General features: G+C 39.0%; 1 protein-coding gene across 1 annotated transcript; it reads right to left on the reverse strand.

The window, feature by feature from the left end:
• Positions 1 to 16,762: 16,762 nt before the first annotated feature.
• On the reverse strand, positions 16,763 to 107,745 carry elfn1a (extracellular leucine-rich repeat and fibronectin type III domain containing 1a). Its single transcript, XM_084745115.1, has 3 exons — positions 107,243 to 107,745; positions 47,157 to 47,247; positions 16,763 to 21,034 (listed from the first exon to the last, which is right to left on the reverse strand). Exon 3 carries the CDS (start codon positions 20,669 to 20,671, stop codon positions 18,299 to 18,301), a length of 2,373 nt encoding a protein of 790 aa, XP_084601241.1. The 5' UTR covers positions 20,672 to 21,034; positions 47,157 to 47,247; positions 107,243 to 107,745; the 3' UTR covers positions 16,763 to 18,298.
• Between the last annotated feature and the right edge of the window lie 36,434 nt (positions 107,746 to 144,179).

A 144,179-nucleotide genomic window follows, 5' to 3' on the forward strand; every position in this document is an offset into this window, starting at 1 on the left:
AATAAAGGAAACCCCAGCTTTTTAGGAAAGGTTTTTCTAAATGAACAGTCCAGAATAAAGATCGTCTTTCAGTTTGAGTGGCCTTTTGGTCACAAAACATTGGTATTCATGTTGTTCTCCCTCTTCAGTGTTATTACCATACAGACCTAACAATTGTGTTGCTGCCACTTTTTACAGTTATTTCAAATTTTGGACCGACTTTAAGACAGAGTCAGGCCACTCTGATTCCTAACTTTTCCCTAATTGCACTTGGTTTACATGTTTCTGTAATACCAGTCATTCTAAATGTCATCCTAAAGGATAATAGGACGATTCTGTAATGAGGCCCCAGATCATTTTCTTCTCACAGTTGTTAATCTTACAGACTGATGATTCAGCCTGGACAGTCAGCCGGCATGCACACTGTCAGAAAAACCGGAGCAGCTAAATGGAATTCAGCTCTCATTAAATTTATTATTTACACCTGTCCTTTTCCTACTGTGACATGTCAAAATATTTTAGCAGCGAGGCAGTGATTCAGTAATGTGCTGCATATGTTTACAGAGATTTTGACAAGTTGCTGACTCGGTAGGATTAGGCAGTCCCAAGAAATGTTTAGCCTGCAGCTGCAACAAGTAGCAGTATTATATGATAGTTATAACTTTATAACTATAATATCAATAAATGTGACACTCTTCCCCAAGCAAAACAACTAAACATGCCCCAAACACTTAGAAATACTTCCACAAATAGCGTCATCACATCAACATTGAAACTATTTCAAGAACTTCACAACTTTTAGTAACTTAGTAAGTGTTCCTGTCAAAGTTGACCTTGTACTCATGGTTTATTTACACAAAGTGTATCTTCCTGGCTAGAGGAGCTTTTTGGTAAATGGGGGAGATGATGTTCCTAAACAAAAACAAACACTGGGTTAAAGACACAAAGCTGCAAAGTTTAACAGTTTTGGAGGCAAGTGGATCATCCTGGTTTATTGTCATCAGCACACTTTGACATCACAGAGGATCAAAAACTAGACAAATGAATGAATTACTTAATTTCTGGATCCTTTAGGTCCTTCATATGAACAATGTTTTCTTTTTAAAAAAAAAACACTTTTAAATGAGCTACACAAAAATTGAGTAGTTACCATTAATTAATGAGTAACCCCTAATCAAATTTGATAGAGTCGCCAATGATTAGTTAATGAAGAAACAAGCGAGGAATGGTTCAGGAATTACTTAATAATGGATGAAATGTTAATAAGTACTTCCTTAATAATTCCTAGTGGAGGACTATATAGTAGATAATAATGAGCTACTGGAGAACCAACTGGGAGATCCTATATCAATGATTCATTAGGTAACCCTGAAGCGGTTGGTGAAGGGTACAAAACTAGCTACAATCATTACTAATTACTTAAACATTACTTACCCTTTTTGTGTGGTATATGATACTGAGAAGTTAATAAATAGTCCCTAATTACCTAACAGCTCATGTCCAAGCGATCCACAACTACTTAAGTCTGAAATATCGTTTTAGCGAGAGATGTAGTGTGTGTTGGGGTGATGGTAACTTTGCAATCCTCTGCTGGCTGCATCTGCCAGTTGTGGTGGCATTGTGCTTCACTAACAGTTGCCTGGTGGAGATCTGCACTGCATTTTACACATATTTGAGATGGCTCTCACCCTCCATCAGTCCAGATTTTACTCATGGTCATGGGGGGTAGGAGCCTATCCCAGCATGCATTTGGTTAGAAGCGGGGTACACCGCTGGAGAGGTTGCCAATCTGTCATAGGGGCCAATACATACAGACAGACCAAACACATTCACTCCCACAGGCAATTTAGTTTCTTTCACCTGACCTGCGTGTCTTTGGACTGTGGAGGAGCTGCAGGCAACACATTCAGACACGCAGAGAACATACAAATACCCGGGCTCGCACCAAGAGGGACAAAATAAAGCAAATTCTCATACTGTGAAACCTGACTTTTGCCTCATTGTCAACCAAAAGAAGGGTGAAGTGCTGGAAGTCTTTTTCTGCTTTGATTTTTGTTGGATACAGGCCCTTTCCCTGTTCACAAAACATGCTGTGATGGGATCTCAGTTAACGCTTTTACTAGAAGTAATGAATTTATGCACGACCACCTACAGGAGCTATTTCCGTAGAATTTGGGTTTCTCTGCATGCCAAGAGTGTAAAATGAAGAACAAAGCTTAATTTCAGTCACAATGCATACTAACATGCCATTCCCTGCTCTGATGCATCTCATTCTCTATTCAGCAGGAGTGTTGTTGTTAAGTAGAATGCAGAGGAGGTTCTGTCCAAATTATCGCTTTTTTTTCTCCACACTTTATCCTTCAAAACTAGTTTCTGTTGCAATGACATGCAGCACATTCCTTACTAAAATCCAAACGATATACAAAGTGCAGTGTTTTAAAAGAATAGTAGATAAGATATGATAGGGTAGATAAATGTATTTTTGGTGCTTTGGGCACCACAAGCCAAGTGCCATCTAGAGATTATATTGCAGAGAGGGCAAACAAACTCACACTGAAAAAGTCTAGATGGATTAATGGCATTAGAGGTCAGGGGAAAAATAATAATAACAGGGAAAAAAGTTGCTCATTGCAATATATGAAATATAAAATGATGTGAATGCCATCCATTTTTGTGTGGAGTTGGCATGCTCTGCTCATGCCCTGATAGGAATGTATGCAAGCAGAGGTGGGGCTGGAACTACCACAAAAAAAGATGGAAAACGACTTAAACGTGATGCAATATGCAAAATGACCACAAAGAGACACAGAACAGCCATAAAGTGGCACAAAATGACAATATGGAGACACAAAATGACTCATAAGAAATGCAAACTAACCAAAAAGTGACCCAGAACAAAGACAAAATGATGCAAATCGACCCCAAACAGCAAAAAAAAATGACCACATAGAGATTCAAGACAGATGCAAACTGCCACAAAATGACCACAACGGAATGCAAAATAATTGTTATTCATGCCTTTAGGCAACTTTGAATAATTGATATCATTACATATTAGAACATTCAAAGTTGTTTATTTGGCCTTCATTTTATATTGAGTAGAAATAGTAAATATTAATGATGTACAATTTAATATCAACAAGAAAAGGGCTTTGAATTTGAATTAAATTCCCAAATGTGGTGCCCTTCTTTGAATCCTTTCTAAATGTCACTTCACTTGTCTGTAACTATCTGGTCTGTGATGGATTGGAAAGCTGTCCAGGGTGTTTCTTCGCCTTCATCTCAGTGAATGCTGAGTTAGACTCTAACCTCTATTTGACCTGTGTACATGGAAAATGAATGAATGAATGAATGAATGAATGAAGATGTACTAATATGAATTCAAGTCCCAAACAGTTGAGCATCATATCTGATACAAGCAGTCAGTCTCCTCCATTTTGATTCTGTGCAGATGTTCCATTCATGATCATCAGTTTCTTCACATACTAATGTCTCCATACTTGTTGCCATCACACAGCAATTAATAGTGGGATTCATATGTTGAAAAAGACAGAGGGATAAACAGGAATAGTTAGTGTTTGTGCAGAATATGTAGCACTTCCTTCCTTTTCTGTCAATAGAATTTCAATAATAGAGAATTGTTTTTCAGTAAAGAGAGAAAATAATATAAAAGTGTGGAGTATTCAGAGAATTCCTAAAATACTTTTAGTGTATGATGGGAAATGCGGGTTTATTAATGGCTTGCAATCTAAGCTTTTTAAAAGCATGAAGTCTCTGATTAATTGCATTCTCTTTTGCACCACAAAGTCATTTCACATGTGAAAGGCTACATATTTCAGAGCTGATAATTCTAAAAAAAAACATTCAGAACAGCTTATAACTTATACAGATAAGGGTTGACTTGCTAAAACATGGAAATACCACCAACAATAATGCTCTTAAATTGATGGCTAGAGTGTTTTTGTCATTGTCAGTGTCCTCAAGAGCACTTTAAATCAGTTAGAATTGTAAATATTTGGGTGTTTATGAATATATATCAGATGCTGTTGGACATAACTTGATCGTGGTAATAAGTGCCTTTCATTGACGGGAAGTAATTGGATTTTTTTACGCATCTTCTGAAATGATGTCACTATCAGGGCAATCAGAGATAGCTTCCAGAGACTTTATGATTGCTGGACAGATTAGAGGACTGTAGTATGCATCAGAGCCTCTTCCAGGAAATAACAAGTGCCTCAGCAATCAGAAACACGTCCTGCAGGAAAGACAAAAAAAAAAAAAAGAACAGCCCCTGTGATTGCTGCGTTTTGAGATTAAGAGACATCACACTGAGGACAACGGTGAATTCCCAGCTGGGACAAAAGCACCAACAAAGTGTGACAGAAAGAAATCTCATTGTGTGACATCATTGCACAGGATCTTGAAGTGACACAGAAAAACACAGCACAGCAGCAGGACGTCATTTCATTCAACTCGGTGAATTCCTTCTCGGAATGAAAATGCTTCTGAACTACAGCTCAGCATTCACAAAATGACTTAATCTCTCAGTGAAATACACTATTTGCACTGATTGATTTACATGGAAATCACTTTTCATGAATATATTCTGCTGTACAGTACTACTTTTATCACTCTAGATTTATGTAAAGCCCAATATAAATGACTTTATATTATTGGTGCTTTTTGTTACAAAGGCAAGTATGCAAACCATTGCAGGGCTTCTGCAGGGTTGAGTTGACATGACATTTCATAAAACTCTGAAGTTGGCGTGGACAAGAGAACCAACAGCCAATGAGAGTCCAGGGCACAGTGAGGTGAGTTAGTCCAACTGTCATCTCCATCCATCTCCTTGCATCCATTTATTTAAATAGTAGCTGGTTCTCAGAGATCATTAATTTATTGGTCTGTTCTATTTACCAGTAAAACATGACAGTGTGACAGTGATCCATAACAACATGGACCCGAAATTAAAGCAGCCACATGGAATTCAGTCATGTTATTATTCTGTAAAGTATTATCTTCTCCTTGTTGTGGCATGTTAAAATGTCTGTCACGAAAAAAGCCTATTGTTTCATTCACTCAATATGTACATATCCATACAAAAATGATGCAGAAAGAAAACTCTGGGTTATGAAGAAGTAGACTCCAGGTGAATTGGTCAACCAGCCTGAGCTTGTCAAATACCAGCATTTTGTCTGGGCTTTCAACATTGTGTGAAGAGTCAGAAAGTCAGGAGGAGGTGGGGTAGATGGATGACTCAAACAAACACAAGTTTTTCACCCAGGAGACCCATGTGAAATCAAAACTTTGCTAAAAGTTTGAAGGTGCATAATTGTATGTGCATCATGTGACTTTTTGTCTTGTAGAGTGCTGGAAAAGCTTCAAAACGCACCTTGAAAGTGATTTAAAAGTGCTTGAATCTGACTTTGGAAAAAGTGTAGGAGCCCCGAAGTACTAAAGGGTACCTTGTGCATCAGTATGAGACACGGAGGGGTGTGACAAAGCAGCGGCAGTATTCAACAAGCTGGTATTGGAGTGGGTTGCAACTATAGAGAAAAGAAAGCCTCTAGGCTTACTTCAGGCACACTCACACCGAGCCACGGATGCAGTTGAAAAGCCTTAATTAATTAGGCCATATCAAAATCACAAAAGGAGGATGCTGACCGGTTTGGACCCATGCTGGTCTTTCCTCAGGGTGTGGCTGGAAAGAGGAGTCAGTATTTACACTTGCTTTTAATTTCTTTTCTACAGTCTTTTCATTGAACGGATTACTAATCAATCCCATGTTGTTTATGAGGAAAACAAAAACAAAGGAAAAACTGAATTCTTTTGAGCTATGTTGGTTTCCAAAAGCTTTCAATATCTGCTGAAATATAAGTTTATGTCCAGGTAGATTCACAGTCATAAATACAGGCAAATAATTAACATGCTCCTTTAACTGGTGGTGAAAGGAAATGAACTGATCCAGCCCATTTCAAGTGTATTCAAGGGAGTCCTCACCTCTGAATTGAGTGGTAAGCAAATTCATAACGCTACAATGGGGAAATAATTAAAGCCTAAAAGCTTTTTATCTTCCTCAAGAATGGAACCATTGATTTTTTTTTTTTTTTTTTTTTCCACTCAGCCTCTTCTCGTTTGTACTCCGCCATGATCAGAGAAGTCTTTGTTTGGCAGGAAAAAAAGAAGAGGACCAAAGATGTGGGGAAGAGACAGGCAAGGCTCATTATCGCCAGAAGCAAAAGTTCCGGGAACAAAAGTCACGTGACCTGTGTGGGCTCACGTCTTATATTTTCTAGTGTGTGAAGACTCTTTGATTTGCTCTCACTTTCATATCGTAATGAGCCGTTCGGTCTCTCCTGCTCCAACATGGAGTGTGCTCAGCAGTTCTTCTTCTCTTCCCTGCCAGTAGTGTTGACTGGTGGTCTCTGTGACCTGCCTCCGCACAGCGCTCATTTGAAGGATCATTCACTTGTTCTGCCTGGCGATCACTGCTGCTGCTGCGCCGCGTATTAATGAGCGAGTCCTGGGTCTGTTCGGCTCGTTGGCATCATCCATCAGCATAAATCTATTTTAACAAGAGTGAAGAGTTTCAGCCCATCAACATGAAGGTGCTCGTAGATCACAGGCTTCACCGCCCTGTGGTGAAAACATGAAAGATTCATTCATAATGCTCTTTCTTGGGGAGTAAGTCACAGAAGTAAGCACATAACACATTTAGCTACATGTGGAAAATGATACTGCTTAATGTAAATCATTTTAATATTGAAATTAATAGTGATATTTCATATTCAAATACATTTAAAAATTTGCAGGGTGTGTTCTCCTCTGAGGCCCTGCTGGTCACTGTCCATGCTGGAAATCCAATTGGCTCATTTGATCGCCCTCCAAAGCAGCTTTAAATGAGCTCGATCTGTTAATTATACCAGCTATTTGATCTTTGATCTCTGTGCAGATCTCATTTTAGAGCCCACCGTAGATGCTCTGTTCTTCATAGCTGATCACCCATATCCAATTAGACAATGAATTTGACAAGTGCTGAGGAACTTCTGGTGTTTCCTCTCAAATACTTTAAACTCAGAGCCTTAGTCTTGCTCTGCTGACAGCTGATTAATGCACTCTGTCCAGGGATAGAGGGTCTCATGGCTAAACTTCACGGAAAGGATGGCAGGCAGAATGTGTATGTCCGAAAAGCAATCTCTCTCAGAGTGAAAGGGGATTTTTGAAACGAAAGAGATATTTGTGGCTTGTTTTCCACTTCGACGATGGACATGATCTTTTGTCTTTTCACAATGTCGCTCTTCCAGGGAAGAAAACCTGGAGCAACAAAAACAAATGTGTTCAGGGATTAGGTTGACCTTTTTCTCATTATTATCTAGCTGTTATGTTTTGTCCCCTGCAACATTTGTTTGTTCAGGATCAACATAAACCCTCGGGTAAAGCCCCGGTTGTGTGATCAGAGTGCTGCGCCCTGTTTTCTCAACTGTGACATGATGGCGCCCACAGCTTGGAGTTCACTCTGTGCTGTGTCTAAAATCACTCACTGACTCTCACATTCATTATTCCCTTCATTATATACACTCAGTAGGTCATTTGATGGAGAGCAGGGATTTTATTTGATGTGGGATTATATGAGCTCCTTATTGATAGTTAGTGTATTGGCTATAGTAGATGGACAAGCAGAGAGGGGCAACAGCGCAGAAGCTAAGCAATATACTGCTGTGGAAAGGGTCAGCAACAAAAGGTAGTTTAGCCACTTAAGAAAGTCTGCCTAAAATAATTCAGTATCAGTTTAAAGGAACACTATATTTAGAATATTTTCACCACTGCCATCAGACAGCCTTTTCTGATTTCTTTCTCTTTACCAACCAAACTCTATAAGCAAAATCATTAATTCTACATTGCAGAAGAAGCAGCCATTGCTAATCTGCTGCCTTGATCTTTTAGTTAGTTTGTGTTAATCTGTGATCATCTACTGTAGCTAATACACTAACCATCGATAAGTACCCCATACAATGCCACATAAAATAATCTGAACTATGCTTTTCAGCTGTCATTTGGCAGTTGTAAATTTTGGGATTCATAACTAAAACCCAAAATGTCCCCAAATTATGCTCAAGTACAAGCCCACATCAGTGTTGGGTGTGGTTAGAGGTGCTAAAAGTTCATAACAGAGCCCTTTCTTTAAAATAGATTTTGATGATGATGATTCATTGTTCATGCTGTGTGCTGACTCAGCTGTTGTTTTCAAACAGAGAGAACAGAGAGCAGTGCCATGCACCCAGGCCCAGGCTGTGAGCACTGCATGCTTTACAATTACAAGTCTAGTCGTCTCTTCAAAGTTTATTCAGTTTCTCTAAAAAGTCTCACATTTGGATGGATTTCAAGCTCACAACATCTCTGACCCTTTAGGTAGTTGTGTCATTCAGATGACAACATCTGTTGGTTGGTCAGTGCTTTACTTTAGTGCTGACTGAAATATCTCAACAGCTTTTGGATGAATTGCTATGAAATTTTATACAGATATTTGTGGTTATCAGATGCTGAATTGTACTCTCTATGAACATCCTGTGACTTTTCCTCTAGTGCTGGTTGACTTTTTTGGATTTTAGTGAAATGTCTCCACAACTACTTTGTTGATTGTCCACAATTTTGTAAAAACAAAAATATCCATCCAGCTGACAGTTTTCATTTATCCTGTGAAATATCTCAACACGCACACGCAAAAGGATTGACAGTTCCCAGATCCCCATCTTTCAAATATAGTTCATTATTCAGGTCCGATTTTTAAGTTGTTCAACGCTTTGGTTTATGTCTAAACACTTGCAAAAGTAAATACATTCCCACCAGCCTCAGCTGCTCATCTGCTTTTGCAAACATTTAGCAAATATTAGCATGCTCAGATGCTAAAATGAGATGCCTGTGAAGATTCTCATAGGCTTTCACACCAGGGACCCGGGCCAGGATCCAAGTACACTTGACTTCAAAGTCCTGTTTGTTTGATTCGTGTGAATACTGCTGTACTTGAGAAGAGATCATCATCAGATCAGCATCAGGTGTGAAAGTTAACCATACCTGAACAGGGAAGTGGCCCGCTATTGGGATCTTGTGATTGGCAGGCCTCTCTACACCATAGCAACAACTTGAATCAATCACGTGTAATATATATACACCTCCAGGTGCCTGTGAAGATTCTCAGTTATGGAAGTCATGGTTAAGCAAGGTTGAATCAAGGACAGCTGGACTTGATTGTAGGCACAATGTTTCGCCTCTCATCTAAGGGGCTTAGTCAGTTCTGACCTCAGATCTAACTGAAGATGGATCTACAACCATGTCCAGTTGCCCTAGATTCAGCTTTTCTTGGATTAGCTAAGATGGATTTTGGCACACTGATGTTAGTGTTTAGCTCAAAGCACCACTGCGCCTCACAGAGCTTCTTCTCTTGTCTTGTTAAATTGAAGAATGCGGCTTTGTCCCAAACTCCTCCCTCATTCACTCATTCTCTGCTCCCTGTAGAATAACTATTCAATAGTTGACTCAGGAGTGAGCTGTAAATTGAGATTTCAGACACTTGGTAATCATCACTGACAGCGTTGCATTGCAGAATTGTTAACATAATGTAGTATTCATGCCGTCGACTCTGCTTTTTTCACTCCATTGGGGATTTTTTTTTTTTTTTGTGGAATAACAATATTATATTGCACTTTCTGTACAAAAACTGACAGAGACTTGAAACTTGGTTGAAACGGGAAAATCTATCCCAGCAACAGCATTTCCAGTTTTTGTCTATGCTACCTCATCATTATTAATAAGAGACCTATATTAATTTGAATACAGTATGAATATATATCATCTTCAAACTGATAAACTTTATGGTGTCTTTATAGAAATACACTCATTCTTAATTTGATGCCTGCAAAATGTTTCAAAAAAGTTGGGACAGGGACATGTTTACCACTGTGTTACATCACCTTTTACCAACACTCAGTAAGCATTTAGAAACTAAGGACTCTAATTGTTGAAGTATTGAAAGTGAAACTCTTCCCCATTCAGTGGAGTTCAGTGGTTCAGCAGTCCAGGGTCTCCAGTGTCCTGTTTTGCGTTTCATAATGCGCCACACATTTTCAATGAGAGACAGGTCTGAACTGCGGGCAGGCCAGCCTAGTACCTGCACTCTTTTACTACGAAGCCACGCTGTTGTAACATATGCAGAATTTGTCTTGGCATTAAGTTGATGAAATAAGCAGGGACGTGCCTTTCAGCATTAATGACAGATGTGCAAGTTACCCATGCTATGAGCACTAACACATAGTACAGTCTTAATTTGCATTTGTAGATGCAGCGAAAAACTGTGTTGACAACTGTGTCGTTTTCCCAAAATGCTCCTGAGCCCATGTAGTAAGATCCTGTGTAAATTCATGTGGATGTACATGATCAAAGCTCATGGGAAATTGATGTTGGTTTTTGGCCTTGCCCCTTACATGCAGAGATTTCTCCAGATTCTCTTATTTTTTTAATGATATTATGGATTCTACATGTAAAATCCCTAAATTCTTTGAAATTGTCTGTTGAGAAACACTGTTCTGAAACTGCTGAACTATTTGCCCACGCAGTTTTTCACAAAGCGGTGAACCTCACCCCATCCTTGCTTGTGGACGAGTGACCCTGTTGAGGAGCCCCTTTAATACCCATTTCATTTTTATTTGCATTTTACACAACATCCCAACTTTTTTTTGAATTGGATTTTCTAAGTTGGCTGAAGCTAGAAGTTTCCACCACCTCGAGGTCAAACCAGCACTGCTTCTGCCATTCAAAGATTAAGTGAGGACTTATGAGTCTGTGTAATTTCTGCCGTAATGCTAACCTCTGTTGTTCAGTGATGTGAACAACAACAAATCAAAGTCGATGCCTTCCCCTTCATTTCCCTCCAGGCAAAGCAAATTGTAATAGAAACGCAGGAAAAGCAGCACTGTAAACAAGCTATTGATGGCTGTGGTGAGTCAAGCACAGTAAAGCAATGTGGTTATTGCTTTGTTGTTGGAGTTCATTGCATTTTTAGGAGAAGCGGTAATGAGCAGTTCCTAGGTAATGTACAGTACATGAGGCAGGTATTGTTGGGCAGTTGTTGTTTATCAGAAGAATTAGTGGCTGTCATATCCAATAATCGGCAGTAGTTTGTTGAGGACAGAAAATGTGAGTTAATGAGACAGTTGGACCTTCAAACAACATAAAAACACAACCTTAGCTTGCGCCTGTGATTCTGAATGCAGTCTGGACGTGTACCTTGGCTTGTTTACCCATTTCTATTAATCAGTAACCCCTGCAGCTATTTACTGCTCATATTATGTATCCAGAAAGCAAAAAAATGGGATGAGGAAACACATAGAATCTTTAATATTATCATTTTGACTCTGAATAGGCCTCAACTTTTGCTTTTAGTCAAAGCTGCGAGTAAGGACATAAAAAGACCTTTCAAATGAAGCCTTTTACCTTCTTTCATTGTTGCAACCGTGTAATCATGACAATGGCAGAGCTCTGCAACACGCGGCTACATTGTGTCATGGTCTATTGAGGCTACTTTGAGTGGAGAGAACAGTATTCCTGCTCCTTTTCTCCCTTTATGAGGAGCGTTAAATGGTGAGGAGAGACAGCACTGCTCTTTGATTTTGAAAGGATGACATCCAGACCCTACATTTACTGTTAACGTTCTTAATACCTGAAGAAAATATACTGTCAAAAATGTATAAAAAGCCCTGGAGATATCACTATCAAACTGCACCACATTGTCTGTTTGGGCAGTTATCTACTGAAACAAGAAAAATACGCACCTAAACAACAACATGGGTTCAGAAAAATACAAGGCGGTTTTGTAAAATAAGCTCTTAATCCAATTGTTCAGTACTTACTGTCATTATTACCATAATCACATTAAAATGTGTGACGAGGTGTGCATGGAAACATGTCTGCTGGTTTAGAGTTTATCAAAATGAGACTGGCAGGCGTAACGTACATGAAAGCAGATGTTGTGATTTTCGGGGAGGTCTATATTGGTGAACCATCACCAGCTGTGCAAGCTTACCTGATTTGTACTGAATCTCGTCTCGAGAGCACTTCAGCCTCATTATAGTAGATGTGATGTCACGATGAGCCATAGAATCACAGATGGGTGGAGTGCCAAAAATCCACTCACACACTTACACAGTCGCACCAGATAATGGGATTTGAATACTCCAGAACAACAAGGTTCACATTAAAGACGATCTATAAATTTGTGGATTAATGAGAATTAATTCATGAGGCCGGTCTTTGCACTTTTTGCTGAACTGTGTCAAAAAGAAGATGTTTCACAGGAGGCCTGTATATTTTGATTATAAGAATATAGTATTTTTTTTTACCATGTCTAATATAACCTCCTGTTACCATAGACTGCTCAACTGGCATTTAAGGGGTTGACTAATCATTTATGAGGCTTTACTTTGCCTTTGGAGTTTGTGTATGACACCACTGTCACTTGACAGATTTTAAACAATGATGAGGCTTCATATCAGGAGGAAATCAACAGTTGTACAGAACGGTGCACAGAAGAACAACCTAATTTTCGAAAAAGGGGCTAAGACACACCCCTGTCTGCATCAGTGGAGTTAAGGTGGAGCGGGTAAACATTTTTAGGTTCCTGGGAATCAGCGTCACAGAAACCCTGTAGCAATTGAGACCATCCTGGTCGGAAACATCGCAAGCTGACATGGGATGTGCACGGCCCGGGACAGAAAAACTCTACAGTCGATCATTAACACTGCCCAGAACATCTACTGACCATCAGTGATATCAGGGAGAAAATGTGTGTGTGCGGAGCCCGGAAGATACTAAAAGACAACACCCACCCCAGCCACAGTCTGTTCACCCTGCTGCCATTGGGCAGATGATAATATCTGCTGCCATAACACCAGACTGAAGAGCAGCTTCTCCCTCAGGCTGTGAGACTGCTTAATTCATCCTCAGCACTCCACCATGTAAAAATTGGTTAGTTCTTTATTTTTATTTTATTATTAAATTATCAATTAAGAGGGAAAATCTCCTTGTATATTGTCATACCACCTTACACTTTATGTCCACTGTGTCATGTTCCAGTTGTACTTTTCCAGCCTGGCAGCTGTACTACGAAGCAAACTCAAGCTTTCTTTGCATTACTTGACGCGACAAAACCTCAAACCCCAGTCAGGTCTCGACAGTGGTTATAAACTTATTTTGTTTACTGGGTTATCATTAAAAGGGGTTGTTTGGTGCATCAACTCTTCCTCTGCACAAAGTCAGCTACTTCAGTCAAGAGTCACAGATCGTTATAAGCTATGAAGAATACAGAAAAAAATGCACGTTAGGTTACAAAAAAATATTACAAGTTAAGAGAGGAAGAAAAGTACTAATCAACTCAGTGCACTCTCAGCATGTCCTGCTTATTTCTAACTCACAGCTGCACACTGTAGGGCTCTTTAAACTTTAAACATGATACAGCATATTTAAACATCATACTCAAGAAGTGCATTTGGTCTGACACTCCCATAATGAAGGGGACAAGGAAACCACTTTAGGTTTTAGCTAAATCCAAATGAAAATAATCTCACTGACTGAACATTACCCCCAATAAATACCAATAGACTAAACAATTTTCTTACAGGGGCAGGGCTAGTCCTGTTGGGCCCTAAGGCAGACACAGATATGGGGCCCTCTACATGCCTTATTCTCCCCCCTTTTTCAATTCCCTGAGTAAATAATAACTAAAAAGGACAAACAATTATTTGGTGGAGTGCTGAAGATGAATTAAGGAGTCTTACGGCAGCAGAGTAAACAAGCAAATGTCATAGAGACAAAAAGGTCACCAGAATGTTGTTACCACGTTCAAAAGTCATGAATGTGACAGATTAAACAGCGTGAAATGAAACACAAAAAGCTTAAAATGTGTAGATATGACCTGCGAAATGTCCTACAAGTGCTGTGCTATTTCTATGCCATTCCATGAGAACACACGGCAAAGTCATGTTTTCAGTTCCCACTGGAAATGTTTCAAAAAGCAGTCCGGCTAAAGTAGACCCAGCCCAAACAGCAGAGTGGGAAAAAGAGTGTTGAACAAGACATTTATGTCACGCAGAGGTAGCTGTCGCCACAGCAGCGGCACGTCATCTCCGGTAGCCGCGACAAAGCTTGAACAGCTGGATTGAACGCTCAACGGCTGTCAAAGTGATTCTGGCTAGAGGTGAAAATAAAGATGCTGAGTGTATACTGTATGTGCACCCTTAACTTTATTTCACAGTACTTTGTCTGAAAGCAGATAACATAGTATTAAGAAATAAAATAAAAAACACATTTTTGTGCTCTTGTTTGTTTTGATGCACTTGAACAACAACTGTTGATCTTTCTAAAGGTTTTATCAACACTTTAAACTCTTATTAGACACAGAAGTGCTACAATATGCAGTATAAAAACATGTTGCTAAATAGCTAAATGAACTAGAAACCTGACAGCTCTCAGGAGATACTGAAATGCTTTTATAAAAATAACAACAAATGGAGACTTGTCAACAGTATCAACAATGAAATCAAACAAAAGGAAATTTACACTTGTACACATATCCCAAAATCTTAAGGCGGTTGAAATATTAAGTCAGACAACCAAGTTAACACTTTATAAAGTGCTTACATAACACATTCACATCAGGCTCATGAATGCTTCATTTCACATTAATGAATAATAAGCGTCATGACACACTTACATGAAATGGACGCAGCATCATGACACAGAAAATATACAAATGGGCTAACTAATGCCTGCAGTTATACTTACAAAATCAACGTCTAATGGAAGGAAAAGAGTGATGAAAAAATATGTCACCAGATAAATTCATTCCCTCGGGTCAGCTCTGCTATCAGATCACAGACTCTGGTCTTCACCTCAACACACAGTACAGGGAAGTACGTCTATCCTGCTTTCATGTTTTTCCCACTGAGACGGCCGATGTTCTATGTGTGCAAAACGTACCGTATAACCAAAACTGAAGGTAGATAAGATTTTTCACGAAGCAAAATAGAAAAGAACAGTTTTTTTTGAGTGCCAAAAAGTGGCTCATCGTCTGTCATCTGGAGATACTAGATGTGCTTTTTTTTTTTTTTTTTTTTTAAAGCACCACAGATTCTGGCCAAATTTGTTTCAGAATTGGAGCTTCATCCAACATTATTAAGCGCTGATTAGTTTTATTTGAATCTTTAATTTAGAACCACATTAAGTGTTTTTTTTTTCTATCCACCTTCACTTTGGACACTCAAAAGCTAATTTGGACAAAGATTGAAAAGGATTTTTTACACTTGGCCGAGGTGGAAGAGTTGGTGTTAAATTAAAGATAGGTGCAATGGAAACAGACTCAGTGAATTAATCATGACACGTGTGATGTAAGCAAAAAACATTAGATTTGTGGGAACTAATGAGGGGTCTGTAACTATTCTCAAATTAATACTTAAAACAAACATAAATGTCATATTTCCATCAATTTTTCAGCATAATTTCCATTCCTTTGAGGATTCACTGGTGCTCTTTTAATAATGGCATCTCTTTGCAGGCTCTTCCTCTGCAATGGTTCAACAGCACTTGACTGGAAAATTAGTGCCGTTAGAACAGTTTATCTCAACGCAGCCAACATCTAATGTTCACATAACAGTAGTGGGTGAATACATGCACTAATTTGCATTTTTTCTTTTTATGATTTTCTGGAAATGCTGTTAAAACTTGCACTGAATTTAAAAACTTGACTAATGAAAACAGAACAGGAAAAATGGGTCCAGCAAAATTTAAATAATAGCAACTGAGAATTATTTTGAATATCTCTGCAGCCCTAGAAATGACAGATGTGAAGTGTAATTGTTCAACCTCAAAGATCTGTTCTCTGCTTTTTCTTTTTTTTGACACTGACAGTACATTTACAGTGTTTACACTAAAATTTGTCTGTATGTGCAGGCTTTTAAAACTCAGATAAACCTGTTAAAAATCGGTAGATGAGTTTTGATTTTGTTTTTTTGATATGTCATTTTTAGCGTCACAAATGCACCAGAAAACAAGGCTAGTAAACAGTACAAAGCCAGCATGGCCTATTCCGGGGGTTACCTTTTAAAAAAATAAGTGGCTTTGTTAAATACTCGATTCTGATTGGTCAATTATAGCAATTCTAAGGTCCGTTATTTCTGTATAGCAGAATGTTGTTATGGACGCAGACCTGATCTTTGATTCTGGAGGAGCAATAAAATAATTTTTAAATTGATATTTTGCATCAAATTGCTGATTTTATTTTCAGTAAGTCACCATGTAATAAGTCACATAATGTACAGTGAGCAGGTCATTATTGCAAAATAAACTCCTTCAGAATGATTCAAGCCCTGCACCAACCTGTCAGGGTTTATTTCGCAATAATGACCTGCTCACTGTACATTATCACTGTCTTTTACCTTCGTCTGTCTTTCAGACTTTCTCAAACATGATTAATTGGAACAGAGATGGATGGAATTTGTGAGTTGCAGAAGCTACAGACAGAGGTGACAAAAATTAGCCTGTCCGCGTGGGTGTCGTGTTTCCATTTCTGCCGATCGAAGCTGGAGCCAATAAATACCTCTGACTACTGCAGAGTCGTTTGACCCAGGAATGAATAACGGTATCCTTTCCCACTGAAGACTAAAGCCAGATGTCAGTAAGTTTTTTTTGTACAGTATAAAAGGGTCATTATTACAATTAAATTAAATAAATAGGAGTGTTGAAATCAATTTTTTATTACCCATTCATAAACATGAGATGAATCATCACGAGCCTGTTTGGAAAAAGTTATATAAACATCTTACAAAGAAAAAAGCGTTAAGTCTTATATTTACTCAAAAAATTTCATGATATACAAATTCACAGCCAGTAAGTCAGAGGATTCAGTTTCACATTCTCAAATTTTACTCTAGCATGTTGATATTCGTCTGGTACGTAGCTTTCATAATATACAAAAAGTCTGAACAGCCTAGCAGGTGAAAATAAAATGAAACCTCTCAGCAAGCAACAAGGCCCATCCGAATAACAAACTACTTTCCTGCATTAATTGGATCAGACGTTATGCAATATAATACACTGGAAGAAATACTGAAGCAAAGGAAAAAGAAAACACAGTCGTTAATAGCATTAAATAAATATTTCCTTACATAAAAGCTGCCATAGACAGATCAGAATATGTATCTGTTACATTCATCCATCGGGCTCTCCTGCAGGGAAGAGCAGCTGTCTCTACCTCAACAACAGGTGACAGAGTGCAGCTGCCTTCCCCTTGAAATGTTAGTGATTAATAGTAGGCTTTCAATACCGTATATCCTGTATGTGGATACTGTTATTTCCCAATGCTTCTACTTTTGAAGGAGTAACCGATACATTAAAAAAGACAAAAGAAAGTCAACATGGCCCTACTGCTCTATGTTCATACGATTCCCAGACCGTGCAGAAATATTGTAAACATTTCAGCTTTTTCTGCTTTGGTACTAAAGATAGAAATGATGGTTCATGAAACTGATGGCTGAGACCTTCAGTATAGCATGTAATATACTGCATCATCCACTGAAAACTGCGTTGTGTGATAAAGGGGACATTAAAACTGAATCCGTCTGTGTCTAAATGCATGTAAAAGCTTTAAAAAAAGAAAAGAATTTAAAAAAAACAGGCGGTGACGGTTAAAATGACAAATGATCTGACAGGTTTAAAGTGGGATATGCTGTTATTCCAAATGAACAGCGCTCCATTTGATAAAACCTGATTCGTCCACTAATACTTTTCCATTTACACAGCAAACATTGCAAATATAGAAACCCATATCTGTACATAGTTTTTGTTGAATTAAATATATGCAAGGAGGGAAGAAAAGAAAGTTCTTTTTGAATGAAGGGTCCAGGTAGTTCCTCAAGAAAATACTGAGGTTTCAGTAGACATATCTTCATATAGTAGTTTCATATTACACAACAGCAAATCCACTGTCACAGGACTTGGCCATGCGATACCCAAAAACCTATAATCCATTGTAACATATATATTATTAATTTGCAATATATTTTCTCTTTAATAGATAAAAGTTTTCCCGATGAATGCTTTACATAATATGACAAATTTAAAGAATCTTTGCCCCATTTTCCTCACAGTCAAAAGAGAATGTGATACACGTGAGTGAGTAGATTATAATATGGAAGTATCCATTAATTCAATTGTCAGATGAGGTTCTTGTGTCATTTCTGCAATGAGTGGTCCATTTTAAAAACACCTAAAGAGGTTATGATTTATGTTGGGCTGATACACCTTTCCAGTAGTCTAAAATATCATGCAGGTCCTCATCCTTTGCAAACTGCACTTTCTTACGCAGTGCATGGCCCGCAGCCATGTACTCGTCATCTTTGTGCCGTTTCCGGTGGAGCTTGAACCGCTCCCAGATGCTGTGTGAAGGTTTGCAGTAGTATTCGGGACTGGAGGAATAGCTTAGATTGTGATACTGAGATGGCAGCTGGGAATATGCTAAGTCTCTAGAGCGGGAGTGAGTCAGAGGCTCCAACATGGAGGACTTGTGGCCGTCAGGTCCCTCAAGTTCCTCTATTTGAGCGTCGGGGTACGAGTGCCGGTGGTCACTGTACTGACGGATCTTGTCTGCCTCGGCCCTCAGGATGGCGGCGGCAGGTGTTACAGTGAGGATGGTTTCTCCTGTTGGGGAGGTTTTCTCTATGTACTTGGACTCAGAGCGATAAGGCCTGGGGCTTCGCATGGGCCCTCCTGTGGCAGTGCTGGGCCTCTTTGGCGAGACATCAGAGGACCGATGCCTCTGCAGAGAGTGGTGGTAGCTGTCCTTATACACTGGGGACAGAAGGCCAGATTTACTCTGTGGGTGTTCTGATATTAGTACGAGCTGTGGCTCTGCAGTGGACACCGCACCAGATTTCACCCCTTGAAAAGAAGTGGATTCTGACTTTAGAGCGTCTATACAGTTGTTAATAATCTGATTGACTTTATCCACCTCTTTTGCAATGGTGGAAATCTCTGCCACCGACCCCTGGCTATTCCCAGCCATTCCCATATCACACTCCCTGCGTTCATGGTGGTCCATGCTTCGTACCTCCATGTAATTTCCCTTCATCATTTTAGGAGTATCACTTATCTCTTGAAATTTATACTGCTCCATTTCAGCAGCAGATGGTAAGTATGGCATACGTGCCATGCTGTCCCCGGCCAACAACTGCTTCTGTGACATTCGAGAAATAGTCCCTCCCTCCAGTTCTTGTCCATATTTGAGCTCCATTATATTTTTCTTCAGGCTGCCTGATTTTTTGTGCTTTTCATCTTGCTGACGCTTCCTTCGCAAGCAATAATAGACCACACCCAGAAAGATGACCATGCTAAAGAGGCAGCCTAAAATTGTCATAATGTAGTGAGTAGCAGTTGCATTGTTCACAGGTCTGTCATTTCCATTCCATGGGCCAGTGGTGATTGTCAGACAAGTGTGGTTGTGTCTAAGAGAGTTGCGTATGGAAGCGACACAGTATGTGTAGTTAGTGTGGGGCTTAAGGTTTTTTAGTTCAATGTCCTCCTTTATGTCTTTCAGGTTTTGGATATCTGTGAAAAAGCTGTTGTTGTATAGAACCAGGATGTACATTTTCTTGTAAGGATGAGGAATCTGAACCGTGATGGTGGCACCTGTATTTGATACTTGCTTCAGTTTCATCACAGGGTTTACCTCCACATCATTGTAGGTCGTACTGATCGTAATGTCCTCTGGTTCTGTGCCTGAGGGACAATCTTCCAGCCCGCAAAGTGTTGAATCTGGTGGGGGTGTCGTGGGCTCAGTGGGCACTGGAATAAATGGTGTCACGTAGTCATCAGTGCACACAGTGGTGAGCATGTGAAGCGCGTTTCGATACGTTGGATTGTTGGGATTCTGGCTCAGTAAACTATACCCAGAGACGCCGGGTGGGGAGTCGCAGACCATCCGCTCATTCGTCCTGTTGGGGAAAACTGAGAGCCACTTCACAAACCCAAGTAATTCACACGAGCAGTTGAAAGGGTTAGTATACAACTCGCAGGTGGTCAGTTTAGTCAAACTAGTAAACGTGGACCCATCTAACTGCTGGATTCGGTTCATGGAGAGGTCAATGTTCTCGATGTTGGGGCATTCCCAAAAGGCATTGGGTGTCACAGTCTCAATCAGGTTTGCCTGGAGGTAGAGGTACTGCAGCTTTCCTAAACCCCTGAGGATCCCTTCTGTCAGGTTCCGCAACTTGTTGAAGCCCATTTGAAGGACTTGTAAGTTAAACTGAGCAGAAAAGGCCCCATCCTCTATGTAGGAGATTTCATTCTTTGTCAGGTTCAGGTAGGTCAAGTTGGCAAAGCGACTAAGGGCAGAATAATGGATACTTTTGATTTTGTTTTCATTCAGACGAAGGTCCACAATGGTGCTGTTGATATGCTGTGGGATGGCCTCATAAGGTGGTTGGTTTTGGCTACAAATTGCAAGCCATACAAAGCCCTTTTCACCCTCAATTAACCAGCAGTCTCCACTGACTCTGCCGATGTGAGTCAAATATACAATGGCTACAGACCAAAACAAGGCACTCGTCACCATGCCTAAGCTGCAGGCCATTGGTGCTTCTCTGAGAGTCATGTGCAGGGCTGAAGAAATGAGAGGAAGGTGATGCTGCTGTGTTTTCAGTACAGCTTAGACGATCCGGTTGGAAAATCAGCTGGATGTTCAAGAACCAATCCTTTTATTTGTCTCCTCTTCATTGATGGATGGTATTGTCCCCATGTACCAATCAGAAAAATATTGAGTCTCTGCCTTTACACTGAGGTTCTTTCATTGAGGTTTGCCTGCAGTGAACTTGTGGTGATGCGTAAAAGAGATTTCACCACCTCAGGCTGGCTTGTGCTTTTCTCCTTAAAGGTTGCCATCATTAAATGGTCTCATCTTGTTGTTTCTGCCACTGTCTTCCTCTCTGTCTCTCTCTCATGTGCACGGAGGAATAACCTGCAATATAAAGACAAGAACACAGCTGACATTAATTCCATTGTATCAAGGTAGAAAATGTACTTATGCTGGTATAGAAATGGTGCATTCAAAGCCCAAGATTCATATTTGCTGTGTGCTTTTCTTGTTCATGCCCCACTAATTATTTTGTACACAATTTAAGAGGTGTTTGCAGTCCCTGTGGCAGACTGCAATTTCAGGAAACTGTTGGCCAATTACCACTTGACAGGTTGGGAAAAGCAGGGTCCTTGTTTTCACACCATTAACCTGAGGACTGTCAGATGCATCTGAGAGAGGCCAATGTTAAGAAGCTGCATTAAATCAATTATCCAAGACCACATGAAATGACACTTTGAATGAATGTATGTAGGATTTTCTTCTGAAAACCATGCATCTTTTGAGCAATTATTCTGCAAGAGAAAAGAGGGAATTTGTGCACAAGGTGTGATAACTGGATCATCCTAAATTAAATTAAGATCTTTTGCAGAGGGAGACAAGTCATTGTAGTAAAAATGGGAGCAACAGCTCTTGCGCTTTAATCTGCAGTTGAGGCCACTGCAGGAAAAAAAAATCCAAGATGATTATTTTCCTTTTTTGACACTTCTTTTTTATTTCTTGTTTCTCATACACAAAATACAACATACGGCATCATTACAGGCACTTCATGCTTTTGAACGCTCCATCTGTTTTTCCATACAATAAGATAATACCAGTTATTCCAGTCGGTGATATAATATGCAGTCACAGATAGATTCCAGATGGTTGGTCCAGGCTGAAAACTATTTTCTTTTCTTATTTTGAAATCTCACAGATATTCTAAAAGTGATTCTGCATCATTTCTGCTGAACAGTAGCTGCTGTCACCCCAAGTGGCAATCACAAGATGATGCTAAATGCTACTAAAACATACTGAAATGTGTATCTCGTGAGCACAGAAGAGTCATAGAGTTGGCAAAATGACTGTTCAAAGGTAAATTAATATGATTAGTCCAAGCTGTTCATAACTGCACTGGAAAGACAGTTTTGGGTGAGTCAAATGTCTGGAGTGCAGCAAGATTCTAGTGGGTCATAAGTGATTGAAAAGGATTATGATTATATGAGTCTATCTTGTTGCATATTATGCCTATAAAGTCAGTTGCAAAGCAGTCTCTATGAAAAGTTTGTGGACATTAGCAAACATTTGTCAGCAGTAACACAGCTGAGTGTATTGACCTTATCAAGGATGTATTTTATTGCTTCTATGTTACTTTTAATTATAATTTTTGTCTTCCAAAAGTCACATAGTCACACAGCTTTAAAGTTTAGAGACTGTAGTCGTTTCGGTAGATGGATTCAGAGCACAACCTCACTCTATTACAACACCAAATCATTCATTATTACAGCCTTCATTACAGCAATTAATTGTTCAAGGGTCAACATACTGCTGCTGACAAGGAAATTAAAATAAAGTCACACTGCCTGCTGCACAGGTATGCAGTAGCGATTGAAAGACAGCAATCCGCGGTAATGATGTGTCTTTTGAAGCAATGTGTCGGACTGATTTTAACATGCAGCACGGGGATGTTTATGCTCAATTGCAGATTGACTGATGTCTCTGTTATGGAGGAAGACTTTGATCTAGAAATCTGCTACAAGATACTGCATTCTAATCAGTGGAGCCTTCATTATTTCTGAAGACATTTTAGATTTTTTTTTTATAACTCATATCAAATTAGGTACAATACAATTATAGATGTAAACAATATCCTTTATATTTTAATTTCCACCATGTTTACATATGTAGTGTAGCTAACAGGAATGATGACAGCATTAAATCTTTTTTTAATCCATGAAGTAGATAAAAAAAGCAAGACTAATTGTTTAAGTAAAAACAGAGAGGCAACCGCAGAAATGTTTATGATTAGTACTAAAGATCTCGTAAAAGCAATGATGTGTGAAGACTACTCATCAAAATGTATTGAAAATTAACACAGTCGAAACTAAATTATTGACGGTTAATGACTGACTGTTCTTGATATGTGTAGTATTCTACTCTTGTCTTTTTGTTCACCTGTTCAGTTTCTGACACAGGCCAAAGCATGTTGCCTTGTAGGGGGGTGGCACGGAGGGTGAGAAGGTGCCTTTGTGTGTTAGAGGACACACTACACAACCGGGATAATCACTGTTTGAATAGAACAAATGTGACAGTTTATTTCAGAGAGAATATACTTCAAGTTGAAACCCCACCTGCTATTGTGGCCTTAAAGACCATCCCTGCTGTCATTTGACCTTTTTCTGAGTTTAGTTTATCATGGTGCACTCACATGAGTACTGTGGCTTTCCTCATCAAACTACATGTTATGGACACAAGTGTATGCACTTTAAACATTATCACTAATTGTCCTCTTTGTTCGATCCTAAGTACGATGAGTATCAACAGCCCGTTCTCATTCCCAACTCGTCAGATACCGATGTTTTGTCATCGCCCCTTGGTGACACATACAGATGCTGGCAGCACCCATTAGTGGCTGAAAGAGATGCACTGGGCTTTCAAGTGACTTCAATGTAAATCCATCCATGGCTCTCTGAGATGCATTGGGCAATCGACGCAGTATAAAAAGGGAGAAAGTCACGCTTGAAGGATGGCTCAAAGAAACACAGGACCTTCACGCAGGAGATCGGTGTTTGTGTCCCATGTGAAAACAACACGTTGTTTAAAGTTTTAAAGTACATCATGTGACTTGCATCTCATAAGTTGCTTGGATGACATAATGTGACCCTAAACATGGTTTTATCCTAAATAGGAAAGCTACTAACAATTATTTTTTATTATCGATTAATCTGATATTATTTTTTCGATTGATAAGTTTTTGGTCCATAATATGTCAGAAAATAATGAAAAATGTTGATCATTGTATTCTAAAACTCATAGTGACGTCCTAACGTGTCTTGTTTTGTCCAAAATCCAAAGATATTCACGTTAGTGTCATAGAGGAGTAAAGAGACAAGAAAATCTTCATATTTGTAAAGGTGAAATCAGAGAATTTGGACAATTGTCTTAAAAACATCACTCAAAATGATATATAAATAATATATAAAAAAAATAAATATCAAATTATTTTGCGTTTGGTCATTGCAGCTCTTATCCTAAACCTACCCAAGTAGTTTTGTTGCCTAAACCTACCCAGCCTACCCTTATTCAGTCGCCTCAGTTCCATTCACGCTCCACCACTTTGCTCATTTTTGAATTATGCAGGAGTTAGTTTCTTCAAATGTTCTATTCACTAAATATTATAATGTCTATCTAAAATCTTTTAGTTCAGGGTGATCTGCAACACAACACATGACTTTGACATCAGAGAACAGTATGTGGTTAGGTTTAAACTCTCTCATGCTTTGAATTACTGTAAACTCTTTAAATATTTAACTAAGATCACAATCTCAAGTGCTGCAAGTGCCCAAAAACACCTGAAAAACTATTAGGAGATATTGTCTGGGAAAACAGATGACTTCCATTGTCTGTGAACAGATACAATCATTAAACGTGTTTCCTCATTACATGGATAAAAATGCAATTTAGGCAGCAATTTTTTTTTCTCTCATAACATATTTGCAGTTGCTAATTAGTTGTATATAAATGTAACCTTTGTAGGAGAATCAGCTGCAGTTAATAACTGTTAACTTTGGATGATTCTGCAAAACCTCAAATTATGTTTTTAAAGGACCAGTGTGAAGGATTTCATGATATCTAGCGGTATGGTTGCAAATTGCAACCAAATGAATACCTCTCACCCTCCCCTTCCAAACTTGAAGGTGAACCTGCAGTGGCTGCAAAACTCTGAGAAACAAGCAAAAAACATGAACGGTTGTATCTAGAGCCGGAGTTCGGATTGTCTATTCTGGGCTACTGTAGAAATACGGTGGTGTACTATGGCAAACTTCATGTTGATGATACGCTAATGAAAACATACTTGTGAATATTATATTTCCTCTCTGCCATTCAGCCATTAAATCCCTCTAAATCTTACTTATTGAACCTTTAACAATCAGTTGCAACATTTAAAAAAAACTTTTTTCAATGATATTTGTGGACGGCAACTCGATATGGTTAGGATAATGTTATGGTAAATGAACTATAAGTAACAACACATGGTTTAGGTACTATAGGTAATAGGAAATTATAATATATACAGGGGACACAATTTCCTGGATTTCTACTGAATATAAATTGTAAGGTGCTGAATCCAATATGAATTTATATGACTCCCAGAGATACTGAGCTGGGGTTGGTGTGTGTTATTGGTGTGTTCCCTGTCCACCTAACTGGGGTTCAATCCCAGGTTGTTCTTGCCGTGAGACGTCATTTTGAACCACTGTACCACCCAATAACAATCTGTTTTCCACGTTATGTTTCCAAACAAAGACACATACGGTGCATAAGAAATGCATTCTTCATGTTACATTAAAATGACCTAAAACCATTACCAGAATAATAACACAATGATTTGATGTCATGCTATTGGGGAAAAGAGCATTCCCATTCTGAATAATCTCTGACAGTAAACACTGTACTGTATGTTGATGAACTGATACACTGGAACATTGTTGGTGTAATCTTTGTATGTTTCACATAGATTCGAGTTGGCCTGGAGGGTGAGATTATATGTAAATCTATAGCTCACAGTTTAGCCCGTTTCTGCTCTATATTTGATAAATTTACTGTAAACAGGGAAGCTGCTATGTCTTCATTTCCAATTCACTATTTCTGCTTTCCCATTCCCACTCTTTACCAAATGCGGTAAATGAATGCATAGTACAGCAAGCTGTTTTGCAATATGGTCTATGTAAAGGCCACTTTCAATAAACTGATATTTTGCTCAGTTGCAGTCAGCATGAAGATTTTATTGGCAATTTGTGCTACAGAGTTCCACAACTGAGGGCCGACACTGTCTCTGAATTTCAGTCCAGTGCAGCTACATTTTTGTGCAAGGCGTGTGTCCATACACACTTAAAAGTGCATGACCCTGGATTCATTCAAAGGCACATAAAACACAAATGACGTGCACTTTTGGAGCGTTGAAACTGAATTTAATTGCGATTCTCTCTGGTTCACACAGTACTGAGAAATTATCTGCAATCGGGCTGAGATAATCAAGTAAAAGCACTGGTCAGCTATTCAAGTGCAGATAAAGAGGAGAAATAAATGCTGCGGTGGAGGACACTGCAACAGAATGCCAAAGGCTGCCATTACAAAACCACCTTCATGACGACAAAAGAGCAGCAGCAGAAGAGCAGTGAAGAAAAGAACACTCTCAAAACCCCTGAGAGGAAAGAGGTTCCGAATCAAATGTTCCATGAAATGAATATGAAAAATACAGCTCCGCGGAATATCTGGCAAGAGAAGGATCTCTTGAAGAAAAACGTTGTCGTTATTATTTCTCCGTCCCTGACCTTTAACGCAAATACCGCACGGCAGAGACTGAGCTCATCTGACCCGACCTCCACTTGCTCACAGCGTGGCACTGGTGTGAGATCCTTTGGCGGCTAAATGGAAGCTTAAGTTAAAGCTGAGGAGTCTCCTCTCATTTAGAATGCATTGCTTGTGTTTTGTTTGTCCACAGTGACTCACTCTAGTGAGCCTCCGTCTGATTCACTGCCTCGCCACTGGATACCATGCATAAATCACAGCCAAGCTAGTTCAACGTGCTGGGGAAATCACAAACACACGAGCATGCTCACACTGAGAGGTGATACTTTAGCTTTTGCATGACAAAATGCTGATTTTGCATTCAAATACCGTCTTAAAATGGGAATATGTAACTATCGCCCATCCAAAAATGAGTACAGACAGAAAATGAAGCTATAGACTGTATATTAAATAGATTGAAATCCTATTAATAGATGATCTATGGTTGAAGTGAGTTGTTTCTCCCCGCCTTCTCCTACCCAGACTTGAGGAAGCTCTGGCAGGCTGCAGGAACACTGCAAGAGTGCAAGACGAGTGCAACATTGTAATATTAGCTCTTTAATCCCCGATGACATATCACAGTAATTTTACGTTTTATTACACTAAATATACTACAGATTTCTCCTTTAACTCTCGCACTTGTGTCCCAATTAATCCACACCAAACATATGCCAAAAGACAACACAGGTTAAAAAAATGCCTGGCGCATTGAATTGTTAGGGGATAAACAAGGCAACCAACTACATTAAAATTAATTTTTATTGCTTTGTTTCATGCAAATCACATCACACTGTATATTCAGATCTTCAAACAAGCCTAAGGCATCCAACAGTGTATGTTTCCTTATGAGAGCTTAGGTCTATTTGCCACCACAGACCCACTTTCCATAATGGCAGCAATCTGTATGGTCCAGTGCTAGCCCTGAGTGCAGCAGGCCAGAACACCCAAGGCATCAGAGCTGAGTATATTCCCCTATCAGACACAGGCAGCCATTCCACAGTCTCTTTTCCATTTAGGCTTTATGCACTGGGTAATGAAGGCTTTTCTTTTTCTTTTCCTCTTCTGTGGATAACCTATTGAAACCCCGCTGTTGAAGAATGATTCAAACACAGCCTCGTAAATTTCCGTTCCAGTTTCTCAGGGCCTCTTCATACTTCACTTCTGCTCAGTAAATCATCGGTTCTTTCTTACGAAAAAAGACAACAACAACACACATGCAGCTGTAAATGTGGAGAAATAAAGCAAAATAAAGCAACTAAATTTATGCAAAGAATATGGCTTTATGGCCGTAAAGGAGATGTTTGGAGTAGGTCTTGTGGTAGTGACAGGTCATAGTACTTTAAGGGGAATTTTTCAGCTGCAGTGGCTCTCTGTGTCTGGCTTGAGCCTTTGGAGTGCTGCTCCGCCTGCCACAAGAGCCAGCGCTTCAAGGCAAACTTTGACAGAAGCTCCAGAACGCCACAATGAGGGGGAAAAAAAGATCTTGAAACTATGGCGTCTCCTTCCGCACAAACAATTGTATATTGTATGCAAACCAAGGAGGCTGCACCTCACCCCCCCTCACAGGCTATCTCTGCCTCTCAGTCCCCTTCTGCTTGTCAGTGTGTCCATCCAAACAATTCCTCTGTGCATACTAAATGAATATTTTCTCTGCCCTCTCTCCAAGTGTCTACAAAAGCTGGATATCAAATGATCTGTTTTTACAGTTTGAGACCGTGCTTTTTCTTGTTTCTCCCCGAGCTTCCTATCTTGTGCTTTGTGATGGTGAAGGTGCCTCAATCTCCGAGGACCGTCTTCATCCATACCAATGACTGCCCTTTATTTGATGTCATTGAAAATGCATGCACTTCTTGCTGGGAAGAATGGAAAAAAAAGAAGTAAAGATGGGAAACCAGAAGTGGAGAATCAATTGAGTTGAAATGGAACTACTTCTCTTGGGGAAGGAAAACATTGTGCTCATTGAGGTACTGAATTGCTTTGGAGAGAGGGAGAACGAGGGCACATATGCTTGGGTTATATCAGAGGATATTAAACTCATACATTAATTACTCAGGGAATATTGCCTGGAAAAGAATTGATGGTCCTGTCTTCATTGAATACTGTTTGCTAAAAGTTCAGCACTCTTTATGGCTTCAGTGATATACTTGTTGGACTCGGCGTGTTTTTTCCAGACAGCAAATGGAGTTTTTAGTTAGTATAACCTAACTTCTCTTATAAGTGAGGGGTATTGTATGCCACCTCGATGCACTGAATTCATTTGTTTTCCAGACAATGCCTTTTATTCCCAAATGACAATTGGAGTTGCTTCCTCATATAAAACGGAGCCAGAAGGAGCTTTGTGCACAGTATTTATCTCAATATGACCTCCTGAGGCTGAAATAAAGTGATAAATGTAGTGATAAGATACTGTATTTGGCCTTACATAACATAGGCCTGGAGGATTTGAGAAGACATGAAAACACTGATATTCTTAGTATTTTTTTGTTATTTAACAGTGTTCTTAAATTACAAAGTTGTTTTTTTTTTTACAATGCATGTATTGTTGTTTTTAATAGTTGATAAATTATGTTGGCAGTAAAACAATAACTTGTTCGACATGCTGGCTTATGAACAACATTAAAGCTTCTGATTAAAGCAGCATTGGCTGAGTTATAGTACACATTAGGGCTTAACTGAACAACAGATTTGTGCATTCAGAAGCTGTAATTTATCATTAATGTCACTGGTTTAATATGTGAGCATCTCATGTGATGTCATGCTTGTGAAATTCATTAAGTGAAAGATTATTTTGAACACAGCAAAAAAAGACCGTTTAAAATAGGGATGCACGATAATACTGGAACATCGTTGGTATCAGCCTATAATGGTACCTGATATGACAGGCGGAAAAGATGATCTGAGTATGTTTGCATGGTTGCAGTGTGGAGTGTTTTAACTTTTTCCTTCTCAAAACTGATTCTGATACCTGAGCTTTATACATCAGATCATATCGACTACAAGTCTAATGATAGTGCAATAAAAAGTGCATATTATCATTGTACACTGTATGCTGCTAACACTGTATGGATGTAATGTGATTGCTGTCGTTGTTTGGCTCAAATTAAACCTTGCTTTGACTTGCATGCTTGCCAATACCAATACAGCAATCATGTGATGTCCAACCATTGGGTTGAGTTCATTACTGTCATTAATTTTGAAGAGTCAGTCTTATGTTGAGCATATGGATCAATTAAGACATCCATGGATCATTGCTGTCATACACAAGTCAGGAGCAGAGCCTCTCATTGGTCAACAGAGTCAGCCAAAGGCATCTTGGGATTGCCAGTGGGCAGTTAACAATGTGCTATCAACAACAACAACAACTGTTTTCAACATCAACTGTTTTCAACATGGATAAATGGATAAATAACTTCAGAAGACATTCGGTGGTGGAATTATTTTGCTCTGAAAAGACACATCAAGCCTGAATTACAAAGCTTCTAAAGGGGATACGATCACACTGAGGCCGATGTTTTAAAGGTACAACATTAGCGTTAACAGTCTGAACCTCTAAGAACTGATCATGTAAGGAAGAGCCAAATCACATTCCTTCAACACTATGAATTTCTTGCCCAGCTTAAGCGCCATCATTTTTTATCATTACCACAAACTTGTCAAGAACAAAGAGAAATTGAAAAACAAAAAACTGCCAGCAGTTGTTTTATTATTTTGCCCATTCATTTCAAAAAGCATTGTATTTTATCCCTGCATCTGCTAGTGGGCCATCATAATAATATGTTAATTCCACTACAGGCAAGACTTGTTATTCTCTGCAATTTGGTGGAAAATATATGTGCATATATCGACATCGGCAATTTGCCAAAATGAGTTTGAAAGTATGGGCATATCAGATGTCAGCAAAAATCCATTATTGTGCGTTTCTAGTTCAAAAGAAAGAGAAAAAGCCACAAATTAGGTTTAATAAAGAGAGAACTGCCTGCTAAATGAACACAACTGACTCCTCCTGTTTCAGCTTTTCCCTCACACCTGTTTAGAAAGAACTTGTGCTTGAGGCCTTTAATATTACTCTAATTGGTGAGGAAACAGATCTGAAAGAATAAATACAAACCGTTATTTTTGCTAATTTGCCAAGTCATGTAACATCCTAGATTTATTTCAATTTTGCAGAGATCAATAAAGGACAAATAACATCTTGCTGCCAATAGGAGTGGTACCTGCCTAATTAGCTGCAAATTAGCACTGGGATAATAAGTATTGCTGAAGTGTGGGTTGATCTCAATTAATGCTGATGATACATTAGTGCTGAATGTCAAATAACAGATCCTTTTTGGGTAATTAAGGCCTTGAGTGCAAAGGTTGTGCAGATGCAGATATGCATGCAGGCATCCTGAATTTGAAACTGCCTCTTGGTCTTTTGAAAAGTTACATTCAGCCCACTTGCTACTTGGTATTCTACACAGGTGTCATACTTTGTAAAACTTTAAATGACTTACTGCCCTGCCATCTCTTGTAAATTCCCAATATCTCACTCTATTGTTCTTCAGTGTATCAAGAGTCCTTCAGCAGGCTCATGACCTAGTGTGATTCAAGCTTAGGCGAGAGCAAAAAATCTCATTACAAACTAAAAGCTCTACTTTGGGTGACACCTCTTATAAAGATGATAAGCCACGGAGAATGGCGTGGAATCACACTGTGCTGATAGAAACAGATGCATCAGTGAAACCCTGCAGGAGAATTAAAGGCACAATAGTTATCAGAGAACAAGAAAGCAGAAAAGAGCATCCTCCTCCCCAACCTTCCACAGTTCTTTCCTCAACATTAATGCTGTGATCTTTGTACAGGACTGTATTCTATAACAAAACCATAAGAGTTCAGCTGCACAGGATGCATACTGAACAGGAAAAAAGTGAACAGGACTATAGAGAGCATTTATCAAAAGGACAGGAGCAAAGTAGAGTTTAATTTAATTCTGTACGTTTGAGAGTAAGATACAACTTGGAATAACACCTGAAGGTTTAAATGCAATTTTCCAGGCCATCAACTGACCATCAACTCGGCACGTTATTTTGGCCTCCGAGCCAAAGCATCTGCCAGCAACGTCTCTAGCTGCTGACTCATGACATGTCGAACTAAAGTGAGAGCCACTGTGCAGCACTGAGCGTGACAGAAAGTTATGGATAACTCACTATTCAGGCGGATTTAACAGAATTGCTGGGTGTCAGAATCTTTATATTTGGAATTGTATTAATATATTGCATTTAGAGGATTGATGCAAGCTCATATGTGCTGACAAAATCTGTGATAAGACAGCCCTCCTTATCTTGGTCAATTACCTCGCCATGCTCAGCCAAGGTTTCTCCACCAATTAACCTTCAGAAAGTGACTGGAGCTAATTCAATTATGCTCTACTGCAGGACTGTGCTTCTGACTGACAGGTCAACCTGCCTCAGTGTTCTGACTGACAAGCTGCGAACAGCCGAACAGCTGTGCTGAATGTTTATATCCATCCAACCCCGCGGACTATCTGACACATTTAGGAAGAGGACATTATCCCTTTGAGATCTCCACAAAGAGGGCTGTGAGACAAGATTACCTCAATTCATCTACATCTTAAAGACAGTTAGCTTGGTATCAAGGGAATTTTAGAATTTCATCTTCTTACTCAGATTTACCCAAATTTGGTCAGGACATGCACATCAAGGTTTTAACTATTTATTGCAGCCATATGCATATTTTAGACCTTGTTAAAACTACCCAAGCAAAACTTTTTGCCATATCCAAATTGCATCCAGATAAGGATTTGGCATTTGGACAAATACATCAGCTATCACTGGTTATTGTTTCATTCAGTGGCACAGTACACACCCACTGAGCTGATTTATTAAATATCTGACGTTTCGGTCTGGACGGCAGAAAGCGAGACAGTGTGCGGGAGTCTTTCTAGTTTTCTTTCAGTTGAATCTTCCTCCAACGCACCTGTCATGCATTCAGGTGTGCAGAGACCTTTTTTGATGTTTTTGAGGGAATTTGTTGGTAGAATCTGGCAGAAACGGAAAATGACATTCATACATATGTTTTCATTACTGTATAATCAGCTGAAAATAAGGATCGTTGTGTGAATGAGCTGTTTACTTCTACAGATCACACTCGCCCTCTTCTACAGAGGCCGCCAGGTCGTACCGCAATATTTCTGCAGACACCCACAACAGACAAACCAAACACTGACTCTAGACACGGCCTTTCACGTTCACAGTAGGTTCTCCTTTACACTTTGAAGGGGAAGGTGAGATAAGGTCACTGCTACTAAATTCAACACACTGGTCCTTTAAACATCTGATTTGAGATACATATCTGATTTGTTTGCAGTCTGAACAAAGCCTCAGTTTGGTGATGTGGCTCTGATGTTTTGAAACAACTCTGAACAGGTTTGACCCAAACTGCCCCCCCCCCATGACAGAGCCTGGGATCACATCATTTAATGAATATGAGCACGTGCTAAGAATATTAAACATTCACATACAATGCAATACTAATACAGGAAGCAGCTGCAGAGTTAAATTTTTGATCACAGGCAGCAGTGGAGCAGCAGAGTTCAGCGTTGTTGTATGCAGACTGAGCACTGAATGGACAGCCCATTGTGAGATACTGCAGGTTATGGACATGGAGGCCATCATGAAGCTCCATCACACTGATGACTTTTTCTTTCAGTGTGTCTCTGCGTGTTGTTTAAATCTACGCTGCACTGTGTCTTAGATTTCTTCAAAGACATCTTTATAGTTTTTGAGTCAGAGCAACACACCCACACACAAAAACACAACTGAGCCCATTTCAGGAAGAAGCTGGAAACAATGGGAGTTGCCATTGAGAAAAATCTCATTGTGTTGTACAAACTACATCGGCAATGTTTATTCTCAGGTTTTAATAATGTTTTCACATTACGCAACAGCTCCCCTGATTAAAATATAAACGAAAAGTTTTCCTGAGAAATTCATCATGTTTAAGAAAATCATGTTGGAGCTTCTGTAAAAAGTTTTGACTTCATAGATTTCATCATTAAAGTTCCCATTAATCTCTGCAGCAGTGTATTTCTGTATAGAGCTGCAAGCTACAAATCCCACTGACATAACCTGGAGGAAGCTCAATATTTGACAAGATTTACCTTTAAACTACAGAGTTAAAATATGTACACAAATTTGGGCTCTGGGTAAACAGATCTGACTATAAATTCACCAAGAAACCAAGTTAACAGAAAATATGTCTGTTTAAACACTTTCGGCTAATTGAAATTCTCTGAGTGATACTTCAAGTGTGTAAAAACAAAATATGATGCTTGTTTTGATATTTATTTAAGTTCACTCTCACATCAGAAACACTCTCATCATATCTGACTATGAATGCATCATCCCCGTCCAGCATGTTCAAATGCCTGCTGTATCACAGAAATAAGGTTAACCATTAGTTCATGAATCAGCCTTCACTGAGGAGGGAACAGCAGTTACCAGCAGCTATAGCAGTTGTCAGCAGAAAGCAGCTGCAACTGAATACAGGCTAATACGGAGGTGGTGGGTGGTGTTTAGTGCCTGACAGCCACTTGCCACTAATGTTAGTTAGCAACAATAGAAGTTAAAAGCATCAGCAGCCTAAACTGAAAATATGGCTGAAGGCTGAAGGTGATTGGTGGTGCCAAGGATGGATTATGAGATGATGGGCCCCTGGGCACAGACATGTAAAAGCCCCCGCCATCCCTCCTAAATAGGAGAAAGACACCCAAACCGAAAGCAGCCACTTCATTTGCAGTTGTTTTGTGCCTCTTTGTGGTTGCTTTGCACGTATTTGTAGTCATTTTGTGTCTGACTGTGGCTGTTTCACATCTCTTGTGGTACTTTTGCATCTCTTTCTGTTCATTTGTATTTTTTGTGTTGTTGTTTTGCAGCTCTTTTTAGTAATTTTTAATCTTTCTGTGGTCATTTTTGATCTCTTTGTTGTTGTTATGTATCTCTGTCATTTTGTGTCTCTTTGTTGTCATTTAGGAGATTATTGTTTAGTTGTTTTGCATCTCTTTTAATAGTTTTGCATCTCCTTATAGCCGTGTTGCATATCTTTGTGGTTGTTTTGCATCTCTTTCTTTTGCTGTTTTGCAGTTTTTTGAAGTCATATGGATCTTTTTGTAGTTGTTTGCATCTCTTTTAAGTCATTTGTACATCTTCGTTGTCATTTTGCATCGCTTTTTGGTTATATTGCATGTCATTGTGGTCATTTTGCATCTCTTTGTAGTAATTTTGGGTCTCTTTTTAGTTGTTTTGCATCTCTCTGTAGTCTATTCGTATCTCTTTGTAGTATTTTTGAGTCTTTTTGTATCCTGGTTGTGCCTCTTTGCAATTGTTTTGAGTATATTTTAGGTCATTTGATTGACTTTTCAACAATATTATCAGTCACTTCAAACAGAGGCTCTGCATCAGGGGCCTTCTGACCTCTAGGGTCCGTGATAGTTCTGCTCACTAATGCATCCATGGTGCAGCATAAAGGCTTGTGGTGGTCAGTGACAGCAGAATGGAGAGGCAGGAGAAAGAGACCCATGAATCAGGAATTTTGTTTTATTTATTTAAAGTTAGTCATCTGTGGATGTTTAGTTGGTGCTCAGGGAGATCAGCCTGATTATCACCTAATTTATGTTCCTCCCTGAACCAACAGTATGAGCTCCTCTTTTTACAGAACCTAAAAAGAGTATTACAGTTGGACAAGGTGACAGGAAAGAAAATCAATTGGTGCCAGCGAGAATGTTAGAAAAATCTGACTTTCCTCATACTGAAGTTTGATCCATCTATGATGAGTGCAGGAATGAAAGGAAACATGGGGGAGGCAAATGGAAACAACCACCTTGTGCAACAGCTTTGTTGAGAAATAAAACTGTGTCTGGCTTGAAAGGAAAGTTATTGTTTCTGACAGGACAAATTCTCTCAGGCTCAATAAGGGGCAGAAGATGCAACACAGAGCTTGTGCTCGACTATCAAAGGAGTGAAAGGTTTTTTGGTGCACCGCAGACAGCGAACTATAGACTTGAAGGAGATCTCAACACGACATGACAGGTAGACCAATGGGAGGACTTTTATCCCAGTTAGGTTGGAGGAAGCAACAAATAAATGCTTTAAATGCTAATGGACATTAGTGGAGATAAACGGACATAAAATGCTCTGATAACATTGTGTCAGAATTTGCATTTTTATTGCTGTTGTCCATTTGAATTTACTTCCACAAACGCACATGGAGGAGACACAGTAATTGCTTTGCTGACTTTGAAAAAAGCAACTGTTTCTTCACAAAGGAAAAAATGTTGCAGTGCAAAGAAAACAGTGGTAGAAAAATCACCTTGTGCTCGAGTGGCTCTCACATGTGATGCCAAAGTTGTGACAACCGTAACAATGCCATTCATGTTTTTCTTCACACCAGCCTACTGTCTGGATGAGGTTTTATTAGAATACATCATTCCCTATTTAAAGAAGCAAAAGCTTTAATCAGGTTTTGGCTCCATTTTCAACACGGATAATTCAAGTCCTCCATATTAAATCAGCTGCCTGTCTTTCACAGATGCTCCTCATCTACATTGCCTTTTGCACTTCTTGTAAAATACTTGTACGAGGGTGTCTAGTCAATAAATGTCATCCATGTCACAACCTACTAAGGAGATGAGGCAGAGGCAATTATCATTCTACAACAATGTGGAAAGGTCATATGACAAGATATATTATATAGTGGACAGATGCCTTATGTGATGTGATTAATCATTTCGCAGATGAAATGCGTTGTACATTTATGAGCCCTGTTGATATGACTGCACTTAGTCAGGCCACAAAAATGTTATTTTCACTGTGCTGATAAATAAATGCATTATTTTGTAAAAGGCGCAGGTTTGAAAGAGACTGTAAATAAAATATCTAACAGTATCATAGTAACTTGTGGACAAAATATGAAAAATACATGGTACTCAAATGAAGAAAAATATCTTACATATATCGACAATATACAAACAAGTGAAATGAAAGTCTTTGAAATGAATATTTTGTCTGATATACCACCACAGATCCCCTTCAATGACACCACTTATTATGTTTCAAATATGTTACTTTGAATTGATTTTACTGGATATTATTTAACATGATCAAAGGCTCTGATTGATACTGAATTTTGGGTATGATACCAAAACAATAAAAATTCTGATGTCAACATCTCGTCCAATATTCTTTATGTGGAATCTAGAATATTTACATAAACACACATTTTTGTCTTTTCCAGTTCTAAGCCTGGAGGGGATCATGCGATCACTTGTGTGCGTGTCTGTGTGATCAACAGACCTGCACCTTGTCCGCATCTAATCTTGTATACTACTGGACTGATCAGCCAAAATTTTTTTTGTGGTCAACCTTGAAAAACCTTTTTCTTTTATGGCTCCATGCTGGAGACAGACGTGGCCGCAGGCATTATGTTTTTGGGTCATCCCATTCTTTTCAATGTCACATTTCAAGAATGCCTTGAGGGAATTTCTTCAAACTTGGCACAAATGTCCGCTTGGAATCAGAGATGAACTGATTAGACTTTGGTGGTAAAAAGTCACCAAAACTGTCCATCCTACTGTCATGAACGCAGGCACATATTGAACAACATAAACCAATATAGCTGCGATTGGCCAATATCCCACCAATAATATCGGTCGACTCATATATGGGTCATATTTTTAAAAATATAATTAAACTGCCATTGCTTTGGTCACTTTGATCAAGTTTGCATTCAGACTTTGACCAGGGCAACTCCATCTGTGTTCTTTCCGTGTTTTTTCAAACGGGAACTCCCACTCTGCTGTCAGCAGAAAGTGATGACACAGGTTACAGAGCTGATGGGGATTTATATGTACCAACGTCATCATGCAGAAACTGTGAAAATGTAAGCAAGAAATATAAAATGTTACATCAAAATAAAAAAAATAATGAAGCCGCCCTTTAAAACCTACACTCCTAATAACCACTGCATTTATGCCTCCAAGGAATATTAACTAATAATTAAAGCATGTTTGTTTTTAGTGGCTAAAGCAGCAGTGTTGTTTGGGTTAATTTGTTTATTGTAAGACAGAAGCCTCACTTTTATAGAAATGTTACTGTACATGAAAGTCAGTGGTCTTTGTTCATGGAACACCCACAGCTGTGAGGATACAGGTATCAGGCTCTCACAGCTGTTGATTTAATCACTTCATTCCCCCTCACTTGCTGAAGGTGAATTATAAAGTAAATGCACCTGCTGTACAGTAAAGCTGAAAACACATGGATCTTGATCACACGCAGTTGGAGACAACTGATGTCAGTGATGTGGATAAATGAAAAGTAGACAGCATTATTGACTAATTTACTCATATCAGCTGGATTCAGGATTTATTACACCTTCAAGCAGGTTTTCAAAACACGGCACATGAGTGATTCTTTGTCAGGACCTTGCCACAATCTTGACACATTATGCCGCCCAAGTTGGACAGACACTGATACTAATCTATAATCCATTTGAGATGCAATTTCTAGTTTTAGTGCTATCTTTCTGAGGGGATAAGGGAATAAAGAAGCACAGTGGCAACGAAAAACATACATCATCAAACACAAATCAATCCAAAATGGTGAGGTCACTTAAATAGAAATTATACTACTGTTGTTAAAAAGTGATTGTGAAATAACAAAGTAACAGGACATGAGTCAGACAGATTAAAAGCTAATAAAACAAGTGCCTGCAAACGGTCTATCAAATAATGCTGTGGCAAAATGATGCTGGTGACAGCTGTCTCGTCTCCTGCAGTCTTATATATTTCAGAGCAAAGAAAACTTTGTTCGAAAGTGCCATAGAAAGCTGCCTTCAATGGTTTTCACATAGAGCTCCTTATTATAAACAGTGAGTCACATAACATTTACTTAATGGAAGGAGGTGAACGATTGAGTGCACAGATAATTGTACGTGCTCATCAAATGTCAACAAAACCCATTTACCACCACATTTTGTTCTGCTATATGAATAATCTCTGTGAAATCTGATACTCATTTAGGCTTAAAAAGCGAGCATATTGGATTAGGTCTTACAAAAGAAATGAAAAGGTAAATCTTAGAGACAGGAGAAAAATGAAGGACAGGTTTTGACAAGAGGAAACATAAAAGCAGATGGCCAGAGATCCTTCTTTAAAGGTGAGTGGCCTCAGGTTTTAATCTCTCTCTGTAGACGATAAACCAAAGCCTCAATTATCTCCTCTTTTCTCACTTGAGAACACGCCAGTGTTTCTAAACAACACGCATGTTAAACATGGAGTCTCCCTGTTTTATTGCCTTAATTTAAAATTCTACAGCTTCTACACAGTTAGAGGCTTTGTCTTCTGCGGTCTGACTGACTGAATGGCATGTAATAAGAGGGAAGAATTGAGGTGTCATGATTTGAGAAAAGTCCCCTGTCGTGCTGAGAAAGGTGCCACAGCACTTTATCAGTGATGTGGAAAAAATCATTAGGGAGTCTGTAATGAATGGCTGACAGCTGTCTGTCAAAAGCTGTGTAGCCCTGTTTTAGTTTTTATTCATTTTCTCCATGATTGCCTTTCTTATTGCTAAGTCACAGCCTGTGTAAGTCTTTATTAACAAAGTATAGGATTTGATTAAAGTAATGGAGATGACATTATAAGAACTAGCCCTGTGTGGAGTTGCTTTATGTCACACAATCACTGGAGTCTAAATGTGGCTTACTTTACATGAATTCATTGTATAGATCCATTGTGCTTTTTCTTTCAAGGGAGAATTAACCCCAAAACCAAAATACATATTGTTTCTTTTAACCGTAGTCTTATTTATGGTGTGAGTTGCCAACTTTTGGAGATATCGGCCATGTCTCTGCTATAATAGGATTAAATGGCACTTGAAAAAATCAACACCAGCGTCTCTTTCCAGAAATCATCACCCGGTTACTCAAAATAATCCACAGACCTTTCCTAGAATGTGGGAACTACTTAGTTTCTGCTGCAGAACCTACCAGAACTTTCTACTGGAAAGAAAGTAGTTCCTACAAGAAACTGCTCACAAGGTGCGTGGGTTATCTTAAGTAACTGGATCATAATTTCTGGAAAGAGATATTGCTGTTGAGTTTTTCAAATGTATATTTTGGCACTTAGGCAGGAGGGCAGACATCTCTATGGCCAGTATCTTCAAAACGTTTGGGGTGAATGTCCCTTTAAATAGGAGTGGAAGAATATGAGCCAACACAGAGCCTGTGTGAACAGACAGTCACAAAACAAATGACAAAAATCGTTGTGCAACATCGCCTGTTTCCTGAATACAAACCTCTGCCATCAGGAGGAAGACTCCTTGTGCCAAAGGGCAAATTAAACTGCTTGAAGCCGTCGTTTGTTCCAGCCTCCGTCAAGCTGCTGAAGTCTAATGTTAAATCTCAGTGCAACAGAGCAATGTGCAATAAATACACAAGCACTTTAGCACTTAGCACTTTTGCATTTCAATTCTTACAGTTTCTTTTTTAAGCTGTCCTGTTGTCAGTGTAATGCAATGGACTGAAGCACTGTGCCCAAGACAAAGTTCCCTTCTGGGACAATAAAGTTTACTCCACTCTACTCTACTAACTTAACCCTAATGTTCTGTTTGCGGTTCTGGAGAATACAGATGCTCTTTAACAGCTCATAAAATCTCCTTGGTATTAGTCTTTTTCTACCGTCTCTTCTTTTACTAAATTTTATTATAATTTAAATTTTTCTGTCACAGATTGGTTAGGTTTAGGAAAACAAACCCTACTTGGTTGGATTTAGGGAAAGATCGTGGTTTGTCTTGTCCACAAGTATGTAAGCGGCTGAAAGTCATTGAGTCAAGAAGACTGGACTAACATATTAATAACATGTACAGTGAATTTCCCAGGTGTGGGTTCATTAATGTTTATCTTATCTTATATTCAACCCCTCTGTACTTGCACTCTATCTGCTAATAGGGAATGGAGAGGGGTGGGGATGGCAGGTTAACAAGGATGCATTACGGTCATTTTGCTAACAAGGGGGATTGAATCCCCTCTCATCCACCCTCAAATGACTTTTCTAAAGAGTAGGGATGTGATGTGTAATATGTTTTTCTTTTCTTGTTATGTGTCTTGACTGCTGTTTGTTGTTTGCTGTTCTGTCATGAGCACACAAAGGCAAACTCGAAGCGTCTAGGTTCAATCTTGGATCTTGCTTCTGTTTGCCATCTCAGAGACCCCAGTTGTGAAACATGGCTGAATACGGTGGGCTTTCATATCTGTGAGTAGTGTTCATAGTACTTTTCACACTGCACGCACTGACCCTCTTAAATACCAAATTTGTGTATTTTTACACTGTGTATCTGTATGTTACAGTCTGTCAATGCCTTTTTGATTAACAAAAGCAATATATATCTATTCTTGCATGGGTCATATAACATATAAATCATGAAATAGTTAATTATGTGGTGTAATAGGAAAGATTTACAGCCCAATTTATGGAAAGGTTACCACTGTAGAATGAAATTTCTAAAAAAAAAAAAAAAAAAAAAAAAAAAAAAGGTTGGATTTTGTCATTATTCTCATTCTTACTTATATCTTTAAAAACAGTCTACATAATGACTAGTCTGTGAGACCCCATGTGATAGGAAAAGTAGAGCCAATTTAAACAAAACACGTTTTTGAAGCATTTCACCACATTAGAAAAAGTCATACAGACTCCTAAACTAGTTTTTTCAGGTTTTCTACAGTTTATTTTCTTTGTTTCACAAGGGCTGACTGTCACAAGTGGACTTGAGCGTGCACAGGATGTTTACTGAAGGCATACTTGGTCTGACTGGGGTCCACTTGTCTTTCACAGGGGCAAAGCCTTTAATCTTTTGGTGGCCATATCTCTGATAGATGTAGCTCCCATCAGGAAATTAATGGACTGAGGGAGCATCAAGAGTAAAGTGATCACTAAAAATTACAGTACATTAGGACTGATGACAGCCCGGGCAAGGCAATTGGATGAATTCAATTCTGGGAAAGGAACCACAACAGATCCACTGAGGAGACACGGTGTCGGATTTTCTTTTACTCTGATTGAGCACCGTAGTTCCCAGTAATAATGTAATCACATGAATCGTTAATCAAGAAGTGTAAACCAGCCATTAAGGCCTTTAAATATGGATTGTGCTGCCATGGTGAGTGTGGTATGTTGCATTGATTTTGTTTAAAAGAATTTAGTGATTAAAAAGCAGACAGGTTGGTTTTATGTCGTCACCATGCGTTACCGGCTTGACATCGTAATAACTAAGTCATCAATGCAGCCACATAAAGCAATGCTATATTTACAACCAGTTCCACCCATCCTGAAGGCATTGATCATCTGGGCACCAACAAACACCACTGCAGCCAACATCCACATTTCAGCCAATGTGCGGCAAACAGGCCAAAGTGATATTGATGCATTGTGCAAACGATGACGGAGGGTTAAATTCCTTTGATGAGAAGGGAGCCCAATAATTGCCAACCATACGGATGTTTTATAATCACTTTATATGACCAATTTAAGGCTCCCTCAGGATCCATGTCTCTCACAGGCTAATCCATGATGCTCTTTACGGTAATCCATTCAAATAACTCTTCTCTAGCGCCATCAATTAGGAATCCAAGTTGACAGAGGAGCTGCCACTATACAGCTTGATAGGACTAAAGCTTAAAGCTGCTGTGACCTGGACGGCAGAATGACCATCAGAGCAATCAGTGTCAGCTTTTATACTGATCTTATAGGCAAAACCTAAAAAAACATCTCCGAGAATTATGAGTTTGAATACCATCATGAAGTCAAAGAATTTTTCTCACCAGATTATATTCCTCTCTTGCCAATTTAATGAGATTCATTTTTTTTTTTAGATTTTATCAGTCAGATTTCAGCACTGGAACTTTTTCAGTTCAGTAGTCGTCACTCCAACAGCTGCCTCAGGGTCCTAATGCAGGTTGCAATCCAGTATCATCCAGCAGTGTAACATCACCTGCTGTAGGCTTTAATATCATCTGGTCTAATATCTCTGTGACTGTCTCAGCCCCTTGGCTGCCTCTCACACTGATTTTCTTTAGAAAAACGTTTTTTAACATCTAACTTCAGTTCAAACTGTTCCCTCTTTATTTCTGTCACAGCTCAGCACTGTTCTGATGACATGCCATGGGCAGCTGAACTATTAATGTTTGTTTAAATTGTTTCAGGTCATCTTACACCACTACTGGCACTACCAGGCCTACATTTTTTATGTTTTTGTCTGCTGATTTTTGACAGCCAGACCTAACACTTTGTTGTATAAAATTCTTCTTTTGTAAGTATTGTGAGTGAAACTGTGGAAAAATCTAAACAGTTACAAAGTGCTTCACAAAACATAAACTACAATAAATCCATTTGTAAAAAACATAAATAAAATAAAATAAAATAAAATAAAATTCAGTTAAAGCTCTTAAAGCTCTTAAACCACAGAACTGTACAGTAATGTAAAGATCCATGATCAAGGAAAGTTTTTCTCCCTCTTTCTACACATAATTTCGTTTTATTTATTTATTTATCTTACCTTATTTTAGGTGGTGCTGCAGCCTTGACAGTACCCACTTCTGGCACCATGACTTTTTTTTATTCTTTATAGCAGAAACAGATACATGATGCAAAATTGATGCAAAATTGAAAAAAGGTCAAAGTAGGCAGGCCAAGGTGGTTTGATGTGCCTCCCAGCACTTTTGGTACTCATTTGGCCATTTGAAATAACAGCTGTATATCAAATTAGACACTTTCAGCGGGTTTTTAGGCTTTGGCAATAACCACACAGCTATTATCGACTGATCTAAGAGGTAGGTCACGTAGCCAGGTACTCCAAATTTTAGTGACATTGATTATGGTAATGATCTCTGACCTCCCCATGAACACATTGCACTCATTAGGCTGAAATGAGAGACTGGTGAATCTGAACAGGAACAAGCATCCAGAAAAAAAAAGAAGTAAAAGGGATGGTCCAGATTTGGTTTGGTGTTTCCTAAGTGGCCAGAACTTTTCCTCTCTTGGTGCACGTTGCACATCCTGTATAACTCAGTGAAGTAAAAGCACATACAGTATCTCTGCAGGGGAACTAGGAAATATAGGTCCCCTCAAAGAATATTGCTCAGGACACTCTTTTTTTTTTTTAAATAAAATAATTAAACTGGGAGTTTTGTGGTCCCTCTTCAGCTCTGGACCTGCAGACTTGTCACCAGCAGCAGCACTTCATCTTCAGTTTTAATGACAGTGGTTAAAACCTAGCTGCACTGCTCTTTCATGGATTGCCAAAACTTGTTTTAGGATGGCAATAAATAGTATGTATATATTGGCTCGTTGTGTCCTCATGCATAATGTGGTTTTATATTTATACCCTCAGAATTGATGTAGAAGTATTTCTGGACAGCTCGACATAAGAAAAATCCCTTTGGCCGTATTTGAAAGGCAGCGAGGATTAAATCAAAATCATTCAATTGATCCAGCACTGAAACATGTATCTGATGTGTCCAATGGGGATTTGATGTGTGGAGTCTGTCCAAACATGCATTTCCTCATATGATTGACAAGAATATATAAGGATCATACATACAAAGGCTCATTGTCTTTCAACTTGTAGTTTAAATAAAGTTACCAGAAATAGCTGTTCCCATTTGAAACGAACACTGAAAATTATGTAAACATGAGAGCCAAAGACCTAGAACACAAACACTTGAAAAGAAACATAAAAAATACAACAAAGAGGAGGTTTTGGTTAGTGATGACACTAAAACAGCAGATTCAATATCCATTTAAGTGCTTTCTGGCAGATCTCGTTTTTTTTGCGAGCTGATTCAGATGATGATACATGAACCACCGATGCATTTTCTGCAGCCTGAGAAACTGTTTTCAAACAAGTCTTTATTATTTCTACGTAGCTTTCCACAGCATCATTATTATTAACATTCCTCTCTCGGGCGCTCTCATTGTGAGATTGCATCTTTCTGTTTGGAGTAGTTTCATTTTTGTTTAATGGGCCCTGGGACTTTAAACAGAACATTTTCCGAGTCAAGTAATAACAAGTTTTCTTTAAAAAAAAATCATAAAGAACCAAAAAGACAAAAGTTTAGAGCTCTATAACAGCATACTCACAAGATTAAATTGCTCATTTCACACCAGTAAATAAAGTTGTTGGATGCATACAAAATAAAGAAAGGCTTTAAGAGAAAATGGCATGTTTCTAAAAGTACTTAAATCCTCTGTCTCGGCTGTTCAGGCTCAGCTGTTATTTATACTTAACACCTCAGTTGTCTAGTCAATTAAATGTTGCTACACAGCAACAAAAATATTAGTCCATTAAACTGATCATCAGTATTTTATTAATGTACAATGTCAGTTAATTATTGCAGCTAGATTTTTTCGCCATCTGCCACTGGGCACTAATGGAAGTAGGACAAAGATGACATCTTGTAAAACCAGTGTAGTTTGGCAGTATTTTGATCTATAAAATGAAAATTAAGTAGTATGCAGGCTGTGTCCAAATGAACTGGCATTGGGTGGTACAATGTGCAGTCAGCACAGGTATGTGGACATCAACCTGCAAGGAGAAGAGGCTGCTGGTGCTAGCACGATGCTAATGTTATCCACACTCTGCCAACCAATATGACATCGTTTACTAACCCTGAGTGATTTCTTGCTTTTAGTTTAATTGACAGGGAAATTAGTCATTAGAAACACCCCAAATGTACATGCTATCATGCTAAGTGAAGAGAGCAATCTTGATGAACTAAAGTACTGGACAAGTGGAATATTAAAACGTACAACAACAACACACATAAAACAGTGACAAAAGATAGTTTGATGACCTTCATTGTTAAAAAAAACACCTTTGCTGATGAAAATCTATCTGACGTGACTCAGAAATCATATTCATGGACAAAGTAATGTATTAAGTTGTATTCATGTATTGTAATGTATTTACTCAAGTCAAAAATGCAATGTATGTCTAGCACTTTTAAACATTTAAATGCAGAAATGTTATATACTATAGCTTTAAATACATCTAGGATGTGAAGTTTTTATGTATTTCAAAAACATGTAAACATATGGTATCAAGGCAGTGCTGCCTTAAACTTTACAGTAGTTGTTACAGTAGTGTTAATACCGCTTGTCACCCATCTTTAATCCCGGTGTTTTAGAGTGTCCACCGTCAGCTACAGTCAAGTAAATGTCAAGAGGAAAGTGTTACATTCAGAACAAACTCTGCTGCTGCTGATATGTGCTTTAATGAAGCCATAGGGCACTCGCCATCTGCTCCGCTTTACATGACGGATGAGCTGAGTAACTAGTGAGTCAGTTAAACAGGAAGGTTGTGCAGGTTCTCAAAGTGTATTTTGAGAAAGTGAGTCAATGATGATTGAAATTTTAAGGCCATGTCCCTTATGTGAATGGCCTCCTGATTACATGTAGCACCGACTGTTCAGTGTGCCCACATCAGCCAATGAAAGCATTCACTTTTTTTACTCGATCAGCAGTGGAAAGAAAACAGGACAGAGCAAAGAAAAGGACATTTAAACGTTACAGTATCATATAAAAACCTAGGTTTATTCATATTTAGCTAAGGATAAACAAGTTTTTTCATATTATGAAACAGCATTAGGACTTTATAGCCCAAAGAACTTCAGTGAACCTGTACAGAGATTTTCAAAGGAAACTTGATCAAATATATCAAATACAGCCACAGCAGCGGGCTACCGATTTGACCTCATTTGGTCAAACAGCTGTTAATTGTCTGGTAAAATCACAAATTATATACCTCTTTATCTCCATGTGCAGCCCTAATAACAGCTGAAATAATATGGCTGAAATAATTGATGTACTCTGATTTATTGCTCACTTCTCACCAATATTATTGTTGCATTAAAATATAATGTTTTGTTTTAATTTTAATAATTAATATCAAGAAAAAAATAGTCATTAATTAGAGAAAGAAAAATGATTTTAATAACTTTAATTTGAACACATTAATTGTTAAGAATTAAGTGATTTGTTCTTATTGTAATTCTCTCTAAATACAAGCCTAATGTAAACTTCACTTCACTTCAGTTGTGCTCACATGCACATTTAAAGTTTATTTTATTACATATATATTTTTCTAATGTATTCAAATCCAAACATTTAGATTTTGGTCCAAGCACGTTTTAGCATCAAAATGCTATTTTCCCAAGCCCTTCTAAAACGTTTTCAACGTGACCTGACATAGCTACATATAGCCTAAACCCCCCCCAGGTTGAGGGAGGGGACAGAAGGTCATCAGCGCTTTAACCTATAGGTCACTGTTGTTTGCCAACAGCTGAGTGGGAGTTTCTATTTGAAAAACCTGGAAAAGAACGCAGGTCAAGTCGCCCTTTGGATGAAAAAGCAGAGGTTGAAACTGGGGAAACCTGAATGCAACATTAATCCACAGAGTGATACACAGACTGTCCACTCTCAGGATGACATGTCCTTTGAGTGACTTGTCTTTGGCACTGTACTTGTCATGTGTATTGACCAGAAGATTAGCGATGGATTCTCTGTGATCCTCTTAGGGGGCGTTTGCTCATGCAGAGCTGCACTGGACTGGCTACAAGCAACTGCACCACTTACCTCTGTAATCTAGGTTGAAGTCCTCGGTGTGAGAGAGCATCCCTGGTGTCCTCCAGCAGTGCAGATGTTCACTGGTTTCTCTTCTTGAACTCTGAGGAAAAACATAAACGACAGAAATAGATGTTAATATGTCATGTCCTATCAAGAGGTTTGTTTGTAACAGGGGCAGATCAGGAGAAATATTCATGGGCTGGCATGAGGACTTTAAGGGGTGGCAAAAACATCTGCAGATTTAATTGCAAACAATCACATATGTCAATATTTGCTTGGAAAAGCCCCCAAATGAAGATATTTTAACTCAGAAACATTTTGTTTTTGTGGCACATGCATAAGGCACTGAATATAAATATCTAAAGGTGGCAATAAAAAGCAATAAACTTTTATTTTAAAATCTTAATTTTTTCAAATACGTCTTTTTTTTATTGAACATAAGCCCATCACTTTGCTGAAAATGTAGCCAGAACAGATAATTAATTATATGTATTAGAGTGTCATATCTTGTTGCATTCAATTTTGCCCTTGGTTTTTCAGCAACCAAGTACAAATGAATGGATTTTGCATGTTTACCGTTGTGTGTGTGTTGTGTGTCAAGTACTCATTTTCAGACAACATGCACGTATTTAAGTAAACATGTTTAATTCAATCCAAGGAGGCCAGTCTTAATGGGGCATGTAATAAAACGCTTCTTTTTCTTCTTCAGAGGATAACCTTCCTTTGGCATTGCAGTCTCGAAATGAATTCAGCGGCATGAATGTTCTTTTTTTTTTTCTCTCCTTTTTTTTCAAGAATTGGAACCACCTCATTAACCTTATCTAACAAGCACAAGCTAATGAAATCCTCTGTTTCAGTTTCCGGTCTTGCCAAAGTTAGTTTTACTAATTAATCAAACATCAGTTCCCCCCCTATCATCTTAATGACTCCCCGTAAAAGTGAATGAGAATGTGCTGCACACACCGCCCAGGGGGAGGCTGCATACGCTCATCTTCATGCATTTTTATTGGAAGTTAAAATAAAGAGAAAGAGGCCTTTGTACTAAAGGAAGATGGATGTTTTTGTATTCACTACAATAAGTGAAATCCAAATGAAACATGATTTCTCCATATTTTTTTCTATGTTTCATCCTGGCTTTTATGTTTCTGTTTACCAAGTCTCTTTAGCAATGCAGTGATGCAAGGCTGCGGTTTTCCCACCTACATACATATTAATATCTGCATAAGACAAGCTCCAGATTACTGCACAATCAGTATTCACATTACTCCTCTTGCTCTAATGAAACAATTCTGTGTTCTCATCCCCTGTGATTCAGAGTGTATGACATGCTGTATCAGATGAAAAGCACAGGCAAAATTCAATCTCCAACAATCAGCAATGGAAATCTGCAGAATGGAGAGATTTTCAGTAAATGAGAGGACAATAGATAATGCAATTCAATTAGCTGCTAAGGCTGCTATTTGCATTCCCGTGAAAGGGGTGATAGTTTAAGTGGCCCAAGGCAGCTGCCTTTCACCAAAGGCCCGTGACAACACAAAAAGCAGCGGAACCAAGAGAAAAGGCGAGTTTGGGAGTCTTCAGCGGTATTCTTTTAATTACTCGTCATAATGACTCCATTTAGCTGTTCAATGACCCATTTTACGGCATTGAACAGGCATGGGAAGCTCTCTGTCCTTGGCAGGGTCAGTCCTGCAGCTGCCCCTGCCTGCCATGCTTCATCCAAGAGGGAACTTTTTTTTTCTCCACCCCCCCCACCCCCCACCAGGCTTTAACAGACAGGTTTCTCAAGAATCTCCCACCAAACACATTCACAAACGTTCACACAATAAATGAAGGTTGGACTCAACATCACTCAGAGCTGAGCTCATTATAGGGAGGAAAACGATCTGCTTCATAAATGTTGTTATGCACCAGATAAAAATGGATTTGTCACACTGGCAAACATGAAAGAGGTTGCACATTGAAGCTTCTAAGTATGCTTATAACATCTGTCCAACATCACATAAGATGTGTTATGATGTGACAGTGTGTCCTTTATGCGTGAGGCGATGTGAGGTGTTGGTAATCATTACATAGATGCTGCTTGACTACAACAGCAATCATGTTTTTCCTATATTTAAAACTCTCAGCACAGGTTATCAGGTGCATTTGCTTCAGCACATAAACTAACTCTATCTCATCATATAATCCTGTCTGTTGGATTTAGTGAGCAAAAACACTTTGGGTAAGGTTAGGGAAGGGTCGTAGTTTTGGTTAAACATGCCTCATGCTTTAAGACTTTTGCTGTATTAAACTGACACCGCAGTCTTTTTCTAAACTAAAGTGCTGCTGGTGTCTATCCATAATCATAACCGTGTAGATGCTCTGCTGAAAAGGTTGAGCACCCACAGGGAATTTGTCCAACATAAATACTGCCTGATGAATACCAAGTTATGGTATTCATATGTGTAGGTCAGTGGTTCTCAACCTTTTTTGGGCCACTGCCCCCCAATCCATTATCCAGGTCCCTCACCACCACCCCCATCACATAAAATGTAGGGTAAATGTCTTCCCTGAATATTAATGATGATTATTATTCTGTGTTATGCATTAAAAAGCATGTCAGTGAATGTCAAATAATACATTTGGACGTTTGGAGTATCATTGGTTTCCGAGGGAGCGAAAAAGCCATGTGAATAGAAACTGTATTTATTTTTGGAATATCCTTCCTGTAAACTTGTAACCACGGTGATAACACGGCATTCACTGTGTATCCTCCTTGGGAGAAATTAATGCTTTCAAGAGGAAAATACTCTTAATTTTCCTCCATGGGGAATACCAAAGAAGAAAAGGGGCATTTTCCTCAGCTGACACAGTAAATGCCATGGTGTTGAAACTTTACAGATGATACTGCGACGATCCGTTCCCGTGGAACCAGCATTGAGCCGCACCGGGGATGAAATGATAGTCAGTTCCCACGAAAGATTTCAATTAGTATTTCTGAGCTTTGAAAAACCCATGGTGAATTCTGTTCAGCGTCAAGCAAAGTTAGCAACAGTCTCCCAGACGCAGACACGGCAGCAAAGTGGGTTTGGTTTGTGTTGATGAAAACATCAGCTTAGTAAAGGATATGATGCCATTTCAAATCGTTGAGAGATTTTCAATATAAGACTTGGCGAAATGATTTCAGCATGTGTACCAATACTTTTTGAATGTTTATTCCCATCAACAATAATGATAAACCCTTTAATCATGATATGAAATTGTCATACCAGTTCTGTTTCATACCTCCAAGCTGCACTACAAACTACACAGGTACAGAAAGCTCACAGGAACACTGAAGTAAAGAGTCACTGCTTTGGAAAAGATACACTGTCTTGTTTAGTCTCGAGTCAACACCCCCTTTTAAACGCCCTCTTCTGAGAAAGACTAGCGTTACTATTTTTTTGCTCAGTGCTTTCAAATGTACTGTGATGCATGCGAGCGATGTAGCATTATGTTGTGGCAGATGTGTATGAAAACACTGTCCCCTCAAGTCTGTGTGCTGGTATGATGCAGCCCATTAGAGTGTGGAGCAGAGCTGTGCTGCATTTTGTTGTTGTTTGCGCCTACAGCCGACACACGACGGAAGCCTACATCACGGTTATTACAAGTGATTTTGTCATCACCTTGGTGATATTCACTGAATTTGGGAACCCATGTGCCAAAACATAATATGATAATTTGAAAATCAGTATCAAGATTTTTGCAACTTACTATATACGTTAATTAACGTTTCCTCCTTATGCTACATTATAAAATATAATCAGCTCTGCATTGAATTCCCTTCAAATTGCTATTTAAATCAGTTGTATGTCAGTGAAATTTGTAGGAGACAACGTTGTATAAACAGGTGGATCAAATCAGCTTCAACTCATTTAATTAATGTTGGACTGAAGTCTGATCTGTATCTGTTGGATTGCGGTGAAGAAGCTGCTCTGTGTGAGACCTTGCGTCATGCTAAGGGCTTTAATTTTTAGAAATGTGCTGCTGCACATGAAAAGAAAGAAAAAATAATTTAGGGCCAACACATGCCAAATTCAAGATGTGGCCAAGTTAATACGAAAAGGGATTTTTGGAGAGATCTGCAGCTGCAATGAGGATTTTCTTTTTCAATATTGGATTTATTTTAATGCACTTTTTGTGGGCTTTTAAGGCTGCATATGTGCGCTGGTATCCAAACATGTCAGATAAGCTGAAAATCACCAGCTGGACTGTACAGAGGTCACAGTCTGATGAAGGTAAACAGTGTAAACTGATGATGATAACAGTGATAATTGCCTGTTCTACCACATGTGCATTTTAAATATTATGATTATTACCATTTAATCACAGTGATAATAATGCACTCTCAAGCAAATATTTTGCCAGTTTTAAGAATAATATTCAGTTTCATATTTTTCATTCCATAGTTGGGTGAATTTATCTTTATCTTAACACTTTACTTTATAACGCTGTTTGAAACCACAGCTTCATCTCACACACTAAACAGTTTTTTGCAAAGATCTGGACCTTTTACTGACAATAACTAATAATATACAGTGACTCTTTCCTATCCCTTTTCTGTGAGGTATTGACTGTTTTATACGGAGAAGTGTAGCAGTATCCATCCATCATGCTCTCTCTCTCACGGTCCAAAGACTCTCATCTTTTGTGTTGCTTTTCACATGATGTATGTGAGGATGGGTCAGGTTGCAGCCCTGGAGGAAGGGGTGGTGCAAGAGGGGAAGAGCGGAGTTGGTGAGGAGAAACAGACCCCATATGGTCTTGAGGAGCTGGAATTTCTGGCGCATCTCCAGGATGCTGACCCAGAGCATTGAAAGGTTGAGCACTGGCACCGATCTGACTGATTCTGCTCAGCTGCTGACGTGCAGAGGAGCGCACATGGATATGAGGACAAAAATAGCTTGCTGTGGTCCACAGCTTGACGCAACTGTTCAGAATTTAAATCACTGCCAAATTATTCTGTCCCACGTCAACTTTCTATGAGAGGACTGCTGTCACAACGTTGCAGTATTTAGTTACTATGCATAAAGGAAGCTAATTTCATTACTGTCTTAAGTGGATGCTTTAGAAAGCGGTTGGATTGTGGGTTTGCTATTCGAGACTGGTCGTGAGCAATCTATTTGAATAAAGAAAGCAGTTCAAATATTCAAAGAGGGAGTGACCCCAAGTCAAATTATGTGTGCCCTCCTCATCTTCCTGTCTTAGAAAGGCAAACTATCTTGTTGTGCTCATCCATTAATTGGAAAGATTAGTGTGCTTAAGTGGTTTGCAGAGTAAAGGCCTCTACAAGACAGGAGAAAGTGAGATTTGCTAAATGAATATTACATTAAGTGTTAAGAAATTAACCAGGACACCAGAACAGTTTCCCATTCCCCTGTTTTACAGTGTGACATACTGTATACAGCAGTCGGCACTTTATTTTCTGTATGATACATCTGATAATATAAAGCTCATTAACAGCAGTGTTCATAACGTATGCCACTTATTACAGCCATGACTATTAGGAAGACATGTCATTGACTCAGGGGTGTCATTTTGCCCATCATCAGCATTAACCAATCAACGATTTTACATCCTTTGTTGGGTTGCAACTAACAATTATTTTCATTACTTCCACCAGGCGCAAGTGTTGCCTCAGTGGATGTTTTTGGGTCATCACGTTCTTGTGAGTGCAATATCTTGAGAATGCTTCGATGGAATTTCTTAAAACTTGGCACAAATGACCACTTGGACTAAAGGATGAACTGATTAGATCTTAGTGGTCAAAGGTCACTGTAACCTGACGTCCATCCCACTGTCTTGAACATGATACCTCAGAAGTATCTGGAGTGAGTTTACTCAAATTTGGTAGGAATGTCCACTTGGACTCAGTGATGAAATTATCAAGGGGAGGTCAAAGGTCATGGTCACTGTGACCTTATGTCTGTCCCATTCTTGTGAATGTACTACCTCAGAGGTAACTATCTATTCTACTCTCCTGAATGCAGCATCTTAAGAAAGTCTTGAGGAAATTTCTTCAGACTTGTCACAAATTACCTCAAGGACTCAGAAATGAAATATTTTGGTGCTCAAAGGTCACTGTGATCTAACAAAATGCATTTTTGGCAGAATGAAGAAGAATTCATTCACTAAATATGACAAAATTTTACACAAAGGTCTGCTGGAAAGTAACAAAGGTCCATGTAACTACTTACATGTCATTATATTACAAAATAAATGTAACTGTGTTTCCTAACTATTACAGTATGTAATTAAATTACAGTTACTAATCAAAGTGTTTACATCCAGATATTCTTTATGGGTTTCTTGCCTGTACTTATTGAGGGACCTCTTCTAGTTAAAAATTAAACTTTTAATTATTTTCACATATGGATATAAAAACAACAGAAAACAATGAAAAGCTCAAGTCAAATTAAAGCTCAAGTTGGCATCTTCATAATCTTCTTTTGTCTGAACAGCAGTTTAAACCACAGAAAAGCATCAAATCATATTTGAGAAGCCAGAACTATCAAATATGTCAAATTTTGGCTTGAAAACTGACTCAAATGAGTAATTGATTAGCAAAATGTTTGCTGATGAATTTTCTGTTGGTCCAACATACCTATTAGATTAGATATGGATGTACTCTTGAGCTCTGATAAGGTTAATCAATGCACCTCATGCACACAGGCACATTTGAATTATCTCCTGGACGGGGAAGCAGGCACATATTCTGACATTTCTTAGCAGGCATACACAACATTTTGAGCTCAGATTTGAAGAGACAATTTTGAAAATGAGAGGGGTTTAAATTTACTGGACACGGCTCTGAAGGTGATGCAAACATGACTCTCCCTCTACCTCTAGGGGGACTCATTTCAAGTGTTGCACTCCTGACTGAGCCCAGCGGGCACCAGGTGTTACCAAAAATCAACAGCAATTTAGAGAAAGTGTCCTTAAAAATGCCTCGACCTTGGTACCGTGGCCCATGTTATGCTGTAGACGGCCTCCTGGTGCCCAGCTTCAAAATCTATCTAAATTCAAATCACTCTATTTTGTGTGTAAGAAAAAAGAAAGCATTAATCACACTGATAGTGGTAACCTGCAGAAAATGGAGAATGTTCCCTACATTGATGCCATACCACACCATTCAATTTGATTTCTTATCTCTGTCTTCAATGATTATAAATGAGGCGACAATATGCGGACAGGCTTATTTTATCTCAGAATTTTACAGTATGTATTTACTGTCACTGGCCAGTGGCCAAGCGGCAGAAATAAATGTGAGTGTAAAAAGTGTTACGAAGTGACAGAAGACAAAACTGTACACATGGTTTCGTCCTTGCCTGATGTATCTGAATCACAATAACTTGTATTAAATTAGACAATTTTTGATTTTGACAGGATGACAAGGTTTAGGTGGTGAATACGTCTCCTGTTATTTTCTTCACTGATCCTGAGCTGCCAATCAAGGAGTACCTCACTTTGCAGCACTTAAAAGTGTGGCAGCTGGGGTGGAGGAGGGTGTACGAAAGCATAACAAATCTTTGTAGCATGCTGCACACAGTCACAAGCAACAGACTGCACGGAGTGAGCAGCAGACCGGCTAAAAGTGGTTCTACTCTTTAAAAGGTCCACTATGATGTAGAGAGAGTGTGTGACAGGAACTGTGTCATGAACGCTGTTGTGTGGGTCAGTTTTGTTAAGTTTGTTTCTGAATATGTGTTGCTGCCATTATATGGAAGCCCATTTATACCAATGTTATGAAGAAAAAGATCCTGAAAGTCATTATAATGAGTCCACTACTCAAAATAATGACTTAGTATTATAAAATACTGATTTAGTATTGCAAAATAGTGAGAAATTTCTCAATTACTTCTCAAATACAGAGAAATTTTGCAGAATAATAAATTAGTATCATACACAACACATACAACATAACACAACAATGATGTAGTATCTAAAAATAGAGAAATATCTCACGTAATATCTCAAAATTATGAGAACTTTTTCAAAATAGTTCTCATTATCTTGTGATAATATGTCATTTTGAGAAAGTTTCTTCTTAACTTTTTTTGATCACATTTGAGGAAATGGGCTTCCATACCTTCATAATTAGCAACAATTCTTTTTTATTTAAAAAAAAAAAGAAGTACTTTCTTTATAATAACTATGGGTTGCGTTGTGATAGGATCTATATGCAGCAGGGGCTTTCTAACTGACCATGAAATAACCGAGGTGCAAGTAAAGTTATTAGATTTACATATCATTTTCTACAACTCAACAAGTAAAGCACTCGATTTTACATCTGAATGACTCAGTCTCAGTTAAGCCTGAAGACGTGGAAGTGGAGAGCAACACAGCTAGTTTCCCCTGTGGAGAAGAAGAGAGTATGTGCTGCCTGTTGAACCCGCAAACAACAAGCCTTAAGCAAAGCAACACTCACATGCACAACACACACACATACACACACAAGAATATTTTGATATAAACACTTGGCCATGTGCAAGGGTATGCACACAGTAAACTTTGAAATTGCCTTTCTAAAAATAGACATGCAGTAATACATACTGTACCCTCAACCATAGCAAATGCTATCTACAGTTAAAAAAAAAAAGGAAAAAAAGAAAAAATCACATTTAGAGACAGAATGGGTTTCCTGATAGCTTCATGAAAGCAAGATGCTGGCGTGCTATTCCTTCACTCATTCAATATTAAAGTTGCAGAGCATGCTTTCTAGAGCACACATAATGATGTTGTAATGGCGCTTCAGAAAAAAAGAACATGACTGGTCATAGACTTTGCTGCTAAACTTCAAAACATGCGTGTGTATGTGTGTGTGGAAGCTTTTACAGAAAACAGCAACTGATGAATCTGCTTTTAGATTAGAAAACAGCTTATACAAGAAACTGCCACCTTCTCAAGTAAAGGTTAAAGTCTCGTCATCTCAAGTTAAATTGAACATGCCACCTTATCTAAAATTAAATAAAATAGATTAAATATTCAGTTCAATGACCTTACAAGTCTTACAAGAGTTAGCATGCAATAAGGCACTTAATAATCATATACTGCATGAATAATGTTGCATGTTGCTTAGGTTTTTCTTTTATTCTAATTTAGAAATTATTAAGGGACTGAATGTCAATTATTGTGGTGGTGAGGGATGCTGCATATAGTTTTATCTTATTAAAATCAATTAAAATAATAAAGATCTCCGCCCAATATTATTTATGGGAAACATAAGAAAGTTATGATGAACTAGCTCCCCACCCTCCTCCGCATATGGCAAAACGCACATGAGAACCATCTTTTTGAAGTTACTATTTGGTTGTTTTTGTACAATCAATCTTAAAAATTTTAAGACATCAAAAAAGTTAGACTGCCCTGCCTGCAGAAAAAATAAAAGTGATAGTAACTACATGAGTGTGGGTGCATGTGAGTCCCTCTCTGTCTTCCCTGCATCTGTTTTAATCATGGCAGCCTGGTGAGTAACTTTCTCATATTACAGCTGAAAAGTGCACGAAAATGTGTTTCTGAAAATATTTAGGGGAGAAATAGAGAATTCAGTAACAGAATATTTATCCAGTTTGATCAACATTGCTTAGTTTGACAGTTTGATCTAAGTTTTAGGGGCAGTGTGGGTTCAGACGACACTTTTTTTCCCCACCTTTATTGCAAAAACACAAAATGTGCTTTTGTTTTGGTCTGAGATAGTGGTGATCTATAGCGCCTTTAATATCTAAATACCAGAGTAACTCTTTTCTCAACTGCTCACCCTGTAGTTCTGAATTCAGAAGCTACACATTGAAATAGTTTAACTAATATTATTCTATCTCCTAATTGTTTTTCATTGAATCCTGGAATACTTGAATTTTGTCTTTATGACCTTTAACTCCAGTGTGATAAAATCTACAGCCTTTCAGATTGTCAAAGGTGAGGAGAAAACAAGCTTTATAGACCCTGAACTACGGCTCAATTCACTGAGGAAATATGAATAGCAAACACTATATTCTTTCAACTTAAAGTAATTCGACCTCTCAGCACTGCTTTGTTCAGAATTTAGTATTTTATGACGGTGTGCTTATCATCATATTCATTGCGCAGTACAGAATTTGATTATATGATATTCTATCTAACCTGATGCTCTAAGTGCGGTACCTCTTGTGTTGTTTTAACATGCAAAAGCTGTGCACTTAACCTTTGCCATATTGAAGGAAACCCTGCTGTTGACACTTCATTTCAGAGGTGCATTCATAATCTTTTGTTCGAGCCATTTCTGTGCTCTGTGAACAGGCTGGACCGTGGGGCACAGAAGCAGGAAAAGCTATTAAGTGGCACAAACTCTGGGGCTGTTTTGTTTTGCCTGGGGAATCATTCATTTAATGCCTGATCTTTGCCTCGTAGATTCTTCTTGGCTTCCAGGCCAGCTCTGAATAGTGATGAATAGCAACAGAATGGCAATCTGTGCCTGAGAGTGGCCCTGCACACATGCATGTGACAAAGACATTAATGTACTCCCATGTCTGTTTTTGCTCTCCAGGATTATTCATCAGGAACATCTTGTGAAGCACCATAATGACTTTTATTCTCAGTCACTCTTGAGTGACACAGGCAGTAATTTGTTATTATCTGGAATAAGTGGGGTAGAATGATAAGGACGACAAGTATAACAGGGGCTCTGCGTGGTTTTACTCCACTGCCTTTATTGCTTTTAGCAGATTTTCTTCGGGGCAGGACCAGCTAAAGAGGGCATTGTGTGCCGGTATTCTATTAGGGGAACAGTTAGGAACATGTGAACAGGCTAATGCACATGGGCTTTTTTCAGGAAAAGAAAGGATTCATGCTACATTGTGCACTTTCAGTATGGCGATGCATCAAGTCACGTAAAGCACGTACAGTACTGAACTTATTTTTAGCACAACAGTGCAGGGTGTCTGATAATAACACACAACACACTCTCAACAGGAGATGGGTCTGGATTGCAGGCAGGCGAGTCTAGTACCTGAAATTTTACTACGAAGCAGCACTGTTGTAACACGTGCAGGATGTGTCATTGTCTTGTTGAAATAAGCTGGAGTGTCCCTGAAAAAGATGTTGCCTGGATGACAGCATATGTTGCTCTAAAATCTGTATGTACCTTTAAGCAACCTTTTATCTTTAAGCAACCTTTAAGTTTGTGCTGGTAACAAGCTGGATGGTCTCCTGTTTAGGCTGGAGGGCATGACATCCATGATTTCATGAAAAAAATCAATCCGAAATGTGGATTTGTGGATTTACAAAAACAATAAAAAAAGTTTTATAGCATCTCTTTGTGCTTGTTCAAATAAGAAATGATCATTGCATTCTATTTTTATTTACCCTTTTCCCAAATCCATTTTGTATTTGAGGTTGCAAATGTGGACTCTTTGTTACCAAATAATTATTTTCTGAGTGTGTATTGTAACGACAAAGACACTTACAAAGAGGTTGCATCACGTCAAATGTTTTCTCTGATATTCCCATGAGCGAAAGTTAAGAAGACATATGGCGCAATAAAGCACAGATGTTGCAGTGACACATCTGTCCAGCAGTTTTCTCTGCCATCCAAATAAAGATTCTGTGAAGAGGCAGCTGCAGAACACCTCCAGTACCGCTGTAAGGATTCAAGCAAGACCTGCAGCAGAGCAAAATCTCACCAACAGCTCCAGCATTAATTTAAAATGAGCCCTGTCATCAGTGCGATCAGTAGACTTGAATTCAAACTGTGATTCCGAGGCTTGCAAAGGAGGTTCATGAAGCATCCCGCGGTTCACTCTGAGTATTTTACTGCCTATCTAATTGACATCATCATTGGAGATCAACATTGAGCAAACACTGACTAAAAAAAGAGTTTTCCTCCTCTTCAAACTGAGTTATTTCAGCATTTTAATAGTAAGCATTAGCTTCAACCATAGATTGTTTATTAAAGATTTCAACCTATTTAATATACAGTCTATGGCTCTGACTCACTAGTTGGACTGCAGTACTCATTTTTGGACTCACAATTGCTTCATATTGCTTCTTTAAATAGATACACTCATGTCAGTTTGCTGAGATTGACTACAATCATTCATGTTATGTGGATGACTTTAAAGGCAGACTTTCCTGGAAAAGGACAAAAGGTATAAGCCCTCCATAAAGAGAAGCTTGCAGTTTAATTGATGGATCAGAGGAGACTTAGAGGACTGTGAGATGTAAAAGCCTGGAATTGCTGCATCCCTGGTGAGCACCCCTAAGGCCTTAGGGTTGTTTGCAGAGGTTGTCGGGAAGACAGAGTGCCGTAAAATCCTGGTGTTTAAGTTTATTATTATGCCTAAACCAGTCCAGACTCAAATTTTGATGGTGTAGAACTGAGAGCCTGCAATATGTCAAAGAAAAATCCAAGCATGAGATGAGGAACACATCCTACATTTACTGGTAGGTGATGCATATCTGGGACACAATCTGACATGAAAAATGGCACAAGTTATCCCGCCCTGTTCAACGCACGAAGCTCAGAGTGCGCAGGGGAGAGGGAGTGTCGGACTCATGGGGCTTCACAGTACATATGTTAACACGGAAACCTGCAAGGCCAAGGAACAAACAGTGTGCGGCGTGCCCTCACACTGAGAGTGTGTTCAAGCAGTTTACAGGATCAGGTCCCAGCCAGGAGAGAGATACTGCAGACTGTCCTCTGTACACAGTATCCCCTCTGGTTTCATTATTTAAAGCAAGTGGTCAGCACATCAACCTCCTGCACACTTGCTCTTGTCCATTCATATATTCAACACTGATAAATGTTAAGAATCAATATGGCTCTGCAGGCACGATTCCTGTGACAGTTCATTAAGCCACTCATGAATATGGAATTGCTCAGACCTCATTGGCTCATTTTACAGTGATGTGAGTAGTGAAATCTCTTCTGACCACAGTGAGCCTCACTTTCCAGGTGAGAGCACTTTATTCCCCCCGCTTCCCTCTGCAGCAGACCCACTCAATAAATCACAGTACGACGCTCCGCCTTTACTCTGCAGCCGCTAAGACACCGATGTCAGTGGCTGTGAGGATGAATTGTCATGACTCAGCAAACCCATGGCTGAAAGAAAGAGGTCTGCTTTTGCTTTCTATTTCAAGAAACCCAAACAAAAACATGTGCAAAATGTATCTCTCGACATAAGTTCTGCAGAAGTGTGATGAATGTGAATGAATGTGATGAAAACAAGAAGAACCTGTAAATCATTATAATGGTAAACTTCCTTGAAATAATGACTTTGTATTTCAAAATAATCACAAAGTACAAAAAATATTGACATCATAAGTCATTATTTTGAAAAGGTTTCAAATTTTTATGAGATTCAAAGGCATCATTTTGAGATAATTAGGTTATTATTTTGAGAAAGGTTCTCAATATTTCAAGATGCTCATTATTTTAAGACACAAAGTCATAACTTTGAGAAATTTTTGATTATTTTGAAACACTGAGTCATTATTTTGAGAAGGTTTCTCATTATTTTGATGCACTAAGTCAATAGTGCTACATACAAAGTCATTACTTTTCAGAAGTTTTGTCATTATATTGACTGAAGGATCTTTTTTCTCCATCGCATTGGTAAAATGAGCTTCCAATATCGAAAATGACCACACGTGACCATTCGGACCACCACATTCCTGCAATATGAGTGATGATTAATGTAATTGCCTTTTAATGAACTGAATAATTAAAAAGGGAAAATGACCAGACATCATCTATAATACAAAGAGTAGAAAGTAACTTGAGATACAAGCATGTACAGGTATTGTTGCCAGTGAGAGACCTGATCAAAAAACTGGTGTAAGATTTCATGGTTCAATTTACAGTGTACTTTACAGGAGAAAATCTTAACTTCAGTGTTGCAAAAGCATTTTATGTTACAGTTTTCCATGCTTGTATATAAACAGCCACACATCATATGGATCAGACTAATTCTGTTAATCACAAATACTCTTTAGGTTGACACCATGAATAAGAATGACCTATGCACTGCAGCTATTTTCCTGTTTGCTCAATCAGCATTTATAGAAGGCAGAGGGTAACAAGCTAAGTGTCCGCACTAAAGGCATTATTCAGTGTCTTCATATTGATGGGCCTTGCCAGAGTTGATTCATTAAAGGGTTTGAGTGGAGCTGGTGATGCACTTTGGGGTCTGATGAAGCTACAGTGTCAACACTGAAGCCAAGCAGTCGGGTCATGTCTTTGTGTCATGCAGTGAAATGGAAAACGTTTACAGAATTAATTGGCTGAAATGTTGCTGGTATTTTCTAAAGGGCTGCTGCAGGACATAACCTTATATCTAAATAGAAATGTCTGCAGAACATAATGATATAATATAATTTCCTGGACACATTGGACAAAGTTCAAAGGGTACAGTTAGAGTAATAAACCACAAATAGTTCTTGCTTAAATTACCTACAGTATCTGAGTCATCCAAGGATTGACACTGTTATTAAATTCTCTGCAGCAGCCAACTCATCGGCCAGAGTTATCCATGCAGAATTTATTTGCCTACTAAAACTTTTTGTAAGTGCTTATAATATCACATTAACTTGATCCACTTTGTACTTTCTTTGTATCGTTGCACCATTAAAAGTGGCCTACATTCTGCTTTTTTGCCATTAAGTGCTTGTTATTAATTTAGATGCAGTTTCTCTTTCAGTCTAACCAGGTTACCGTGAGCTAAGCTACAAAAAATACCTCTTATGAAGCCTGAATTTAAAGCTTCTGCTTCAACAACATGCATTTTAATTGATCTGCAGTAATTTACCAGACTGACGATTGGCTTAAGACAAAAGCTTAACATACTGCAGTGGTGAAGCGCTGCTTTGAGAAGTGGGTACACTCTTAATTTATGCCCCAGTTTTCCATCAACAGATAAACACCCTGTGTTACAAACAGTGACATACTGTTATTATTATACTATATATATATATACTGTTATATATTTAGTTCACCCAAAAATGGGCCAGTAGTATTTGCACATTGTCATTTAAATTCTGCTGCTTGAATTCAAGGAGTAATGATCGTTATGAAATTAACATAAGGCCCAGAACAGATGCAGATTTCACAGTTAAAACTGGTTCACAGACTGCATGGTTTAACTGCTACACATCTGCGTTTTGAGGGAACTATTCCTTATTTATTAGACCATCCATTCCTGGAAATTGGACAATATTGTTTCACCTTGCTAGTAGTCTGTGGGTGGGTGGTGAAACATAACCAGCCCTCTCTGCCTCTGATAGGCTTACCTTAATATTTTGACCATAACCCTCACCAAACTGCATGCCTAAACATAATCAAACCAACCAATGAAGGCACAGAGTCCTTTTAGAAGCCAGTCAGACAAGACACAAATGAAGACACAAATATGCTGAACTCAGCTTTGTTGTTACGCTGATGACTTTCTAATTTAATTTTGTATCTAAAGTTCTAATGCACTATTAAAATTTTGGGTTTAATGTAGCTCAGCAAACTTTATGTCAGTTGAAACGTGCTGAATTCTAATTAAACTAAACTTTTGGTGTTTTTGGAAATAGGTCACTAAATCTTCCATCTGTTCCCTTTTTGGGGGGGGGGATAATGTAATTAAGTTTGTTCCATTGAATTGTGGCAAAATAATAATTTGGATGAAGCTCTAGAATATTTTCTGTGATAGATAAGCACAAAAAATGTTCTGCTTTAAAATCTGAAAAATCTCCATAATCTTAATTTATTAGTGAAATGTGTGTCAGCTGCATCAGCATGCAACAAGAACATTACTAGGACATAAATAAAGATGACATGTTGTTCACTGTGATGGATTACCTACCCTCAAGTAACATGAACACAAACAAAGACTAATTCACATGGGGACTCTTGGAAAGATGATTAAAATTGCTCAATTTAAAGGGGCAGGCCCACAACCCCCCTACCTCAGTGCACAGTTGAATGTAGCTGTGAGTCAGATTGAGTTCACTGCTTACCAAATGTCTGTTATTTCTTATTTCTTCATCTCATAAGGGAGCTTTTGTTACATGCTCTGTTTTCAGTTTCATTAATTTGCTCATGCATCACAGGTGTCATGAAACACAGTGGGATGACGTTCAACAAATCATGCTCAATAAATCAAGCAAAATATTTAAAATGTATCAGTAAAATATCAATATCAGGAAATTAATGCTCCTGATTCACCTGCACAATATGTCGGCATACAGGTAAAACATTCTCTAATCTTTGATTTTGTGCCACTGACAATATTTGACATTGGACCTATAAAGGAGCTATTGGAGCTATGAATACACCATCTATAACATTTATAATTTACCATAAACTCCTTAGTTACTTGGGTCATCTGAGGCTCCGCGTACATTGAGGCTAATGTCTCATCAGGAATGCCGCGGCACACAGGCAGACCCAGTTTCCCCCCCGTTTGCCTCCTTCTCTCATCTCTTCTTCATCTAGTTTTCCCTCAAGAGGTTTACTATCTAATAGGACTTGAGTGGTAGTGAGAAAGGGGGAACAGAAGAGTGATATTTTGTGGCATACTTTGACCTTGGACAACCTACCAAATTACGTTACAACTGATTGCTCATAATCTTGCTTGGTTTTCAGAGACTGTTTTCCACAAGCGTGGGCCAGCTTTTTGTTTACCGGCTTTGTGATTTACTCCTCTTGATATCAACCCGCTTCTATGATCTAATCGTGCAAGTTAACATGACAGCGGTAATAAAAATACCACATGTCAGGCTGCATCATTGAGTAGCTTGCACTCTAGACTGCTTTAATGCAGTGGGATTTGCCAAAATCCAGCAGCTGCATCAAGGGATGACATGACTGCTGCAGATAGCTGGTCTCATGTCTTCGTGGGAAACGTCATGCGCTTCTTTTCCTGTTAGTTATCATTCAGCTTCTTAAGTTAAACATAAGTTGTGGCATCTTCTTTCGTCTCATGAAACATCTGTGCAAGGGTATCACTTTCTGTTGAAAAGTGTTGGGGATGTAATAGCTCAGATAAAAACAAAATCTTAAATGGTTTTCAAAATATGCGATTTTAGGCAAGAAATGAAATGGGGCGTCAGTATGAAGGCAAGGTAGATAATTACATTGGGTTGGGAAATAAGTTCATATGGCGCATTAGAAGGGCATAGCCCAAGCAGCAATATGAAAATACTCAATATAAAAGCTACAACAACACCAACATGTCAATCAATTGAACATGCCAATATCACTATACAAAGCACTAGTGCATTTCAGACAGCTAAGCAACAATATCTAGGATTAATGATAAAAAGAACTGATAAGTTCTGAAGCATAGAAATCCAATGGTTTGGACAATTTGGAGCCAGCTATGTGTTACTGACTTTGTCACTTGCTTCATTCTTGTATAATCCTGCTTTTATCTTTGGGAGTCGTGCATGTTGCATTGTTTTACTGCACAGATGCACTGTATTTGAGCTGGTTGTCCCTTTAGTGTGGAGCACTCATCGAAATCTGCTCTACAGTCTCTCCTCGTGCATTTGTGGTACTTTCTACTCCACAGTCTACTTTCCAGATTGCTCGCTGTGATGAGAGCATACATTTTAATGTCCGCATGGAAAACCTACTTGAGAAAAATTGACCAAGACAATCAAGCAACTACTCAGAATTGTCTGAGGGTTTGATCAAACTCTAGGGTTTTGTCTGCAAGATGATAGTTGCATTAAGTTTCTATTTTGAATTTCTTTGATGTGCACTCTATGTTTTGTCATAATGCCTCTATTCCTCTTCAGCCAGGATGTGGTTTCCTTGACCTGCAGTGGAAGAATTCTTTCTCCGTGATCTTTTTCCATATTTGTGCCATTTTTATTTTGCCATGCAGCACCTGGTTTTGTGCTGGATTTTTTGGTACATTTTCCAACATCTGTTTGTGCTGGCTGTGTTCCTGGGCTTTGCCTTCTTCTCTCTGCCTCCAGAGCTCCTTTGGGCTGGTCACCTATGACACATCTCCTACCCAGAGCATGCATGTTCCCCCTCCTATTGATTATCTGCTGTGTGTTATCCTTTATTTGCTGTGCCGTTTGTGCCACTGGCTTTAAGTACTTTAAATGCCAAAGTAAAGATAAGTTTCTTTTAGATCTGATCAGCTATTAGATGCGCCATTATACACAGAATATCTAACACTATTTTCAAAGTACATCCAGTGAAAGTGCAGTAAGAGAAAATGAGCACTAACTTGTACTTTTGTGTTGAATGTTCTCTTTTTTGTTCCTTCTATTTATAAGGGTAATTTCCTGTCTCATTCATAGTTTAAAGGCTTTCAGTGATAAAACTTGCTGCTGGTGCTTCATGCCTCCAACAAAAACTCTGGCACAAGCAACACCAGAGATGGTGGCTTGACAAAATAATTAAGACATTCGCAATGAATCAGTAAGTGTCTGAATACAGGAGAGAGTCAATAGAAATGCTCAGTGATGGGGTCATATATCACAATGCTAAATACCGCAGTACCAATACAGCTCTCATTTGCTTTTCAGATTAGGATCTAAACTACCAAGGCTGTTGGTCTGCTTGTTGCAGTAATGTAGAAATAAAAACTAGTGTTCAATTCCTTAAGTAAAAATGTTTCTTCCCTAAATGTTACTTTGATGGTTGTGCATGCATCTTTTTATTACAAAGAAATACATATTGTTTAAAACAATGTTTTCAGGGCTTTTAGTGATGGATAATTTTCTACTTATTTGTTTTTTATTCTTTTGTAAACATGCAGCCCCTCCAGTGAACATGGAGTATGAAAATGTCACAATTTAAACTAAACCACAACTTAAAGCAACACTGTTTTTTGTGCTACACTGACTTGTAATAGGAAGAACAGTATCTCTGGGTAATGCTTTAAGGCATTGAATCACACACCACCAAATATGTCACTGATTTTGGTGAAATTGGATAAAATGTTTTTTGATTTTGCCCTTGATAACTTCTGGCTGCTCTGCCTCAAATCTCTGTGATTTACAGTTTCCTGTCAGTAAACTGTTGCTAAATGTAGCTGCTGTTAGCCACTTTGTAGTTAGTTTTGTTGCCCCAATTTGGAGCACAGATCACCAGGGGAGCAGAGGTGCTCACACTGGTGGCACAGGAGCTTTGGACTGCCAGAGGGAAGACATTTTCAGGCCTGGGGAGGTGAGAAATGCTGGCAGAGAGCAGTGCCAGTGTCATGCCAGAACCAGACCTGGGTGGGCAGGCAATGAGACCTGGCTCGGCAGCCTCTAAGGACATCAAGGCAGAGGCGAAAAGACCAAAGAGGCTGCTGACAGAGGAAGCCAAGAAAAAAGACAGAATGACTGAGCAAGAAAAAATTTCTGACTTCAGTCATTGGTGAGGGCTTTGTGAAATAAAAGGCTGCAAGACAGACACGAAGCTGGCCCTCTTGTTTTTGGACCAGTGGTATATTAGCTGCCATGCTGTCTTGTGTTGCTGCACTAGCCTGATGTTTGCTGGACTGTGCATATGAGTCAACAACTTTGCAAACACAACCATTGTCCATATTTACGACAGCTGTGTATAAGTGAATTGCACTGTGAAAACTGTGGACGCCAAATCACAAAAAATACAAATTTTTACATAATATTGTTTCAAAATTGCTGTTACAGTTTAGAAAAAACAAACCCTCAAACATTTGCAGGTTATGAAAAGATTAATGGGAAAACCACTGACTTTACACATCAAAGCCTGTTTACGGGTCTAGGCGAGTACTACTGTGTAAAAATAGTTGTGTAAAGCCTTTAGTAGCTCCAGGGGGAGCTGCATAAAGTCTGATAAATTGCCTCAAGTGGAACTAAGGACTACAAGTCTGAAAATGAAGGAAAAATCTGGGCATGTGGAGTTAGAAAGTAGAGAACTTCCCAGACCTCAGCAGCTCGCTCCTAATCTCTGCTGCAGGCTAGAGGCTCCAGGTTACATTAGCCGCTACTATAACAGACCCGAATCTCGATCAGGACTGTCTGTGGTTGAGTTGCATTGTGGGTAATATGGATGGCAGGTTTTAAAAGGTGGGATTCATGTAATAGAAATGACAGTATCACTGGTTCTGTTGCGTTGATTATTGATTATTTGATACTTTTCCTGAGTCTGACAATTTTGAGTACTCTTGAGAAGGACTATAATCAGATTTATTTGCATTTTGCGTTGTACAGGATTTGGTTTGTGTATGTTTGGTTTTTACTAAGGAAGATGAACCCAGGCAGAGAACTGTAGCGTGTAGAAAGGCAGCTTAAAATGTCATAGACTAACATGCTTTATGTCTCTGGGCTGTCCAGGTCAAAATGGAGCTCAGAACAAAAAAAGCTACCATGGAGAAATAGATAGTATTGGAAATGTGTTCATGGGAAAGATTAAGGTTTCTGTATCAGGTCGGTAGAACCTGACGTTGCCCATGGCCGATCTAAAGCCACACTTCATAACAGCCTCTCAGGGCCGAGCTGCCTTTTCTCCACCAGGATTAACGGGTTTGGAAGCACCACTAACAGTCCCTACAATGTAAACCTCTCAGAGCTCGCCTGAATAGCCCTGACGCTCGATATTACTCCATGGTCGCATTAGTAAAGTATGACAATAAATGAAACGTTCTCCTGAACACCCCATTAGTAAACCTTATCTTTTCACAGCCTCCTAAAGCCACCAGCTATCGCACAAAAGCCCACAAGCAGTCCCAGGCAGAAAAGCCTCCCTTCTTATTTCTCTGTCTCTTTTCCTCATTTGTCTCTCTTCCCCCTCATTTAGTCATTGACTTTTCTCCAATACTAAGTGTATGCAGTACCTTTCTCTAAAACCCCAATACATCTAATCCACATCAATGTTATTATAGCTGACCAAAAGTAAACCAAAATTAGACGTGAGAAACATTTCATTTAACTAAAATATAAGACTAGACTTTAGAAACTAACCTGAAGGACGTCTATGATTCTGAATTTCTGAAAAACCTTGAAACACCTTCTTTTATTGCTTGGGTTGATGACATGGCCATGGCCACAGGCAGTATGTTTTTAGTCATCCCATTCTTGTGAACCTTGGACGCCGTGAGGAATTTTCTTCAAACTTGGTTCAAGCGTCCAACTTGGACTCTAAGATGAACTCATAAGATTTTAGTGGTCAGAGATGAAAGTTCAAGGTGACCTCACTAAACACATTTTTGGCCCTAACTCAAGAATTCATACAGAAATTATGGCAATATTGCACACAAATATCTAATAGGATAAAATGATGGGGTGATGGCATTTTATATCCAAAAGGTCAGAGGTCAACGTCACTGCGACACCACAATGTTCAGCTCTCTATCAGCCCTCTGTGCTCCTTTGTAAAAAATAGCCTCTAAGTGAAGACAGCAAGTTTCTCTCTGGAAGTTATTCACTGGAATAACACATACCAATATAGTGATAACTTCTATTTTAACACTTTTGTTAAATTCCTTCAAGGTTACAGGAGAGGATAGTGATAAATTGGCAACTTGACTGGTTGGCGGAGGCATACAGCTGCCAGTTCACTGGCAACTGCTTGGAGGGCCTGACTGTATGTGTGTATATGTATGTGTGCAGCCTCCTCGCTCTGGTATTCTGGCTTCTTCTTAATTGGCCAGGTATTTTGTCGGTGCTTGTTTTCACACTATGACAGCAAAGTGACATAATGCAGTTCAGGGACACGTAGGCAGGGCCATGAAAACGACCTTAAAAAGTGTTTTATGTGTGTGTGTGTATGTATTTCAGAAGTGGGGTTGACTTCTATTATATATAGATATATATTTTATGTATTTTTCAAGTGAATAATTTAAGTAGAAATAATTTACTGCAGGGCTTTCAGAAGGTGGGGTGGGGGGGCTCTCGCCAGACATAAAAAGAATTTGAAAATAATATTAAAATAGCTACCGTACTAAACAAATGAGGAGGCACCAACACGGTTTTCATAAAAGGCTATAAACTTATAAGTTACTATTTAAAAATCCAAACCTCCCTTTCATAAACATTCCCCCACTCAGTTTCTAACAATAACTAAAATCCAGACACTGAATATTTTTGCACACTTTTCACACTGTTTTTCACACTGTTGTATCACCTGAAACTCAGTATACTTCTCATGATAGAGTAGTGCGATTATCAGTATAGACTGTTCAAAGAAGGTGTGAGGAAAAACAAATGTTGAATGGAGAGTTTGTTTAAAAGGGAGATGAACACACCGTGAATGAATCTGGCTACGTCGACTGTCTGTTTGAACTCTGGACCACCTGGACAGACCTGACTACTGAGCCGGTCACAGCTCCGTCTGGACGCCGCTCAAGTCCCAGGCCCGCCTGGCTCGGATTTACCCGCATGTCGCGTTTTAAAATAGATGAGTGTTTCTCAGGTTAAAGTTGAACAGTCAAGTGGCATTTCCACTCTCTCTCGCTATAAATGTTTTTTTCTTTTTCAAACAAGTGCGCTTGAAAGTGGAATTTAAAAGGTATTTGTCTTTGCTCCTGGGAAATCCAAATGTTTTCCTTTGCCTGTGTTGCATTATTTATGAAACCTGAAAGTCAAGGCAGAGATTGTGTTCACCTAAGTGTGATTTGCAGCACATTGCTCATGCCTCCTTGCCATATGTCATTCTACCTGGCTGCACACCAGCCACCTAAAAGCCTGTGCGCTTACATCATCGCTCTACTGGGAGGAGATGTTTGGCAAAATGTCCTCCATTTTTCCACGTCTCCATTTTACAGGTGATATCAAAGCTGTTTCAGCGGTTGGCTGAAAGTCCTATGACGTCTAATGCAGGATCACTGAAGCAATAAAAACATGATGTAATGAGCTTCTTTCCCAGCTTGGGGGTTGTAAAGAATCCACTATTCAATTTACAGTATGATACTGTACAACCTCAATTTTAGCAATGTTACATGAGAGACTAATCTGTAAAAGAGTAGCCTTTAAAACTCTAATAAACATTAACAGCAGTAAAAAATACTCTTGAGGAAAATATTGCATTGTTTACCAAGAAAAGGTTACAGCTCATATTGTAAACGCACACAAATTCTGAATGGGGAGGTCCTGTGGGCTGAAGGAATATTTTCTTTAGGTACAAACCATTCCTGCCTTAAAATGTCTAAAAACCTTCTACACGTTTTACATATTTGGTTGCGTTGTGTATTTAACAACTGTTAGCAACAGTCCTTATTTTGGGTTCTCATGAGTATGGTTTCTTTTCTTTATCACTAATTTAATTTATTTATTTATTCAGGCTGCTGTTTTTATTTGTGTTAAATTCACTTTATTTCATGTCAATATGTGAATGGAAAGTTATGTACATTCGTATTTAGATATTAGATAATTCTGTTGCTTTCATGTTCATTGTTACTTCCAAAATGAATGAAAAAGGAAAAACCAATAAAAACAAGAATTGGCCACATTTGCACTGCAACTCTGCAACATTACCCAGAGGAGCTTGTGTGAATGCAAACGTTGGAATCAGATGGACTGAAGAGTAAATGTTGTTAACCCTGCCAACTCCCAAGTACAAAGTCTGTGAGCCCGTGAGTAAAAGGAGCAGGTCGTTGTACAAAAGGGTTAAGTGAGTGGGCATGTTGATGACGTTGCACCATGTGTAGCTGCTCCGCTTGCTGTATATTGCTTACAACCCTTCCAATTTTCATTTCATATTAAATACTATCTGCTCCACACATTATCATTCTTGTATATGGGGAAAAAAAATGCCCTGGCTTGTTTGTATTTCTCTGAACCAATCACAATCATTCTGGGTGGCGCTGAGGCCATGATACAGCGATGATGCTTCTGCAAAATAGCGCTGGGGGAGAATTTGTTTTGATGGAACATTTGCACTTTCAGGGATGAGCCCTGACATTAAAACGGCTAAAGTCACACAAAAGAAAAGGTAACAGCTGCTAGCTTGTTTTCATTAGTACTGTTAGCGACCAGGTGCTAATTTGCTGTTTTCAGCGTGTGGGTTGCTTGCTCTGAGGTTACTTGTTGTTTCCCAGGGACTTTGAAAATGCAGATGGGGGCGGTGCTGCCTGAAACAAGCGTCCAGTGGCAGGCTTATACCCACAGAGTGCATCCAGTGAGTCAGACTAAAATCAGCCTACATGAGTCTAATTTTTTACCTCACCCTTTAATCCCTGTCTTCATCATCTGTGATGTGAAAACATCAGATTTCCACACAGTCAGAGAAGGTAAAAGTGTACATCTTGCTCATAGTTCTGTTATAAAATCCCAGCGCACCACAAAGCAAGTCTCCTGCCAGGCATGCAGACTGGAGTCATGCTGCCCTCCATTCCTATCACCCTTCTCTGCTTCCATCACAGTTAGTTTGTGGGTTGTAATCATTTTTGAGATTTGTTTTGTGTTGATATGAAAAAACAGTCATCATTCTGGATGAGTCCTCCTCCTCCTGCATGCTCTGCAGGGTCCACCTTTCGCCTTAACCAACCTAACAGAGCATTTCGAACATGTGAGAACATGTGCGATGCAGACAATCTCCTGTTGTGTGCTTCCTGTGTGACATGACATCCTTTGGAGTTCATCTGTGAAAATGGCCACAAGGTATTTCCAGTGTATTCTCTTTTGAACTTACACAAGCTGGTGGCATTAAAGGATCAGTACACTTGTTGTTCATCCTGCTACAGCAGGGTCAAGGATGCTGTGTGTTAGTTTAGGATGTTTGTTTAGCACAAAGATTGCAGACAGTTCCATTAAAAATTAAAGACAAATACTCCTTCCAACAATACATTTTTAAATCTGCCTTTTTACTTCTTGTGGAATTAAGAAAAAATGAAATGGATAAACAACACATCATGGTGTTAGAATAAAAATAGTTATGTGGGAGGATTTTTTTGACAACCATTTTGACTCATCTGCCCAGCATCTCCATACAGCAGGTGTTGCCAGGTGCAATTGGTGACATTTAAAAGCAAGGTACTTGATTCACTAAAATATAAGGAAAACTAAAGCTGTGGGTTTTATGTATCTTGTAGAAAGTAGCTAAGAAATCACTTGACTTGCACTGCACTTTGGATTTGTTTTTGTGTTTCCTGTGTGCTTTCCTGCACAGCAGGGCTCCTGATTATCCCGTGGACAGTTGCGTCAGGCCACCCATCAACTTCTTAACAAAGGTGGGATGTGTTGGATTGTTCCTGTCTGACTTGTTAGGCAGTTGTCAGTTGTCAGCCCCCCCACCCCTTCCATTCTGCTATCAGGATAGATGGGGAGTGGCGGAGCATCCCTGCTGACCTGTTACACAAGGGTTAAATAATGAGGGCTGCATTGGGCCAACTTCAGAGATAATTACGTTGCTGTGTCAGTGTCAGGGCAGTAATTGCACTTTGCCGCACAAGCTTACTATAAGAGAGGGGGTGTTGGTGCTCATGGGAAGCAGCCTCCCCCCTATGACTGAGTGGGATCATCCTGAATGGCTGAGCATATGCAAATTTCACCGAGCTCAGATCCAGAGATAAGTGGCAGAGAGTCCCATTAAATGACTCGGACTGTGATTGTAAAACTAGACTTACGATTCGTGACTATTGTCACCATGGCAACATTTAATAAGTCTGTTCAATCGATAGCGTTGCGCTTAATGGATGCTTTAGAACAATGAATCCACAAGTGCCGTTGAAGCCAGCAGGATGCATGCTTCCACAAATGGCTCGCTCCCTTAATGACCGCCAATTTGGTGGCTTTCATTTCATGATGTCTCATTTGTGCAATCAGTAAATAAGCCTGAAATTTACCAACTAAGCTAATGATGAACACTAAATATCCCCTTGAACATTTTAGTATTATTGGTGTTTGCTTTAGATCATGACTGTGAGCCTGCAAGGGGAAAAAAATCTGTGTCAACACATTCGAAAAGACTTTAAATCTGTAGTATTTTATTCACAGTTACAAACACTGTTACCAAGGTGGGTCGTGTTAGGTTCAACCCAATTTGTCAACATGTATCAGCTGAACCTGCAGGCAACTGTCACACGTTGCTTTAAAAGCAAGGAATCATATTATAAGTGTTATTATATTATTTAATCCACTGACTGGACAATATAACACCTTTCAGTATAATAAAGTACAAAACAACAGCAAAAACCATGACCTGAAAATGAAGACAAATCTCTGTCTTTGTCAGGAGATAAGCAGTATTTCATAGTATTCATTTTATGACTGTACAGATCACGGATCACATTAAATAGTTGTGGCCACCACCTGTTTCCTATAGATTTAAACAAATACCGACGGCATGCAACCTATTTGTTATAATAATGTTTTATTAAGATGGTACTACGTCTGCCTCCTTTACTCGACATTTCCAAACGAAAGACTGTGTTTGCTGACGATTTATTCCTCTGCTGTCTAACACAAGTGTTACGCAAAATGCTGCAGCTGTACACATAATTACTAGTCTCATTTAACATGCATATTACACTTTCAATAAATCTATTTTTATCTGATATTATGTAGCATTAGAAATTCCTGATATGAATTGAATCTCACATCACGGCTACTATGAGAGAACACCTCTAATTATAGGAGAATTGGACATAATGGGATGTCTGTGTGTTTTCAGCTAATACCTGACCAATCAAGACACTTCATGGCATCGATTTAGGTCTACAATTATTAAAGGTGTACTGAGATGTCATTATTTCTGTATCTGTTCAACTAACGAAATTATCTGACTCTGTATCTGTATTTGGATAGACGACCAGAAGTGAGTGTTAAAACTAATAATAATGTATGTAATAAAAATAATAATAATGTAATTGTTGTGTCTACAAAGCAACAAAATCCTTATACTGTACTTGATGTCTATTTTCCTCTCTTCTTTTTAGTTTTAGCTAAACTAAGTTTTGTGAATTCTGGGATACTGAAAACTCAGAAAGTGAAAAGTTATAAACTAAAAGATTCTGCTTTGCATTTGGAAATAGAAACACTACAGTCAGGATAAATAAGTGTATAGAAATATCCTTCAGCGGAAGGAAATAATCTTTGTGCATTAAATCAATGATTGACTAGTTGCAACCTTTTTATTAATAATAATTGGCCATTTTGAATAGAATAAATTTCCAACATATTACTTGTGCTTCTCCAAATAGCATATTCAGATTTGGGTGCATCCCTAACAGCTATTACATTTTTTTTCATTATCTAGTAGTCTGCTGATTTTTGCCAGTTAATTAGTTTGTTCCAAAAGTGTCAGAAAATAATAAAAAATAATTTCCAGAACCCCAGGTTGTGTCTTCTATTTCCTTGTTGGATCTAGCAAAGCAGCCCAGCATCCAACAATACTAACTTTGCCATGATATGGCAATAATAGACAACAAATGCTAATATTTTTTAGTCAGGACGGAGTCACAGACATTTTTGCTTAAAAAAAAACTGAAATGATTATCAAATAGTTGCTGATATTTTTTTGTCCATTGATTTGACTAATCAGCCAGCTACTTCAACTCAACATCACAAAAAAGCCTTTTGAATTAAATCTTAACATAGAACAGCCTTCACTGATGTCTAAAAATGTATGTCTCCACATATTTTTGAACAAGTACTGAAATATTGAGGACCTGCAGCAGGACCTGCAACTGAAGTGTAAAACTTGGATGTTTGTTGTAAGGCACGAACTGTTTATTATTTGAACAAGAACATGGTAGATAACATGAGACAACTGAGCCAAAAGCTAAAAGAGAGCAGCTGCAATAATGCACTAATGAGTGAAGTTAAAGTGAAAATAGCCCATGTGCAACACAAAATGGAAAAGCACATTGAGCATAAAATTGTTGTGTAGATTGTTGGAGAAGGTGATTTCAACTGGGGAAAAAAAAAAAACGTCTGAAGAAATCCACCTGAATCTGGAGCTAATGACAGTTAGGTTGCCACAAGCAGAGGATTGTGAAGATTTAAAGGCTAAAATGAAAGACCTGCTGATCTGATCTGACAAAGTCTCTGTTGCCTCATGGTGTATTGTCATCCTAACCTTTGTAACCTGGCTGTTAAAATTTATGTTCGAAGCCAACACAGCCTCACCGAGAACAGAAACCGTGGTGCAGTGTGGGAATGTAGTGAATGATGGCACAAATTGTCTCTTTGCTCATTCTTTTCCACAAACCGGTGGAAGAGAAAACTTCCTCAGACCAAACAGGCAACGTTCTCTGGGGAACGCTGTACAAAAATGGAACGTTTTCACACCAGGCAGACGCGGATTGCAGCTTCTTTGAGGAAGAAAAGAACCGACTGTCAGTTCAATGAGTGTAACAGCTGATCTGTAGGAAGAGGTCCGTCTTCTCCAAGAGAACTGAGCAACTGTCTGTCTTTCCTTTTACATGAACCTGTTAAACTGCCAAGATGTGAGGCACCAAATGATTGGTGTGAGTCGCTTGACTTTTTCTCACCACCTGACACACGTCCATCACTGTAATGTATTGAATGAGCTCAAGGGAGACAAGACATGCAGAGATGTCCTGTGCTTGGGGTGGTGATTGACTTATGCCTCAGTGCTCGGGAAGGTGCAGCGCGTCTGTCAGGGGGGCTGGAAAAAAAAACACTTCTGTGTGACAGTTTGCTGCTTTTCCCCCCTCGGCCCTTCCAGCTTTGTCAGTTCTGTGTGTTGTCGTGGTCCCAAACATGCAGCAGAGCACAAGCATGTCATCTCTGTATGCATGTTGAGGCTTAACATGTCCAAGGCTAAAATTATACTGCATCAAATGAAGGGAAATTGTTCCGAAAATTTCTCATTTTAGATTATAATAAGAATAATAGACACACTGTCTCTCTTTTAGACAGTAGATTCAGGTGTCTTCTCCTTTCAGATGAACAGGGGGACAACCTGATAGTGTTGCTATGGCAGCTAAGATCGGAGATGTGTTTGTCTTGTCTCCCTGAACGGAGCAGACGTAATCAGGGATTGGATATCACTGACCCTGACTAATGGGAGCAAAGGCTGCTGAGTTGTGTTCTCAGACCTTGTTCATTCATACATCCCATGTTTGGGTTTGCAGACCAATAGGCTAATTCTATATGCTGTAGATGTGTTGGGTCTGACCTTATCTGGGCACAGATTAATTATGGCATTATCTGTGAATGTTTAAAGACTATCCCCGGAGGACTGAAACTCGATATCTCAGGAAAACCTGCAGAGAATTTCTTCAGATTTGCTAAAAAATGTCCACTTGGACTCAATGAATGAACTCACTGGTTAGATCTCGGTGGTCAAATGTCAGGTTTCTCACTTTCCACATCAACAAATCAGACCCACAATCTTAACCACAAAACAACAGACAAGCTCATACTCAGTACTTTCATATCTTCTCAACAGAAAATATGTTAAATGAACTACATAGAGCTTTTATTCCATCTGCATTTCCATCACTTTCACCTCTAGCACATTTGAATCAGCGTGAGTGGACAATGTCAGAGTTTTTTGCCACCTCATAAGACAGACTACAGTTTTAAAGTTGTCCATCTGCGGAGCACAGGGCTGGTCGAGCTCCACAGAACGTCAAGCGCTCCAGGGGACCATGCTGTCACCTTTTTTTGTTCACTCTCTAATTCAGAATTCATTCAAGCAACTTCCAGAAGTTCTGTCATGAATCCGATAGTTTGGGACACTCCAGGGACTGAGAATACAATAAGAATCCGGAGGAGAGTTTCATCAGCTGGAACTTCACCTCAGCAGGAGACTTTTCTCCCGAGAAAAACGACAGCATCTGTTGTTTCAGAGAGTACCCCAAAACAACATTGGTTTGCGTGCAAGTGACAAAGCCCTTTAGCTGCCGTGGGAGTTATAACTCCTGTCTGTCTGCGCCAACGCAGGAAGTCGACTTTATTACAAAGCAACAAAGTCTGCAGAGGGAGGAGCTCAGGGTGGATGGATGAGTCACCAAAAATGGGAAAATCAGTGTTTGTGTCTTTAAATAATGACTGCGGTAGTTTCCAAATCATAATCAAGGGGTTATTTTTGTTACCATGATGAGCATTTGGAGGACTTGTTTCTTAGTAGTATTTCCATACAACACCTCATTTACACCTACTTAAGATCTAAACACAGTACAAACCAGACTACCTCCAAATATGGTCAGGAAGATCTGATTGCATTCTGATCACATAGAATTTAGACCCTTTTTTCCTTATCTGGATAACATGTCCAGATGCACATTTTAATACTTGGTGCAGCTAAAAACATGGGACACATCTTCCGCAGCAGGACGTGTCCATTGTGATCAACTAAAGTTGATATATTGACCAGCTGAACAACCCTGCGCCAGCATCAGGCAGTTCATCTCTATTTTAACTCAGCTGGTCTATTTTTTTCCATCTATGTTTGGTTGCACGGCCCTCCAACAGGTTACATATTTCTTTGTAAAGTATAATCTGTTTAAAATTATTAAAGTAAAATACCTCATTGTACCAGAGTCATTGCTACGCAGCAGAGAAGTGAGAGAGTGCTTTTTCAGTGCAAATTAAATAAATCAATCAAATCTATCTGTGTCCATGACCCTGCGGTAAAAGTTATGTTGTTAATATAACTTGCACCCCCAAACTCTGCATAATCAACTGTATTATTATAAAGTATCCTTCCTCATATTCCCTCAGACAAACACAGCTGGCATGGAAACCTCTGCTCTGCCTTTGCGACATGTCTCATCAATGTCCCGGTCATCAGACTTCTTGGAGTTAAATAATGACACGTTTATTGCTGTTGCTATTCTGCCATTTTTTTTAAAATTAAAGCACAAATTCAAAATGTGCATGACACATAACAGCATATATAAGCTTCATCCCCAAGGAATGGATCTTGTGGAAATACAAGAGTGAACTGTTTATCTTAAGAGCTTCAGTCTCCATGCACGTAACAGACTATTAAGCATTCTCTCAGGCAGTGGTGGTCCACTCCTTGTGGTGGGAATCTGTGGAGGCAGGCAGGATAAACAAACTGTGAGAGCTGTGTTGTAGGGCTGCGGCTGGACAGCCTGGAGGCAGCAGCAGAGAGGAGACTGAGGTCTAAACTGCATCTTAGACAGCACCTGGTGAGCACAGAGCACCTTCAGCCTCCAGCTTCAGAACCCCAAGGTGCTACACAGACCTCTGGGAACTCGGCAACCATCAGTCTTTACCGCAGTGCTTTATTTTAATGCTTGGCTCTTTTTCTAACTTTGGGTGAAAGTTCCGAATGTAAAGAAACCCCAAGCTGTTCCAGATCATGAAGACACAATGCAGAGATTGAGCTGCGCTTTGTTGTGGATTTTCTCTCTAATCCTCCACACAAGGCTGTACGACACAGTAAAAAGGATTTACCACAGAATTTCACTCTTGCATGTTATTCTAACTAAGATTGTAGAAATTCATTTGTATCATTCAGAGCCGAAAAGGAAGAGTTTATTCAGCCCATCCCCAGTTATGTACTGTTACAGCACAGTTGGAAAAGTTAATTTAAAGGTCTAGTGTGTAAGATTTACAGGCAGAATATGGCACAAATAGAACATAATATTAATGTGCATGTTTTCAGTGGTGTATAATCACCTGAAAATAAGAATCATGTATGTATGTCGGTATGTTGATTACCTTAAAATGAGAGCTGAATGAATATGATTCATGCTGAGGTAATAAACAAACAATATTTGCTGATTCTATCATTGTAACTTTATTTCACTATACTCATTCCCTTGTTATCTATTGGTAATTGTTAATTGTCTATTGTTAATTATTATAATTGTGTGGCAGGGTGGGGAGGTGAACTTTTTGCAGCTTCTAAAGGGGGCGTGCCAGAAAAACAGGACCACTGGATTAAAGAAACTAGATATATGTAATTAGTGAACTATAAAGGTGCTTGTAGGTGCATTTTTGTTACCTTTGGACAGAAACAAGCGAGCTGTTTCCCCGTTTCCAGTGTTTATGCTAAGCCAAGCCAACTACCTGTAGCCTCATATTTACCACTGTGACCAGTTTTTGATACTCAAAGAAAATTATCTCAACAAAGATTTTAGGTCCACAAAACTATTTTTAGTTTATTTCAGATCTTAACTCAGCAGCAAGTGACATTGAAATTTTGAGTTGTTTCAATTTAGTATTTGTAAACATGAACAATAATAATAATGATAAAATGTACATTTTTATAGCTGTTTATTGTGATTGGGGCTATAAAATGCTGACTGTAGAAATGCAAGACAATCAAATAATTACAACAGGGATGAAAGATTTTAATTAATATTAAGCTGGAAACCAGGTAACACTGTCTATTTAAGAGCCAATAAGACTTGAGCTTGTGTTGCAGTGAGACTTTACTATAAAATCCTCTCTGGACGGTTAGTTCATGCACTGCCCGTCAGAATGAGCTTGGACATATTAGATCAATGATGCACTAAGGAAATGGTGTTAGGCTGGGGGTTGGATGCGTCTAAGGCAGTGTTGACTATCAGCTGATAAGGATAGCTGCTAAGTCCTCGAGTTCTTCTCTCCACCAGTATCACTCGATCCTACTGAAGTTCATATACAGAGGATATGTTCTGAGCATGGCAAATAATGGATTAGGAGGATTAGAGGCAAGCAAACATGAAAAGAATCATATGTTTTGAATTTCCTCATGACCTAGATGTATGCTTACACAAAGGGAGAGATGAAGCCCAGCGTGCCGGTATGTGTGCGGCGTGACACAAAGTGCGAGCGAAGGGTTGCTGGACCGAGTGGTTTTATGCGCATGTGTTTGATGTGAAACTCGGTGTGTGGCAGAAATCAATTTACGGAAGATAATTGTTCATTTCCGAGGGGAGAGGAGGAGGCAATGAAAGGCAATGAAAGATTGAGTCTACATCACTGTACACAAATGGCACTAATGGGGACAATGATCATCTCCAAATGAATCCAATTACGAGGCTGTTATTCTCACACCTCACAAGTCTCCGCGTCTTCATATGGGCGCAGTTAGTCAGCCGGCAAAAAGCTGATAAAAAGTTGTTGACCACATCACACCTTAGCTAATAGACTCGTATCTGCCTCACCAGTTTGACAGTTAAATATAAACATGACAGCTGTCCAGGAAAGCTCAACCAGGGAGGTCGTGGCTGTAGTGAAGTCGATGGGATTACCTGGGGGATTAGGAACTGTAAGCACAATAACAAATTGGCTTGACAAGGACACAATTACTCTGCCATATTTGAGACAAACTGATAAAAGCTTGCAAAGTAGATGTGAGGGCCTAAGTCCCTGTCCACACTAACTCTAAATATGATTTAACCCAACATCATCTAAAAGTACAATGACGCTAAAAATCACACCGACACAATACTGATATTTCACAACGCTCAGTAAGAGTTTGGGAACTGAGAACACTGACGGTTGAAGTTTTAAAAGTGAAATTCTTTCTCATTTTAGCTTGATACACAACTTCAGGTGCCCAACAGTTCGGGGTCGCTCTTGTGATATTTTTGCTTCAAAATGCACCGCACATTTTTGGTGGGAGCGGTTCTGGACTTCAGGAAGGTCAGTCCAGCACTTGAACTCTTTTACTACGAAGCCACGCTGTTTTAACACATGCAGAATGTGCCTTGGCATCGTTTTGCTCAAATAGGCAGGGACATCTCTGAAAAAGAAGTGTTGAAACAACTCTAGTTTTTAAATTGCTGTTGGATTATTTACTGAATTTAAAATCTATGGTTATTTTGACCTCATGTTTTACCTGAAAGCTATCTCAAATTTAATGTTAGTTTAACAAAATGATGCAGAGGGAGTACCAAGGATACACACACTATTATTATGTAGTAAAAACATTTAAGTTTAAAAAGAGAGCAGATAATGACTGTTTGCAACCATAGCATGTTAGAACAACACTGCAGTAACACTGGGTCAGAACAGTCCCTTGTCTTGGGTGTTTTTTTTTTTTTTCTTGGGCATTGAGTAGTTTGCAGTAATTTCTAGTGCGTAACTGGAGATCATCCTTGAGACATTTTACTTAACATCAAATCTGTGGAGTAATGTACATTTAAAAATGAGCTTTTTTTCCACCGATTGTATTGAGGAGAACACCACAAAGTCACATCTTATTTCCTCTGGCACGGAAAACCCATATCAGTGTTTGTAAAATTGAAATCCCTCAGATGAAACCTAAAAATATATTCGCCCCCCCACCCCACCCCCATCTACTTAACCCAACATATTGAAAAGCCTGCACACCATTTAGAGTGTAATCAGCCCTCTGCTGAAATTATATTAGATTCCAGACTCCCATCCATGAGACTCTCATCAACTTAACATTAGGCTTGAAGCTGTGCAAATTATGGAAAGCGTTCGTTTAAGGACCGGCCTCTCTTCTCTGATGAAACCTTTTGCGCTGGTTTAGAGAACGCCACAAAGTCACATATCATTTTCTTGGGGCATTAAAAAGTCCAATCAGAACCTATAAAGATGAAAAACTGCAGTGTCACATTGATGCACAGCCCAGAGCTCCTCCATTGATAATGAATAGGAAACGGACTTGGATGACTCATAAATAGTTTGTCTGAACTACGGCTCAAGGAGCTTTACATTATTTTACCACCAAGATAAGAGAAAATTGATCCATATGCTGAGAATAGAAAATTCTCTGTACTGTCACGGTCACTTTTTTCATCTTTTAATCAATTTTTTTCTCTATCAAGCTGTATATTAGTGAAACATACTGTGCTTTAGATTAGAGGTCATGGAAATCTCTTTTTCTGGCACGCATTAATAATAAAAATGTTATCAGCTCAAAGTCCTCTAAAACAGGAATAACGTTTGAAAGCTGGACTCTGATCTTTGGCAGTCTCTAATAGAGATATCTGTTTGAATATTTGACACTCCAACATGCGTGCAAATATTAAAAGTCGAAAGCCTGCAGCACACATTTAGAAGCGACATGTTTTGCTGTGATGCTGATACAGAGGTTAGAGAGTTATTATCATTAATTAGTTAATTTCCTGCCAACAATCACACTCGACATATGTGCAGTTCTGATGTTTTCATTTGCCACGATTGTTTCTTCATTCTTCATGTACGTCATCATTTATTCCATGAATGTTTCCATTGCGCCAATTTTCCCACCTCAGCATGGCATGAATTGTGATTTTTCAACTTATTTTCACATTCCCGGTGCTTCCACTCAGACTTCTTATGCACAAATTGAAAATAAACAGATGGCAGATGGATGGGTCGACAAAATGTCAGACTGGAACCCTGAGTATCTTGTAACAGACGTTCCAAACGGTGGCCAAGTAGTTATTTTAACCCAAACCGTGTCTACGGTAGACAGATGAGAATGGGTGACATTCAGGGCAGGGAGTTGGGGATGGGCGTGTCATGTCAGAAGGATTGAAATAGAATAACTTAGAAACATCAATTTTTATTAATATTCCGAAGATCAGTAACAGATTTTGAGGACGATATGGAGCACAGTGTCCTCGCACAGGTAATAGGTATCTTACAGTCATTTTAACCGTCTTTGCAGGAATTATTTCATTTTCACAAATTCATATTTTGTTCATTATCTGTTATTATAACCACTAATTTTCGCAACACAAAGGATAGGATTTGGCACAAGAGGCTTGTAATTTGGGACTGTCCTGTAGGAGTCAAGTCATTTTTTTGCTGTTATTGTCATCAGAAAATTGGTTTATTTTTCCAACAGTGATTCATACCAGTTTTGTAAGGCACTGAAAAATAAAGCAGTCAGATTGAAAAGTTGTTCCGAAGGGCGCTGACAAACAATTTATTTCTCATTTCATTTGGAAGACTTCTTAGTTCTCCCAAAGCTCAATGTGTCATAGTTCTTATTTTGCCAAAATATGGATTAATATAATATCAAAATGTGGGTGAAATCTGACTGTCTGGAACATGCAGGATTGTTTTTCTGTAAATGTTTTGAAGCTTCTTGTCCACTATGACAGTGTAGTATCACTTTAGATTTACACAAATATTTTTACATACAGATATTCATTTATTGTACTCTTAAGGTGAGGTAGACAGTGGTGCAGACCCTAACTACTAGGAGATTGCCTATTTGAATTAATATGTTTTCAATTTCACAAACTAAATGAGCAGAATGTTTTATTTCTGCTTGGATAACAGCAGAAATGGGACATTCTCTTTGGAATTCGCTGTTAACGAGGTGTGGCGAGAGAGATGAGGTTGAATAAAAGCAGACAGATAGCTTAGCAAGAGGGGTTAGAAAAGAGAGAAGAAAAACAAGGACCGAAAACAAAGGTGAGAGGAGAGGCGAGGACTGGACGCGATGGGGAGAAATGAACAGATGAGGACAGTGAGTGCTGCCAGCTCGGCGTGAGTGCATGTGTGTGTAGCCGGAGGATAATATGGCCACAGCAGTGGAACACACATCTCACATCACACTCAACAGGTGGGTCAACAAGGGGCATCTCAAACAGGCAGGCAGGAGCTTATCTTAATTCTGAGGGAGAGAAAATCCAAGATCCTATCCACAGTGACTCTCTGTAATCGATGCTGACAGGTAATTCAGAGGAGTGCATGGGAGAGCTTACAGCTCGCAGGAGTGGCAGGGCGTTCGTGTGGCCTTGGTTGCTACACTCTGTGCAATCAAAGCGCTTGACAGGTCTAATACATGTCCAGATAAACACGTATTTTATAAGAGCTAAAAACCAATTCAGCAGAACACTAATGATGATGGACAGGACAAGAAAGTTAGTCTTGAGATTCAAAGAAAGTTATTTGTCCATCTTTCAGTGACTCTGCGACTACCCTCAGATTGTCTCACTGAAGGAAAAAGATGTGGATGTTGCAGTTCCTATTATACATTACTGAAGGATACCTAAAAAATGCTTGATGATTATTAGACAAGTTTCTATTTGTTTAGGTTTATTCAATGATATCCTCAGAAAGTGTAAGTCACATTTTCTTAAAATGTATATTATTATATTATATTATTATGTACCGAATTATTTAATCAGTTTTCTTTTAAAACCTGATTATTTTACAACCTGTCTGTTTGGCCACTTTGTATGATTATTATTTTAAAAATATGTGTCATGTCTGTGTGTTCAGATCTGACAGAGCCATGACTGAGAAAAAGAAGTCTCTTTTCTGAACCACAAGTCTTGAACCAGACACAACACAGTCCATTTTATTGTTCTATACCAGGGGCCTACAACCTTTACTCTAAAGAGAGCCATTTTGGGCAAATAATAAAAGCTACAATAAAATATGTCTGGAGCCACAGGTATTAAATTCATAATTTTCCTATAAGACTTTTCTTTTTTTTGGATTTGGCATCCATAGTTAGCCTAGGGTGACTTGAGAGACCTAAAGCACCATCACAATTTAGAGGAAAAGGCAACAAGCTTTAAACATAGGCTATGATGTGCATTTTAGTTGATGAAATAGTAAACCTTTAAAATTTGCTGTGTAGGCTACACTATTTTGTCAAAGCCACTGGAAATTACTGGAGAAAGGAAAAAGAGCCACATGTGCCTCCAGAGTTGCAGGCCTTTATTTGCATGGTATATATCAAAATTAGATACGCATTTTATTTTGTGGTACAGATTTCATTCATACCAACCCAGGCCTATACAGCAGCAGGCTGCAATACCGAAATACTTTGTCACAGTATCTATTGACAAGGCTCAGAACACAAAGTACCTCCAGGACAGTATCTGACACCTCTGTCTCAGTTTCCTCTCCAAGTCTCTCACTCTGTGCTTTTAAACTGTCTGAGTCAATAACAACAATATGAGAAGATGATGGAACTCCGGCTCGACCACTTAAAACCAATGCTGGTGTTTTTGGGGGAAAAGTCAGACACTAGAGGCCAAACCTGGAGGACAAAAAAAAAAGGAGGAAAAGTGTATGTAGGCTACCAGGGGAAGTGTGATGGCTCATGGCTGTGTATGCAGAGCACATTAAAAAGAGAAGAGAAGCCCTGTCTAGTTGGCCATTGGCATCCCTCCAGCTTTGTGAGAGGACTTGTTATGTAATTCTACAAAAGCCTGTTTTCTCATACTTGCCTATTGCTAAGACCAACACGGCTGGCAGTTCAAAAATATCCACGCGCTGAATGAAAAACTTTTTGTTTTAAGATCTTGTGAACGTGAGATGCAAATCCTCATAAATCTGCTTCATCTCCTTTCCAGACACAGCCATGTGCATGCACTGAATAATATTACAAAAATACAACAGTGCATTGTTTTGAATGTGGGCCACACACACATAGTAAGAAAACAGCTGAGGTGAGCTGAGACTGTGAACAATGCATGAAATATTCACCCCATAATGCATTCTTGTTCACAAAGAGGAAACATCAACATCCACTTGCAGGAAAACACTGGAATCCATTCTTTGATTCCATATGTCGTTGTGTTGTGTTTACACCCCACCGAGATTTTATGCCGCAACGACAACAAAAATCAATGTGTTGTAACAATATGGTTTGTTTTTGCGGCAAAACAAAGAAAGCTATATACTCTGCTATCATTTACTTCTGTACAACATCCACCGCTGTCTGTGCAACATCCACCGTGGCATATGTAGTAGTTAGTGTTATAGTAATGCTGGTCTCTGTCTTGAGGCTACTTTTTGAAGGTCTTTGCACGGCCTTGTCTGTATTTTATTTCAAGACCTCAGCTGCTAACAACATTGACTGTGCGCTGCTTTATTTGTTTGTTTATTTGCATCATTACTGCAATTGAATGTAAAACTTCCTGCTTCAAATGCAACAGATAGCTTCTCTTATTTCTAATTGAATTTTTTGTCACTGGCTGTCACTCCTCACGGCTGTCTTGTCCCTCCTTCACACGCACTCCAATAAAGTGAGACAGAAGAAACCGTGGCTGTCTGGGAGGAGACGTCAGCCAAATTTTCATCAAGGGATCTCATTCTCAACTTGTTAAATACCAATGTTTTGTCACCGCTCTCGGCAACTCGCATGGATGCGACAGGTACCCATCTGCAGCTGTTTGACACACACACCGGGTTTTCAACATAGTATAAAGAGCAAGAAATTCTGCATGTGGAGGAGGTGGGGTGGTTGAATGGGCCAAACAAACACGGGACTTTCACCCAGGAGACCCAACCCAGGGCTCGTGCCACATCTGCAACCAAACTGTTATTAAAAGTTGTCTCAAACACTAAACTGTACCTCGTGGATCAATATGAGCTGCAGAGGGACATGACAGACGTCTATATTTTATGAGCTGGGATGATTGAGGGGAAAGAGCATGTGCTGACAAATTGTTATTTCTTAATTACGTTTTTGCTTGTGATAAACAGCTAATGTATATACATTTATTTAATGGAATTTATTTATTTAAAATAGGGACAGTGCATATTAATGAACATTTGCATGTAAATATGCAAGATTATCTCCAGAGGCTAATTTCCATCTGTAGTCCCTTGGCATGTTGATGTTACATAACAGACTTCTCAAACTACGATTCTACATAAACTTCACAAGAAATAGAAAATTAGTAATAACAAAAACTGTACTAATAGACAAAGACACATGAACAGCAGTATAATACAGTAAGTGATTATGAGATCATGAGATAATTTGACCATTACTCAGTCTCACCCTGCATTGGTCACGGTCTTGATTTGGTCTCAAAGTCTCGGTCTTGTTCAGTTTAGGTGGTCTTTGGGCTTTTCAAAATTTAAAGCAATAACTTGACAGAGTTGTTTGATTACCAGACACAGCAAAAAAAAATGCTCATATATGCTGCTATAATATAAATCACATTATATGTATTAAAATGATTAACATTTTCTTTAAAAATGTAATCATTATTCTATGTTATCTAGTGGCAGCTTCCTTTTTCCCCTGACAGTTCACAGTAGAGATTGTAACCACATGGGGTCAAAGAGCGGGCCATGACATGCGACAAGGCCCTCAGCCACACTCAGACTGACGACATTGTGGTTACATGGTACAGTACATGTCTTACACCACTGGGTCACTGGGAAGCCCCATGTGGTCAGGGGCTTGCATGGTTCGTGATGCACATAAATGCAAATGAATCATGGCAGGGCGGCCCAGGCTACAGCAGAGCTAGACAACAGGCTTTATATAGAAAAGTACATGGAAGAAAGAGAGCGTGTCATTTTGTTATGAAAGATGCTTAATTTAAATTAGAGGATGTTTCCACTATTCATGTTGCGGGGATTGTGAAATAAGGATAAAGATGAAACACAAAAACCAGAGATGATAATAGAAAATGCATTGCAGAGGTTGCCAAATACAATTTTTAAGCAGATTAATGGTTTGATAGTAAATGTTGCGCTCTGTACGTGATAGTTTAACAAAAAATCTTAATCTTATTAAATTTCCTTTCACAGGGATTACTGATGCCTTTAATTACTTCATATTAAATTTATGAGAAAAGAAAAATTGAAAAGATACAAACATTGTCTTGGGCTCTCCAATACTATATTATTATATGAGCACAATGAGCAGCATATGAAACTGAATCTTTAATATTTTCTCTACAGCCCAAACAGGTCCATTAAACCCAGTGAGTACATTTTCAGGGGCCAGTTGTCTGTAATAAGTAACTGACCCAAAAGTCTAATGGACCTCTTCAGTCCCGTTTAGAAAGTGTTGGGAATAAACTTCTCAAAAATGATTGCTCTACATCTTATGTTTGTGGTTCATAAAATTGTTTACAGTTCATAGGTGAAATATTTATGAGGGCCACACTTGACAAAGCCCAGCAAATCATCTATAGTCACACACTGCATAGTGGACAAGAGGTGTCTAAACTTTTTCCTGTGAAGGGTCAAAGGTTAATCTGGATGAGGGACATAGGCCAAAAATAAATGCTGATGTCATGCGAAATTACATTAAATTAAAAATTTACATTCTTAATCTGAAATACAATTTGTCAATTTGCTTGTCGCGGTAGGCCACAAGAAAGGGCCTGCAGGACCCTGACTGGGTGGCTCTGCTGCAGACTGTTGGACAAAACTCCAAAGTTTGCTCACTTTTTCTGGTGAAAAAGAAAAACTTCTGATGCAAGCTGGGACAAGAGGACAAAGTCACTTCGTATCAGAGAGTTCATTTTCACAGACATTTCAGCTTTTATGAAATAGAATGTCAGCCAAACTAAAAAAGTCTCCCCATACGGGAGGTACCATCAAACTTTAGAACCCCACCCACCTCTAGACCAAAACCCTGGCTGCAGTCTGAACTGCACTGATGACAGCCAGAATGCCTGTAGAACCCAACTCAAATCTGTCAGCTTTTACTCACTGATGTATTCAGACACACACACACACAAGAAAAAAAACAAAAAAAAAAAAACATAAAAGCTTTCATGTACATGCTGGTCACCAGTGAATGTTATACTTTAGGCTATATTTCATTTTTAACAACTGAAACATCCTGTGCTTGTATGATAGAAGCTGTGCAGTGTCATCGCTTTGAACACTCCGCATAAAAGATTTACGCTTTGCGATACATTTTTTTTAGCGCTTCCATCAAGCAGCTTTCACACAGAGTGGCATCTAATGTGGAAGAGATAAGTATGCTTTGAACTATATGTGTTCTGTAACATAGTCCCATAAGTCGGACCACTTAGTCTTAAAGTAGCACTTCTGCAGATCTTAGAAAGATGTTGGATAGGAGAATGTGCTTTAAATTGAATAAAATGCTTACCATTTTTGCCGGTGTTTAGTATTTTTTTAAGTATTGAGAGTACAGTGCTTGTACCTGGGCAGTGTGTTGTCTGTTTTCTAGATGTAAGCATCAACGTCTCTTCAGTCCAGCCATTCATTTACACTGTGTATCTATGTAATCAAATCAGATCAACCAAATGGGAATACTGCAAATCCTTGAACAGCACGAATAATGAAAAGTGAAAGAGCTAACATTTTTAATTAAAAGTACAGTGACTCTGGCACGTAGCACTAGACATAAGCATTTAGCTGTGCAAATCAGATTAGACAGAAAAGGATACAGTTAGTCAAGCCTGAACCTCTAATAACAGGGAGCAGAGCCCAGCATTCACTACAGTGTGCACTTTTTCTTGCGGATCTATCCACTCCCTCTGATGTGGATTTATACGCCGGTCAAGATGGATTATACTTTTAAATCAGGCTCACATCTTAGAAGTCTATCGAGGAAAATTAATTGAAATTTCAACCTCTTTTACGCCGTGATTAATGTAATCATATTAAACCTCATTTTTTTGCATTACATGCTGTATTGAAGGGTTGTCTCACACACATTTCCAGGAAAATGTTTATTCCCATTACTGGAGAGAATGATGCTATTACCAAAATGCATAATTAATGTTGGAAAGTTTATTATTCATTAATACAGAAACCTTATTGCTCCAACATGAATAAGGCCAGTTGCTCAACTCAAATTCATATTTTTTGCAATTAAACTAATCATCATAGTGATGCTTCTTTTCATTATTTTCAAATAAAAAAAAAAACACTCACAACAACTTTATCACCATGATACGACTGGCATTACTGTGACAGAACAGATGTACGTCTTTGAAAACTTCCCTGGAGGAGGGACTGGAGGCACAACACAGAGGAATTGACAGAGGGACTGTGCCTGCGGCGGATAGGACTGAAGTCTGAACAGGCACGCCCGCAGGGCTAATAGGCGCTCTGGCCCTCAAGGGAGGCCCTGTCCTCGAATAAAACATACAGTATATACTGTAGTAATATTCACTGCTCAGGCTTATTCCTGCAGTTCATCCGGCACTCCACTGAGCACTCTGAGGTTGTTGAAGGGCCCAAGTGGTGTTCTTCTATTTTAATGGTACAGGCAGTAATATTTGCTGTCCTTACATTCACACTGTAGAACATCTCTTACTTATGCAGTATTTCCCTTAAACACTTCTCATTTTCCCTGGAGGGGAGCTGATCCACATCGCCGTACTGTAATGTACTGAATGTCTACTTTTAGAAAATGTTCGTCTCTCTGAGACCATCTACTTGTGGCCTATTCTTTTAGTGAGGTGTACTCTGGAGGGAGCAGAGGTGACGAAAGTACACAAATTCTTTACTCAAGTAGAAGCACAGATGTCTTTGGTAATAGTAGAAGCACTGTTACTTCTTGCTACATCATTTTTGTCTTTTTTTTGTCTCATGTCTTTTGTTGTTTTTGTCTTGTTGCAACTTTTACATTGTCTTTGTCTCGTTACATCTTTTACATTTTTGTCTTGTTATGCCTTACATGCATGATATGTACTGATGAATACAAGGAATCATATTTTGTATGTGTTAGTAGTCTTGATGTTGGAAAGGCAGCATGCAATGATACAAAATAAAAGCAATCAATTATTCCCCTCAAATGCATTAAGTAAAAAGCCTCTTTTGAAAATTACAGATATTTGTGTTAAAATGTAGGTAGTAAAAGTAAAAAGTTAAATGCTCAAGTAAGATGCCTGAAAACTCTACCTAAGTACAGTAATGAAGTATTTGTACTTCATTATTTTCCAGCTCCAGGGTGGAGGGTTCCCAGGTCATAAAGGTCCTTCTCTTTCTATATCAAATCAGTAGGCTGGAGTCCTTGTTTTTTTTATGTGCATCACTGCATCTTCTTTGCCTGTGCCATGCAATGTCACTGCATTTTATTAGGTGTATTTCACTGATGAAAATCCTCTACAGCTAGTGCCAGTGGGCAGAGATCTGGATGCATTATATTATGAGGTGAGCACTCTGCTCCATTCTTCATTTGCAGGTTATTTCCTGCCCTGACACAGTGAGGCTTTGGTATTCATCAGCTCTCTGAACTCCACTTTGACCATTAGACAGCCATCTCTGTTTTTTCCTGGTTGTTGATATAGTAACTGTAATGAACAACTTAAGAGGGAGGCCATACGACTCAAGGAGCCTCTGGATTCAAAGCTGAAGTGGCCATATGCAAGATCTTTATTTTCCTATGTCACTGCAGAATAACAAGGAAGTCACTCACTTACATAGTCGACCATGAATTGCTTTTCCAATCTACAATCAATCAACCTCCTGATTCAAGGGCAATATTCCAGTCAAATATTCAACAAGCAAAACAAATTGGGACGAGGACCTGTACTGATTTCATACTTCCTCTATGACGTAGTATTTACGTACGTTGAGCCTATATATAGCCCACAGTATGGAGAGGACACACTATAATTCAGACATGCATTACTGAAACCATGCACATGGAACAGCAAAAACCTATAAGTCATAACCACACCAGCAGAAACTGCTGTACAGCATGTAAAGATGTCAACGTATTTCTATCATCTCTTTGAAATTTTTCTAATCTTATCGAGCCTCGTTTATTTGATGGTTTATCCACTAAATTTTAAGTGTTATCAGTGTGTAACAGATCGCAGCAGATGCAAACATGCTTTAGCATTTTGTTTTTATGTGGAATTTGCCAGCGGTTTTGGCAGCAGGTTTGTAAATGTGAAAACCTTTGGCACCTGTATTTTGCCCAAAGCGGATGGGCAGAATCTAAATTCAGACAGGTTATGGAGAGCATCCAAAATTTGATTTTTCTTCTTTTACTGTCGCCTCAAAGCTGACAGCAGGCCCCATCCAACAACCCATTCCAAAAAATGAAGGTGATACATTATGAATTGTTTTTCTGCACATTCACTTTATTCTTAGATTTTTTAAAATGATATTAAAAAAAGATTAAAGAAAATTAAAGTTTAACATTCTCTTCATCCTCCTCTGCTGTGCTGAACTGTCTGTTTTGTGAAATGTGTGGAATATGTGTCTCAGTTGGGGTTTGCGAAACACATCCTCTTGCCCATTTATTTATTTTTTTTTCATTAGCCATGTAAACATCTTATTAGGAATATTGTCTTTTTCAGAAAATATTTGTGCATGTGAATGTAGTCAGTGATTCTGGGAAGGTCAGACTTCAGAGGTGCAACATGAAACGTTAAATCAGTAATCATTAACATGTAATCAGTTGTTCTATTGTTGTTTCCTCAGATTGTCAGTGTGCATTATTTAAATATGGGGGACTCTGTATTCGTAGACTGCATTCATAAAAGAAAGATATCATCTGTGTCTCTGCAGGACGTGGCTATTAAAATCTTTAAGACTCAACCCGAGAAACTTAAAGCATAGAGCTTGTCTGTGAGCCACAATGGCAGAAGAACGTGACACATGTTTGAATATGCAATGATCCTATGTGTGGTAAAATCCCTTGAATATTCAGTGTTCTAGCACGCAGTAAAAGGTTTTACAGGCTTACATCCCTCTTGAGAGACATATGTCATGTGACATAAACCCAGTTTTTAGCAGCAACCTGGGGATGAAATAAAAGAATATTTTATTCTATCAAGACACCACCACCTTGATGTTGGGGCACATAAACTAAAAGAATGCGAGTGTGAAATGGGCATTTTGTATGCCTGAAGGAAAGGGCAGAGTTTGTCTTCACATACAAAACACTTATTGTCCCAAACGGTTTGACTGTAGAGCCTTTAACAGTGGAAGCACAATCCACCTCCTGCTCTGTACAGACAAGAATCCACTTAAAAAACCTCCCCTCATGCTTTTCTCAAGGTGCTGTTCATTTCATATTGCACATTTTCATCAAACCACAAGAGACCGCAACTGTACATTTTATTCATTGTACATAGCTTCGCACTGATTCCAAGTGGTCTTACTAAAGAAGTGGGAAAGCATAATTGGCACACAGGCTTTACACATAATCTCCATATTTATTTGAGGAATAACACCTCACAGGCTTGACAATCTGGCACCCCAGATCCCTTCTCTCTCTGTGCTCTGGTCTCACAGTGGGTGATCACCAGGCTGAGCTGATTCGGCCTGAAAGGCAGCGCTGTTTAATGAGCAATGGAGGGCGAGAGTGAAGAGACAACAGGTGGAGCGTCAGATTAATGCTCTGCAGCTGGGGATGGACCACTTTTCTTGCCAGCTGTCGGCCTGGATAATAATCATTAAAAAAGTATGTTTGCAAAAGTGGTCATGCTACCGAGGCGTTTGTCTGTGATTTCCTCAGCTGTTGGGAGAAAAAAAAAGTTAAATCCACTCAATGTTATTCATCTGGCTGTTGTTCAGAGACATCAGCTCTAAGCATGGCACAAATCCAGGTAAATATTGATATGTTTCTGATTCGCTGCTGTAAGCAGCAAGAACACTGCCAAGAAAGGTCTTGCATCCGATCTGAATCATGATCTGTAGTATTTGGTAACAGCACTCTCAAAACTTGGCACAGTGCAACACTGACTTCATTGCTCTGGGCACACCAAATATAGTGATTTTTTCCAGATGATGTGGCTCGGTTCAGTTATTGCTTTGAAAGTCCAGTGTTCTGCCTCGCTTTGTTGCTCTGCAATCAATCTTCTCTGTAAGGGACATTTTTTTTTTTTTTCAAACAACTGCATTGTTTAATCAGTCATAAAGATAGAAACACCAGTGACTCAGTGGGATTCCTTACAAACAGTAAGTCTTAATTAATTTATCACATTAGTTGTTTCAAGCTCCCTTATGCAAGTCATTGTGTAAAGCACTTACACCAAGGCCTTTTCAAGACTTCATTAGGGTGACTGTGTAGAAATCAGGCTCTTTGAATAATTTGCATCATATTAAAGCCTCAGATAGTGTCAATGAACAGTAAGTCAAGTATGCAGCAACGCTCTCCAATGTGAGTGTTATGGTACACTGTGGCCTGCTAATGGTGTGAATACTGGCACATTTTTATAAGTAGATGCTAGTATGTTTGCTCCAAGTTTGGAAGCAGTTTCTATGGCAACAATCTCCACTTTCTCACTGACAATCTGTAGATTCAGCTATTACTACTGATTAAAAATGAAGTAACTCTATTCAAGCCTGTGAGCAGCTACCGCACAGACACTTAGGAACATGTTGCACTCTTTAATCATGGCACATGTGCTTAGGTAAGCAAAGTCGCTTGTTTGCCAAAACTTAAAAGCTCCACACCATCATGACAGAAGTGTTTAAAGGCTTTTAAGTTGAGATGCAGAGTTGCATTGAAAGTGTTCTGGCAGCTTGCACACTCTGTCAATCAGTAGCTATCAAAAGACCTTTTATTTAATTATTTCCTCACAAAACTGACCTTTGATCCCCACAGTACAACAAACAAGGTCATCCGCGGGTTGGAAAGGCTAGACGGCTGATGAAATTATTGATGAGTCAGTTACCCTATTATTTACAACCTGCCCTTCTCAGCTGGTCTTTAAAGCAGTCCCATTGACTGAAGCTTGACTTTGTGAATCCGTACTCTGTGATATTGCAAGCTTTTGGTCCTGAGTTTAATGCCTCAGCGCTGCTCAAACTAGTCCCGGGAGTTGCGATTGTCCTATAATAACTGAACCCTTTAAAGTCCTGGAAATAAAAAGAGGGGAATTTGAGTTTTGTTTCGCTGCCATCTTTCAGGCAGCAAAGATCCAGAACTTCAATAGTAAAACAGATGCTGGGATTGTTGTGAGATAAAAGCCTTCTGTTACAACAGCTGCACGCTGAGTCAAGAGGCTGTTATTGCAGGAAGTGGAAATGATCACCCACAATCACTTGTGTGGCATTATTCCTCACTGTGAATCAGAATTAATGTGTCACAAAGAATCAATGATACAATACAAGGAAAAGAAAAGTTATGTAAAAGTAGCAAGAGCACACTGTGAAAATCACCAGTACAAGTAAAAGTACACAAATAGCAGATTGAAGTGTTTTCCTGTCATATATTACATCACTGTATTATTGTTACAGGTGTGTAAGCAGCATGTTACTTTTGTAGCTAATATTTTTAGATTTAGTTTAATCTATAAAAATGTTCAATACTTATTCATCATAATTTTTTTCTTGTAAAATTTTATGTTGTTAAGAAACCCCTGTCAAATAAATGCAGGGGAGTAAAAAATACTGTGCCATATTTCCAAATGAAATATAATGGTGTAGAAGTAGAAAATAGCCTCAAATAAAAATACCCAAGTAAGGTACCACATATTTGTTCTTAAGTATAATACTTGAGTAAAATGTTCTTATAAAACTGGATAATTTTAAATAACAAGGACAATAATCCTGTATTTAGTGTCAACTTATTCTTTTTTTTTCTTAAAGTGTCCTGATTTTATCCTGATAACCTAAAATTTATCAGTTGCCTGATAAAAAAAACAAAAAACAAACAAACAAAAAAACATATTGATTATACAAGAGGTAGTTCCAGTAACAAGAAATCTGATTGGTCAATTAGACATTTAGCACACCATGCTCATCACTGTTGTAATGAGTTTTTTTTAAAAAAACAAACACTTTTATTCATGACAGTAAATCATGAACCACAGTGGGTCTGTGCAGACTATTTCTAGCAGCTGTAAAAGTAACATTTAGAGAATAATTAAATCAACTTTCTTTAATGAATATAATTTATGGTGCTGTTATTGCTGCTACACCGCCCCTTTAATTCAGGCTCAGCTTCCCTTGTGTGTGACAAGCCGGAGAGCAGGCAGTTTTGTGACCACGGTGAACATGTTGTTATAGAGAGATTAAACACCACCAAATATGGAATATCTGTCTTTTTCCTACACATTTTGACTTTTGGACTTTATGCTCTGCAGGTTTTGGAAATGTTAGGATCACACAACTCTGTTCAGCAAGTACTACAGGTGGAGTTTGCTGATGTAGTAGCAGAATCTGTCAATGACAAAATGCATTTTTTTTGTCAGCGGATATCTGAGTCACAACAAGATTGAGCTGGCAAAACAGTTTTGTGTTTGTATGTGTGGTATTTATTCAGTTTGGGAAAGCCCACAATCCCTAAAGCTTTAAAGTTTGCTGAAGTTGGCTGACTGACTCAACAGGGACTAGAAATGGTCTCTGTTGCTAGTTTCTTACAAAAGGTCAGACTTGTTTTCCAGTTATTAGTCCGCTCCCGTGTGTTTTCAAGGAAATAACACTAGCATTTTTTAAAATTATTTTTAAGTTTTCTTACAATATGAATACATTATTTTATTGGTATCCTGTTGTATAATTGCAATATGACGCTGTGGGTGGTCTTTAATGTCATTATTAGCAAGACAGTGATGCAGTCAGGACTGAGACTCTTGCATGTTTTTGGAAGCCTACTTGAAAGCCATGTATGTCCCTGCAATCTTTATTAAAACATACCTTTTCTATTGGGAACAGCAGACAAATTAACATTCAACACCTTAAACAAAGATAGAAAGAATTGATTCGCAATGAATGGATTTAAACATAAAACTGACATTAAAGCATATGTCATATACAGACTATTAGTGCTCTGTCACCTGTGGTCTATCTGCAGCATGCTCACAAACGTCACATATAGCAGTTTCCAGGAGACTCGGTCATGGCAGTTGCTATTGGTGACTTAAACTATGATCCACATGAAAGCTTCTCTCTCAAGTTGGTTTCTAAGAAAATAATAATAATATTAAGAACGATGCAAACAATGTTAATACTGTTAGATTTAGTCTCTGTGTCCTCCTCAGTCCTCTGTGATCAGAGGAACACTGTTTGATGTTGACCTTGTTACTTTGGTCAGCTGGGTATTTGTGGGGGTCGCCCAGTGTGCGAAATACGGGGGGGTCCAGGGGGGTCCGACCCCCCCGATTAACCCATGAGACCAACGAAAGCCTCAAAAGCAAAATTTGAAGGGGGTCTCAAATTTTGTCAAAAGAAATATTTTATTGTCACTAATGGTCACTAAAATGTTTTTTTAAGCTCAATTTAAAAAAAGAAATACTCACAAATATTTTTTGCCAAACGAAGCCAGCCAGTCCTGTGTGTGTATGCAAATTAGCCATGTGCGCACCAAACAGAAGAAAGACGTAACGTTGAGAAGTCATACTGGTCATACTAAAAATGGCAAGCAAGCGAAAGCTAAACCAGAGTGTATCACTGGCACACTTTGGGTTCACGTTCAAATAGGTGGCACTCAGAGATGAAGATGCTGGTGCAGGTAGCAAAGTGGGCCCACTCGCTACCAGAACAGAGAATCCTCTACCACCCAGTGACTCCACAGAAGAACAAGGTGAAGTTGAGGCCGAGTGCTCTGAAGACGCAGCAGGTGCTGGGGTAACGTTAGCTGCTACTGCTGCTAGCACTGTCATATTTGCTGTAGATGGATGGTTAAATTATGTCACACGATCGGTCATACTGCAGGCTCTCATTTGCAAGTGCACTGATCGCGTGCTGATAGGCTATACCTGACATTTATTCAGTCAATTGCTCTTGTAAATGCGCCAGATTGGTGTCAATTGTTGTTGTGTCTGCATTGTAATGCACAACTTTGCCTCTCCTTGTTATAAAACAACGTGCATCCATACAACTTTAGCCAATGCAACCTCCTATGTCAGTGTTGCTTTGCGAATATGGGATCATCAAAAATTGTTAAGTGTGTGCCTGTGTGCTGTCACGTAGGCTATAGACTGATTGTCTTGGCTTGCATCCATGAAATATTGTAATGTTATAGACCTACTGCATATTGAGAAAATTTAGATCGGTATTGCGCAACAATCGGGAGATGGGGACCCCCCCGAATATTGACGGGTATTTCGCACACTGGGGTCGCCCATCAGCCATCAAGCACTCACAAGCGTTGCAGCATGTCCCCGGTATGGCTTCTATAGAATTGACTCAACGGGAAGCAATCGGCTTGCTCAAAATCATCCATCAGACGTTTGTACGACAATGTGCTTGGCTGCGGTGTGAAGGAAGATTAAGGGATGACCTTCACACAACATCAAAGTGTAGATGAGTCCTAGACTGATCATCTGATTGCTTGGCTTTCACTTCAGATGATTGTACACTTAAAGAAATGTTTGCTCAGTCGGCGAGGGGCAATTGGGAGCACGGAGCAAAAACAGCTCCCCAATCAATCCCCTGAGTTAAAAAGTGGAGGCATTATCAAACAACACTTTGAGTTGACTCTGAGGGGCAGAGGTCTTTGAGTTTGTTTCTGAATGGTGAAAAGGACAATTCTGGCTAACAACCGTGAAGAGACCCAAAGCGATAACAAAGAGACGCAAAACAGGAAGAGACAAGAAACGAGTACAAAGAGAACTAAAATGACCGCAAAGAGACTTAAAATGATTGAAAATTATGTAAAATGGCCACAAAGCGGCACAAACTGACCACAGAAAGACCCAAAACAACCACAAAGGGACAGGAAACAAATGAAAAGAGAATTAAAATGACCACAAAGAGACTCAAACTGACTACAGATGGCGTAAAATGATTACAAATAGACCCACAAAGAGAACAAAAACACACAAAACATCTATAGACACAAAACAGACATGAAACAACCACAAAGAGACGCAAAATTATTACAAATAGACAGAAAACAACTATAAAGAGAATTAAAATGAACATAAAGAGAGTCAAAATGACAAATTTCAGAAAATGACTACAAATAGGTCCAAAAGGACCACAAAGTGACTAGGAGTAGACCCAAAACAATTACAACGTGTTGCAAAACAATCACAAAGTAATGGACAAACAACTACAAGAGACACAAAATTACCACAAGGAGACAAAAGGACCACAAAGTGATGTTTTTTTTGGTCACAGAGGCTTTTACATGTGTGTGTCCAAGAGCTAATTGTCTCATAAGACTGTAGGCTTGATAATATTTAGCTGTTAACATGATTTTGTTTATTACACAGGATAAACAGAGGATAATGTACAGATTACGACTGTGGTTTTAAATCCGAGTTTTAACATACGCCAATTTTAAGCTTTAATTGTGTGAAACCAAGCTATATTCACTGCTGAACTTCACAAGCTGTAGCAGGCGGAATAATCTAGTCAAACAAACCAAGAAGTTTATTTTTTCGTGCAGGCTCGCGTGGATCGTGATTGACAGGCGGTCTTTCTAACATAATCAGAAACAAGTGTAGCTGTTGGTTTAAAGATTCATTTTGGAGAATAAGACAGAAATGGGACACGTACCTGGAAGCAGTGTTACTGTTTACAAGCAGGAAACAGAAGCAAAAACGCCTCCATCCTGTCTTGTCTTTGCTGTCATGTTGTGCCTGACTTAAAATGAAATCTTACTTAGGAAGATTAGTTACCTTTACTAACTGAATAAGAAGTCTCCAGAGTTGTTTTATTTGCATTAGTGGTTCAATGAATGATTCAGGGAGGGTGGGCAAAATCGATCTGAAAAACTCTTTCCATGGCGCATGCCAGGATAAACTATGAATTAACATTAAAAGGATGAAAATATTTCAAATGAATAGCTGCAATGTTGAAGAGAAAGAAAAAAAAACATTTAGTGCTTCATATTTGCAGGTGTTTGCAGAAGTCATTGAACAGTTTAATTTCCGCAGTGCTTCATTAGTGGATCAGTTGTTTACAAGCACTGACTTAACATTCATAGAGAGGAGAGCCATGTATTGATTATCATGATGTGACTTTTGGCACCGATTGGCCTCAAAGAATTTTCTCACCGTTTGATGAAAAGCATTTGCCCTCAGCGTGGCATGTGGGAAGGGCTTTATTCACGGAGCATCTGTCATCTTTTAAAGGCTGTTGGTTTAAATTTCATAATTGGTAGGAAACTGCAAACTGCCTAATCATGCCGCATTACCAATCAGGGATCTAATCAGCTCCATCTTCTAACACTATTTGTAACTGCACTGAAATCTAATATAATTATCGAAACAAAAGATGTGCAGCTCGCAGCGAAAAACACAGGATACAAAGTCTGCTGTATAAAATGGCTTTAATTTGATGGACTGACATCTCACAATCTTAAATAAATTTCCTTCTTTGGTTGACTTTGAGGGCCCTGGACTTTGCAGACCTACTCTTTGGATTTTATATTTCCCCAAGGAACCAATTAATGTGATTGGTGTCCTGTCTCTTCACTGAGAGCGAGAGGAAGAGTGTGTGTTTGATAGAGAGGGGGAGTATGTTTGGGGAAGTACATGTATGCCCATTTATGTGAATTCTCAAAGAGAGAGTACCAGGGCTTCCTTAAAGTAGCTGTCAGTCATTAAAGTGATAGATAGTAAATAGAGTACTACACCATCTGATCTTTTTTTATGATTCTTAGGCTCTAACATATATTAAAACATAAAAACAGCATTTCCACTCAAAATAATCACCTACATCCAATAAACGATAAAGACATCATCCTGGCACATTGTCATCCTTGTTCCTTCACACCTGATGTCACATTCACGCCGAGCCTGTTAGATTTAATTCATGAAAACCCTTCTGCATGTTATCCCTCGGCAGGTGAGATCAGTACCGTTCAGACTCACGTGTGCACCAAAGAACTGCATCAAGATGGCATTAAACAATATGTAAGATGTGTTGGTCCTCTATTGTTGTAGCGTCTCTTCTACAATCAATGAAGAGCAGCTGCAGTCTGGACTGCACAGTGCAATTATTCATTCAGCATCCCTGTTTGCTTGACTACCACAAAAGATAAAACCTTTTAGCACAATCACCAGATCACACTGTGTTTTGATCCTTTTTGGACCAAAGAAAATGAATAATAGACATAATTGCAACCCACATATGCAGCTAATTAGAGCTAAATATGGCCTTTATAACTGCTGTTACTTTGTGATTGACATCTTACAATATGTGACTCTGAAGAGAATGCTAATGTTTGAGCAGTAATTTTATTACAAGTCAAAACTGGAGTCACAAGCCCAAATGGCAAGTGATTAGTATGTAACAGAATTCACATGAGTCATAAGACCTGTAGTGCATGAGAATTAAGGGTGCAGATGACAACAGATATAATGTTCAGATAATGTGCTAAGAACAGATACAAAAACATTAGAAATGTTTCAGTAATATTTTCTCCCTATTCATCTGGGCCTCCATATATATGTATGTATATGCAACCACCTTTTTTAAAAAAAGATAATCATGCACCCAATCACCCAATGCCTCCTGTTTTTTTATTTCCACTATTTCCCTCTGAACTACACAAAAAAAGAAAAAAATTCAAAGCAGCTTAAGTTTTGACCCCAACTCACATTTTTAAGTTTGGAAATAAACTTAAAAAGGTTTTGCTCCCTATAGTCTTTAGCTGAGATAATTTACATTTTAATTGTCTCAACAGATGATTAGTTGTCGGTGAAATGTTTTCAAGATTTAAAATCAATCAAAACAAAAAATATAATGCAGAAGTTGCCTTGGAATTTTTGGATTTCTTAATCTTTTAATCTTTTAACTTTTACAGTGTATTAGCTGTTATGCATCTTTTATTTAGACTCAGTTCAGACCTTTGTTTGAAATGGGGAAATGGGCAAGGAGACAACGATAAAAAAAAAAAAAAAAGTAAAAGTAAAACAAAACAGTATAGCGACAGCATTTTAAAGAAACTGGGCTTAGCAATTATTATTATTAACCACATCCCATCTCACGGCCCTTATCCTCTGGGTTTTGTACATATGCTAATACATTTAGTGCATATTAATGCGATTTGACAGGCTTTTAAAATGATGTGGCATGGCCTTTTGAAAGTAATATCACTCATGAAGACAGTTCAGTTTCATAAAATAAAATAGATAAGAAGATGAGTTATTTTTGTGTATGTTTATATAAAGTGTATTGGTTTGTACTGTGTACAGTTCACAATGCACAGAGGAAATATGTTGCATGCTGGCCTCTCAGCCGTGCTGCATATTGTGAATCAGCCCTATGTTTGTGAGCAGTGAATCTACAAACCCTGTTCTGGTGTGAGTTTTATTGTTAAAAGTCCTCCTGCCTGCCCCCTGCTCTTTGTCTGTAATGAAATGATGACCCAGGCACCATAAGACACAGCACACTTTGTTATACTCATCATCACAGCATCATCTGATGTAACAAAAAGAATGAATGTAGGCGATCAGGGATGTCACACAAAAATGAAGCGATCTTTGACAGAGCCGTTATGTATCAGCTTTAATAGGCTCTCATGTACAGGATATTCATCAGGCAGAGCAGGTGCCTGCAGATACACTGCCATGGTGTTTTGCATCCCGGCATCTAATTACTTTGCCGAGAAGATGGCAAGGAAGAGACAGAGCAACGTTCAATACGCCTCACTCACTGCCATTTCGTGATGCTTGTTTACTAAAGGGTTTCATCCATCATAAGGCAGCCAGCAGGTGGCTGGGGAAACTACGCAGAAACGTTTCTGGCTCTCTCGGGTGGATTAATTTTTGTGCACTCCTAAATTAATTATGACTGATTCACACCCTCGAGTGAATCCCTACATCTCCGGCTTGATCCCCACAATCTGTCAATGGTACGGTGGCTCATTCCAACTTGACTGTCTGCAGCTTTCCTCTCAGGTACATATATACTCCTTAGCTCTGTGGGCCAGTCACGTGTCAGGGAATATGTAAAAATCACTGTTAATGGCAGTCATCTCATCTAATCAGCACGTAAGATGCTAGTATGCATAAGAAATGAAGGTACCCAGCAATAATAGTTGCACCTGCCATGTTTTTTGTCCTTTTTTTCATGAAACACACCTGGAATCCAAAGGGCCACTGCTGCCACTTTCAGTAAACTCAAATACACTCCTTCCTGAGCTGAGACCAGGCCACAGCCCTTTGAATACAACGTGCAGTTAATGACACATGAGCTGCTGATTCAAGGTGAAGTTTGCTAATGATTTTGTACCTGTTTTTCTTGGAGATATCAGCAAAGGTGCATCTTTGTTATGCACTGGCCAAATAAAAAAAGTGCCCCAGGGCAGGTGCATTTAAGGGGCGGCAGTTTTTTTTTGTATTTTAGGCCTTATCTGCTGGTTACAGCCTTTATTAGATATTGGAAATCCGCAACCAAATAGCCTTCCTTTCCTGAATGTTAAGTTACTGTCAATAACATTTCCTTTTCATGTCTGTTGTCCTGAGGCATAACTCTGGCACTGTCATTGATGGCCATGTCCTTCACAACAGAGAACTCTTCACAAGTGCAGCCACTGCAAAAGCTGAATTTGAAATGCTGAAAGAAAGAAAAAAATCAAAGCAAAATTCATATAGTTATAAAGTATCCACTGACATATGTTTTAAAGCCAAGATAATGAATAGCTGATAGTTCTGGGTTACTATTACATCATAAGACATACAAATCAAAGAAGGTTTACATTTGATATGTTTGATAGGTTTACATGTTGGTATGTGTATGATATGCCGTATCAGTTCTGTGAAATATATAATTTAACATTTGTATGTTAAAGGTAAATTGTAATCTTTGGATCTCAGTCCTGGTTGATTTGGTGTGTGACATCTTTGATTACTCATGTTAACAGTGAGTGCAGTTTAATGGTACAGCAGTTACTCCTTCAGCAGCTTCTTTCTCAGTACAACAGAAGAACAACTTCTATCTGTCAACGGTGCTGCCAAACAAACTCACCTTCTTTTTAAAATAAAGGCATGAAAGGTAATTGCAACTTTGTGTTTCCTGTGAGTATGTCACAGTCAAAGCCGCACGGTGTTTTTAGAGTAGAATGCTTTTAATGTGAAACAGTGGCGGTAAGTGAATTAAACTCTAATGAGGCTTTAGGAAGGGGTGCCCAAACCTTTCCCTCTGAGGCTCAAAACTGGAGCTTAAACTAGTTAAACCAACAGCAAACACCTTTTGAATTGTGTTGTTAAGATGCAAAATGGTATGCCAAGTTCCTTTAAGTGACTGACTTCTTGCATAATTATATTTAAAGGTGATTTTATGGTGGTCCAACTTTGGCCCACGGGCCTCACTTTGGATAGTTCTTGATTTAGGAGAGTGAGAGTAAACAGGATGTTATCAGTAACAAAACATTACAAAAAGTGATGCTGAATAACATGCATGCATCATTTCCTGAGTCACTCGTAAAGGCAGTTTGAACCCAGCACATAACCCATATATATATGCAAATATAGATGTTTAATATATGGAGAGGTAATTACATAATTTAAATGCTATGACTGAAAAAATGCATACCATAAATAGTATTCTGGGTTTGATTTCATTCAAATCACAAGGATTATAACTATAATGTATAATGCGCTGCTTGCTTCAGTGTTGCTATAACTAATCTACTGTAAATGGGCTTTTGCCTGTTCAAACATAACTATATCTGCTGTATCCAGTCCAGACATTTAGCTCTTACTGAAGAAGAAATTAGATTTTTTTTGTCATGTTTCCCCCATGTGACCAATTTTATGGCCTCACCATTCTTCACCACCGAGGAAAAAGAGCTCATTCTTCCTTTTATAAAACAGCTGAGTGTCACATGGGACACTTGAGACTGAGGTGGTGCAACAGCTCTAGTAAAACGGCACACACACACGCAGAGAGACACACACCGCACAGCACAGGAAGTTGCTGTTTGAATTTTACGGTTGTGGGGAGCTGTGGAAGTGAAATATGCCATGCTGTTGTACCATATGTTTCACAGCTCTGTCTACAAACCCTGACTGGTCCCTTTGATTACACTTTACACATTGTTAACCATATAACCAGAGCTGCTTAAACGTGCAGTCGGCCAAGCCTCTGTAACTTTTGCACAGCATGACATCAGTGTCAAAAGGTACACATATACATTTGCATTGCGTGTGTGATGTGCTTGCTTTTTTCTCCTTTTCTACTGATGCTTCCCATGTCTAGTAAACAGCATCCTTAACTGGGAGGCACCACTCACATAAAAACATCATCACATCATCAGTGCTATATACGGACTATCAACAAGATCAGCAATATAGGGTGGATTAAAGGGTGTCCCTTATAGTTCATGAGCAACAGCAATAATAGAGAGATATAATGGGCAATAATATCTGATGAAAGTCCCCAACTAGATTGAAACTGGGGGTGACACAGTTAGACTTAAAGGGACAGTTCTCCTTAAAATTAAAAATACATATATTTACTTTTAGAGCTATTTATCCGTCTAGATAGTTTTGGTGTGATTTTTAGAGTTTTTGAGGTGTCAGCCATAGCGATATGTACCTTCTCTTCAGTCTCTAAAACTTTGCAACAACAGGCATATTTATTGCCCTCACCAACTATGCCTTGAAATATCCGCCCTTGGCCAACTCACACCAAAACTATCTAGGCAGACAAATAGCACTATGGGTAAGAGAAAACAAAATGTAGTTTGGATTTTGGGGTGAACTGTTCCTTTAAGGTTTCAAAGGGCATGCAACTGTAAATGGGGATATTTTCACCCCGCCCTTTTGTGCAGCCCTCTGCACAGCACCCCAATAAATTCGTGTACATCCGTATCCAAAATGCCTCTAAAATCTTTCTCACTCCACAGAAATGGGTTTGTGTCAGACTAAGTTGCTAACAAAGTCTTTTGGATGCTTCAGCTCAAGTCGTCCGCATTATAGTGCTGTAGAAAACTGTAATGTGCGCTGCCATTTCCATTTAGAAAGGTTGGTCACATTTCCAAAACCGCTGTCCCCCCGAGGATATCTGTCTCTCTCAAACAGCAATTTATCGAACAGGGCAGCCTCGTCTTTTCCACTCCACACCGTCATGAGAAGCTGTAATTCTCTCTCAGTATCCTCCGCACGATCTCTGCCGCTCTGTCTCTCCTCTCCACAAAGAACCAAGCTAAGGCAACTTGCATACAAAATAGCTGACTCAATCATCCAGCTGCATAATCAAGATAAGGGAGACGGGGACAGGAAAAAGGGAGATGTGAAGGCTAATGCAAGAGACAGCTTTAGCAACAGCAGCAAAACTAAGATGTTGTGAAACAGTCATAACTCCACACATGCAAAGTTGTAAGAAGTGAGACAGTGATTCACACTGATGGTAAAGGCTAAGCTGAGGCTGATCTTCTGTGTGAAATGACTGGAACCAAGGCTGACAATTAATACAGTGCCTTACAACAGATTGTTTGAGCTGTATATTAGCTTAAATGCTTTCCTGGCTTTAAATGTCACCAGGACAATAGCACATTATTTAGCCAGAACAGAGATGATACAGCACTCCTACACCTACATCCATAGTGCAGCTGAGTGGAACGCCTGAGAATTATTCCTGTATAGGCTTGTCATTTCTTTGGCTGTCTATGACCGCAGGTGTAGGTTATATTAAACCTGGCATTGTTTCAGCATTTTTGAACCCCATTTTTGAATGCTCTGCACTACAGATCCCCTCCACCCCCCAACCACCACCACCACCACCACCTCCTCCTTCCAGTCTTCATTAGTGTGACAGACTTGAGAGCTGGCTAAACATCTTTGGAATTTAGGGCCTGTGCTGACTAAAACAAAAGAAATGAAACCATATTTGTGCGATTTAAATCAATCAACACGTCTTGGTGTGTCTAGTGTATGCATTTCCCAGACAGATGGCACAGACGCAGCAAAATCCTCAGCTAATCTGAGTGAGACTGCACAGGGCGACTGTACACTAAGTACTGTGTAATGACAACATAATAGGGTCAGGGCATGCGATGCACTGGTCATTTATTATGTGTGTTTTAAATTGTCAGAATCAGAGCGTTTGTCATGAGTTACTGCAGATTCATATGATATAATGCTGCAGCAGGAAAGCTTGTTATTGATTTATTTGTTTTAAATGATATTCAGACAAAGGAAACCTGAACAGATGCGTCTGTCTGAATCTGAAATAAAGTTGAGGCTGTACTGGGGAGCTGTCCGTGGTGCTGAAGCCAACATCTCACACGGGCGGTGTTTACTGGAGGTTTACAGTTGCAAAGTACTTTCACTGGAGCTGTATCAGGTGTGTTCGCAGAGCAAACGCCAATCTATCGTTTACTTTAAAAAAAAGCGCAAATGTTGACGTGAATGAACATTCAGATTCATAAAACTTTAACACGAAACTTAAGACTATTTGCAACATGCATGGATCGCAGTCAAAGCGTAAAAAAGTGCCCCTCATGTCCCGTTCGCAGAACATGTCAGCGTGCAAAGATCTCACATAAAACGAATGCAAAATGCACCGACTTCGGTGTGGCGGTGCACAAGTTCAGCTGCGCATTTTGCAACGTGTGTATAGTGATATAAGAGTTTCCTGATCTGCACAGAACAAAACAGCCGAGCAAATATCATGTTTAAAGCATCTAATTTCAACCAGCCAACAGATAGATCCACCGCTATGAATGTATAAGACATAAAGTGCGGCATATTGTCTGTAAACTCTCATACTGAAATGTAAAATCTACTGTAACAGCTTACCTGCTTGACGATCGCGGAGCCTCTTCCCGATACAAAGCTGGCAGCTTTACTGTATGTCACCACGAAGACAACACATTTTCAGAAAGACATTAAGATATTTCTGTTAGATTATAAAAAATTAAAAAAAACAAAAACAACAACAAAAAAAAGAATCCCAGTTTTCTGTTTGCGGTGTGAAGACGCACAGAGCAGCGGACTGACTGCGTCAAGGGAGAGTCTCAAAGATCCATTTAGCGGTGAGTGATTTAATTCAGGGCTGAGCTCCTCTCACGGCTGCTCAACAGACAGACCCGGAGCCCTGCTCGGGCTTTTCTTATTATACACCGAGAGCTGACACCGGCGTTTAACCACAAGCAGAGGAGGCGGGCAGGCAGGCAGGTAGGTAGGTAGTGTCTGTATCAGTGGGGAAAATGCGGGGAATGAGTGCAAGAGGAGCGCATGTTGATCCTCCAGTCTAGCCGAGGCAAAGTTTAAATCTCATAATAAGATTGTTTGTCACTGCGAGGCTATAAATGGTGGCAGGTTCATCACGGACGCCGGGAGGGATGTGGCAACTCCTCCGGTTGGAGTGAAAACGCATGATAGCCGGCGTGTTATAAAAACTGAGGAGGTTCAAGTTAATGAAGAGAGTCGGAGTGAAAAGTGGCGGCTACGTCACATGAGCAGCCTATCTGTGAGCAAACTTTTCCTCCCTCCTTTTTCCTCCTCTGAGTCTGAGTGTATGGGCTGCACCACCGCGCTGGAAATGGTTCTGAATTGCTCAATTTCACAGTCTGGTTGGGGGTATGTTTAATTTGGTATTGCATGAAAGGAGATCATATTTTCCCCGCACAAAGGTCCATTGGTCCTGCCAGCAGGGGGCCCCTTAATAATCAAAAGAAGTGCTTAGTATGTGCATTTAATACTATTTGGTTACTGTGATTCCTAAAAAAGTATAATGTGAGGGAGCTTGGCTGTGGGTGAAAATAAGCGGTCTTTCCAGCATATTCCCTTTAATAGTAACTAAATATTTTTGTAGGCTAATATTCACATTTGTATTTGCACATCCTTCAAAATTCATAGAATTAAAGGGATGGTTCAGGTTATTTGAAGTGAGGTTGGATGAGGTACTTTTATGTAGTCAGTCTATTAGGTACAGTACATGCCGGTTGATAAGCCCCTGATCAGGACAAGCAAATAAACTAAGCAATGAACTCCTGTGCATCAACAACAAAAGGTAGTTTAGCCACTTAAGAAAGCTCCAACTAAAATATCAGTATCAGTTAAAATGTATGCTACGTTTAGATTATTTTCACCACTTTACTTTGCAGTCAGAAAGCCTTTTCTGATAAGAAACCACCGTTTTATGAGCCAAATTTCACTCTAAGCAAGTCAACCAAACTCCATAGGCAACATCAGTAATTGTACCCACAGAACACTGGAGTTGTTGGTCTGTCGCTGCCTCGATCTGTTATTTTGTTTGTGTTGTTGTGTGATGTTGGTGAATGCAAACTATCTTTTTATAAGACCAAATCACAGCAAAACACAAGCAGATCGAGGCAGAGGCAGCCTGGCAACACTTATGTTCTGCAAGGTAAAATTATGGATTTTGCCAATAGGGTTTGATTAGTTAGGAGAGTAATATTTGGCTTATGTAACAGCAGTTTTCTGTCAGCAAAGGCTGGCTGCAAGGAAGAGCAGAAAAAATATTATTAGATGGTCCTTTTCTAAGTGGCTAAAATATGTTTTTGTTGCTGACTCTGTTCACAGCAGTACATTGCTTCACTTCCTGCACCCCTACTCCTGCTGCCAACCAGCATCTAGCTAAAACACTAACTATGGATAAGTACCTTATACAACCCCCCTTACAATAATCTGAACTACCCCTTTAAATCAATTTATTTACATCTCCCAGTATCATGAATTTTCCTAAAATGGCTCTACAATCTGTACATCATGTGACACTCTCTGTCGTCAGACCCTTGACCAGCACACTAATGTAAATTGAAACCATTAAGGAGTCCCCTTAGACAAGTAAAAACGGCCACATTGTGATGGCAGTGGTCTGTAAATTTCAGGGTTAAATGGTGGGGGAGTGGAGAAAGGGAGGAGGCAGGGCAGCTATTGAAGTAGACCATACTTCACTGAAGAGGTCAAGCCGTGGTCCCTGTGATAGTAAATCAATATATATCAATGATAAATTATTGAATACAAGAACCCACAGAATACAAATTCCCTGCCGTATGGACCTGCACTCACACAGTATGATACAGGATGGTGCTTACAAGGAATACAAGATGATATGTTTAAACACAGGTACAGTTGCCTCACTTTCCCTTTGGGTTCACAATATGAACATAATGCAAATCACACAAAGGACAATATGTGTTTTACAACATGTTGGCAAGGTTGACTGAGACCCAACTTGAGGGTGGGGATGCGCCTGAATCCTAAAAAGTTATTTGGAAAATCCCAAATAACGCAATGGAAACAGATGTTTCTTTTATCCAAAGTTGCTCATTATTCTGGAAAATATAATTATTAGCATTATTTTTACATTATGGTGGTGAGGTTTAGTCCCCAAAGAATTAACTACACAATGAGGATGTGGAAATATATTTCATAATTATTAATATGCCAGTATTAAATTAAATTAACTTAAAGGGACAGTTCACCCTAGAATCAAAAATACATATTTTCCCTCTGGCCTGTAGTACCATTGATCCATCTGGATAGTTTTGGTGTGAGTTTCAGCGATCTCTATGGCTGATACCTCCAAAACTTGTCAACTCACACCAAAACTATCTGGATGGATAAATAGCACTGCAGGTAAGAGGAAAAATGTGTATTAATTTTGGGGTGATCTTTCTCTTTAATTGCTTTAATGCACAACAATTACATTACAAAATACAACATTTGCCTTATTTAACGTAACTTCCAGTATAAACCACGCCCACTTCTGGTCTTTTATCCAGATTCAGATACAGAGACAGATTTTTTTTTTTTTTGTTGAACAACAGCTACTACAACAGCTAATGATGTCTGTGTACACCTCTACTTAAGGGTTAGTGCAAAATGAGTTAAAGAAATGTCAAAAATCTGGCATTTCCTTGCCAATATACAGCTATGAAAAAAATCAGATCTGTGCCTGAAGGGTTAAACCCACATTGTCTGTCCCTGTGTAAATGCAGTCCCAGATTTAATTTATGGAGAGTGCAGCCTGATGTCCTCTGTAATGACGTAGTCTGGGGGATGACCCGAGCAAGTCGGGAAGCGGCAGCCAGGCTGCAGATGCTCTTCTCTGAGAGGGAGCAAGTGGTTGTGTGAAGACTTGGCACAGACACCGCGATGTCTTGTCTCTTTGCAGCAGTCACGTTGGAGCTGTGAAATGTGGATACGGACAGCCCGGCCCAGGAAGTCAGAGCCGTGCAGCTGCAGCACTGAGAATGACAGACACACTGTATCATGCTCTCTAATATCTTCACGACCCCGGGGTGAGGCTGATACGTGACCCCATACAGACACTGTAGCCTTTGAGCCTGGTGCTGCCACTGCACGCTGCCCTGAATTCAGAAAATAAAGGTTTTAAGATATCAAGACCCACAGCTTGCAGAACGAAGACAGACAGGTCACAGTCAAAGGTCTCATTCCTATTTTGAGCTGCAGGTAAAGCTACATGAATTCTGACAAATGCCAGTGTTTCTACTTCAATTCTGGATCCTAACACGATAAATATTTTTTAGGGTATGTTGCAGCACCAGCTCCTGAAATGTTTTTTTTTTTTTTTTTATGTTTTGTTTATTTTTTATTCGGATACAGCATTAGCACTCTGTAGCTCAGAGTGCAGCAGATGGGTTGGGCTTGATGGGCTTTCATAATGAACCTTCCCAGCTGAATTTACCTTGAGGGCACGGTCGCTTTAATGTCGTGCAGGTATGAGCTTTGATTCCCATTGGATGGGACTGTTCCCTTCATGCTGTACTAATGATTTATGATGTACAGTGGAGGGTAAATATATAAGGGAATATAGGATTAATCCAAATGTGCATTGCCATGTTGTCTTGTCACCTTCCTGCTGGATTTATGGACACCGAGGATTTGTGGCAAAATGTGGGAAAATCTAGAAATGCATTTTCTGTTTTGATACAAAGGGGTCCTATGTGTAACAGGTAGAGTTTGCATATAATCCAAGATGGTGTTAGGTCTGTTTAAAATAATCCTCTTGTTGCTTTGACACTTTACATTTGAGTGGCTTAACTGCTTTTTCAGTTAAAATGTTGCTTTCAGGTTGTAGCTTGAAGCAGCACATTATGTTCAATGTAATGGTACTTTCAAAACAAGTAAGCGCAGCATTGAATTTGTCACTTAATAATAGTCTATTCATCCTTTGAGCTAAATTTTATGACTTCCCCCAGCAGAGTAAAATAACAAAAAAAAAATGCTGTCAATTACTTTTTTCTTTTCTTTTTTCTTTTTCCTTTTCTTGTTTCTTTGACTTAACAAAGTCTGATTTAGGGCTGAATTAGTGTTTGAAGAATTATTTAAGTAAGCAGGTACTTAAGTAAAGGTGCTAATACAACGCTGTGAAAATACTCCACTACCAGTAGAAGTCTTGCATTCAAAACCTTACTTAAAGAAAAGTATGTATCGTAAAATGTAAAATGTTTCCTGTCAGTGTTTTTTTTTATTATCTATGATGTTTTGGCATTAAATTTAATGCTGCATTCATTTGTATGTTGTATTTTACTGCTGTAGATGTTTAACATTGACCTAATTTTCACTACTTTACTTCCTATTGGCTAGTTTAATCTACACCAATGCATCTGTTTTCAGCTTGATGATGCATTTTCCAGCTATTCCAAAAGGATATAGTTTATGGTTTAACATAGTTTTCACTGGACAGGAAGGGTTATGAAAAATTGTAATCTGAAAAGTAACGAGTAACTAAGGCTGTAGTTTCCCTAAAAGATGTAGTGTAGTATACAGCAGTTAAGTTAGTAAGTATAAAGTTGCATAAAATGGTAATACTGAGTACATGTACCTCAGTTCTTGAGTAGATGTACATAATTACTTTCCACCACTGGCCTGAATATTGCATTATAGATGAAAATGTAAATGACAGTTATCAGGGCATAAAACCAATGATCCGTTGATCCAAAAAAAAAGTGTAAATCAAAAAGTTGTGACCTTAAAATCAAAAGTTATATCGAATCATGGATTTGGAGAATTGTGACACCCCTATTATAAACACTTAACAGCAGACATTTTTTTTTATACTTAAGTCTCCTCACACACACTTATTTATACATTGACTAAAATTTCTATACATGCATTTTACTATGAAACCATCCAAATAATCTTACAATACAATACGAAGTTCAATTTAAGATTCTGTCATCAATTCTAGAAACAATAATGTGCAATGAGTGACTGTAAGCAATGTGTTTTTGTATTTGTTGAGTGCTACAACACAACATTACTGGTATTTTGCTAAAACAGAACTCCACATGAAATTTCAGCTTTTCAGAACACACCAGGTATTGCTTCTGTCAACACCGGTCTGAAAAGAAGCACTGCTAAGCAGCAAAAGAGACTAAAAACACCTCTGGTCCTAGGAATCAATCACGTTAAGGGCTTGCACATATTAATTGAAATTTAGATTTTCTTACACTTACCTCTAATACAGAACTATAACAGATAACAGCAATACTGCTTTCAATGTCGGGTGGTTTTGCATCGGAGAGAGTAATAATGCTTAATGTAAAGCGTGAGCAACTGCAACAAATGAAAAGATTATAATGTCACTAAATGAAGTCCAGGCAGTCTGGGCGGAGAAGAAAAGGAGGCAGATAGGTAGAATGTATTATTTAAATCCTTCATTTACTGGCTAAGCCAATTTGGTGCTGAGGCAAGTGCCAGGGCTGGCAATAATTCAGGGGAGGAGACGGTGACTGCTGGTTGATATAATGGAATATCTGCTGTCAGTGAAGTGCAGGAGATCCATCTTACCAGCAAAGCAGTGGGGCCGACATCTACAGCTGCTTCTCCAGTGATAATGGGAGATATAGGGAGCTGCACTCAAAGGTGCTTGTCTGTGCTTACCAGCCCTACTTACATATGTAGTTATTGTCCACACAGCATACAGATGCAGCGAGCACCTTGGAACAGCAGCAGTGTGAAGTGATCGCACATGACATGGCATTAATGACTGTCTGTTGATGCTCACTGGTTTGACAGTCTTCTGTAAGACTCCCCTGTTTACAAATGAGAAATACATACCTGAAATGAAAGAAGAAGAAAATAAAGGATAACTAATGCTTATTTTAATTGTTGATTAAAGGAACAGCACCCCAGAATGAAAAACACATATTTTTCCACTGGCCTGTGGTGCTATTTAGCCATCTAAATTGTTTGGTGTGAGTTGACAAGTTTTAAAGGCCATAGAAAAGTCTCCTTCTGTCAAATATAATGGGGCTAAATGGCTTCTGGTGTGTAAATCACACACACAAAAAAACTCTCAACAGCAATGTCTCCTTTCATAAATCATGACCTGGTCACTCAAGATAATCCACAAACCTTGTTGTGAGCATTTTCATGAAGTAACTATTTTCTCCTGAGTTGAAAGAAAGCACATCTTCTTACTTCTTACAAGAAACTCAAAACAAGGTCTGTGGGTTATCTTGAGTAACCAGGTCATGATTTCTGGAAAGAGACATTGCTGTCGAGTTTTTCAAATCTATTTTTGTGGTGCTTTGATCACCACAAGCCGAGTGCCATCTAGTTCCATTATTTTCAAGAGAGGGCAGACATCTCTCCGGCCGATATATCCAACCCTTGGCAGCTCACACCAAAAAAATCTAGACAGCTCAAAATAGTTGGTGGTTGTTGGTTGATTTAACAATCAACTTACAATCATTGCAGCTCTGGAGTGAATTTAGGCTATTTTCTGGTGAATAAGTGCCAGTGCTAAAACTCACAGGCTCACTTAAGGTGGATTGACCTTTAAGGTGGACCAGGTTGGTTGTTTTTCATATAAGTCCATAGCTCACCAAAATACATAACATGGACTTAGACATTTTAATGTGGAAATGTTACATATTCTGAGACTCTTGTTGATTTAAATTGAGATAATTTTTAACTATTTTATATAATCCTGCAACTTGTGAGCACTTTCATTTTAGCTTAATCTTTTGTTCAATCCATTCACTGTGTGATTTGTAAAATGTAAAAACATTATCAGTCCAGACCTCAAAAAGGTTTAATTTAATTTACTGCAACTGAAGATTAGGAAAAGCAGCAAAGTGGCTTCTTTAAAAGTAGAAACCATGAAATTTGTTGTTATTAAAAACAGTCACTGAATGACTTGATGGACTAATTGTTTAAAGGTCCAGTGTGTGAGATTTACTAGGATCTATTGCCAGAATATAGTAGAAATGGATCTTCTTAAGTATGTTTTCATTAGTGTATAATCACCTGAAAATAAAATTAGTTGTGTCTTTGTTAACTTAGAATAAGTTGTTAATATCTATAGGAGGTGCAAGTCCTCTACCATATTTTTACAGTTGCCCAGAATGCACCAGCAGTGGCTCTAGATACGGCCTTTCACGCTTTTCATCATAGACTTGCTTTTATTTGATGTTGTCTTTTTATTTCTTTTAAAATCATTTTGTGCTTCTATTCTTTATATTTCTTTTATTTCTTTGTTTATAGTGTTCTTATCTCTTTTGTCATTCTGTCTTATTTCGATCATGTATGTGTCCTTTGCTTTGTGTTTTGTTTGATCACAGTTTCAGTTCAATCTTGTCTTGCTTTTGCATTGGCCTCACTGCTTGGCTTTTGCTCTTGCTTTGTCCGCCTTTGTAAAGTCTTTTAGGTGTTATATATATAAAGTTATTATTATTGTTATTATTAGTAAAGTACAGAGCCCTCAGATATAGCACAGAACAAATACCTTGAGAAAACATACCTTGTTACATTCCACCATTAAATGTTAGCACAGCAATATGCAATTTCACGAAAAGCTGTGAAGGCTTTTACATTTGCTCCTTAATGGATTCATCTAAAATTCTATTGAGCCGACAATAACAAGCAGTGACAGAGGGACAAATCAGAGGGATAAAAGGAAGGAGAAATATGTATGCAGGCTCCAGTTTAACCTGTGATGCACTAACCAAAGAATTACAATGAGCAAACTATCTCTGAAGAATCATTTGCATAAACACTAGGTAGAGCGCTGAGTGGGACTAGGTTACGACACGGATCCCAAGCCATGCCTTTGTGGGAGTACCATTTGCATTCATTTAAATATTTAGTCAGCACAGATAAACTGTTGGAGATAATAACTGATCTCATATTTCTCGTTATGGTTCTCAGATTCTGAAGGGGACTCGCAGTCGTCACTGAGTGAAAGATTGGTTTTCATTTCACCCGTACGCGCAGGTTTGGGCTGAAAACTTCTTTTGTTCTGCTCAAATATCAATCACGTGTCGACTAAGACAAGGAGACCAGTTTGAGATTTTATCCTCTTATCAGCGACTCTGCAGAGGTAGTGAAATGTCGCTTAAGCCAAGGTATTACCCTCCGTGAAGTTTATTGTCTCGGCTTTGCCTGTGTCTACGCTCATCATCCGGCAGTCAAGGTGTCAGACTTACCTCATAATTTCCCCTCGAGCGAGAAAAAAAAATTAGTGGGAGGGTCATACTTGCTCTGTAATTTAGTGAAAATTATGTCCCCTCTCAGCCCCCTCCTCCCTGCTGCATGTTTCCTGTGAAGATATTTGACAGCTTGGCTACCGGGAGAGACAGACAGCTCACAGTGGAGAGCAGCGCGTGGGCAAACTCAGCCAACACTCAGCGAGGAGGGCTGAGGCCCCATGGTGGCTGCCTCAGCGTGACCGGTGGGATAAACACACCACCTACACTAAAAGCCTTACAAAAGAGACATGGCTATTCCAACAGCTGTGACATGCAGCCTGTACCCTGTGACTCTGCAATGAACGAGGTTTATTTATGGTTTAGATGGAAGAAAGGCTGAAAATACCTGATGTTGGTACTTTCAGCTCTCCCAGCTGAGCTACTCTGGCTTGGGTTTAGGGTAGGCCGCCCTCCCCCCAACCAAGGGAATGGAGCTGTATGTCTGTAAATAGTGTCCAGCTCATATTGATACACTTACAGGGAATGCACGGTGGGATTATTTTGACAGGGTACGCAAGCCATACATAATTAAAAATGGCTAAGTGCCTGTGTGCCTGCTTCGGTCATTTTTACCTACTTCTCCTTCTCCATCCATTAGCTTGACGGCAAGGGAGGAAAATAGAGTTTTACCTATATTTTACACATAGCTCTGTGGAAAATTGCAGTACATGCATGATTCAGAGGCTTGTTGAGCCTTGTCGGCTCAATTTATCTATTGTCAACAAGTACAATGACTTGACTCTGATTTAAGGTTCTTTGGCAGATTGATTTAATTTGAATATCACAACAATTTGACGTTGTAGTCAAAGTCAAGTGCTTGCTCTGCAGGTCATTTTCCATGCAATAACTCATATATTATAAAATTTATTTTAAAGAGTCAATTTCATGTTGAGATTGGAACATTGAGCTGTTAAGACATGTTTGGAACAGCACTGTCACACAGTCAAGAACACAGCCTCTGATTGGTTGACAGACTCAAACCAAGATGCCTTGATTCCCAGTGAACATAACACTGAAAACAGCAACTGGAAAAATGGATAAATAACTACAGAAGACATTGGCGCTTGATTTATCATCTTGATTTTATTTTAGAACGTCTCCAACAAGACGTTGCTGTTCAAGGCTGGATTACAAACCTTTTGAAAGGGATACGACCGAGCTGACGTCGTAAAGGTAGCGTTGGCATTAGCTTCACATTGGCCTTTCTCAGCTTACTTTTGTCTGATCTGTCACTATTCCAGCTGTTGGGAGATATCAGACAAAACTTTTCTTGGTCTTGAGAAGTTGCAGCATTTATTACCAGACACTGCAACCTGCACTTTAAATTTAAAGCCACAGTGAAAATTCACTGCTAAATTTAAGTTTCTGCTCTGCTATGAGCAGCACCGTCACTCAGACTGCTGCTTGCTCTCCTTCACTTGCACGCCGCACACACATTTCGCACTGCCCTATTCCTGAAAGGAGCTATGCTAGACTTTTGATAGAATGTTTCAATAAAATCCAATAAAACGTTAATATTAAGGCAGTCGTCCTAAACTGTCATCCTGTGGGAATAAGTTTCCTTTTCACTGCTGTAAGAAAAACTCCATACTGTCACAGCCTTAGGCGATATGTCAAAAATTTCTTGCTCTGTCCAACAAATAAACAAAATAAACTCACGAAGTGTCAAGAAAGAAAATATTCTTACATCTATTTACCTCATAAACAGAATAACACCGCAAACATTCTGAATTCAAGTTTCTCTCTTTACAGAACTAAGGTGCACTTGCCTCGTAACTAGAAATTGTAAAACACACTTTGTTTAACATTCATCCAGTTTATTCAGCAATCATCAGCTCTGGTTGGGGTAAAGTAAATCCTTAATTCACAGTTAGATGTGAAAATATTCTGACTCTACAGGCTGTTTTCTTCTCATTTGTTCTCCGGCTCGGTGGGTGTGTAATGTACACTAAATTAGCTAAATACAATTACAAAATGCTCAAATAATTTCCCCCAAAAAATCCAACCAGTAATTGACATTGCAGATCGCGACAGCCGATATACTCGTCCAATCGCACAACCCTACTAACAGCTACATTAGGAACCATTCAAAGGGGAATATTCTCTTTCATCACTCCCTAATAAACAGCTGCTCAGAATGTGGCACACCTTTGTATATCCATTCATTATCTACAACCACATATCCTTCATTGTGGGGTGGCTGGAACAGGAGGCAAGGTACACCCTGGACTGGTCGCCAGTTCATCATACCTACAGGCAATTTAGAGTTACCAATTAACCTGCGTGTATTTGGAAAGAAACCCACCCAGGAACAGGGAGAGATGCAGGGTTTGAACTCAGAACCTTCTTGCTGTGGGGCGACTGTGCTCACCACTGCACCACTGTGCCACTCCCACCTCTGTATTCGAATTATTCAAATATACTGAAGTACTCTGAATGCAGAGCAATTTCCTACTAGGGCCTTTTATTAATGAGCTTGGCTGCACGCCTGTAAAACCATGAGATCCTCTGACTCAATGCCATCGTTTATACAGTCAGCAATCCTCTCACCTGTCTGCACACATACTGGCAGCCGCTTCATGCCCCAGAGGGGTAAAAATAACTACTTAATTATTCATCTCGTGGAACTGATGCCGTCTTTCATCATGTGAAATGTCTTGAGAAATATCTCAACTAGACAGTACAGACATACAGTATACCAGTAGAGATGTAGAGGGAAACACCGCTCAGTTGGGAAGGATGTGCTTCCCATTCAGATTCTTTATAATCTCCTTTAGTAGTAATTATGTAAGCTGCTATATATACATATATATATATACATATATCTTTATATATGTCTTTATATATATATATGTATATATATATAAAGACAACCCTGTTAATATTAGATGATACTAATATATGAGACCATAGAGAGTCCAGGAAAATGCTGCCTTTGTATAGCACAAACTGCTGACACCTTTACATTATCTCTCAAAGTTTAAAATACATTCATAACAAATAACAGCAGCTGGTTAGCTTAGCTTATAGCAGAAGGACTGAGGAATAATTAGCCTGGGTACAAGCAAGGTAACAAAATCTACTATGACTACTTATAAGGCTGACTAATTCAAGGTTCAAGGTTGCAGGTGTCAGACGGGGATGGACCAATAGCCAATGGAGATGTTTAAAATAACAATTTAGCCAATAGCTTTTTTGTTGTTGTTGTTGTTTGTTTTCCATCATTTCATTTTTGCTGGTTTTTATTCTGACACGAGAAGAGAAAGAAACCTTTATCATTATAAAAAAAAACACAGCATCATACCAGAGATGTGTCCAGCCAGTGTCTTCTTCACTGAAACAGCAGCTAGCTACTTGTCTGACCACAAATAACCAGCACAACATTTAGTGAAAATGATGCAACACAACGGATAAACATCGGCCACAGCCATCAGTTAAAGTCATTTGCAGATAGGCCAGTTGCAGTCAACAAAGTGAATATCAGCTGAATGTTCAGCCCATAAATCAGTGCATTCCTAGTGTCAGGCTATTTCTCTGGCAGCTGTTTTCTCTTTTTCTAGTCTTTGTGCTAAGCTAAGCTAAGCAGCTGCTGGTGGTAGTATCATATTTATAACAGATATGATAGTGGTATCATCCAACTCTTGACAACAAAGCAAATAAGAATGTTTCCCAGAATGACTGATTTCTTTAACCCCCATTCATTTTTGTATGTGTAATTTAATGGGACTAAGTAAGTGCAACAAATATAACCATTATGGCGATAATATATGCATACATGCTGATGAAACATTCCTCATCCTACACAGTGTTGTTTTTTCATTCACAACACCTGACTCATGATATAAGATGTAAACAGACTGATGGCGGGTCAGAGGCCAGGGAAATGCACTCGGGCACACATGTGCTGGATATCCACATCAGTCTCGCAGTCATTTCAGACCGAGTGTTGGTACTCTAGAGCCGTTGTTTGTGTGTCTGTCTGCAGGCAGTTAGCAATGAGGCGCCCACCAGTCTGCATCTGTCTGACTGCAGCCAGGGAGCCTGGGCCTTCCAGTGCCCTATCCATAAGAGAGCTGAGCCCAGCAGGCAGCCCACACAGATGCTGCGCATACCGACAAAAGGACATCCGCCTACACTATGTTGTCTAAATGATTCCCTGGCTCACGTAACGGTGAAAAAAGCAGAGCAGATTGTTAAGTGTATGATCAGTGGAGGCTGGAAAGTGTTTAGAGAAATACTTGCCTCAGTTCCTGTAAAACTTTTCATTAGCGCTCAGCAGAGTTGCTTGAATAGAAGTAGGAGGGTCAAAGGTCGCGAGCTGGTCTATGATTTCTGACAGATGGTGCAGGGAAAGGGATTGTTTTGATAAACTCAGGCTAAAAGTGCTTCGTTCTTTTGAACGCTGTTGCATCTGTGGAGGTGAGAGGAGGGCAAGCAAAGTGCACTCACACACAGAAGGCACATGTTCTGCTATCACTGCAGGTAGTGTTATTAAAGCTAAAAAGCAATAAAAGCAAGACACTCTCACACACACAGGCATTCTTGAACATACACACACCTGCACACACATATTTCTGGTTGGTTGACGGTTGTGCACGGCTTCCGTCTCGGCTGAAATTTTCATTAAGGTTTTGATGCAACACAAAATCCGTCATAAGCTCATTAACTTGACATGTTAATTACTGCTAATTAACACAGGAATTTATTCATGAACTCATATTAGATTGAACATTATTTGTAATAAATTTGTTACTTTTAAATTACCAGTCTGCAAAATCAAAATTAATACAGCCATGTAAGGAGAATAGTATGGGACAAGGATGCAGGAAGACAACCACATGCATCTCTTGCCTTTACTCATCGGTATTGAGTCGGGGGGAGGAGCATCATCCCCCTACAGGAGCCCTGAGGCATTACTAACAGATCAATGAATGATCACCATAGACAAGGATTTGCATCTGTTATCTGTGTTCCTCCGTTGCATGGCTGGTACCTACACAAATAAAATAACTACAATAACAAAAGGGTGAAATTAGCTTTTCAATGAATTACCTTTTCCTGAAAATGAATTACTCATTATCAAAAAATAATGTCACAAATGTTGTTGAAAGTGTCTCTACAGCAGAACAATGTTTAATACCAGTGTTTAACTAGCATGATTTATGATGGCTGAACCGTCAACTTCCACAGAAGCGGCACAGCTAGTTTTGATTGCATGTGAGAAAAAGTAGTTAGCAATAGTGCAATAAACTAAACTCATCTGCATTCAGCCTTATGCTGTGAATAACTCATCCCGGCCAAGTCATCCAAAATATTGAAAACAAGCATTTGCTGTGCCTTCCACTTCCTGGTTTGCCAAGATTTTACACCAGGGGCTTTTTGGAGAAATGAGATTTCAATATTCTGTGTGTAGCCCTTTTAAAAAAGCTCTTTGCTTTAATTTGAAGAAATCAGATGGCTTCAGGCCTACAGGGCTGCTTAATTAAACCAGAATTCAGAATTCAACAAACTTGTTTTATAAATCAGTCATGTATTGTGTGATAAAAATGACTGTACTGAATGTAAACTTTTGATTCACCCAAACTTCCAATAAGTTTCTTCTCTCTGTCCTGTGAGCAAATATGATACTGCTCAAAATCAAACACGGTTATGAAAGTGGTGAAGTCATGCATGAGCCGTGTACAGCACAAACTGCTAATTGTCATCTGGCCACTCTGGCCTTAGTCACCACACAAGGATATACAAATATTGAGCTGGCACAGAAAGCTCTGCAGGGTTTTTTAGATAGTTCCAGTTACTGATCTGCAATATTAGCATGAAGGCTGTGTCAGTCATAAAGAATAGTGAGTTTATGCAAAAGAGATTTGAGCTGTTGTCCCGTAATGTGCCCAAATATGAGTCCAAAGCTCAGGGATTTAAACAGACCACTCTCTCTGTTTGGGTCATGCAGTTACAATACTGGATGTGAACCTGGTTGAATCTGTAAATGTTGGCCAGTCTGTAAGCTTTATTATAGATTTGAAGAGACTCAAGTAGGGCTGAAACCTTTCCTTGAGGAACCTAGTTCCTAGTTTGCTGAAAATCACTGAGGCATTGTTTTTGCTATGAGGCTTTATTTAGTCCATATTAATAAAGTGCAGCAGGGGTGCAACAGAACATAGTTGGTCTGTGATTTTAACTGATCAACCCTCTTTAAAGAATTTTATTGTTGATGCAGAATTGAAGTGAAAAGACGAGACAGATGCATGTTGTGTTTTATTCTGAAGCCTTGTGTGGCACAGTCTTTAAAAATAAAAACAGTGACTGATTTAAAAGTCAGCACTTTCACCTCCATGGAGTGAAATCCAATAGGGCATGAGTTTGGACAGTTTCAGTGTTTTTTAACTGGGAAACTGGGCTTGTACACAAAAATAGATTATAAGATTGTGATGTTTATTGTACCTTTGGCAAAATCTGCTTCCTCCCCTTAAACGCACAGATCTGCTCAGCTCACCAGAGCAGCTCTGCGCCTGCCTGCTTGTGACAGCTGCACCGGTCTGTGACACAACCTTCAGTGCCGATTGACTATTACTTCTTAAGTGTAATCAGATAGTACCGTGGGTGGGACATTGAGTGAGACTACAGAGTATAGTAGCATTAGGCCTTTACTGTATGGTGCAGTGTTGTGCATGAATGCATTAAAAGAGCAGCATACCTTGAATTGGCTCATTAGATTAATGAACATGAACATGATTCAGTTATGGGAGAGATAATAGTGCTCACATCATTAGTTTATTAAAAAAAATGTGATTGCAGCAGAGAGAAAGACAGAGTGTGTGTGAATATGGACAGAAATGTTAGCGTGGTATAAAAACCTGATCTTGAACTTGGTTGATCATGCAGCCTGAGGTGCATGAACTACACTGATGACTGGAGATTGTGTTCCAGTGAAAAATGGACTGATAGATCTGCATTATATTTGTTCTTCTCCTCTGTCTCATCTCCCTCTTGATCTCCTTGCCATTCACATGTGTTATGGGGTGTTCGGTTTGCACAAGAAAGTCAGAATTTCGAGTTCCTGGTTGGAAACTTGAACTATATGTTGGTGTTCAAGTTTCCTATAATGTAAAATTGTTGTGAATTGTAGATTAAGAAAAACAAACAAAGTAAAACAAACAAAAAAAAGGAAGAATCTAAAACTATGAACTGTGAACATGAATTAGTACATTTTAATCTGTTTGAATTGAACTTTGAGCTAGCTCTTTTTAAGTATGAATTTGTACAACACTGGTATAGTGTAGAATTAATTATCTGTAATATGTATTATAGTAGACCTATACTCTAATACAGTAGAGTATGGAGTACTTAGTCTTATTTACTCTTTTGTATGTTTTCTAATGCTCTTTAGTAAAGCAAGTCTTTAATAAAGCTTCGGCCTTATACTCAATATTTACTGTAGCCATGTATTGACACAGGAGGTAGTGTGTTTGCATGTATCATGAAATATTGATCACTCCTCAGATCTCACTTGTTTAACTTGAATTATTTTATGAGGTATTTACTCCCCAACCTTCACTGTCACTGACACTTACTGTTGTTGTTTCTGTAAAACCTGCACAGAGACACTGAGCAAGGTTAGAACAAATCACTAGCTGGATCAATACTCCTATGTTGCTACTAAAAGTTTAAATAAAACCTCGGAGAAGCACTCTCAGGCTGTATATACCCCACATGAAATTTTAAATGTTTCCTTCATTTCTTACACATTACGTCGTTTGTTCGTGGCAGAATAGGAGTAACACCTGATTCTTGCCATCTGAAACATCTGTGCATCCTCCATAATGCTCGCACCGCGGTACGTCTGAACTTTATTTTGATTAGGATTGTGACTAGCGGAGATAATCACACATCACTTTCTGAAAGAGCTTCTCTCAGAGGAAAACACTTTGAATCAAGTGACTACATCACTGGGGGGTCCCTTAGAGGAGACTGTACACAAGCCAGAGGAAAAATAAATCAGAAAGTCTTTTCTGGCTTTATGAAAGGCTTAATGTCGAGGAATCAAAAAGCAGCTACTGTAAGCTTGCAAAACCAACGTTTTAAATAATTACTGTACATTTTAAAGATTGCTGTAACTGTGTGGTACTATTGAGAGTGCCAGGAAGAGTTATGAATACTTCCACATGCAGTATTTATTTACAAAGGTGTCAAATATGCAAATCGGCAATTATAAGGGCAGCAGCTGGTATTGCTACAATGATCCAATGATAACCTGCTGTTGGCAAAAGCTTGTTACATCACGATTTGCTACATATTTCTCCTCACGTTTCTGAAAGTGAGAGGTTCTTACGTATAGTTAATTAAGATAGATTCATTCACGTTAAAAGCATTGTTTAGTGGTAGAATGTAGTTTGAGTAAATGAGGGAATTTGTGTGAAACAGAGGAAGGGTTTTAATGCAGAATGAGTTTGGTCTCACACATGCAAACCCAAGAGCCCCAGAGACAGAAGCAGCGTGTAGGAAGGACCGCTGAGAACAGCTCCTGCCTTGTTTCCGGCCTGCAGCTCTCATGTGTAAAGCATGCAGCATATGGAGGCATTCAGCTGAAAAGCCCACCGGCTTCTTCAGAAAAGACGACATAAAGTGCTGTTTTGCTCTGCATGAAACAACACCTTTCTTCTTTTCATTGTGATATAACATATTTCCGGAAAAACAGCCATTCACTCTCTTGCTGAAAATCAGAAGAGATTACAACATATCTGTAGCCCAGCTTAGCATAAAGATTGGAAACAGGGGTAAACAGCTGTGCTGGCTGTGTCGAAAGGAACAAAATCACTAATTAAACACATTATTTCTGGTTTTACAAGGGATTATATATAATGGAGAATTAGGGCCTCATTAAGGATTTTTTGTGTTTAGCTTTTTGAGAATAAAGTCAAAATGTCAAGAATATAGTCAAAATGATATTTCAACTTTATTCTCAATCTTTTTCGACTTTATTCTCAAAATGCCTGACCCTTATTACTCCTCTCTCCCTACAAACACAGTTATGTCACTGCAGCGCTGTGATTGTGGCGTTCATTCATTCATGATGTATTGTTGTTGCAACATTACCATCAAAATGTTATATTGAAATATTTCGTTGCGACGACATTCTTGCGACAGTACACTTAAAATATTACAGCAGTGTTCCGCAACATTGCATTAGTGGAGTATGCGTCAGACTATCTCTGGCCTGACAGAGTTATTGTGAATATTTTTTTAAATTAAATCTCAGTTGTATGTGTTGTAATCTATACAAAAACCACAGTGTAAAAACATCACATGGCAGTTTTAAAGGGGGTTGTGTGGACAGAGCCAGGCTAGCTGCTTCCATCTGTTTCCAGTCTTTGTGTCTTTGCTAGGCTAAGCAAATCAACACCTGGCGATAGCTTCATATATATAAAGTATCAAATTTCTTATCAAATTCATGGCAAGCAAGCCTAAAGGTCTTTCCCAAAATGTTGAACTATTCCTTTAATTTTCTTCCAAGCAGTACAGATCCGATTTATCATTTTCTTCTGTGTTGAACTACTGACATTCTGAACTCCTATAAAACCCGGTTTTAGATGTTTTAGATCTGCACACCATCTTCGACCTAAATAAGATTCAAGTGAGATATTATCTTAAACCCTCAACATGAAATTGCTTTTCGACTTGGATTATCAGGGGAGACAAAAATCAGAAATTACTTTCTGAATGCCAAAGAGACTTCTCTGTCTCTGCGGACTGCAGTTTTGTTTTGTTGCTTTGTTAAAATATGCAGCGGCTTCTTCAATCACAGACTTACGTGACCCTGTGATGACACCGCACAGGCAGATATCAGTGGAGCAGGACAGATGGAATCACAGTAATCCTTCCTCGCATGTCTGACGCTCCATACGATGAAACCATTAAAATGATTCAGGTGTGCGTGCCGCTTGGAGCGGGTCAAAGCAGAACAGTGACGACCCCGATGACTCTGATCGCTGGAGATGAAGACGTCTGCTTGTTGCCCACCCAAAGATAAAACCTGCATGTGTTCCACCAGCTCAGTGTGTGTGTGCATCTACTGAATATTTCATTCGGGTCAAGGGCAAAAAACACTTGTTCGCCAACACAGTGAATAACAGACCCACTAATGGCCGGCATATGGGCAGGCGAAGCGTGTTTTTTAATTGATAAATTAGATGAGTGGTTTTTATTCAGCTATTCAACGTTTAGGTACATTTTCAATTTATTGTTTCCACTGCTAGGATATCATTTCAGTTGTCCCCTGAGCAGAGAAAAACGACTGAGTACACAAATAAGCCCATTTTATTTCTAAATAAATGGTGGCTGATGGGTAATGTTAGCCATTTGTGCTCTTCCCCATTAACGACTGTCGCTCCCACATATTTTACAGCTGCATCACTTGATGACACTCCAGGGGAACAGATGTGTTCAAATGAATTTACAGAGAACTGTGATGTGAGAGATGTTTTTTCATTATTTCCCTGTCATTTTGCTCAGTGCAGAGTCATCAGCTGTACAGCGAGAGGTTCAAAGCCCGGGAACAAACCATTTCAAAGTCTCAGCGTAGTTAAACAGCATGTACCGGACTGCACAATAACACACCAGTATTCATTATTATGCAAATTAGTACGGTCTCTTTAGGGGCTCCATGATTTCATTTTCAATTATACAGTTTTCTCTGTCGCCATACAAGTTTTCTTTCCTCTCTCATTGTTTTTTGAACATCAAATCCGTAACAGCCTGGGTATTAAATTAAAGTCCAAATGGAAGTTTCGGAGGATGCCTCAGGGTATTTGGTTATGCTATGTCACACCAAATGAAAAATACTCATTAAAGGATTTATAAAACTTGAGTGCAAATGAGCAGCTACTGGTTGATTCACATGAGTGTCTGTCCTGTGGATTCTATTTGCAATGTAAAAAATTCCTGAACTTCCAGGCATGATTCAGCCAGTCCAGTCTCATTCCCAATCCATCAAATACTGACATGTTGCATACAGTACCCATTAGCAGCTGAAAGAAACCCACCGGGCTTTCATATGACTTCAGTTTAAACCCATCCAGGGAGAAGTCTGCACCCAGGAGACCGGGGTTCGTGTCCCAAAACATTATTAAAAGTTACAAGGTATATTATGTTAGAGGTGTCACATGACGCTTTAGTGATGTTATGTGACATACATAACATGACATACTTATCATGACCTCAAACATGGTCTTTTCCTCAACATACCAAAGTAGTTTTTGTGCTTAAACGTACCCAAACTGCAACTGTTTCACAACATTAACCATGACTTTAAAAGGCTTTCTGGCAGCATCTCATATAACCGCTAAAGTGTGCCTTGTGCATCAGCATCAGACAACGAAGGGCGTTATGAGCTGGGATGAGAATGGGTTGTATATCATCTAACAGCACCGCAAATGGGTTAACATTATTCCTTTAATGAAAGCTTTTGGCAGTAATCCACTTTAACACATACATGCAATCACAAGTATATACAATAGCCACTTGATCACAAAATTTGCATAAAATTCTCAAGTAAAACATCCAACAAGCAGCACAAACATTATTAATTCCTTTGTAGCACTTTATTGGTCTCGTGTCTTCAATAAGGCAGCACAATGTTGTCATGCAAACCAAGCCTGACTGTCACTACCACTGACATTATCTGTGAATAAGGCGAGGTAAACACTAACTATTTAGTTAACTGACTATACAAAAAGTGCCAAGATAATTATTCCAAACAGATTGTTGGCCGCGTCTCCTGGCAAATGTGTTTGCATCTTGCATTAATATTTATTGCGTTACTGTGTGTCGAGCTACTGAGGCATGTGGGACGGCTTAACTTTAACAAAAAAGAGAAATATGGAGTTATGAATTCATTGCTGCTTGTAAAATTTGCCCATAGAGTTGCAATGTTGAGACAAACCGCATCAAAATACGTCTTCAAACTAAACACATAATTAATCAAGCACTATGATTGCACTCGTTTGACTGTTTTTTTTAAAGAATAAACCATATTCTTGTCATTGTTTGGACAGAAGGTCAAATGCAGCATTCATTATAGCCATCATTCACGTATTTCTGTTTAAAAATGCAAGAATCAATGTATTATGACTACGCTGAGGTTGGGGTCACCTTCACTTCAATATTCAGTATAGTGATTTATGAGTCCTACAGTATGGCCCAGTAGAATTCAACAGCCCAGCTAGGAGACATTATACAGGTCCGCACAAGGTTGCTACATATAGAACATGTGCTGTTATGAGTTTCCATTACTGGCACTATTGTGTAGTGCTTTGTACTCAGTCTCCTTCGCCTTTATCATTAACCATCATGTCTGCAGAAATCTGGTAAAGAGGAATCATATACAAGTTGCTTTACATCTCTATCACGATTCAAAAGACTAAAATAAGAACTATATTATATCAAGAGCGTGCTCATTTCTGCAGTGGACTGATCTCTTCAGTCTTGAGGATATATGAAATCTTCTATCACTTTGACATGCACAGAGGAGGAGGTCAGAGAAATGAAGGAGTAGTAACTCAACAATGGAAGGACAGGTTGAATGAATTAATTATGTTCTTGTCCTTGGAAAAATACCAGTAAAAATAAACTGTTAACCATTTCTGCTTCCACGAAGGCTATAAGCCGATTGAGCAGCTAGTCCTGTCGCAAGAGAATGATTCCAGCCAGAGGATCATGCAGTCACTTCTGAGTGAGTGCGTATGTGATGAACGGACCTGCAAACTAGTCCAAAGTTAATCTTGAATACTACTGGACTGATCAGCCTGATTTTTTTTAAGTGCACATTCATGACTGTGTGCTGAAGGACCTCTATGATTGAGAATTTTTGAAAATTTCTTTTGCTCATGACTTTTATGCCTTAATGTTGGTATGGCTAGAGACAATGTTATGTTTTCATGTAATTCCGTTCTTGTTGACATGATTTCACAAGGGAACCTTGGGGGAATTTCTTCAAACTTGGCACAAAAAAAACTGTTTTTGCTATAACTCATTAATACACTAATCATTACAAAATTACACACGTGCCTAATAGGCTAAAATGATAAAGCGAAGGCATTTTATATACAAAAGGTCAAAGGTCAACGTTACTGTGACATGATAATGTTCAGCTCTCTATCAGTCCTCTGTCCTCTAAAAATACTCTCACTCTTCTTAATCAGCCTCTAGGGGTTATAAGTTACCAACAACTGCTTCAGCTTGAAAGCTTGTTTCAGTTAGGGACAACATGTGTGGAAGTCATGTAAGTGCTGGCAGAACATTGCAAATTTCCGCTGGTTGCATCTGGTAGTTGGTGGTGGCATTGCAGTAGGTGCTTCACCATCTGTTGCCTGGCAGGGATCCACACTCTACTGAGTGCACTCTTCTAGTTGTGCATGAAATGTTGGAATGAGGATGGTATTGCTTTTGTTAAAAGAAAGTAATGCTCTCAGGCTACAATGGCTTATAAACAGAAGAGGAAGAGTTGTTTGTCACATTGTGCAGTTTGCCCACAGTTCGAAACAAACAGCCTACTTTATCATATTCAACATTTAATCTTCTTATTTCTAGATACCATACTTTTTTGAGGTTCATTTTGTAAAACTGATTGTCAGAAAACTATTGCCTCACTATTATGTAGAAAACGCTCCTGTGCATATAATCAATAACAGTATGCAAAGAACAGTAATTTGATGTGCCAGAGGGACAAACTATGGTTAATTAGTCATGTCTTATTGAACATATTCACCAGGTTATCAGTTATATTAACCTATTGAGTAACTAAGATTAATGATTGAAAATATGAGTGTAATTGTAGAGAGGGAATGACTTATTGTAACATACAGAAATATCCAATGTTCATGTGAACAAATAAAAAGTCTGTGATTTACATGCACAGTGTGAGGAAATGACTCCATTCAAAAATCAAAGGGAGGCAAAAAGGGAAAGGATGGAGCAACATATGCTGTGACAATTAATCACATTACAGGCTGTGAACCTTCTGCGTCGAGTCTCTCAACCTACATCGTTGCATGCAAACCGTGCAATCACTTAGCGGTATTTCTCGTGCTGTGGAAGGAAATTACCCATGAGTGCACGCCTTGAAATTTATCCAGTCTCACATGAAAACTCACAGGGACTGACAGTAAGGGTTACATGCTAGTGCGCTACACCAAAAGTGTCAGAAGTGTTTATCGTATGTGAGAGTGAATCATATGCGGAGGAAGTGTTTTTGCAAGTACTGTGTGTTTGTATGTTGAACCAGTGCCAGAGTTTATGTCAAACCCTTCTATAATAAATTATTTTAGCTACACTAGAGGCATGGCTTTATGGATAGCAAAGTCGTTCTGTCAGTCGCTCCACCACTTTGGTCCAGACTGAAATGTCAAGGTATCATGATAATTTATTTATCATTATACAACACAGGGTTGCATAACAAAATGAAAGCTACAGTCACTTCATGCTACCACATGCATAATATATATTCATATAATTAAATTCAGAACATAATTGGATAAAATATAAAATAAAACAAAAAGTACACAGTCATTTATATGCATATACATAAATAATTCTGCAGTGCATTTTTTAAATTTGCAACAGGTTGAATGTAAGCAGTAGCAACTAGATGTCGTCAGATAAAAAGTTCAACATCTGTTGTCCTCTCCTCGTCCTGTCAGAGTCTTGCGTGCTGGGTCCTGTCAGCTCTTAACTAGTCTGCCCATCAAGTGCAAGCTTGATCTGGGATGTTGTGGGGGAGCAGGTCTCTGTGACATGTGGGCACAACAGTTTCTGATTTCCCGTTTCTCTGCAAGCCTGTGTCGCAGTTTGTCTTTTCCATTTTCCTGGCCGGACATTCACCAGGAGCAGCCTTAAATCCAAGCTGGGCTATCGTGGCTCTTGTCCTCTCCTCCCGGGGTGGTCTGCGGCCGTGCGTCTGGCTGATCTGGCTGGGTGGTCGAAAAGATGTCGTGTGCATTCTCGATCATCTCAAGATCTGCTGGTTTTCAATCCGAACCCCACGCTTCCTTTTCCAGCACGCACTAGTGTATTTCTGTCACAGCTGATATGTGTTTTAGCAATAAAGCTGAAAAAATAACAGAATATTATTGACAAAAATGTACAAATGAAATTTGTGAAATTTTGTGCGGACCTTTATTGTCCATCGAGGATGATTTTGACTGGTGATCATCTCTCTTTTCCCCACTTGAATTCCACATTCATGGTTCTGAGTGAAACATCTCAAGAACTGTTGGATGGATTGCCATGAAATTTGCTACACACATTAATGCTACCTCAGGATAAATGGCAATAACTTTGGTGATGTCCCAACTTTTCATTTAGTGCCATAATCAGGTCAAAATTTTAATCTATCCAATACTTTGTTTTATGAGCAAATATCTGCAAAAATACATTATTATCAGCCACAGCTATAGATTGTGTTGAGTGTTAATTAGCAATTGACCCTTTCTTACCCTTTTTGCTCTGTGCTTCAATAACAGCTGCGTATGCCTGGTACTTGGCCAAACCTTGGTCAAATTTCTCCTTTCCATGTTTCCTGTACTTAGATAAGCCATGTACTAGGCTCGTCCATATTGAAAAGAAAACCAGATTTCAAAGATGGTTAATACATATCCTGTGCACATATCATATCTACAGGAAACATGAAAGGAGAAAGTTGACATCCACATACCAAAAATTACAGCCCCACAGAACCGCCAGTATGTCTGTGGAATATAGTCTTGTTAGTCTTATGTTGGTTGAAATAATATCCACTCTGAAGATGTATGTGCTCTATCTGTTTATGGAGTTCTTGACATTTTCATGTGAAATCTGACGAAACCATTAACATTTTATGAGTACCACGCAGATATTGATCAGTGACACTTTTTTTTTTTTAATGTTTACTCATTAAAATCAAGCACAGACTTAATTAGAACCTGAACATCTTTCAAATATAGCACAGGTTGAAGCAATCTCATTAAATCAGCCATCAGCAGTTCATTAATGCTACCGAGTGGCTATCATTCAATCTCAAAAGCACAATGCCAGAGGGCTCTTTTATTTAATACCCCGCAAGAACTGCAGTTTGATCACTAGCGTCTGCCTCGCTTTAGACTAAGAAAATAAAACACCTATTAACCTTTTATATTTCTCAGTGCATATGTAAGAGCTGGAGTCCCAGGAACCATTAATAAGCCTCACTCAGGTGGCAGATCTGAGACCCTGCGGTTATGCATGTGCACAAAAACAGACTTGATCAGGTTCCCTCATCTGCATACAATCAAACTGTGCAGTGAGCCATTAAGGAGGATGAAGACGAGGTGGAAGACTTATGAAGGGGATGTCTTGACCAACAAAGGCAGGAAATTAATCAGTCAGTCTTGAGCAGTCAGTGAGCTGCCTGTTGGTGGTAGAAAGCCTCCCTCTGGCTGCTGGCAACATTAGGCAGGTTTAGACTGGATCTCTATCTGCAAACCTCAGGCTGTAGCGTTGTAGTCAGGACACACAGCTTCAGTGGAATGACACGAGAGCTGCAGCTGAGCTTTCAGTGTCTAAAGAAGATAGATAGTATTCTCATAAAAGAAAAACACTCATTATTTTGATGAGAAACAGCTGGTGTGCTGCCAATTAGGTGCTGAATTTACATTATTAGTGAAATTTGCTGCTGGCAGTATTTTTTTTTTTCTGTGTGAGTTCAGAAATAAAATTGGCTCTCAACAGACAGGCTTCCTTGTCCACTCTGTACTAAAGAAAGATATTACTTTGGCAAAAGTTTGGAATTGTGAAAAAAAACATGTATAGAGAAAAAAAAAAGTCAGTGCATAAAAGCTGGCAAATCCACATGACAGATGGAGTGAAAAATGTGAGATGTGATTGCGCTCTTCAAAGGCTCAGGTCTGTGTTTTATCCAGTTTTTTTAAATCAATAAATCATGAAAGCTTTGTTGCACAGATGGCATTTTCATTTCATTCAAATTAGATCATAAACTTCAATGAATACGACCAAAAGTTTAATGTCATCAAATGCATGTCGAGGCTTCTGGACTGAACTCCTACTAAACCTTGAAAGTTAGTTTGCTAATAATAACATGGTAGTCAGTGACAGTCTCAAAGGCTAAATGAAAATGAGACCTTACGACCTTTCCACAATAAGGATCTTCATATGGCTGATTTAAAATTCAGAGGACATTTTCACTCTTTGGGGGAGGTCATGAAGGTGAGAGTGGCCCTGAATAGGAAGGCATTTGAAATGATAATTTTATCTGACAAAAAATGTTGTTGTCATTTAAATTCATCATTGTGATAAACTTTGCCAAATTAACATTCACCTTGTGGTACAGAGCGATAAGCTTATTTTTCAACATGTTTCTTGTGTCAAAATGAGCTTTTCATCGTGCGGATTTCTAATCAGATGTTCAGTCAGAAAAAAATTACACAAACAGTCCTTTTGTTTGTCCTCAACCTCCTTGGGAATCGATGACCTTTTTGAAGCTGAGTTGGGAGACAGAGTAAAAAGTTAACTAAGATAAAAATAGCTACCTTATCAATTCTGCTTTTATGAACATTTATTTATGATGACAAAAAGATGACCTCCCCTGGTCCTAGGCTTTGATTGTATTTTAATTATCACGAGCATGTGTGTGTGTGTGATCAACCTGGAGCTTGTGAGCAGCTTAACTTGAATACTACTGAACTGATCAAACTAATTTTCATGTGCACATTCATGGCTGTATGCTGAAGGACCTCTGTGATTGAATGATGAATTTTTAAAAAAAAAGAACTTAAAATACCTCTTTTTATGGCTTTGCACTTGTTTCAGCTTGGGACAACATATGTGGGAGTCGTATTAATGTTTAATGCAGAACTTTGCAAATCTCTGCTGCATCGGACGCTTTTGGTAGCATTGCAGTAGGTGCTTCACCACCTGTTGCCTGGCTGGGATCTGCACAGTGTACTCTCCTAGTATATTTTTTGATTTACATGTTATTCTGTATCTGTTTTATAATGTGTTTAAATCATTGTCACAGCAGCAGCTGCTTCATGCTTGTATCGTAAAAATTCATTTAGTGATTTTTCACGACTACGCTGCAAATTTCTGGAGAAATTCCTGAGTAGAATACCAAAAGTAGTGCTGTAAGGAACTCTACATTTCATTGCCAGCGACTCTCATGTATTCAACTTCAATCAGCTGCAAATGCTGGCTGATGTTACTGTGGGTTGGTAGCAACGAGCAGCTAACCACTAACATAAAAAGAGAACAGTCATTCAATGCAGCGACAGTGATGACTGATGATGATTAGAAATGCTTTTTACATCATTATTGCACTGAGTGGTGGGGGGTCAAATGATTGTGAGTCAAAGGGCTTGGGGATGCAATCTATAATGTCTACAATCAGCACAAGTGCTTTTATTGCATATCATTAATATCAATGAAATTACATTGTTGTTTTTATAGTGATCTATTGGGTCAAGTAATTGAGGCAAATAATAGTTTACCTCAGGGTTGGGTGGTCGTGTCTGTCTAACCACATGTTTACTTTAGCGGTCTTTTGTTGTCGAACTGAGGTGTAGTGTTCATTTGGCTTGTTCAAGGTCACTATCAATAAGCTACGTAAGGGTCTAAAAACAGAACAGAGCTAAAAGATTACATGCTGAATGATTAGTTCAAGATCTGGGAAATAAGCTTATCTGCACTTTCTTATATATGAAATGGGAATGTAACATGATCAACAGCAAGTCAGCCATTTTTTGATGATACCCACCCACACAATCAATACCCATCTGGCAAGATATTCTCAACCCGCTTAACTTAGTGTCAACAATGTAAATGTAGCTTGCACGCTCCTGACCACTAATGTAAGCATAGTTTTACTGATCAAGTAACTTTACACACATTTCTGATGTATAAAAAAACACCTCTCCCTGTATACATATATATATATATATATATATATATATATATATATATATATATATGTATAAGAAGAAGAGGTAGGAGGGAGTTTAAGTGTTAAGGGTCTAGCCAGGGTTTAATCAACAGATCAATTAATATCCAATCAATCAAGCAACTCTGAGCCAATTCTGAACAAAGCTGCTAGCAGGCAGACCTTCAATATTTTGAAGATGATGATTTTTGAAACCACAAGAAAAGAATTAAAGTCTTTTTTATCACTAACAAAATGATTCCACAGCTTGAAATCCACAAAACCTTTAATGACAGAGGTATTTCAGGAGCATGTCAGCTTTTCTGCTGTTTACCAGCTGCAAAGCTTTTGGTATTTTTCTCTCAAAATTGTACAAAGTGACATCATTAATGTCACTAATTATACATTAGATAGACAAATATTTGGACAAGTGTGTGCTTTTACAGACACTGGGGGCTGTAAAGCAATCTAATTTAAATAAAGTTTCCACAACTGCAGTGGCCAGGGACACATTTAACATGATTAACAACCAATAGAGATGAAGAGAGAGAAAAACACATTTCTGGATAGAGCAGAAGCACACATTTTAAAATGTGCTCATAGTCACCTATTGCAGAGGGAACAACCTATCAAAAATGTGATGGGCAACATGCAGGGGAAACGATTTCACAATATATTTAATGACACACTTAAAATTTACTGTTCCCGGGAACAATTTCAGTTTTGATGCACCAACATTTATTCAACATCAAAAGCTGAGAACAATTCACAAAACGTTTCTGGTTCTCCTTTTTACCCATAAAGACAATCTCCTCATAATTTCCACCCAGCAAACAAAGAACAGGCTGGCATTGAATGTTCAGTGCCAAATTCCAGATTTTTGGAAATGCGCTTTCTTCGCTGGTTGCCTGGAGTCCTCGCAACAAAAGCGCTCCAGAAAGTGACTGCGCCCGGCCAAGGAATAGTCTGGCACGTAACCATCCATAAAATCCATAAAACGTGTCGGTTTTACACTTTGGTTTTTGTAGAATTGAACAAACATTAATTTGTGAGCTTTACAGGTGCTAATAGGCAGCAGCAACTGTTGGATAGAGCCAGGCCAGCTGTTTCACAATGTCTCCAGTTTTTATGCTAAGCTAAGCTAACTAGCAGCTGGTTGTAGCTTCATATTTACTGTAATGAAAGCGTGGTTTCATCGTCAACTCTCAACAGGGAATCGGAATCACAGAGCGTTCTGGGGCGCCTCCACCATTTTTGGAGGATAGTGTGCGTAACTGTCATTCATTGTCACCGCCTCGGCCATTTGTCATCAGTCATATGTCAATTACTCATCATCAGAAATGTAGCCTATAAAGTACACGCAAAAGACAAAAATGCCCATATTAGGAGAAAATCTCAACAGAAGCAAAGGAGCAATATATTACAAAACTGAAGTTAGTTAATGATATTGATTTCTGTTGCATTTGGTTGCTGCTAATTTTGTCCCTTTCTGTCAGTGAGGGAAGGTGACAGTGAACAGCACACCTTAATTTATATTCTGCATGTAACAGCCAAATCCTGATCTGAAGTGGACCCAGGCTTTTGGCTGTTTTTTCATCACACGTCTGAATCTCACACTTATAATACAGTATAACCCTCCTTAGTTGTTTACTGAAAAATATTCATCAACACAGTACACTTGAAGATTTTTTGTGAATTAAGGACACATAATGCGTTCATTTCTTTCCTATATTCTCTGTAGTTGAGACCCACTGCATGGTTGTGTAATCTACGCAGGTAATAGTGTGCCCAAGTGTTCGTCTCCATCTCTGTTAACACCTTGTCCTGTCTCTGCAGCGCTGACACTGGCTCCCAGTCCGACATGGCACACATAGAGCAAGATCTTCCACCTTCCGTCTTCAAATCCCTCCAAGGTCTTGGTCCTCCCTGTTCCACTGACCTTATCCAACCATGCACACTCCTCCGGTCTCTGCTCCGGTCTGGTCGCAGGGATTTGAAGGTTACAGACTCCAAGCTGCTGAATCCTGGCCCAGAACCTGCAGGGTCACAACCTTACTTACTTATGAACCACTCTTTTAAAGCTTGTATTACACCTGCGTTGATTTGATGCTCTTCACTTGTTTGTTTGAGTATGAAGGGAAGGGACATGTATGATTTCAGTATTTATTGTATACATATTTTTCATTTTGTGTGTATTGTGAAGGAACTACAACTCTATTTTCATTCATCATTCTGTTCATTTGAATATATAAAGTTGGACTGTTGGTTGGACAAAAGAAGCGTTCTGAAGTCATCACTTTCGGCTCTGTGAGATTGTGATGAGCATTTTTTACATTTTTTGAGATTAGTTGCAGCCCTAATATATTTGAGCCTTTCGTTGCTGAGATGGTTAAGAACACTGTTTTTCAGGGGTCTTGTCCATTTCAATTTGCTCTCAGATGAAGTCAAATCTCCATGCAGTCTCAAGCAGTGTCTGAGAAAACAAGTGTAAGTGAAGCCTCTAATTTTGCATCCTAAGTCTGTCTCCGCTGCTTGTTTTGATCGGTCTTGAGCCCTGCGTGTTTGCAGCAAGTGGGTTCAGTGGGAGTTTCCCCACGTCTATGTTTTGTAACTAAGATGACAGAATAGAGGAATTTTATGAAAATGCATTTTTTTTACATGACCAAAGTTGATCCCAAACTAAATATTTCATTAAATGTTAAGTTTTCCTAAATTAATAATTTAACAAAATTCTACACATAGAGTTTGCAGGCTAAATATTTAACTAAATCCTAAATTAAGGGTTTGTTAAGCTAAATATTTAACTCAAACTGAATGTTGAAATTACCAAACTAAATTTTTCACTAACTGTTAAATGCAGACATTGCTCTCCCTCTCTGACGCTGGTCTCCTGCAGTACAGTCATTTCTACCAGAGGACGGTTTCAGGTGCCACTGCGGTAGTTGGTTAATTTTTTACTCTCTGAGAAAAATAAAACAGGTTGTCATAAAAGACTGCTAAGTAAGTGACGCGGGCCTGTATAAAGCAGTTAGGCAGCAGTTACTGTGACATTAAAAGCTTCACCAGCTCCTCCACTCAGCACCACAGACATCAGACAACTTCAGACACTTACATCTGAGAGAAAAAGGTCTTTGATTCTGATAGGAACCTTTGCATAGAATTTAATTTTGACCTGAAAATAATATATCCCCATTCTCAACAACATGCTGCTTTGAGATTAGAGCCTGCTTCAGGCATTTCTAAGCAAGAGACTTTAATTAAAAAACACTTATGTGCAGTTTTTTCCTCTGATGATTATATTCAGTGGCAGTCAAAAGAACTAAGCTGCTTTTGTAACCACACTAGACCACATTAGAACTATTCAGTAATGACTACAGTATGTACAAATACCCCTTGCATATTCACAACACAGAGGGGCAAAGATGAAACAGTGTTTAAAATAAAATAACAATAAAGGAAGTCATTGTATTTTAGCTAGCATTACATAACATGCTTATTTAGCTTAAATTTTGGATGCATGTTTATATACATTCAGTGTCTGCGATCAATGATCATTTGAAAAAAATATATGTATATACTAAAGTGACCATTACCTTTCTGCATTATGTAAATTGTCCTTTTAAAAATTTCTAGTGTTTGACGGTGCACTTTTAAAAATGTCATTCTGTCGTTGAGGCTGAAAGAACAATTATAATCCAACCACAAGTAGGTGTGGCATAAAAGCTTTTGTTTTGTGAAATGATAATGCTGCTCCTAATGTGGTAGCACAGATGGTGGCACAGAGCTTGAATATTTATGCTCAGTGTCCATCAACTCAGGCCAGAATTTCAGAGAGCAGAGCAGGTCAGGCTGGGCTTTCCTGATGAAGAACAAAGACAGCACTAATGCAAGCAAACGCAGCACTCCCATGTATTACTTATCGCTTTAACTGAATCCGAAAATGCAGTCTTATGTTTCACAATGGACTTGAAGGAGAGAGATAAAGAGTGAGGACCGGCCCAGAGTTCGGTCAGATCTGACAGTGTCACCTTTTGTAGCAGTTACATAATCTTGAATGCAGCATGGAGGTCAGGCACAGTGACCAGTGTATTGAAAGGAGTGAAGGCCACCTTTTTCTGATATGCTGGTTCCTGTATACTGCAGCTGTGACCTGGCTGTTAGTGTTGTTCTATGGCAGGAAATGCGGAACCTTTTTAGAGGAAGGTTTCGAGTGAAGAGTCAGAGGAGGACAGCAAACCAAACATTCTCATACAGGCCTTCAAAAGAACACGTTACATGTATTTATTTTGATATTTGTATATTAAAACTACCACAAGGAGTTTTCAACTGATTATGAAACTGTGAGAAGACTGGCCTGTGATTACTTTTTCCTAGCCAAAGTTACAGCGAGTAGTATGTTAGCCAATTAAAAAGAAGCAGGAGAGGGTTTTTCTTTGGATAATATTATTTTTGACCTTATATTTTGTAGTTATTATGGTGGAAATGCTACCGCTTTTGTCCATAGGGGCATCCAAAATCAACATTTTCTTTTTAAATTCAGCACATTACTCCTTGTTGAAATATGGCACCTACATTACCCACAAAGTTGTTTTTTTTTTTAATGGTAGTTCTTGTTGCCAGTGTAACCTTCAGCAGCTAGCCTCAAGCAGAGATGTGGAGCAGACTACAGAGATCTGGTAACCTCACTTCTTTCAGACTCCACTGACTACTTTTCTTTCTTCAGCACCAACTGATGCTGACTCAAGTGACATCACTTGAGGCAGTTTATCAGATTTTGTGCAGTCCCGTCTGGAGGCACGAAGGGTTTTACGCATCTTTTTTCACATATGCAGTGGTGCTCTGAAAGTCCTGTCAATGCAGTTCCCCTTCAAACGTGCTGTAGATGATTATGCTAACACCATTCGAATAAAAACCTTAAACTGCAATAGCTCTATTTGTCTGCATTCTCCTTTGACTTTAGACACAGATGCTTCGTATTGGACAACATTGAATTGCAGAGATTCTTACAGTACAGTAGCCAGTCCTTCTTTGAGCTCAGAGGACGATCCACAGGGACCAGAGGGCCGTAGGGCTGTAACTCTAAATTAGTAACTGTACAGCAGCTGCCAAAAAAAACTTAATAAAATGGATATCAGATGTGTCTCTTCACATGACCTCTGCCTACTCTGCTGACCACTGTTGCCTAGCTTAAAAGCAAAGAGGAAAAAATCATGAAACATTCTGACAAATGTGGAATTAAATGCTTTGATGGTGTTAAACTAATAGCTATGGCTGGCTAGCATTGAAACAAAGTCTTGGCAGAAGCAGCTGTCTCATGTTTTGTGGATTATTTTGAACTTTGTATCAATATTAAGTCTGTTCCAGGTTTTGAAATGATCCTAAAGGAAGTCAGAGAAGAAATACCATGAGGATATCAGTCATTGTTGTTTATCATCACTGAATTAATTTGTGTGGCTCTAATATGTGAGGTCAAGTCACTTACAGTGACAGACATGGTGTATCTGAAATAGAATGTGTTTTCTGCTTCTTTTTGTAGTCATGGATCACCTTTTCTTGTGCACCGGGTTTTTATTAGTTTTTGTTACACAGTGGGAGAGACCAGGGTCTGCAAACACAGACAGAGACTCTGTTTACATGAAAGTCATTGGTGTATTTTCATACTGTGAAACAATGCCGGTCATAAGTCAGAAATAAAACTCCACAGTTTCTATCCTCTACCTGTTGTACCATGAATATTATTATTTCTTCACGACATTGTGTCGATGCAGCCATGCAAGTCTTCCCATTGTCCTTAGAAAGTGATTTGATGTCAACTCACTCAAAGAAGCATTGCGAGGATAAAAAGATACAAGGTGATTTATTTATCATTTGCAACAAGGTTGTAAAAGGACATCTTGTTGTAGTTCCGTCTTTTTACCTTAATGGGTACACACATTTTCAAAGATCCAGCATAGATTAGAAGACAGATAGAAATATGCAGCATGAAATCAGCAGTCAACCATAAACAACTGAAGCCACTTTATTTCTTATTGTATAATGTCTATTTTGAGAACCTAAGTTATTTCTTTTAACATGTACATTACAAACAGTATTTCTAAACATAGATTATTTTGTCCCAAAAGAACTCACAGTAACCAACAGAACCTTGAAGACATAAAGACGTTTTGCTCTAGAAAGTGACTACAATATCAAAGACGTTTTGACCAGTGCGTAGGATGTGGCGGCATCTGGCAGTGAGTTTGCAGACTGCAAACACCTCATCTCACCCTCTCGTTTCAAGTGTGTAGGAGAACCTACAGTGGCCGCGAAACTCACAAAAAAAACCTGAGAGACCGAATCTAGGGGCAGTGTTTGGTTTCTCAGTTCTGGGCGACTGCAGAAACATGGTGCTGCAACATGGCGACTGCCATGGAAGTGGAACTGTGCCCTCTGTAGACATAAAGAGCTCATGAAAACACAATGATTCTTATTTTCAGGTGATCGTACAATGTACACTAAAAAAAACAGGAAAAAGAAAAAAAAAACCTGTGTATGTCAAAAGGTCTTGTTCTCATTGGCATGTTTTATTTTTAGCTTTTCCATGTGAGATTACAGATAATGATGATGGCAATGATGTGGACAAGCCGATGCACTACTAGCCTGATAACAGCCTGCACTGTAAGGCTGCGGAGCTGGAAGCCATGGGTAAGCAATGTGAATGCAATCAGATGATTGATTATGTCTGACCTCGTTTTCTTTTGGTTGCGGACAGCCATGAAGTTAGATTGTAACTGCTTATTAGCTAAGGCTAGCTGTACTGTTGCATAAACACATTACATAAACACGAGCTTTTTATTTCTTTTCTGTGGCAGCAAACACAACTCATAGGCTTTCAGTAACTATTATACTGCAACAAGTCTCAGCATCTATAGGGACAACCATAGTTGTTATTATTCCTCCTTGACTCTGGTGCATCTCAGTTTGATTGGCATTAATCTCACCCCATGGTGCTGATTGGCTAATCATTAGTCCCTCCTTGATTCCACTTGATCATTTATTTTTGACTTGAAAAATCACTGCTACATGTCATGATGCCAGACCAGAGAATCATTACACTTGGAGGAGTGTACAGATTTGAAGGTCTGGACACATAATTGTAGTAACCCAAATGAATGACAGTCTTTTCACCTTTTCCAAGCAAAAATAATTGTACACTTTTATAAATGTACTCAAATCAAATCAAGAGGCTGCTGTTATTATGTCACAGTGAATTTCTGTGCATCAGCCCACACAGTGTACAGTTCAGCGTTCAGAAACACACAGCATGTGGTCTACCTTAGAGGAATGTTTAAACTGTGACAGAAATTTTACTGCCCTGTTTCAGCTCAAGAGAGTTAATTTAGGATATGCATGCGGCAAATTAACAAAGCCCACATGTGTGGGATGCATTTCTCTCCAGCAGCACAATGTTTCTTTAGGCTTTCATTGATCGAATGGATATCTTGACAACTTAATGTGCCTTCAGTAATTCTCTTAAATTGTCTTTTTGGAATACAGCCCAAATCGGAAGCCCAGTAATGTCTGAACTACATTAAAACTGGGCTTTAACCCTTTGGCGCTGTTTCAGGTTATGCAATAGCTAATCATTCTGAGTGCTTAAGAGTTTATTAGGATGCTTCCATACTTAAAATAACATGACAGGGCCACACTGATGTGCACAGCTGGTTTACCAGCCACTCCTGCCTTTTATTATTAATCTTTAGCACCTATGTGCATGTGAGCCCTTGAAATCTGGTTAATAACACGCTCATCATGTCAGAAGCTAAACAGTTCTTCATCTGGGCCAAATCCTTGTCACAGGGCTAATAAACAGGTGGTAATATAGTAGAAATTGCCGCATATTAATTAAAAGCTATATTCAGAGATAAGTCAGACAATATAGCAAGGTTTGAGAGAAAATTTCAAAGCAACAGCACTTTGGCCAATTGACATTTCATACTGAAAAGGTTTATGAGTAAAGGAATGACTCCGAGCAGAGTCAAAAGCCAGGTGCTACAGTTTAAAGAAAGGTGAAAATCATTTTAATTTAGACAAGGTCAAGATCCTATCAGACGTTGAGGGTGAGCATCAGAAAGAGACAGTATGAGGAACCAATTCCATCATGTCTGTGCTGTAGGCAGCAGCGAATCAGCTGGAGAGAGAGAGGGAATCTGCAGCACTCTGCTGCATTATGCAGTGTACTTTTGTAATTGCTTACATATTTATGTATATGCTCAGACTTTGGATTTCACATTTTCCTCATGACCAACAGTGAAGCGCTGTCATGTTTCTTTCCTCTGCTTCGCACTAGTAGGACAGCCTGTGTGCCATAGTGCATCATTCATACTCCATATAATATGATAATATACCACACAGGAATTTATAGGCATAGTACAAGTAACTGCATTTAAAGGAGTATATGTAACAATTGTTTCAAAATAAGTACAGCAGTCCAAATAGAAAGTTCGAGGCTTGGACAATATGTTAAATCGATTGAATTCCTGTTTAATATTCAGTCTATGGTTGAAGCCAGTTGTGTCCCTCACCCCCTTTCTCTCCAGACTTCAGGAAGCTCGGACAGAGTCCTACATTCTCAGTTGATCAGCTGTTTGTCTGTCAATGTAAAGCTAAGCTTATTATCCTGAAAATAAAAGCCCACTGCCACACTGCCTGCCAGACTCCATTAACATGTTGTTCAATTTAGCCATTATAAACACCCACTCCGTCTAAAAGATTATTGATGATTTCTTACAAATTATAATTAGACACTTACTCTCTCTCTCTCTCTCTCTCTCTCACACACACACACACACACACACACACACACACACACACACACACACATACACACACACACACACACACAATAAGTGATTCATTACGAAATCTAAAATAAACATCAATTAAATTGTTTACTTTCTTAGAACCTTTACCTTTGGTAAATGTCTCTTTTCTAAAATAAGCTCAACATTTATTCTTTTAACAACCCAGCAGAGTCGGCTTGTTCGCACTCATCCTCATCAAAAAAATAATAATGATTCAGTATTGTCACAGAACTGGAGATGTCACACAGTTGTGGCCTACTAAGTGTCATACTATTTTTAATTGAGGACAAAGAAATGTATCTTTTAAATCGCTTTGTATCCAGACTTTTGTAGAAATTGTGATTTTAGTCAACGTCTAATTTTGACAACCTCAGAGCAGACACAGTCTTGGGGACCCCTCTGTGATTTGTGGCACCCCCCCCCCAAACCCTGGACCCCAGGTTTGGAACCAATGCACTAGAGAATAAGTTAGGATCCATCCA

This window comes from Lutjanus erythropterus, chromosome 19 (assembly GCF_056507025.1).
Source record: "Lutjanus erythropterus isolate fLutEry1 chromosome 19, fLutEry1.hap2, whole genome shotgun sequence".
In the NCBI taxonomy this organism is placed as follows: Eukaryota; Metazoa; Chordata; class Actinopteri; order Lutjaniformes; family Lutjanidae; genus Lutjanus; species Lutjanus erythropterus.

Bases quoted from the DNA above. Each gene is read 5' to 3' on its own strand.
- elfn1a (XM_084745115.1), bottom strand. From the start codon at position 20,671: ATGACTCTCAGAGAAGCACCAATGGCCTGCAGCTTAGGCATGGTGACG.